The sequence below is a fragment of the Chamaea fasciata genome, unplaced genomic scaffold (assembly GCF_029207755.1).
Source record: "Chamaea fasciata isolate MVZ Bird 193981 ecotype frontalis unplaced genomic scaffold, bChaFas1.0.hap1 SCAF_174, whole genome shotgun sequence".
In the NCBI taxonomy this organism is placed as follows: Eukaryota; Metazoa; Chordata; class Aves; order Passeriformes; family Sylviidae; genus Chamaea; species Chamaea fasciata.
This window is the reverse complement of record NW_027094259.1, coordinates 22,506-145,177: the sequence shown is the minus strand read 5'-3', so window position 1 is coordinate 145,177 and position 122,672 is coordinate 22,506. Positions and strand designations below refer to the sequence as shown.

Genomic DNA, 122,672 nt, shown 5'->3' with positions numbered 1-122,672 from the left:
GTGCACACCTGGATGGGCACACCTGGATCCTTGTGCACACCTGGATGGGCACACCTGGGCTCACCTGGATGGGAGCACCTGGATCCTTGTGCACACCTGGGCTCACCTGGATCCTTGGGCACACCTGGGCTCACCTGGATCCTTGGGCACACCTGGATGGGCTCACCTGGATCCTTGTGCACACCGGATGGGCACACCTGGGCTCACCTGGATCCTTGTGCACACCTGGATGGGCTCACCTGGATCCTTGTGCACACCTGGGTGGGCACACCTGGGCTCACCTGGATCCTTGTGCACACCTGGCTGGGCTCACCTGGATCCTTGTGCACACCTGGATGGGCACACCTGGGCTCACCTGGATTGATGTGCACACTTGGATCCTTGTGCACACCTGGATGGGCACACCTGGGCTCACCTGGATCCTTGAGCACACCTGGACGGGCACACCTGGGCTCACCTGGATGGCAGCACCTGGATCCATGTGCACACCTGGATCCATGTGCACACCAGGATAGGCACACCTGGATGGGCACATCTGGATGGGCTCACCTCGATGGGCACACCTGGATCCTTGTGCACACCTGGCTGGGAGCACCTGGGCTCACCTGGATGGGCACACCTGGATCCCTGTGCACACTTGGATGGGAGCACCTGGATGGGCTCACCTGACTGGACACATCTGGATGAGCTCACCTGGATGGGCTCACCTGGATCCTTGTGCACATCGGTGCCTGAGCACACCTGGGGCTTTTGTGTTCCCAGTCCTTGTGCACACCTGAGCTGTGCACACCTGGGGCTGTGCTCACCTGAGCACACCTGAGCTGAGCACACCTGAGCACACCTGGGACTGTGGTCACCTGAGCTGTGCACACCTGAGCTGTGCACACCTGAGCTGAGCACACCTGAGCACACCAGAGCTGTACACACCTGAGCTCTACACTCAGGTGCTCGTGCACACCTGGATCCAGCGGCAGGCCCAGGTGTTCCCCCGTGCACACGCAGCCCCCGCGCCTCTGCACACGCGCGTGCGACGGGGCACAGGTGGGGCCGCGCACACACCTGGGCAGGTGTGACAGTGACACACACCTGTGTGAGCATGCACAGGTAACAGCCACAGGTGTGAGCACAGGTCTGTGAGGCTGCACAGGTGTGTGCACACCTAGAACTGAGGGAGGTGTTCATACCTGTTCACATGGGCACACCTGAACACATCTGTGCTCACACCTGTGCTCACACCTGTGCTCACACCTGTGCACAGACACCCACAGCCTCCCCGTGCAAGCACACGGCCAGGTGAACACATGCCCACACCAGTGTGTAAATGGGCTCACACAGGTGTGTGACTGCACAGGTGTGTGCAGCCCCAGAACTGACAGGGGGGTGTGATCACACCTGTCCACACGTGCACATGCACCTGTGCGCACACAAACACACCTGTGCACACACCTGTATAGTCACACCTGTGCAGTTACACCTGTACAGTCACACCTGTGCAGTCACACCTGTGCAGTCACACCTGTGCAGTTACACCTGTGCTCACACCTGTGCAGTCACACCTGTGCAGTCACACGCGCGTGTGCCCCGCCCCTGCCCCTCCCCCTCGCCCCGCCTGTGCCGCGCCCCGGGCGGGGGCGGGGCCAGGACGGGGGCGGGGCCAGGCTCGGGGGGGCGGGACCGCAGCCCAGGGTCCCTTGGGGGGTGAAACTGGGGGGGGACCCCGCTGTCCCCCGGGGGTCCCGGCCTGGCCCCGCCCCCATGGCGGCCCCACCCCCCCGGCGCAGAGACCCCGCGGGGGGCGGGGGGGGGTTGTTTTTTTGGGGGAGGGTCTCTGCTCCGGGGGTCCCCCCGTGTCCCCCCGTGTCCCCCCGTGTCCCCCCGTGTCCCCTTCTCTCCCGCAGCTCTAACCCCCCCGTTTCTCTCCCCCAGCCTCTCTGCAGCCGGCGCCGGACACCGGGACCACGCGCGACCCCCCCAAACCCCGCCCCCCGGCCCCCCAAACCGGGGGGGTCCCCCCCAAACCCCGCCCCCCGCACCGGGGGGACCCCCCCGAGCCCCCCCCCGCCCCCCCCCCGTGTCTCCGTCGCGCTCGATCGTCCCTGGCTGTGGGGGGGGAGGGGAGGGGAGGGGAAGAGCCCCCCCCCCGATTTAGGGACCCCCCCCGATTTGAGCCCCTCCCCCCCCATTTAGGGCTCCCCCCAAGGAGAGCTGCCCCTCCCCCCTCAGGGTGCTGCCCCTCCCCCCACAGATCAAAGGGGGTCCCGGAGTCGCGGGGGGGGCACGGCCCCCCCTTCCCGCCATTGCCGGGGGACAGTCGGGGTGTCCCCACACCCCCCCGCCCCCCCGTTCTGTCCCCTCCCCTCTGTCCCCTCCCCGGATAAAGGACCCCCCCCTCCCCCGTGTCCCGCCCCCTCCCCCGGGTCCCCAAAATTCCCCCCGGGGTTGGGGTCCCCCCCCAGCCCCCCCGTGGGACCCCCCAGTGGCTGATGAGACGCTTCTCTTTTCTCTCCTCTTCTCGCTGTCCCCCCGTGTCCCCCCCGTGTCCCACTGTCCGCCTGTCCCACAAACCACCCGTGTCCCTCTGTCCATCCCCACCGTCCCCGTGTCCATCCCCGTGTCCGTCTGTCCGTCCCTGTGTCCGTCTGTCCCCCCATCCACCCCCCGTCCCCGTGTCTGTCCCCACTCTCCCCGTGTCCCCCTGTCCCTCCCCGTGTCCCCCTGTCTGTCCCTCCCCCCCTCCCCGTGTCCCCGTGTCTGTCCCCCACCCGTGTCCCCCTGTCCGTCCCCGTGTCCCCCCCTCCCCGTGTCCCCCTGTCTGTCCCCACCCACACCGTGTCCCCATGTCTGTCCCCCGTGTCCCTCTGTCCATCCCCACCCTCCCCCTGTCCCCATGTCCCCCTGTCCCTCCCCGTGTCCCCCTGTCCGTCCCTCCCCACTCTTCCCGTGTCCCCCTGTCTGTCCATCCCCCCCTCCCCGTGTCCATCCCCCCCCTCCCCGTGTCCCCCTGTCTGTCCGTCCCCCCGTCCCCTCCCGCAGTTTTCGTCTGCCCGGGGGTCCCGCAGCGCGTGGGGCCGGCGCTGTCCACGCACGAGTCTCCGCACCAGGCCGGCGGCTGGTGCCGGGACCCGCTGCAGTCGGGGGACCGGCTCTACGTGCTGCCCTGGGTGCCGTACCGCACCGACACGCTCACCGAGTACGCCTCCTGGGCCGACCTGGTGGGCGCCCGGCCCGCGGCCACGCACCGCCTCCCGCACCGCGCCGACGGCACCGGCTTCGTGGTCTACGACGGCGCCGTCTTCTACAACAAGGAGCGCACCCGCAGCATCGTCAAGTACGACCTGCGGACGCGCATCAAGAGCGGCGAGACCGTGGTGGGCGCCGCCAACTATCACGACACGTCGCCCTATCGCTGGGGCGGCAAGACCGACATCGACCTGGCGGTGGACGAGGAGGGGCTCTGGGTTATCTACGCCACCGAGGGCAACGGCGGGCGGCTGGTGGTGAGCCAGCTGAACCCCTACACGCTGCGCCTGGAGGGCACCTGGGAGACGGGCTATGCCAAGCGCGCCGCCTCGGACGCCTTCATGGCCTGCGGGGTGCTCTACGTGGTGCGCAGCGTCTACCTGGACGACGACACGGAGCACCTGGGCAACGCGCTGGTCTACGCCTTCGACACGCGGCGCGGGCGCGGCTCGGCGCTGGCGCTGCCCTTCCCCAACCCGTACCAGTTCGTGGCCTCGGTGGGCTACAACCCCCGCGACAACCAGCTCTACGTGTGGAACAACCACTTCCTGCTGCGCTACGGCCTCGACTTCGCGCCGCTGGACGGGGACGGTGAGCGGCGCCCGGCCGAGGGGTTCGGGGGGGCGGGCGAGGGGTTCGGGGGGCGGCCGAGGGGTTCGGGGGGCGGCCGAGGGGTTTGGGGGGCGGCCGCAGGGTTCGGGGCGCGGGGTTCGGCGCGGAGAGCCCTTGGAGGGAGCAGCTGGTGCCTGGGGGGCCGCTTGACTTCGGGGTGCAGCCCCGGACATGTGGGGGGAGCCCTGGGGGTCCCGGTTTATTTTTGGGGTGCAGCCTCCGGTACTTCGGGGGACCCCCGGATTTTTAGGGGCAGCCCCGGGGGTCCCGGTTTACTTTGGGGGGGCAGCCCCGGGGGTCCAGGTAAACTTTTGGTGCGGCCTGGGGCTGCCCTGGGGGGCTGCCTTTGGGGGTCCCCGAAGCGCGCGGGGGGGACCCCGGGGGTCGCAGTTCGCTCTGGGGGTGCCCCAGTTTGCTCTTGGCCCCCCAAGTGCTCGGGTCACCTCCGGGTTGATTTTGGGGGTCCCGCTGTGCCCCGGACCCTTGGGGTCATTTTTTGGGGGGGGCGGGGGCCCATCAGCCCCTGCCCCCCCACATGGGCTGGAGGGGTTAATTGGGGGGTCCCTCAGGCCCTGAACGCCCCCATCCCCCCCCCCTCCCCGGGTTTTGTGTCCCCCCCCCCTCCCCCCCAGGCCCGGTGACGACGGAACCGCCCAGCGCCGCCCCCCCGCACCCCACGGCGCCCCCCAGCTCCGCCGCCCCCCCGTACCCCACCCCCACGGCCCGGCGGGGCCCCCTCACCCCGCGGCCGGGCCCCCCCCCGGGGCCCCCCCCGGGCCCCGCGCACAGCGCCGCCACCCCGGGGGGCTCCCCGGGACCCCCCAACGGCGGCCCCGCCGCGCCGCCCCCGCCCCCCGCCTCCCGCCGCCCGCCGGGGGGGCCCGGGGGGGGCGCGGGGCCCGGGGGGGGCGCCGGGGGGGGCGGGGGGCGCCTGTGCGAGGCCCGAGAGGTGCGCAGGGTGCAATGGCCCGCCGCCCAGCAGGGGGCGCTGGTGGAGAGACCCTGCCCCAAAGGGACCCGAGGTGAGCGGGGGGGACGCGGGGGACACTGGGGGGACACTGGGGGGACACTGGGGGGACTGGGGGAGACTGGGGGGATTGGGGGGACACTGGGGGGACACTGGGGGGACACTGGGGGGGACTGGGAATGGGGACTGGGGGGACACTGGGGGGACACTGGGGGGACTGGGGGGGACACTGGGGGGGCTGGGGGGACACTGAGGGGGACACTGGGGGGACACTGGGGAGACTGGAGGGGCTGGGGAGACACTGGGGGGACACTGGGGAGGGCTGGGGGGACACTGGGGGGACACTGGGGGGACACTGGGGGGACTGGGGGGGACTGGGGGGGCTAGGGGGACACTGGGGGGGACACTGGGGGGGAGACTGGGGAGGACTGGGAGATATTGGGGGGACTGGGGGGACTGGGGGGGCTGGGAATGGGGAGTGGGGGGACACTGGGGACACTGGAAGGACTGGGGGGGGCACAGGGGTCTATGGGGACTGGGGGTCTCGGGGTGGAGAGACCCTGCCCCAAAGGCCCCCGAGGTAAACGGGGGAAATTCAGGGAATTTGAGGGATTTGGGGGGATTTTGGGGCTGGTGCCCCCTGCCCCCGAATCATCCCCCAGTTCCTGCCGGGGTGGGGCCCGTGGGGGGGCCAGGGGGGTTTTGGGGTCCCCCTGAGCCCCCCTTTTCCCCCAGGCATCGCCTCCTTCCAGTGCCTGCTGGGGCTGGGGGTGTGGAACCCGCGCGGGCCCGACCTGAGCAACTGCACCAGCCCCTGGGTCAACCAGGTGGCCCAGAAGGTACCGGGACCCCAAAACCGGACCCCAAAACCGGGACCCCAAACCTGGACCCCAAAACCAGACCCCAAACCCGGGACCCCAAAACCGGACCCCAAAACTGGACCCCAAAACCGGGACCCCAAAACCGGACCCCAAAACTGGACCCCAAAACCGGGACCCCAAAACCGGACCCCAAAACCGGACCCCAAAACTGGACCCCAAAACCGGGACCCCAAAACCGGACCCCAAAACTGGACCCCAAAACCGGGACCCCAAAACAGGGACCCCCCAAACCCGGGACCGCAAACCCGGACCCCAAAACAGGGAACCCCAAAACCAGACCCCAAAACAGGGGACCCCAAAAGAGGGAACTCCAAAACCGGGACCCCAAAACCTGGATCCCAAAACAGGGAACCCCAAAAGAGGGAACCCCCAACACCGGGACCCCAAAACAGGGAACCTCAAATCAGGGAACCCCATTACCGGCACCCCAAAACCGGGAACCCCGAAACTGGGACCCCAAAACGGACCCCAAAACCGGGACCCCAAACCCGGGACCCCAAACCCGGACCTCAAAACAGGGACCCCAAAACCGGGACCTCAAAATCGGACCCCAAAACAGGGAACCCCAAACCCGGGAACCCCAAAAGAGAGAACCCCCAACACCGGGACCCCAAAAGAGGGAACCCCAAATCCGGCACCCCGAAACCGGGAACCCCAAAACCGGGACCCCCAAACCGGTCCCCAAATCAGGGAACCCCCAAACCGGTCCCCAACACAGGGAACCCCAAAAGAGGGAACCCCAAAACCGGGACCCCAAAACCGGGAGCCCCCAAAGGGGACACCCCCAAACAGAAATCCCCCCAAACCTGGACCCCAAAACTGGAACCCTTCCCAAGGGAGGACCCCCAAACAGAGACCCCCCCCCCAAAACAGGAACCCCAAAACCAGAACCCTCCCACAGGAGACCCCCCACAAATGGGGACCCCTCGAACATGGCCCCCCCTCAATTGGTGACCCCCCCGCCCCAGAGCCACCCCGGGGCCCCCCCAAACCCCTCCCTGGCGGATCTGGGGGTGTCCCCCCGTCTGGAGGGACCTCAGGGGGCTCCGGAACTCCTCCCACCCTCGGGGGGATTTCGGGGACCCCCCCCCCGACCTTCGGGCTGTGCCCCCCCAGATCAAGAGCGGGGAGAACGCGGCCAGCATCGCGGGGGAGCTGGCGCGGCACACGCGGGGCCCGGTGTTCGCGGGGGACGTCAGCTCGGCCGTGCGCCTGCTGGAGCAGCTCCTCGACATCCTGGACGCGCAGCTGCAGGCGCTGCGCCCGCTCGAGAGGGAGTCGGCGGGCAAAAACTACAACAAGGTGACCCCGAAACCGGCCTTCGGCGGTTCAGACCGGCGGGGACGGCTGGGGGCGGCTGGGGACACGGCTGCAGGACTCCAGAGGGGAGTCGGCCCGAAAATTCCTCAATGCCCTCTAAAACTCGCCCCTGAAATTCCCTCAGAACGCCAAAATTGACCCCAAAACTCCCTCCTCAAAAGGCTCCAAATTGAGCCCAAACTCGCCAAAACACCAAAATTGACCCCCAACACCCCCCCCAAATGCCAAAATTGACCCAAAATCCCCCCAAAATGCCAAAATTGACCCCCAACACCCCCCCAAATGCCAAAATTGACCCCCAAACTCCCCTAACTGCCAAAATTGACCCCAAACTCTCCAAAACGCCAAAATTGACCCAAAATCTCCCCAAAATGCCAAAATTGACCCCCGAAATCCCCCCAAAACGCCGAAATTGACCCCCAGACTCCCCCCCCAAATGCCAAAATTGACCCAAAATCCCCCCAAAAATTGCCCCCAACATTCCCAAATCCCGTGTGAAACCCTCCCTCCTCCAAAATCTCCTGAAATCCCCCCCCCCCGAAATTCCAAATCGTCCCCCAGATTCCCTAATACTTTCTGAAAATGCCCCTAAAATCCCCCAATTCCCCAAAACTGCCCCCGAAAACCGCCCGAATTCCCCCAAAATTCCCAAATCCCTTCTGAAACCCCCCCAAAATCTCCTGAAATCCTCCCCAAAATCCCAAATCCCCCCAAAATCCCAAATCCCTCCCCAAATCCCAAATCCTCCCCCGAGTTTCCCCCAAAAAATCCCCGAAATTCCCTCAAATCCCCCCCAGTCCTCCCCAAATCTTTCCGAATGCCCCCAAATCTCCCTCGAAAAACTCCAATTCCTCCAAAATCCTCCCAAAATTCACCAAAACGCCCCCAAAATTCCCCCAAATCTCCCCCCCCCCACCCCAAATTCCCTCAAATCTGCCAAAACCCTCCCAAAATTCCTCAGTTTTCCCCAAAATTCCTTCGGAAAAAACACAAGTTTCCCCGATTTCGGGGTGCCCCTGCCCCCCAGAATTCCACCCCAAACTCTGAGCTGCTCCGGCCCCAGGTTTTGGGGTGTCCTGGCCCGAGTTTTGGGGTCCTGCCCTGAATTCCGGGGTTGTTCCGCCCTGGGCTGGGGGCGCCCCCTCCTCGGAATTTGGGGGGATCTTGTTCCGGATTTTGGGGGGATCGTGTTCCGGATTTTGGAGGATCCTGTTCCAGAATTTGGCGGATCCTGTTCCAGAATTTGGGGGATCCTGTTGTGGAATTTGGGGGATCCTGTTGTGGAATTTGGGGGATCCTGTTGTGGAATTTGAGGGATCCTGTTCAGGATTTTGGCGGATCCTGTTCAGGATTTTGGGGGGGATCCTGTTCAGGATTTGGGGGGATCCTGTTCCGGATTTTGAGGGGATCCTGTTCCGGATTTTGGGGGGGATCCTGTTCAGGATTTGGGGGGATCCTGTTCCGGATTTTGAGGGGATCCTGTTCCGGATTTTGGGGTGCCCCCGGTGCAGGTTTTGGGGCCCCTCCCCCTCACTGGGTGACCCCTCCCCATTTTCTTGTCCCCGCCCAGATGCACAAGCGGGAGCGAACCTGCAAGGATTACATCAAGGTGAGGGGGGGCGTGGCCTTCAGGGGGCGTGGCCACGAGCGATGGGAGGGGCTTGTGTGGGTGTGGTGAGGGTGTGGTGGGCGGGGCTGAGTCATTAAATGGGTGTGGCTTGTTTTGGTGGGTGGGAGGGGTGGAGCCTGCATGGGTGTGGCTTGAACAGATTACCTCAGGTGGGCGGGGCTTCAGGAAATGGGTGTGGTCAGCAAGGGCAGGGTCTGGCGATTAGGGAGGTTTAGTGGTGGGTGGGGCTTAGTGATGATGGGCGGACCCCGGCTGGACAGTCCTGTGGGTGTGGTTGGTCTCGGTGGGCGTGGCCTGTTGGGCTGGGTGTGTCCCGTGGGTGCAGTCTCTCTGTGTGGGCGTGTCTCATGGGTGTGGTCTCTTTGTGGGCGTGTCCCTGGGGTTGGACCCGGCCACGCCCAGGGCAGTGCTGCACACCTGGGGCAGGGCTGTCAGTGGGCGGGGCCTGTTCCAGGTGCACACAGCACTGGGGCGTGTCCCTTTGGCCGCGTCACTCGGGTGTGTCCCCTGGGCGTGTCTGTCTTGGGCGTGTCCCTTGGGTGTGTCCCATGGGCGTGGCCCCGGGGCGTGACCCAGCCCCACGCCGCCCTGTGGCGCACTCTGGCTGTGGTGGAGGCCCTGGGATTGGGTGTGTCCCTGGGCGTGTCTGTGGGCGTGTCCCTGGGTGTGTTCATTTGGATGTGTCCCCAGCCGTGTCTGTGGGTGTGTCCCACCCTGGCCCCGCCCCCAGGCCGTGGTGGACACGGTGGGTGGTGGGTGTTTCTGGGGGGCGTCTCCCACCCTGGCCCCGCCCATCCCCAGGCCGTGTTGGAGGCGGTGGGTGGTGGGTGTGCCTGGGGGGCGTCTCCCACCCTGGCCCCGCCCATCCCCAGGCCGTGTTGGAGGCGGTGGGTGGTGGGTGTGTCTGGGGGCGTATCCCACCCTGGCCCCGCCCATCCCCAGGCCGTGGTGGAGGCAGTGGGTGGTGGGTGTGTCTGTGGGCGTGTCCCACCCTGGCCCCGCCCATCCCCAGGCCGTGTTGGAGGCGGTGGGTGGTGGGTGTGTCTGGGGGCGTATCCCACCCTGGCCCCGCCCATCCCCAGGCCATGGTGGAGGCGGTGGGTGGTGGGTGTGTCTGGGGGCGTGTCCCACCCTGGCCCCACCCATCTCCAGGCCGTGTTGGAGGCAGTGGGTGGTGGGTGTGTCTGGGGGCGTGTCCCACCCTGGCCCCGCCCATCCCCAGGCCGTGTTGGAGGCGGTGGGTGGTGGGTGTGTCTGGGGGCGTGTCCCAGCCTGGCCCCGCCCATCCCCAGGCCGTGGTGGAGGCGGTGGGTGGTGGGTGTGTCTGGGGGCGTGTCCCAGCCTGGCCCCGCCCATCCCCAGGCCGTGTTGGAGGCGGTGGGTGGTGGGTGTGTCTGGGGGCGTGTCCCAGCCTGGCCCCGCCCATCCCCAGGCCGTGGTGGAGGCGGTGGATAACCTGCTGCGGCCCGAGGCGCTGGAGTCGTGGCGCGACATGAACGGCTCGGAGCAGGCGCACACGGCCACCATGCTGCTCGACGTGCTCGAGGAGGGCGCCTTCCTGCTGGCCGACAACGTCAAGGAGCCCGCGCGCTTCCTGGCCGCCCGGCAGAACCTGGGTCAGCCCCGGGACCCCCCAGACACCGGGACCCCCCGAACAAACACCCGGGACCCCCCAGACACCGGGACCCCCCCGAACAAACACCCGGGACCCCCCAGACACCGGGACCCCCCGAACAAACACCCGGGACCCCCCAGACACCGGGACCCCCAGAACAAACACCCGGGACCCCCCAGACACCGGGACCCCCCCGAACAAACACCCGGGACCCCCCAGACACCGGGACCCCCCGAACAAACACCCGGGACCCCCCAGACACCGGGACCCCCAAAACAAACACCCGGGACCCCCCAGACACCGGGACCCCCCGAACAAACACCCGGGACCCCCCAGACACCGGGACCCCCAAAACAAACACCCGGGACCCCCCCAGACACCAGGACCCCCAGAACAAACACCTGGGACCCCCCCAGACACCAGGACCCCCAGAACACTGGGACCCCCCAAACAAACACCTGAGACCCCCGAAACAACCGGGACCCCCGAAACACTGGGACCCTCGAAACACCGGGACCCCCCAAACAGCGGGACCCCCCAAACAGCCAGGACCCCCAACAAACCCCGAGACCCTCACCCAAACCTCCAAACCCCCGGGACCCCCAGCAAACACCCGGGACCCCCAACAAACCTCCACCCTCACCCAAACCCCCAGGAACCCCCACCCAGACCCCAAACCCCCGGGACCCCCAAAACCCCTGGGAACCCCTCCCAAACCCCCCGGACTCCCCCCCCCAAACATCTGGAACCCCCCGACCCCAAACCCTGGGACCCCCCAAACCCCCGATCCCCCCCGGGCCCCCCACCCCGTCCCCTCCCTGCGGCCCCCCAGCCCCACCCCCGTCCCCGGGACATCGAGGGGCTCCCCCGGGGTCTCCCCCACCCCCCGTTCCCTCCCTGGCTCATCCCCCGACCCCCGACCCCCGCCCGGGGACCCCCACCCAAACTCTCCGAGCTCGAGGGTCTCAGCTTTTTCCATGTTTTCCATTTTTTTCCCCCCTCCCGGTGTTATTTCCGTATTTTCCACGTTTTTTCCGCGTTTTCCATCAGCGCTGGAGGTGTCGGCGCCCGGCCCCGAGGGGCCGCTCCAGGAGCTCGTGTTTTCCGCAGTTTTCTGCAATTCCCGTGGTTTTTCCATGTTTTTTTTTTCCATATTTTCTGTGGTTTTTCCACATTTCCCATGGTTTTTCCACATTTTCCTTGGTTTTCCCATATTTCCCATGGTTTTTCCACATTTCCCATGGTTTTTCCACATTTTCCGTGGTTTTTCCGTATTTTCCATGGTTTTCCCATATTTCCCACGGTTTTTCCACATTTTCCATGGTTTTTCCGTATTTTCCATGGTTTTTCCACATTTCCCGTGGCTTTTTCCCTGCTTCCCTCAGTGCCGGACGTGTCAGTGCTGTACAGCCAGAAGCTGCTCCAGGAACTCGTGCTTTCCATGGTTTTTCCATATTTTCCTTGGTTTTCCCATATTTTCCATGGCTTTTCCCATATTCTCCATGGGTTTTTTCCCATGTTTTCCATCACTGCTGGTGCTGCCTCTGCCGAATACCAAGGGGCCGTTCCAGGAGCTCGTGTTTTCCCTATTTTTCCATATTTTCCATTTTTTTTCTCTATTTCCCATGGTTTTTCCTATGTTTTCCATGTTATTTTCCCTATTTCCCATGTCTTTTTTCCTGTTTCCCATGTTTTTTCCCTATTACTCATGGTTTTTCTCCATTCTCCATGAATTTTTCCCATTTTTCCCCCAGTTCTGGAGGTGTCGGTGTTGAACACCGAGGGCCCGCTGCAGGAGCTCGCGTTTCCTGTGTTTTTCCATGTTTTCCATGAATTTTTTCCCGTTTTTCCCCCAGTTCTGGAGGTGTCGGTGTTGAACACCGAGGGCCCGCTGCAGGAGCTCGCGTTTCCTGTGTTTTTCCATGTTTTCCATCGGTTTTTTCCCATTTTTCCCCCAGTTCTGGAGGTGTCGGTGTTGAACACCGAGGGCCCACTGCAGGAGCTCGCGTTTCCTGTGTTTTTCCATGTTTTCCATCGGTTTTTTCCCATTTTTCCCCCAGTTCTGGAGGTGTCGGTGTTGAACACCGAGGGCCCGCTGCAGGAGCTCGCGTCTCCTGTGTTTTTCCATGTTTTCCATGAATTTTTCCCATTTTTCCCCCAGTTCTGGAGGTGTCGGTGTTGAACACCGAGGGCCCGCTGCAGGAGCTCGCGTTTCCTGTGTTTTTCCATGTTTTCCATGAATTTTTTCCCGTTTTTCCCCCAGTTCTGGAGGTGTCGGTGCTGAACACCGAGGGCCCGCTGCAGGAGCTCGCGTTTCCTGCGTTTTTCCATGTTTTCCATGGGTTTTTTCCCGTTTTTCCCCCAGTTCTGGAGGTGTCGGTGTTGAACACCGAGGGCCCGCTGCAGGAGCTCACGTTTCCTGTGTTTTTCCATGTTTTCCATGAATTTTTTCCCGTTTTTCCCCCAGTTCTGGAGGTGTCGGTGTTGAACACCGAGGGCCCGCTGCAGGAGCTCGCGTTTCCTGTGTTTTTCCATGTTTTCCATCGGTTTTTTCCCATTTTTCCCCCAGTTCTGGAGGTGTCGGTGTTGAACACCGAGGGCCCGCTGCAGGAGCTCGCGTTTCCTGTGTTTTTCCATGTTTTCCATGATTTTTTTCCCGTTTTTCCCCCAGTTCTGGAGGTGTCGGTGTTGAACACCGAGGGCCCGCTGCAGGAGCTCGCGTTTCCTGCGTTTTTCCATGTTTTCCATCGGTTTTTTCCCATTTTTCCCCCAGTTCTGGAGGTGTCGGTGTTGAACACCGAGGGCCCGCTGCAGGAGCTCGTGTTCCCGCAGGAGTTGGGGGGCGACGGCTCCATCCAGCTCTCGGCCAGCACCCTCAAACAGAACAGCAGGAACGGTGAGGGGGGAGCGTTTGGGGGTCCGGGGGGGGTTCAGGGGGTCCCCCGGGTTTTGGGGGTCCAGGGTTTGGGGCACCCAGAGCGCCCCCAAACAGAGCAGCAGGATGGGAAGAGGGCTCTGGGTGTTTTGGGATGTTTTGGGGTCTTTTGGGGTGATTTGAGGTGTTTTGGGGCGTTTTGGGGTAATTTGTGGTGATTTGAGGTGTTTTGGGGTGTTTTTAGGGTGATTTGAGGTGTTTTGGGATGTTTTGGGATGTTTTTAGGGTGACTTGCAGTGTTTTGGGGTAATTTGTGGTGATTTGAGGTGTTTTGGGGTGTTTTGGGGTGATTTGAGGTGTTTTGGGGGGTTTGGGGTGTTTTGGGGTCTTTTGGGGTGATTTGAGGTGTTTTGGGATGTTTTGGGGTCTTTTGGGATGTTTTTAGGGTGTTTTGGGGTGTTTTGGGGTAATTTGTGGTGATTTGAGGTGTTTTGGGGTGTTTGGGGTGTTTTCAGGTGTTTTGGGATGTTTTGGGATGTTTTAGGATGTTTTAGGGTGATTTGCAGTGTTTTGGGGTAATTTGTGGTGATTTGAGGTGTTTTGGGGTGTTTTGGGGTGTTTTGGGGTGTTTTGGGGTGTTTTTAGGGTGATTTGAGGTGTTTTGGGGTGTTTGGGGCGTTTTGGGGTGATTTGAGGTGTTTTGGGGTGTTTGGGGCGTTTTGGGGTGATTTGAGGTGTTTTGGGGTGTTTTGGGGTGTTTTGGGGTGATTTGAGGTGTTTTGGAGTGTTTGGGGTGTTTTGGGGTGTTTTTAGGGTGATTTGAGGTGTTTTGGGGTGTTTTGGGGTGTTTTTAGGGTGATTTGAGGTGTTTTGGGGTGTTTGGGGTGTTTTGGGGTGTTTTGGGGTGATTTGAGGTGTTTTGGGGGGTTTGGGGTGTTTTGGGGTGTTTTTAGGGTGATTTGAGGTGTTTTGGGGTGATTTGAGGTGTTTTGGGGTGTTTGGGGTGTTTTCGGGTGTTTTTGGGGTGATTTGAGGTGTTTTGGGGTGTTTTGGGGTGTTTTGGGGTGATTTGAGGTGTTTTCGGGTGTTTTTGGGGTGATTTGAGGTGTTTTGGGGTGTTTTGGGGTGTTTTGGGGTGATTTGAGGTGTTTTGGGGTGTTTTGGGGTGTTTTGGGGTGATTTGGGGTGGTTTTGGGGTGTTTGGGGTGTTTTTGGGGTGATTTGGGGTGTTTTTGGGGCGTCTCTGAGCCGCTGTCCCCCAGGGGTGGTGAAGGTGGTCTTCATCCTGTACAACAACCTGGGGCTGTTCCTGCCCACCGAGAACGCCACCGTGCGCCTGGGGGGGGACGGGGGGCCCCGCGCCCCCCAGCTCGTCGTCAACTCCCAGGTGATCGCCGCCTCCATCAACAAGGAGTCCAGCAGGGTCTTCCTGCGGGACCCCGTGGTCTTCACCCTGCCCCACCTGGAGGTGAGCCCCAAAAACCTGCTCTGAGCCCCAAAACCTGTCCTGAGCCCCCCAAAACCTGCCCTGAGCCCCCAAAACCTGCCCTGAGCCCCCCAAAACCTGCTCTGAGCCCCCAAAACCTGCTCTGAGCCCCCAAAACCTGCTCTGAGCCCCCAAAACCTGCTCTGAATCCCCCAAAACCTGCCCTGAGCCCCCCAAAACCTGCTCTGAGCCCCAAAACCTGCCCTGAGCCCCCAAAACCTGCCCTGAGCCCCAAAACCTGCCCTGAGCCCCAAAACCTGCCCTGAGCCCCCAAAACCTGCCCTGAGCCCCAAAACCTGCCCTGAGCCCCCAAAACCTGCCCTGAGCCCCCAAAACCTGCCCTGAGCCCCAAAACCTGCCCTGAGCCCCCAAAACCTGCTCTGAGCCCCAAAACCTGCTCTGAGCCCCCAAAACCTGCTCTGAGCCCCCAAAACCTGCCCTGAGCCCCCAAAACCTGCTCTGAGCCCCCCAAAACCTGCCCTGAGCCCCCCAAAACCTGCCCTGAGCCCCCCAAAACCTGCCCTGAGCCCCCAAAACCTGCTCTGAGCCCCCCAAAACCTGCCCTGAGCCCCCCAAAACCTGCTCTGAGCCCCCAAAACCTGCCCTGAGCCCCAAAACCTGCCCTGAGCCCCCCAAAACCTGCCCTGAGCCCCCCAAAACCTGCTCTGAGCCCCCAAAACCTGCTCTGAGCCCCAAAACCTGCTCTGAGCCCCCCAAAACCTGCCCTGAGCCCCCAAAACCTGCCCTGAGCCCCCCAAAACCTGCCCTGAGCACCCCAAAACCTGCCCTGAGCCCCAAAACCTGCCCTGAGCCCCCAAAACCTGCCCTGAGCCCCCCAAAACCTGCCCTGAGCCCCCAAAACCTGCTCTGAGCCCCCCAAAACCTGCCCTGAGCCCCCCAAAACCTGCCCTGAGCCCCCAAAACCTGCCCTGAGCCCCCCAAAACCTGCTCTGAGCCCCCCAAAACCTGCCCTGAGCCCCAAAACCTGCCCTGAGCCCCCCAAAACCTGCTCTGAGCCCCCCAAAACCTGCCCTGAGCCCCAAAACCTGCCCTGAGCCCCAAAACCTGCCCTGAGCCCCCAAAACCTGCCCTGAGCCCCAAAACCTGCTCTGAGCCCCAAAACCTGCCCTGAGCCCCCAAAACCTGCCCTGAGCCCCCCAAAACCTGCCCTGAGCCCCAAAACCTGCCCTGAGCCCCAAAACCTGCTCTGAGCCCCCCAAAACCTGCCCTGAGCCCCCAAAACCTGCCCTGAGCCCCCCAAAACCTGCCCTGACCCCCAAAACCTGCTCTGAGCCCCCCAAAACCTGCCCTGAGCCCCCCAAAACCTGCTCTGAGCCCCAAAACCTGCCCTGAGCCCCCCAAAACCTGCCCTGAGCCCCCCAAAACCTGCTCTGAGCCCCAAAACCTGCTCTGAGCCCCCCAAAACCTGCCCTGAGCCCCCCAAAACCTGCTCTGAGCCCCCCAAAACCTGCCCTGACCCCCAAAACCTGCCCTGAGCCCCCCAAAACCTGCCCTGAGCCCCAAAACCTGCCCTGAGCCCCCCCAAAACCCCACCCTGAGCCCCCCAAAACCTGCCCTGAACCCCAAAACCTGCTCTGAGCCCCCCAAAACCTGCCCTGAGCCCCAAAACCTGCTCTGAGCCCCCCAAAACCTGCTCTGAGCCCCCAAAACCTGCTCTGAGCCCCAAAACCTGCCCTGAGCCCCCAAAACCTGCTCTGAGCCCCAAAACCTGCCCTGAGCCCCCAAAACCTGCCCTGAGCCCCCAAAACCTGCCCTGAGACCCCAAAACCTGCTCTGAGCCCCCAAAACCTGCCCTGAGCCCCCAAAACCTGCCCTGAGCCCCCAAAACCTGCCCTGAGCCCCCCAAAACCTGCTCTGAGCCCCAAAAACCTGCTCTGAGCCCCCCAAAACCTGCCCTGAGCCCCCAAAACCTGCCCTGAGCCCCCAAAACCTGCCCTGAGCCCCCCAAAACCTGCTCTGAGCCCCAAAACCTGCTCTGAGCCCCCCAAAACCTGCCCTGAGCCCCCAAAACCTGCCCTGAGCCCCCCAAAACCTGCCCTGAGCCCCCCAAAACCTGCCCTGAGCCCCCCAAAACCTGCCCTGAGCCCCCAAAACCTGCTCTGAGCCCCCAAAACCTGCCCTGAGCCCCCCAAAACCTGCTCTGAGCCCCCCAAAACCTGCCCTGAGCCCCAAAACCTGCCCTGAGCCCCCAAAACCTGCTCTGAGCCCCCAAAACCTGCCCTGAGCCCCCCAAAACCTGCCCTGAGCCCCCAAAACCTGCTCTGAGCCCCCAAAACCTGCTCTGAGCCCCCAAAACCTGCCCTGAGCCCCCCAAAACCTGCTCTGGGCCCCCCAAACCTGCTCTGGGCCCCCCAAAACCTGCTCTGAGCCCCCAAAACCTGCCCTGAGCCCCCCAAACCTGCCCTGAGCCCCCCAAAACCTGCCCTGAGCCCCCAAAACCTGCTCTGAGCCCCAAAACCTGCCCTGAGCCCCCCAAACCTGCCCTGAGCCCCCCAAAACCTGCTCTGAGCCCCCCAAAACCTGCCCTGAGCCCCAAAACCTGCTCTGAGCCCCCCAAAACCTGCTCTGAGCCCCCAAAACCTGCTCTGAGCCCCCCAAAACCTGCCCTGAGCCCCAAAACCTGCCCTGAGCCCCCCAAAACCTGCCCTGAGCCCCAAAACCTGCTCTGAGCCCCCCAAAACCTGCTCTGAGCCCCCAAAACCTGCTCTGAGCCCCCCAAAACCTGCCCTGAGCCCCAAAACCTGCTCTGAGCCCCCAAAACCTGCCCTGAGCCCCAAAACCTGCCCTGAGCCCCCAAAACCTGCCCTGAGCCCCCCAAAACCTGCTCTGAGCCCCAAAACCTGCCCTGAGCCCCCAAAACCTGCCCTGAGCCCCCCAAAACCTGCTCTGAGCCCCAAAACCCGCCCTGAGCCCCCAAAACCTGCCCTGAGCCCCCCAAAACCTGCTCTGAGCCCCCCAAAACCTGCCCTGAGCCCCCAAAACCCCACCTTGAGCCCCCAAAACCTGCTCTGAGCCCCCAAAACCTGCTCTGAGCCCCCCAAAACCTGCCCTGAGCCCCCAAAACCTGCTCTGAGCCCCCAAAACCTGCTCTGAGCCCCCCAAAACCTGCCCTGAGCCCCCAAAACCCCACCTTGAGCCCCCAAAACCTGCTCTGAGCCCCCAAAACCTGCCCTGAGCCCCCAAAACCCCACCTTGAGCCCCCAAAACCCCACCTTGAGCCCCCAACCACCCTCCCAGACCCTCAAAACTGGTCCCAGCCATCCCAATTCCCGTCCCTGGGACATCCAGAACCTCTGCAGGCCCCACCTCAGGGTGGGACCCCCGGGGCCCTCAGAAACCCACCCAGGACATCCCAAACCCTGTCCAGAGCCCCCCAAAACCCACCTAGGACTTGGGAACCACTCGGGACCCCCCAAAATCCTCCCCCCGAGATCCCCAAGTCCCCCCGGGACGCCTCATTTCCCACCCAGAGCCCCAGGCCAGGAACCGCTTTGAGAACAACTTCTGGGATTACTAGGATTGGGCCCCTCTCCCTGTCCTTGGGACACCCCTGGGACCCTCCGGGACCCTCCGGGACCCCCTGGGACCCCCCCGGGACCCCCCTGAGCCCCGTGTCCCCCCGTCCCAGACCAAGAACCACTTTGGGGCCAACTGCTCCTTCTGGAACTACTCGGAGCGCTCCATGGCCGGACACTGGTCGAGCCAGGGCTGCCGCCTGCTGCGCTCCAACGGCACGCACAGCTCGTGCGCCTGCAGCCACCTGACCAACTTCGCCCTGCTCATGGCACGGACACAGAGCGTGAGTCACACCTGGGCACACCCGGGATACACCTGGATACACCTGAGATATACCTGGATACACCTGAGATACACCTGGGCACACCTGGGGACACCTGAGATACACCTGGGGACACCTGGATACACCTGAGATATACCTGGGATACACCTGAGATACACCTGGGGACACCTGGGATACACCTGGGTACACCTGGGATACACCTGGGGACACCTGGATACACCTGAGATACACCTGGGGACACCTGGGCACACCTGAGATACCCTGAGATACACCTGGGGACACCTGAGATACCCTGAGATACATCTGGGTACACCTGGGGACACCTGAGATACCCTGAGATACACCTGGGGACACCTGGGGGCACCTGAGATACACCTGGGGACACCTGGATACACCTGAGATATACCTGGGGACACCTGAGATACACCTGGGCACACCTGGGGACACCTGAGATACCCTGAGATACACCTGGGGACACCTGGGTACACCTGAGATACCCTGAGATACACCTGGGGACACCTGGGGGCACCTGAGATACACCTGGGGACACCTGGATACACCTGGATACACCTGAGATACACCTGGGGACACCTGAGATACACCTGGGCACACCTGGGGACACCTGGGGCACACCTGGTTACACCTGACCAACTTCGCCCTCCTGATGGCCCAGACACAGAGCCCGAGTGACACACCTGGGCGCACCTGAGATACCTGGGCACACCTGGGATCACCTGGGCGGGGATCCTGGCGTCCCCCGTGGCCTCCTGGTGAGCCCAGGTCCCCGTGTGCCGCAGTTCCCGGGGCGGCTGAACGAGGTGCTGCTGTCGGTGATCACCTGGGCGGGGATCCTGGTGGCGCTGCTGTGCCTGGGCCTGTCCATCTCGGCCTTCTGCTGCCTGCGGGGGCTGCCCTCGGAGCGCACCACCATCCACAAGAACCTCTGCATCAGCCTCTTCCTCGCCGAGCTGCTCTTCCTCGTGGGCATCGACAAGACGCAGTACCAGGTGAGCCCGGCGCACCTGGAGCACCTCCTGCTGCGCCTGGGGCGCCCCCCGGCACGCCTGGGGCTCTGGGGTCAGCCCATGGCACACCGGGACAATGCATGGCACACCTGGGGCTCTGGGGACAGCCCATGGCACACCTGGACAATGCATGGCACACCTGGGGCTCTGGAGGGACAGCCCATGGCACACCTGGGGCGCCCCCCGGCACGCCTGGGGCTCTGGAGGGACAGCCCATGGCACACCTGGGGCGCCCCCCGGCACACCTGGGGCTCTGGGGTCAGCCCTTGGCACACCGGGACAATGCATGGCACACCTGGGATCCCTCCTGGCACACCTGGGGCTCTGGAGGGACAGCCCATGGCACACCTGGGATCCCTCCTGGCACACCTGGACAATGCATGGCACACCTGGGATCCCTCCTGGCACGCCTGGGGCTCTGAGGGGACAGCCCATGGCACACCTGGGGCGCCCCCCGGCACGCCTGGGGCTCTGGAGGGACAGCCCTTGGCACACCGGGACAATGCATGGCACACCTGGGGCTCTGGGGACAGCCCATGGCACACCTGGGCAATGCATGGCACACCTGGGGCTCTGGGGACAGCCCATGGCACACCTGGACAATGCATGGCACACCTGGGGCTCTGGGGACAGCCCATGGCACACCTGGGGCGCCCCCCGGCACGCCTGGGGCTCTGGGGACAGCCCATGGCACACCGGGACAATGCATGGCACACCTGGGGCTCTGGGGACAGCCCATGGCACACCTGGACAATGCATGGCACACCTGGGGCTCTGGGGACAGCCCATGGCACACCTGGGGCACCCCCTGGCACACCTGGGGCTCTGGAGGGACAGCCCATGGCACACCTGGACAATGCATGGCACACCTGGGGCTCTGGGGTCAGCCCTTGGCCCACCGGGACAATGCATGGCACACCTGGGATCCCTCCTGGCACGCCTGGGGCTCTGGGGGACACACTATGACACACCTGGGACCATTGGGGGACAATCCATGGCACACCCGGGATTCCCAAGGGACCACCCATAGCAACCCTCTTGCTGTCCCTGTCCCCGCAGGTGGCCTGTCCCTGTCCCTGTCCCTGTCCCCTCAGTGTCCCTGTCCCCGCAGGTGGCCTGTCCCTGTCCCCGTCCCCTCAGTGTCCCCGTCCCCTCAGTGTCCCTGTCCCCGCAGGTGGCCTGTCCCTGTCCCCGTCCCCTCAGTGTCCCCGTCCCCTCAGTGTCCCTGTCCCCGCAGGTGGCCTGTCCCTGTCCCCACAGGTGGCCTGTCCCTGTCCCTATCCCTGTCCCCTCAGTGTCCCTGTCCCCGCAGGTGGCCTGTCCCTATCCCCATCCCCTCAGTGTCCCTGTCCCTATCCCTGTCCCCTCAGTGTCCCTGTCCCCGCAGGTGGCCTGTCCCTATCCCTGTCCCCTCAGTGTCCCTGTCCCCGCAGGTGGCCTGGCCCTGTCCCCGTCCCCTCAGTGTCCCTGTCCCCACAGGTGGCCTGTCCCTGTCCCTATCCCTGTCCCCTCAGTGTCCCTATCCCCATCCCCTCAGTGTCCCTGTCCCTATCCCTGTCCCCTCAGTGTCCCTGTCCCCGCAGGTGGCCTGTCCCTATCCCTGTCCCCTCAGTGTCCCTGTCCCCGCAGGTGGCCTGTCCCTGTCCCTGTCCCCTCAGTGTCCCTGTTCCCACAGGTGGCCTGTCCCTGTCCCTATCCCTGTCCCCTCAGTGTCCGTGTCCCTGCAGGTGGCCCGTCCCTGTCCCTGTCCCCGTCCCCTCAGTGTCCCCGTCCCCGTCCCCTCAGTGTCCCTGTCCCTGTCCCCTCAGTGTCCCCGTCCCCTCAGTGTCCCTGTCCCCGCAGGTGGCCTGTCCCATCTTTGCGGGGCTGCTGCACTATTTTTTCCTGGCGTCGTTCTCGTGGCTGTGCCTGGAGGGGGTTCACCTGTACCTGCTGCTGCTCGAGGTGTTTGACAGCGACCCCGGCCGCCGCAAGTATTACTACGCGGGTGGGTACTTCTTCCCCGCCATCGTCGTCGCCGTCGCCGCCGCCGTCGACCACCGCAGCTACGGCACCGACCAGGCGTGAGTGGTGGGGCGGGGCTGGGGCGGGGCAGGGGCGGGGCAGGGGCGGGGCACGGCTGGGCTCAGTGGAGTCAGGGCATGCCTGGGGTGTGACCAGGGTGTGGCTGGGGCGTGGCCAGGGTGTGGTTAATGTACGGCCAGGGTGTGGCCAGGGTTTGTCCAGAATGTGACCAGGGTGTGGTCAGGGGGCGTGGCCTGGGTGGTCTGGGTGTGGTCTGGGTGCAGCTGGGGTGTGGTTGGGGCGTGGTTCAGGTGTGGCTGCAGCCTGTCCAGGGTGTGTCTTGGGTGTGGTCAGGGTGCAGCTGGGCTATGGTTGGGGCGTGGTTCAGGTGTGGCTGCAGCCTGTCCAGGGTGTGTCCTGGGTGTGGTCAGGGTGTGGCTGCAGCGTGGTTGGGGCGTGGTTCAGGTGCGGCTGCAGCCTGTCCAGGCCGTGGCCGGGGTGTGGCCAAGGGGCGGCCGGGCCTTCCCCCTTTGGGAGTGGCCAGGTGTGAACGGAAGGACAGGGGCTGGGCTTCAATCGGGGGCGTTACCTGATTTAGGGGGTGTGGCTTGGTCGATGGGCGGGGCTTCCCCATTGGGATTGACTGCTGTAGCGTGATGGGTTGGGGGCGTGGCCCGACTTAGGGGGCAGGGCTTGAAGCAGGGTGGGGCCGCAGGTGCTGCTGCGGGACTTGGCCGGTGTGGGTGGGGGCTCTGGGGAGGGGCGGGGTCTGCTCAATGGGGGCGTGACCTCACCTCTTTGGGGGGGTGGGGCATGTCCTCCATGATGGGCGTGTCCCGATGACGCCCCGCCCCCGACAGGTGCTGGCTGCGGGTGGACAATTACTTCATCTGGAGCTTCATCGGCCCCGTGGCCTTCGTCATCCTCGTACGGGGGCCGGGGGGCACTGGGGGGCTCCGGGGGGCCTGGGGGTGGACCTTCCTCATCCTCACCCTCATCCGGGGCCGGGGGGAACCCCAGGGGTGTGGGGGTCACGCCATGGGGCAGCTGCGGGGTCCCGCACTGGGTTTGGGGTCCCGCTGTGGCTGTGGGCGTGGCCGAGTGTCATTTGGGGTCCCTCCCCCGCCTGTGGGCGTGGCCGTGTGTCATTTGGGGTCCCTCCCCCGGCTGTGGGCGTGGCCGTGTGTCATTTGGGGTCCCCCCCTGTGGCTGTGGGCGTGGCCGTGTGTCATTTGGGGTCCCTCCCCCGGCTGTGGGCGTGGCCAAGTGTCATTTGGGGTCCCTCCCCTGGCTGTGGGCGTGGCCGAGTGTCATTTGGGGTCCCTCCCCCGGCTGTGGGCGTGGCCGTGTGTCATTTGGGGTCCCCCTGTGGCTGTGGGCGTGGCCAAGTGTCATTTGGGGTCCCTCCCCTGGCTGTGGGCGTGGCCGAGTGTCATTTGGGGTCCCTCCCCCGGCTGTGGGCGTGGCCGTGTGTCATTTGGGGTCCCTCCCCCGGCTGTGGGCGTGGCCGAGTGTCATTTGGGGTCCCTCCCCCGGCTGTGGGCGTGGCCGTGTGTCATTTGGGGTCCCTCCCCCGGCTGTGGGCGTGGCCGTGTGTCATTTGTGGTCCCTCCCCCGGCTGTGGGCGTGGTCGAGTGTCATTTGGGGTCCCGCTGTGGCTGTGGGCGTGGCCGTGTGTCATTTGGGGTCCCTCCCCTGGCTGTGGGCGTGGCCGTGTGTCATTTGGGGGTCCCGCTGTGGCTGTGGGCGTGGCCGTGTGTCATTTGGGGTCCCTCCCCCGGCTGTGGGCGTGGTCGAGTGTCATTTGGGGTCCCGCTGTGGCTGTGGGCGTGGCCGAGTGTCATTTGGGGGTCCCTCTCCCGGCTGTGGGCGTGGCCGTGTGTCATTTGGGGACCCCCCTGTGGCTGTGGGCGTGGCCGTGTGTCATTTGGGGTCCCGCTGTGGCTGTGGGCGTGGCCGAGTGTCATTTGGTGGTCCCTCCCCTGGCTGTGGGCGTGGCCGTGTGTCATTTGGGGTCCCTCCCCCGGCTGTGGGCGTGGCCGTGTGTCATTTGGGGTCCCCCTGTGGCTGTGGGCGTGGCCGTGTGTCATTTGGGGTCCCCCCCGGCTGTGGGCGTGGCCGAGTGTCATTTGGGGTCCCTCCCCCGGCTGTGGGCGTGGCCGTGTGTCATTTGGGGTCCCTCCCGCGGCTGTGGGCGTGGCCGAGTGTCATTTGGGGTCCCCCCCGGCTGTGGGCGTGGCCGTGTGTCATTTGGGGTCCCTCCCGCGGCTGTGGGCGTGGCCGAGTGTCATTTGGGGTCCCTCCCCGGCTGTGGGCGTGGCCGTGTGTCATTTGGGGTCCCCCTGTGGCTGTGGGCGTGGCCAAGTGTCATTTGGGGTCCCTCCCCCGGCTGTGGGCGTGGCCGTGTGTCATTTGGGGTCCCCCTGTGGCTGTGGGCGTGGCCGTGTGTCATTTGGGGTCCCCCTGTGGCTGTGGGCGTGGCCGTGTGTCATTTGGGGTCCCTCCCCCGGCTGTGGGCGTGGCCAAGTGTCATTTGGGGTCCCTCCCCCGGCTGTGGGCGTGGCCGATGTCATTTGGGGTCCCCCCGCAGGTGACGCTGGTGTTCCTGCTGGTGACGCTGCACAAGATGCTGCGCAGCTCGGCCGCCCTCAAACCCGACTCCAGCCGCCTGGACAGCATCAGGTGGGGAACCCCAAAGGGGGGAGCCCCGAACGGGGACCCCCGAACCGCGGGGAGACTCCAAACCCGGGGCGTGGACCCCCACAAATGGGGGGACCCCAAATGAGACCCCCGTGTTCGGGGGGGGACCCACGGGAGATCCCAGACAGGGGGAGCCCAGGTGGGAGCCCGGAATGGGGGCACATCCCAAACGGGGCGGGGCGGGATCCCCAAAACGGGGCCCAACTCCCCGAGAGCGCCCCGGCCGTGGGTGCTGGGGATCCCAGTCCTCCCAGTGCCTCCCAGTGTCCTCCCAGTGCCTCCCAGTGCCTCCCAGTGTCCTCCCAGTGCCCTCCCAGTGTCCTCCCAGTGCCTCCCAGTGCCTCCCAGTGCCTCCCAGTGCCCTCCCAGTGCCTCCCAGTGTCCTCCCAGTGCCTCCCAGTGCCTCCCAGTGCCTCCCAGTGCCCTCCCAGTGCCTCCCAGTGTCCTCCCAGTGCCTCCCAGTCCTCCCAGTGCCTCCCAGTGCCCTCCCAGTGCCCTCCCAGTGCCTCCCAGTGTCCCCCCAGTGCCTCCCAGTGCCCTCCCAGTGCCCTCCCAGTGTCCCCCCAGTGCCTCCCAGTCCTCCCAGTGCCCTCCCAGTCCTCCCAGTGTCCCCCCAGGTGCCTCCCAGTGCCCTCCCAGTGCCTCCCAGTGTCCTCCCAGTGCCTCCCAGTGCCCTCCCAGTGCCCTCCCAGTGTCCCCCCAGTGCCTCCCAGTCCTCCCAGTGCCTCCCAGTGTCCTCCCAGTGCCTCCCAGTGCCTCCCAGTGCCCTCCCAGTGCCTCCCAGTGCCTCCCAGTGCCCTCCCAGTGCCCTCCCAGTCCTCCCAGTGCCCTCCCAGTCCTCCCAGTGCCTCCCAGTGCCTCCCAGTGTCCTCCCAGTGCCCTCCCAGTCCTCCCAGTGTCCCCCCAGGTGCCTCCCAGTGCTCCCCCAGTCCCCTCCCAGTGCCTCCCAGTGCCTCCCAGTGCCCTCCCAGTGCCTCCCAGTGTCCTCCCAGTGCCTCCCAGTCCTCCCAGTGCCTCCCAGTGCCCTCCCAGTGTCCCCCCAGTGCCTCCCAATGTCCCCCCAGTGCCTCCCAGTCCCTCCCAGTGTCCCCCCAGTACCCTCCCAGTGCCCTCCCAGCCCCTCATTCTGGATCTCCGGGGCTCCCCCCGCTCCCCGCTCCCCTCCCAGTGCCCCCCAGTCTGTCCCAGTCCGTCCCGGTGCTGACAGCGGGCGCCCCGCAGGTCGTGGGCGCTGGGGGCCATCGCGCTGCTGCTGCTGCTGGGGCTCACCTGGGCCTTCGGCCTCCTCTTCGTCACCCGGGAGTCGGTGCTGACGGCGTCGCTCTTCACGGCCTGCAACGCCCTGCAGGGCACCTTCATCTTCCTCTTCCACTGCGCCCTCCAGAAGAAGGTCTGGGGGGGGGCGCTGGGGGCACTGGGAGGGACTGGGAGGGACTGGGACACACGGAGATCGCGGAGAAGGGACACTGCGGGGACACCGGTCAAGCACCTTCATCTTCCTCTTCCACTGCGCCCTCCAGAAAAAGATTTGGGGGGCACTGGGAGGGACTGGGGAGAACTGGGAGAGAGTGGGAGCCCCAGAGATCATGAGCAGGGGCGCTGGGAGGGACTGGGACATGAATGGGGGGGTTACTGGGTTGTTACTGGTGGGCCCCCAGTTGCACCGGGAGCTCTGGCAGTGTGCGTGGCACTGAAGCCACTGGGAGGTCACTGGGTGTTACTGGGAGGTCACTGGTGTGAACTGGTGTGTTCCCCAGGTGCACCGGGAGCTCAGCAAGTGCCTGCGGCACTCGGGGTGTTGCCTCAGGGGCCCCCCCGGGACCTCCCTGGGCGCCCTCAAACCCTCGGCCGCCCGCGCCCACCCCCGGTACTACAGCGGCACCCAGGTGGGCACCCCAAAGACACCCCAAAACACTCCGAAAACACCCCAAAAACACACCAAAAACACCCCCAAAAACGCCCGAAAACACCCCGAAAACACACCAAAAACACCCCCAAAACGCCTGAAAACACCCCAAAAACACCCCAAAACACCCCGAAAACACCCCAAAAACACCCCCCAAAACACCCCGAAACATCCCAAAACACCCCAAAAAACACCCCCCAAAACGCCCCAAAAACACCCCCAAAAACACCCCCAAAACACCCCAAAAACACACCAAAAACACACCAAAAACACCCCCAAAACGCCCGAAAACACCCCAAAAACACCCCAAAAACACCCCCCAAAACACCCCAAAACACCCCAAAACACCCCAAAAACACCCCCCAAAACATCCCAAAACACCCCAAAAACCACCCCCAGAAACACCCCCAAAAATGCCCCAAAACACCCCCAAAACACCCCCAAAACACTCCCAAAAAAACCCCAAAAACACCACAAAACACCCCAAAACACCACGAAAACACCCCAAAAACACACCAAAAACACACCCAAAAACGCCCCCAAAAATGCCCCAAAACGCCCTAAAACACCCCAAAAACACCCTAAAAACACCCCCACAAACACCCCCAAAACACTCCCCAAAAAACCCCAAAAACACCACAAAACACCCCAAAACACCACGAAAACACCCCCAAAACCCCCCCAAAACACCCCAAAAAACCCCCAAAAACACCCCAAAAAATCCCCCAAAAAACCTCAAAAACCTGCCCCAAAACCCCACCTCTGGTACTACAGCAGCACCCAGGTGGGGACCCCAAAAACACCCCAAAATACCCCAAAAACACCCCAAAACACCACGAAAACCCTGCCCCTAAACCACACCCCTGGTACTACAGCAGCACCCAGGTGGGGACCCCAAAAACACCCCAAAATACCCCTAAAAACACCCCAAAAACACCCCAAAACCACCCCAAAACACCACGAAAACCCTGCCCCTAAACCACACCCCTGGAACTACAGTGGCACCCAGGTGGAGACCCCAAAAACACCCCAAAATACCCCTAAAAACACCCCAAAAACACCCCAAAAACACCACGAAAACCCTGCCCCTAAACCACACCCCTGGAACTACAGCAGCACCCAGGTGGGGACCCCAAAAACACCCCCAAATACCCCAAAAAACACCCCAAAAACACCCCAAAACCACCCCAAAACACCATGAAAACCCTGCCCCTAAACCACACCCCTGGTACTACAGCGGCACCCAGGTGGGGACCCCAAAACCCCCCCAAATACCCCTAAAAACACCCCAAAAACACCCCAAAACACCATGAAAACCCTGCCCCTAAACCACACCCCTGGCACTACAGCGGCACCCAGGTGGGGACCCCAAAACCCCCCCAAATACCCCTAAAAACACCCCAAAAACACCCCAAAAACACCCCAAAACACCACGAAAACCCTGCCCCTAAACCACACCCCCGGCACTTCAGCGGCACCCAGGTGGAGACACCAAAAACACCCCAAAAACACCCCAAAAACACCCCAAAAACACCCCAAAAACACCCCAAAAACACCCCTAAAAACACCCCAAAAACACCCCAAAAACACCCCAAAAACACCCCAAAACACCACGAAAACCCTGCCCCTAAACCCCACCCCTGGCACTACAGCAGCACCCAGGTGGGGACCCCAAAACCCCCCCAAATACCCCTAAAAACACCCCAAAAACACCCCAAAACACCATGAAAACCCTGCCCCTAAACCACACCCCTGGCACTACAGCGGCACTCAGGTGGAGACCCCAAAAACACCCCAAAATACCCCTAAAAACACCCCAAAACACCCCAAAACCACTCCAAAACACCACGAAAACCCTGCCCCTAAACCACACCCCTGGTACTACAGCGGCACCCAGGTGGGGACCCCAAAACCACCCCAAAACCACCCCAAAAACCTGCCCCCAAACCCCAGCCCCGGCACTACAGCGCCACCCAGGCGGCGACCCCCCCCCAGAACCCCTCGGCCGGACCCCCGCAACTTTCCCTTTGTCCCTCCCAGCCGTGGCAAAGCCAGACTCGACCCCTCAGCGGCGAGCAGGTGGGGCGCCCCGGAATCCCCCCGGTGGCACTGGGGGTCTTGGGGGGATCTCTCACGCAGCCGGGGGGCTCGGGGAGGCCTTTGTCACCCGTTCTTCCCGTCGCGTTTCCCCGACCCTTTTCCCTTTCTCCCTTCCGCTTCCCCGCTCTTCTCACCTCGCCCACCCTTTTCTAGTTTTCCCGACGTCTTTCCCTCGCAATTCCTGCTCTTTTTTAGTTTCTTTTTTCTACCCTTTTCCCCTCACATTTCCTGCCTTTTTCCCTTTTCCCACCCTTTTTGCCCTCACATTTCCCACTCTTCCCCCCTCGCATTTTCCCTTCACGTTTCCCGCCTTTTCCCCTCGTGTTTCCCGCCCTTTTTCCGTCATGTTTCCTGCTCTTTTCCCCTCACATTTCCTACCTTTTTCCCCTCACATTTCCCACCCTTTTTACCTGACGCTTCCTGCCCTTTTTGGCCTCACATTTCCCCACCCTTTTCCCCTCACGTTTCCTGCCATTTTCCCCTCACGTTTCCTGACTTTTCCCCCTCACGTTTCCCGCCATTTTTTCCCTTGCCTTTCCCACCCTTTTTTCCCCTCAGGTTTGTCACCCTTTTCCCCTCACATTTCCCACCCTTTTCCCCTCACATTTCCCACCCTTTCCCCCTCACATTTCCCACCCTTTTCCCCTCACGTTTCCCAAGTTTTTCTCCTCTCACATTTCCCGCCCTTTCCTCCTCTCACATTTCCCACCATTTTTTCCCTTACCTTTCCTCCCCTTTTTCTCCGTCAAGTCTCCCACCCCTTTTTCCCCTTCACACTTCCCGCTCTTTTCCCCTCACATTTCCCGCCCTTTCCCCCTCACATTTCCCGCCCTTTTCCCCTCACATTTCCCGCCCTTTCCCCTCACATTTCCCGCCCTTTCCCCCTCACATTTCCCGCCCTTTTCCCCTCACATTTCCCGTCCTTTCCCCCTCACATTTCCCACTCTTTTCCCCCTCATGTTTCCCGCCCTTTTCTCCCCTCACATTTCCTGCCATTTTTTCTCTTTTCCCAGCCTTTTTTCCAATCACTTTCATTCCTGCCTGTCAGTCACTCTGAGGGGCTGAACCTGCCTGTCAATCACCTTTATTCCTGCCTGTCAATCACCTTTATTCCCGCCTGTCAATCACCTTTATTCCTGGCTGTCAATCACCTTTATTCCTCCCTGTCAATCACCTTTATTCCCGCCTGTCAATCACCTTTATTCCCGCCTGTCAATCACATTGATTCCTCCCTGTCAATCACCTTTATTCCTCCCTGTCAATCACTTTCATTCCTCCCTGTCAGTCACTCTGAGGGGCTGAACCTGCCTGTCAATCACCTTTATTCCTCCCTGTCAATCACTTTTATTCCTGCCTGTCAATCACTTTTATTCCCACCTGTCAATCACCTTTATTCCTCCCTGTCAATCACTTTTATTCCCACCTGTCAATCACCTTTATTCCTGCCTGTCAATCACCTTTATTCCCACCTGTCAATCACCTTTATTCCTCCCTGTCAATCACCTTTATTCCCACCTGTCAATCACCTTTATTCCTCCCTGTCAATCACTTTTATTCCCACCTGTCAATCACCTTTATTCCTCCCTGTCAATCACTTTCATTCCTCCCTGTCAATCACCTTTATTCCCACCTGTCAATCACCTTTATTCCTCCCTGTCAATCACCTTTATTCCCACCTGTCAATCACCTTTATTCCTCCCTGTCAATCACTTTTATTCCCACCTGTCAATCACCTTTATTCCTCCCTGTCAATCACTTTTATTCCCACCTGTCAATCACCTTTATTCCTCCCTGTCAATCACTTTCATTCCTCCCTGTCAATCACCTTTATTCCCACCTGTCAATCACCTTTATTCCTCCCTGTCAATCACCTTTATTCCCACCTGTCAATCACCTTTATTCCTCCCTGTCAATCACCTTTATTCCCACCTGTCAATCACCTTTATTCCCACCTGTCAATCACTTTTATTCCCACCTGTCAATCACCTTTATTCCCACCTGTCAATCACTTTTATTCCCACCTGTCAATCACCTTTATTCCTCCCTGTCAATCACCTTTATTCCTCCCTGTCAATCACCTTTATTCCCACCTGTCAATCACCTTTATTCCCACCTGTCAATCACCTTTATTCCCGCCTGTCAATCACAGATGGCTGATGCCACCTGTCAATCACTCCTGTCCTGCCTGTCAGTCCCACGCAGACCCCACAGCCCCCCAAACAACCCCCCCGAAATCCTGCCCTCCCCAAACCCACTCCACCCCCGGGGAGGGGGGGGATCCTCCCCATGGCACCCTCACATCCCCCCGACACCCACACCACCCCCAGGTGCAGGTGGGCTCCCCCCAGACCCCCCCGTGTTCCCCCAGAGCCCAGCGGGCCGTGGGCGCTGGATGTGGGGACACCTCGGGGTGATTCCGGGGGGTCTGGGGCTGGTTGTTGGGGGGTTCTGGGGCTCCCAGCCCCACCGCTGTGCCCCCAGAGCCGGATCCGGAGGATGTGGAACGACACGGTCCGGAAACAGACGGAGTCGAGTTTTATGGGGGCGGACCTGAACAGCACCCCGACCTTGAACCGAGGTGAGACCCCCCCCCTCAAAAACACACCTCAACCCCCCCCTGCCCTGAGCAGAGGGGAGACCCCTTCCCAGAAACCCCCAGAGCCCACCCTCCATCCTCAACAGAGGAGAGACCCCTCCCCAGAAACCCCCAGAGCCCACCCTCCGTCCTCAACAGAGGGGAGACCCCTCCCAAAAACCCTCCAGGGACCCCAAAGATCCCTCAGGGATCCCCTCGGACCCCCAGGGCTCCTCCCAGGGATCCCCCGGGACCCCTCTGACCCACCTCAGCCCCCCTGAGACTGCCCATCCCCTCCCCCGGGACCCCAAAGACCCCTTTGGGACCCCCAAGACCCCTTTGGGACCCCCATGGGACCTCCCCAGGCTCCACTCAGAGCCCCCCGAGGACACTCCTGGGACCCCCAGGACCCCCCCGTGTGTGACCCCCTCCCTCCTCTCCGCAGGGTCGCACCTCCTGCCCAACCCGGTGCTGCCGCCGCGGGGGGGCTCGAGCCCCTACAACACCCTCCTGGCCGAGGGGGGGGGCTTCACCCCCGCCTCCCCCCCCGCCTTCACCGCCCCAGGTGGGTCTGGGGGGGGCGCACGACCCCCCCACCCCAAACTGCCCCCAAACCCTCGGGACCCCCCCCAAGTCCCCCCACAGTTCCTCTCTCGGAGGTTTTGGGGGTCCTCCACAGCCCGGGTTCAGCCCCCACACTGCCCTGGGCCCCCCCGAAATCCCCACAGAGCCCCCGCCCCCGCCTGCAGCTGCCCCCCGGGGGTGGGGATGGGGGGGTTTGGGGGGGGTCTGCACCCGCCCAGTGCCCCCCCGCTTTCAGGGAATGGGAATGGGGGGGATTTTCCTGCTCCCCCCCCAACCACCTGGGCCCCCCCAAAACCGAGGGGGCCACGGGGGGGCCTGAGCCCACCCGACCCCCCGGGGACAAACTCCCCCCGATGTCGCCGAATGTCCGCGCTGTGGGGCTGGGGGGTGGCTGGGGAATTGGGGCAGATCGGGGGGCTGGGGGGGAATTGGGGGGTCTGGGGTGGGGCAGGACCCCCCTAAGTGCTGCCTCTGTCCCCAGGGAGCTTCCGTGACACCAGTAAGTGCCCCCCCCGTGCCCCCCACGCCACCCCCGTGCCCCTCCTTGTGCCCCCCAGCCCTGCCCCCAAGCATCTCCACAGAGCCCCCATTTCCCCTGCGCCCCCTCCCCGAGACCCCCACTGACCCCACTGACCCCAATGACCCCACTGACCCCAATGACCCCAATGACCCCACTGACCCCACTGACCCCACTGACCCCCACTGACCCCAATGACCCCACTGACCCCCCACTGACCCCACTGACCCCAATGACCCCACTGACCCCCACTGACCCCAATGACCCCACTGAGGCCCACTGACCCCACTGAGGCCCACTGACCCCACTGACCGCCACTGACCCCCCACTGACCCCACTGACCCCACTGAGGCCCACTGACCCCACTGAGGCCCACTGACTCCACTGACCCCACTGAGCCCCACTGACCCCAATGACCCCACTGAGCCCCACTGACCCCACTGACCCCACTGAGGCCCACTGACCCCACTGAGGCCCACTGACTCCACTGACCCCACTGAGCCCCACTGACCCCAATGACCCCACTGAGCCCCACTGACCCCACTGAGCCCCCACTGACCCCAATGACCCCACTGAGCCCCACTGACCCCACTGAGCCCCCACTGACCCCAATGACCCCACTGAGCCAAATGACCCCACTGACCCCACTGAGCCCAATGACCCCACTGAGCCCCACTGACCCCCCACTGACCCCAATAGCCCCACTGACCCCCCACTGACCCCACTGACCCCCCAATGACCCCCAGCCCCCCAATGACCCCCAGCCCCCCACACTGACCCCCCCCGCCCCCCAGTGACGCCCCCCGTCCCCGCAGAGCCCCCCCGGGAGCCCCCGGAGCCGCTGCCCCTCAACGGCAACTTCAACAACAGCTACAGCCTGCGGGGGGGTCCCGAGGGGGGCCCCGGGGGGGCGGCCCCGGGCCGGGGGGGCTGCCCGGTGGGCCCCCCGCCGGACCCGGCGGCGCTGGAGAAGATGATCATCTCGGAGCTGGTGCACAACAACCTGCGGGGAGGGGGCTCCGCGCACGGGGGGGGCCCCCCGCCCCCGCCCCCCCCCGCCGCCCCCCCCGCCCCCGCCGCCGGCGGAGCCCCCCCCCGGCGCCCCCGAGCTGGGGCTGCTCTACCAGGAGCTGGCCCGGGGGGGTCCGGCCGGGCTGGGGCCGCCCCCCGAGCCCCCCCGCGACCCCCGGCACCCCCCCCCGCCGCGGGACTACCCCGACAGCAGCCCCGAGGGGCCCCCCCCCGCGCCCCCGTACCTGGGGGGACCCCCCCGAGCGCCGCCCCCCAACCGCCGCCACAGCCCCGAGACCTTCGGGGGGCCCGAGGGGGGCGCGGGCGGCGCCGAGCCCGACGGGCAGATGCAGCTGGTGACCAGCCTGTGAGACCCCCGGGCCGGGGGGGGAGGGGGGCACACCGGGGGGATACGGGGGGCCGGGCCGGCGCGGGGAGCCCCCCCCCGCGCTCGGGGGGCACGGAGCCCTCCCCACGCCGCACCGGGGGCCCCTTGCACCGGGCCGCGGCCCCGCTCGGGGCTCCTCCGGCCCCGGCCGCGGCCGTCCTCATCCTCGAGGGGGGACGGCCGCGTGCCGGCGCCCGGCGTCGCACGAGGATCCCCGGGTCGCACGGGAACCGGGCCCCAGAGACCACCGGGCAGAGACCACCGGGCGACCACCGACAGCGGCCGGCCCGGGGACAACCGCCGGGCCTTGCGGGAGGACGGGGCCCGGCCAGCGGGGACAGCCCGGCCCAGGCCCGGCCTCGCACCGGGAGCCGCGGGTGTGCCAGGCCGCGGATCACACCGGGAGCTGGACGCGTGCGAGGAGCCGGCCTCGCACCGGGAGCTGGACGCGTGCGAGGAGCCGGCCTCGCACCGGGAGCTGGACGCGTGCGAGGAGCCGGCCTCGCACCGGGAGCTGGACGCGTGCGAGGAGCCGGCCTCGCACCGGGAGCCGCGGGTGTGCCAGGCCGCGGATCACACCGGGAGCCGGCTTGGCACGAGGAGCCGCAGTTGTGCAAGGAGCCGGACGCGCGCAAGGACCGGGCCTCGCACCGGGAGCAGCAGCTGTGCGAAGCCGCGGTGTGACACCGGCACCGGGAGCCGCCGTCGCCCCGCGGGGACCTCACCCAGGACTTTGCAGCAGGACGTGGCACGGGCCCCCTGGCGCCCCCCGCCCCGCCACGGGCGGTTTTGGGGGGTCCCCCCCCCCCCAAAAGCCATCCCCGGGGGGGCCCCCGCGGCCTCGGCAGCGACGAGCCGGGGGAGGGGAGGGGGCACTGACACCCCCCCCCAGAGTGAGGGGCCCCCCCACAGCCGGGACCCCCCCGGAACGGGGACCCCCCCCAAAAAGAGACACATTTTCCTTGTAATATAGATGTAAATGGACCAGCCCCCCCCTCATCATCCCCTCCCCTCCCCCCCCCCGGGAAACTGAGGCACGGGGGGACCCCCCAAAACCGCCCCTCCTCCCTCTCCGGGGGTCCCCCCAGCCCCCGCGGGGCCCCCCCGGAAGCACAACCCCCCCCCCCAGCCGGGGGGGGCCTCGCCACGCTGTACATAGGGATGGGGGGGCCCCCAAAATCGGGGTGGGGGGGAGCGAAGGGGACACCCCCCCCCCAAACAACTGACGGGACCCCACAACCTGGGGACGCCCCCCGGCGCTTGGGGGTCCTCCCTGGGGGGGTGGAGACCCCGCCCACATTTTGGGGACCCCCCCCTCGGGGATCCCCCCCAAGCTCTGGGGATCCACAGTGAACTTGGAGGGGGGGGGGGCCAGGACCGAGGGTCGCCCGAACTTTGGGGACCCCCCCAGAGCTCGGGCACCCCCTCCTGGGAGCCGGGAACCCCCCCAAATTTGGGGACCGCCCTTCAAATTTGGAGTCCCCTTACACTGGGGGCCCCCTGTGTTTTGGGGACCCCCAAGGTATCAGGGACACCCCCCCCCGGGTTTTGGGGACCCCCCCAGCCCCCCCAGGGGGTTTTGGGGACACACAGGGGGGGTCCAGCCCCTCGCCCGGTTTTGGGGTGCTCCTCCCCTCCTCCCTTAGCATGGGGAGACCCCAAAATTTCCTGGGGGACCCCAAACTCGGGGCTGCGGAGGGGAAACCCCCCCCCCCTCCCCTCCCCCCCACACCCGGATCTTGGGGTCTCCCTCCCCCCCCCCGGGTTTGGGGGGGTCCTTCCCCTCCCCCTCCCTCCCCCTTCCCCCCAAATTCTGCCAAACCAACTTTGGGTCGAGTGCGTCAAACCAACGAAACCAGAGCCGGAGGGGACACGGGGCCACCAAGGGCCACCATAGGGTCACCGGGGCCAGCACAGCAGGAGCCAGGGGGTGGCCAGGGCCACCAAAGGCCACCACAGGGAGAGCCAGGGGATGGCCGACAGCGCCGCGGGGACAGCCAGGGCCACCGCTGGGATGGACTGGGCCACCACGGGAAAGAGCCAGGGGACAGCCCGGGGCCACCACGGCAGCCAGTGCCCAGGCCAGAGGTGACCAGGGCCACCAAAGGGACCAGAGGAGAGCCGGGGCCACGGAGGAGGTGGCCGTGGGGACAGCCAGGGCCACCCAGGGGTCAGTCAGGGCCACCGCGGGGTCAGGGCCACCGCGGGGTCAGTCAGGGCCACCGCGGGGTCAGGGCCACCACGGGGTCAGGGCCACCGCGGGGTCAGGGCCACCGCGGGGTCAGTCAGGGCCACCGCGGGGTCAGGGCCACCACGGGGTCAGTCAGGGCCACCGCGGGGTCAGGGCCACCACGGGGTCAGGGCCACCACGGGGGTCGGTCAGGGCCACCAGGGGGTCACGGCCACCGCGGGGTCAGGGCCACCACGGGGTCAGGGCCACCACGGGGTCAGTCAGGGCCACCACGGGGTCAGGGCCACCACGGGGTCAGTCAGGGCCACCACGGGGTCAGGGCCACCACGGGGTCAGGGCCACCGCGGGGTCAGTCAGGGCCACCACGGGGTCACGGCCACCACGGGGTCAGGGCCACCACGGGGTCAGTCAGGGCCACCGCGGGGTCAGGGCCACCACGGGGTCAGTCAGGGCCACCAGGGGGTCAGGGCCACCACGGGGTCGGTCAGGGCCACCACGGGGTCAGGGCCACCGCGGGGTCAGGGCCACCACGGGGTCAGGGCCGCCGTGGGCGCGGTCACGGACAGGAACCAATAAAGGTGACACCAGTTCTTGGAGCCACCCCGTGTTTGGGGGTCCGGGGGGCTCGGAGAGGGGACACGGGGGGGGTTGAGGGGGCTGGGGGAGAACTTGGGGGTGCGGGGGGGGGGGACAGGGGAGCTCCGGGGTCACAGGGGCCGGGGGGACACGGGGGTCGGGGGATGGGCTGGGGGGGGACAGGGGGGGACCCCCGAGTGTCACCATTCCTGGGCTGGGTCACCCGTGTCCCCTCGGGACCCTTCCCGAGCCCGAAGGTGTTCGGGAATTCCCGCCCCCCCCCCATTCCCAACATCCCGGGGCTCCCGTGGGAGCCGGGGAGCGGCTGGGGGGTCCCTGTCCCTGTCCCTGTCCCGTCCCCCCGGGTGTCCCCAGCCCTCCCCCGGCCGCGGCTCCCGGGGGGGGATTTGTGGCAGGAATTCCTCCCGGGCCGGGGCCGGGCTCAGTGTCCGCAGCGGCTCTGGCTCAAAGCGGGATCAAAGGCCGGGAAGGGATCTCGGGGAGGAAACTTCAGAAACACGTTCCACGCTGGCAACGCCTCACGGCCCCGGCCCTGTCCCTGTCCCCATGTCCCCACCCCTGTCCCCATCCCTGTCCCCATCCCCCCATGTTTCTCTCCCCATCCCCCCATTTCCCTCACTCATCCCTCTCCCCGTTGCTCTCCCTTCATCCCCACATTTTTTTCCCTCCATTCCTCTCCCTCATTTCCCCCGTCCCCGCCCTCATTCCTCTCCACTCTCCCCTCCCCGCTCCCCTCAGCGGCCGCCGCCATATTGACCATTACTGATGACGTTGCTTTCCGGCGCCTCTGTGACGTCACTTCCGGCGCGGCTGTGGCGGAGTGAGGGAGGCCCGGGAGGTACCGGGGGGGGGCCCGGGAGGGGTTTTGGGGGTCCCGGGGGATCTGGGGGTCCCGGGGAGGGGTTTTGGGGGTCTTGGGGGGTCTGTGAGGGGTCGGGAAGGGTTTGGGGGTCCCGGGAGGGGTTTTGGGGGTCCCGGGAGAGGTTTGGGGGTCCCGGAGGGGTTTTGGGGGTCTCGGGGGGGGGGTGTGGGTTCCCGGAGGGGTTTTGGGGGTCCCGGGGGGGATTTGGGGGTCCTGGGAGGGGTTTGGGGGTCCCGGGGGGGATTTGGGGGTCCCGGGAGGGGTTTGGGGGTCCCGGGGGGGATTTGGGGGTCCCGGGAGGTTTTAGGGGGTCTCGGGGGGTCTGTGACGGGGATTCTGTGGGGTGGAACTTTAATTCCATCTTTAACTCTCTAATTCTCGCCGTCCCCGCCCGTCTGCCCCTCTCCCGTCTTTCCTCTCTCCTCCTCCTCTCTCTGCTCCGTTCTTTCCCCGTTTCCTTCTCTCTCCGTCCCTTTTCCCGTTCTCTCCCCTTCTCTCTGCTCCTCCCCCGCCTTTCCCTCTCGCTTTTCCTCCTTGCCCGTTTTCTCCCGGTTTTTTCCCCCTTTCCTCATTTTTTCTCCGACCTTTTCCCGTCCTCTTCTCCCCTTTCCCTTTTCTCTCGCTTCTCCTCCCATTTCTCTTTTTTCTTTCTTTTTCCTTCTTTCCCCGTCTTCTGCCCCTTCTCCTCCTTCCTCCCCTTTTCCCCCCTTTTCCTTTTTTCCCTTTTTTTCCCCATTTCCCCCTTTTTTCCCTCATTTTTTCTCCTTTTTCCTTCTTTTTTTCCTTTTCCCTTCTTTTCCCTTTTCCCCTTTTTCTCCCTCCCCCCCTTTTCTTCCCTTTTCCCTCTTTTTCCCTTTTTTTCCCCATTTTCCCCTTTATTTCTCCTTTTTCCTTTTTTTTTTCTCCTTTTTCCTCCTCTTTTTCCTTTTTTCTCCTTTTTTCTCTTTCCCCCTTCATTTCCACTTTTACCCTTTTTCCCCTTATTTTTTCTCATTTTTTCACCTTTATTTTTTCCTTTTTCTTTCTTTTCACTTTCCCCCCTTCCCCCTCCCTTTTTCCCCTTTTCCCCCCATTTTTTTCCCCATTTTTTCCTCTTTTTCCCCCATTTTTCTCTTTTTTCTCCTTTTTCCTCCTATTTTTTTTCCTTTTCTCTCTTTCTTTTCCACTTTTTTCCCTCCTTTCCCCCCTTTTCCCCCATTTTTCCCCCTTTTTCCCCATCCCCCTTTTCCCCAGCCATGATCGAGGTCGTCTGCAACGACCGCCTGGGGAAGAAAGTCCGGGTCAAATGCAAATATCCGCATTCGGGGGGGATTTGGAGGGTTTGGGGGGATCCAAGGAGGATTTGGGGGGGTTCTGGGGTGGTTTTTGGGGGTGATTCCGGGAGGTCTGGGATGGTTTGGGGGGATTTGGGATGCTTCTGGGGGGATCCAGGAGGGTTTGGGATGGTTTTGGGGGATTTGGGATGCTTCTGGGGGATCCAGGGAGGGGTTTGGGATGGTTTTGGGGGATTTGGGATGGTTCTGGGGATCCAGGGAGGGTTTGGGATGGTTTTGGGGTGGCTCTGGGAGGTTTGGGATGGTTCTGGGTGGTTTTGGGCGGAGTTTTGAGGGTTCTGGGGGTGCGTTTTGGGAGGTTTTTGGGGTCCCTGGTGCTCCCCGTTTCCTTGACGGCGCCGCAGCCCCGAGGACTCGATCCGGGACCTGAAGAAGCTGATCGCGGCCCCAGACCGGCACCCGCTGGGACAAGATCGTGCTCAAAAAATGGTCGGGGGGGGGTTGGGGGGCTTTGGGGGGCACCTGGGGGGGTTTGGGGGGCTGCTGGGGGGGTTGGGGGGGGCTCGGGCGGTTTTGGGGGGGCTCTGGGGGGGCCGGGATAAAATCCCAGGAGATTTGGGGGGCTCTGGGAGGAACCTCGGGATTTTGGGGGAGCTCATGGGGGTGGTGTCCCCTCCCCCGGGATTTTGGGGAGGGGGTGACGCCCTTCCCTCCCCTCCCCCCACCAGGTACACCATCTTCAAGGACCACGTCACGCTGGGGGACTGTATCCACCTGGGACCGCAAAACCCCGCCCCAAATCCTTCAACCCCCCAAAACCCCGCCCCAAATCCTTCAACCCCCCAAAACCCCGCCCCAAATCCATCGACCCCTGAAACCCCGCCCCAAATCCATCAACCCCCCAAAACTCCGCCCCAAATCCATCGACCCCCAAAACTCCGCCCCAAATCCTTCAACCCCCCAAAACTCCGCCCCAAATCCTTCAACCTCCCAAAACTCCGCCCCAAATCCTTCAAACCCCCAAAACTCCGCCCCAAATCCTTCAACCCCCCAAAACCCCGCCCCAAATCCATCGACCCCCCAAAACTCCGCCCCAAATCCTTCAACCCCCCAAAACTCCGCCCCAAATCCATCGACCCCCCAAAACTCCGCCCCAAATCCATCGACCCCTGCAAAAACCCGCCCAAAATTCACTTTTCCTTAACTCTGGCTCCAGATGAGATCCACGATGGGATGAACCTGGAGCTCTACTACCAATAAGGACCCCTCCCAGTCCCTCCCAGTGCCTCCCAGTCCATCCCAGTCCCTCCCAGTGTCCCCCACCCCCGTTTTCACCCCGTTTCTCCCCCTGGAGCCGCGTTGAGGCTCCGAACCCGCCCCGTTTGTTTATAAATAAAGGTGATTTGGGGCCTCGGGGCACTTTGGGGGATTTTGTGGCGACCTGTGGGGCTGTGGTGTGGGCATATCGCGATTTGATGGCGATAGATGGGGGTCAGGCACTGAGCGGGACAACCCCGTTGCTATGGTGACTGCGCTCTCCAATCAGGCGCTGGGCGGGGCAGCCCCGTTGCTATGGTGACTGCGCTCTCCAATCAGGCGCTGGGCTGGGCAGCCCCGTTGCTATGGTGACTGCGCTTTCCAATCAGGCGCTGGGCGGGGCAGCCCCGTTGCTATGGTGACTGCGCTCTCAGGCGCTGGGCGGGGCAGCCCCGTTGCTATGGTGACTGCGCTCTCCAATCAGGCGCTGGGCGGGGCAGCCCCGTTGCTATGGTGACTGCGCTCTCCAATCAGGCGCTGGGCGGGGCAGCCCCGTTGCTATGGTGACTCCGCTCTCCAATCAGGCGCTGGGCCGGGCAGCGCCGTTGCTATGGTGACTGCGCTCTCCAATCAGGCGCTGGGAGAGGCAGCCCCGTTGCTATGGTGACTGCGCTCTCCAATCAGGCGCTGGGCCGGGCAGCGCCGTTGCTATGGTGACTGCGCTCTCCAATCAGGCGCTGGGCGGGGCAGCCTCGTTGCTATGGTGACTGCGCTCTCCAATCAGGCGCTGGGCGGGGCAGCCCCGTTGCTATGGTGACTGCGCTCTCCAATCAGGCGCTGGGCGGGGCAGCCCCGTTGCTATGGTGACTCCGCTCTCCAATCAGGCGCTGGGCCGGGCAGCGCCGTTGCTATGGTGACTGCGCTCTCCAATCAGGCGCTGGGCGGGGCAGCTCCGTTGCTATGGTGACTGCGCTCTCCAATCAGGCGCTGGGCGGGGCAGCCCCGTTGCTATGGTGACTGCGCTCTCCAATCAGGCGCTGGGCGGGGCAGCCCCGTTGCTATGGTGACTGCGCTCTCCAATCAGGCGCTGGGCGGGGCAGCCCCGTTGCTATGGTGACTCCGCTCTCCAATCAGGCGCTGGGCGGGGCAGCCCCGTTGCTATGGTGACTGCGCTCTCCAATCAGGCGCTGGGAGGGGCAGCCCCGTTGCTATGGTGACTCCGCTCTCCAATCAGGCGCTGGGCGGGGCAGCCCCGTTGCTATGGTGACTGCGCTCTCCAATCAGGCGCTGGGCGGGGCAGCCCCGTTGCTATGGTGACTGCGCTCTCCAATCAGGCGCTGGGCGGGGCAGCCCCGTTGCTATGGTGACTCCGCTCTCCAATCAGGCGCTGGCCGGGGCAGCCCCGTTGCTATGGTGACTGCGCTCTCCAATCAGGCGCTGGGCGGGGCAGCCCCGTTGCTATGGTGACTGCGCTCTCCAATCAGGCGCTGGGCGGGGCAGCCCCGTTGCTATGGTGACTGCGCTCTCCAATCAGGCGCTGGGCGGGGCAGCCCCGTTGCTATGGTGACTGCGCTCTCCAATCAGGCGCTGGGGAGGGGCAGCCCCGTCGCCATGACAGCGGGGCCTTCCCTGAGGCAGACGCGCAATATGGCGGCGCCCATGGCGGGCGCGGTGGCGGGTGAGGGGGGCGGGGCCGGTGCGGGGGCGGGGCCCGGTTAGCTCCGCCCTCTCCCCGCGGCGCCGGTCCCGGGCAGGCGGAGCTGCCGTCGGCCGGGGATGGCCGCGGGGCGGGCACGGGCCGCGGTGAGTGTGAGGGGGGAGCCGGGGCGGGCCAGGTGGGCTCCAGGTGAGACAGGCCCGGGGATTCCAGGTGGAAGCGCCACGTGACTCGGCTTTGGCGCGCGGGAAAATTTTCCCGTTGTCCCAAAGGGATTTGTGTCTCTCCCCAGGCTGCCAAGGCCCGCAGCAGGTCACCAGGTGAGTGCGCTCACCTGTCCTCGTTCCCTCACCTGTCCCCGTCCCCCTCACCTGTCCTCACCTGCTCTCCAGGGGTTTGGATCCCTGGGAATGCTGCGATGGAGCGGGGGGAAGGGGACACTCGCACAGGGAATGTTCCAGGAGCTTTTCCCCCCTGCCTGAGTTCACCTGAGCTCACCTGGATCACCTGAGCTCACCTGGGCCTTGTCCTGTTCCAGATCCCATCGAGGACGTGCTCGCGGACCTCCTGGGATTCGATGGTAAAGTGGGAGATCCCAACGGGATCACTTGGAGGGAATCACCTGGGATTTACCTGGGATCACCTGGAGGGATCCCCACTCTGGATCCGTGCCCCTCCCTGACCCCTCCCTCGTTCCCAGAGCCGCCCGCGGCCGCCCCTTCCCGAGGATCCCGGGCCGCCCGCCCGCAGGTGAGCCCCAGGTGAGCCCCCCGAACTCCTCCCGCCCCACCTGGGGATCCCCCCGGCATCCCCGGGCCGGGATCGGCCTCCTGGGCCAGGTGTTCGCACCTGGGGCCCCTCCCTGAGCCGCGCTGTGCCCAGGCGGGGCCCGGAGCGCGATTCCAGAGGGAAATTCCCGGCGGAGGACGAGCAAGGGGCGCAGGTGAGCGAGGCGGGATCCCCGGGGAGAGGCCGGGAGCGCACCTGGGGGACAGGTGAGGGGGGAGCTGCCCCGCCCCAGGACCTCCCGGAGCTGGACGAGCTGGATGAGCTGGACGCAGAAATCCTGGGAATGGCCAGGCCGGGAAAACGCTCCGGGAGTGCGCTGGAGCCGGGAACAGGTACACGGAATTCCAGCGGGATCGGACCCTGTTCCCTGGGATCAGACCCCGTTCCCTGGGATCAGACCCCGTTCCTTTGGGATCAGACCCCGTTCCTTGGGATCAGACCCCGTTCCCAGGGATCAGACCCCGTTCCTTTGGGATCAGACCCCGTTCCTTTGGGATCAGACCCCGTTCCCTGGGATCAGACCCCGTTCCTTTGGGATCAGACCCCGTTCCTTGGGATCAGACCCCGTTCCTTGGGATCAGACCCCGTTCCTTTGGGATCAGACCCCGTTCCCTGGGATCAGACCCCGTTCCCTGGGATCAGACCCCGTTCCTTTGGGATCAGACCCCGTTCCTTGGGATCAGACCCCGTTCCTTGGGATCAGACCCCGTTCCTTGGGATCAGACCCCGTTCCCTGGGATCAGACCCCGTTCCCTGGGATCAGACCCCGTTCCTTTGGGATCAGACCCCGTTCCTTTGGGATCAGACCCCGTTCCTTTGGGATCAGACCCCGTTCCTTGGGATCAGACCCCGTTCCCTGGGATCAGACCCCGTTCCCTGGGATCAGACCCCGTTCCTTTGGGATCAGACCCCGTTCCTTGGGATCAGACCCCGTTCCTTGGGATCAGACCCCGTTCCTTTGGGATCAGACCCCGTTCCCTGGGATCAGACCCCGTTCCTTTGGGATCAGACCCCGTTCCTTGGGATCAGACCCCGTTCCTTTGGGATCAGACCCCGTTCCCTGGGATCAGACCCCGTTCCTTGGGATCAGACCCCGTTCCTTGGGATCAGACCCCGTTCCCTGGGATCAGACCCCGTTCCTTTGGGATCAGACCCCGTTCCTTGGGATCAGACCCCGTTCCTTTGGGATCAGACCCCGTTCCCTGGGATCAGACCCCGTTCCCTGGGATCAGACCCCGTTCCTTTGGGATCAGACCCCGTTCCTTTGGGATCAGACCCCGTTCCCTGGGATCAGACCCCGTTCCCTGGGATCAGACCCCGTTCCTTTGGGATCAGACCCCGTTCCTTTGGGATCAGACCCCGTTCCCTGGGATCAGACCCCGTTCCTTTGGGATCAGACCCCGTTCCTTTGGGATCAGACCCCGTTCCTTGGGATCAGACCCCGTTCCTTTGGGATCAGACCCCGTTCCTTGGGATCAGACCCCGTTCCTTTGGGATCAGACCCCGTTCCTTGGGATCAGACCCCGTTCCTTTGGGATCAGACCCCGTTCCCTGGGATCAGACCCCGTTCCTTGGGATCAGACCCCGTTCCTTTGGGATCAGACCCCGTTCCTTGGGATCAGACCCCGTTCCTTTGGGATCAGACCCCGTTCCCTGGGATCAGACCCCGTTCCCTGGGATCAGACCCCGTTCCTTTGGGATCAGACCCCGTTCCCTGGGATCAGACCCCGTTCCTTTGGGATCAGGCCCCGTTCCTTTGGGATCAGACCCCGTTCCTTGGGATCAGACCCCGTTCCTTGGGATCAGACCCCGTTCCTTGGGATCAGACCCCGTTCCTTTGGGATCAGACCCCGTTCCCTGGGATCAGACCCCGTTCCCTGGGATCAGACCCCGTTCCTTTGGGATCAGACCCCGTTCCTTGGGATCAGACCCCGTTCCTTTGGGATCAGACCCTGTTCCTTTGGGATCAGACCCCGTTCCCTGGGATCAGACCCCGTTCCTTGGGATCAGACCCCGTTCCCTGGGATCAGACCCCGTTCCCTGGGATCAGACCCCGTTCCTTGGGATCAGACCCCGTTCCTTTGGGATCAGACCCCGTTCCTTTGGGATCAGACCCCGTTCCCTGGGATCAGACCCCGTTCCCTGGGATCAGACCCCGTTCCTTTGGGATCAGACCCCGTTCCTTGGGATCAGACCCCGTTCCTTGGGATCAGACCCCGTTCCTTTGGGATCAGACCCCGTTCCTTTGGGATCAGACCCCGTTCCCTGGGATCAGACCCCGTTCCTTTGGGATCAGACCCCGTTCCTTTGGGATCAGACCCCGTTCCTTTGGGATCAGACCCCGTTCCCTGGGATCAGACCCCGTTCCTTTGGGATCAGACCCCGTTCCTTGGGATCAGACCCCGTTCCTTTGGGATCAGACCCCGTTCCCTGGGATCAGACCCCGTTCCTTGGGATCAGACCCCGTTCCTTTGGGATCAGACCCCGTTCCTTTGGGATCAGACCCCGTTCCCTGGGATCAGACCCCGTTCCTTGGGATCAGACCCCGTTCCTTTGGGATCAGACCCCGTTCCCTGGGATCAGACCCCGTTCCTTGGGATCAGACCCCGTTCCCTGGGATCAGACCCCGTTCCTTTGGGATCAGACCCCGTTCCTTGGGATCAGACCCCGTTCCTTTGGGATCAGACCCCGTTCCCTGGGATCAGACCCCGTTCCCTGGGATCAGACCCCGTTCCTTTGGGATCAGACCCCGTTCCTTTGGGATCAGACCCCGTTCCTTTGGGATCAGACCCCGTTCCCTGGGATCAGACCCCGTTCCTTTGGGATCAGACCCCGTTCCTTGGGATCAGACCCCGTTCCCTGGGATCAGACCCCGTTCCTTTGGGATCAGACCCCGGTTCCTGGGATCAGACCCCGTTCCCTGGGATCAGACCCCGTTCCTTGGGATCAGACCCCGTTCCCTGGGATCAGACCCCGTTCCTTTGGGATCAGACCCCGTTCCCTGGGATCAGACCCCGTTCCTTTGGGATCAGACCCCGTTCCTTTGGGATCAGACCCCGTTCCCTGGGATCAGACCCCGTTCCTTTGGGATCAGACCCCGTTCCTTTGGGATCAGACCCCGTTCCCTGGGATCAGACCCCGTTCCTTTGGGATCAGACCCCGTTCCTTTGGGATCAGACCCCGTTCCTTGGGATCAGACCCCGTTCCTTTGGGATCAGACCCCGTTCCCTGGGATCAGACCCCGTTCCTTTGGGATCAGACCCCGTTCCTTGGGATCAGACCCCGTTCCTTTGGGATCAGACCCCGTTCCCTGGGATCAGACCCCGTTCCTTTGGGATCAGACCCCGTTCCTTGGGATCAGACCCCGTTCCCTGGGATCAGACCCCGTTCCTTTGGGATCAGACCCCGTTCCTTGGGATCAGACCCCGTTCCTTTGGGATCAGACCCCGTTCCCTGGGATCAGACCCCGTTCCCTGGGATCAGACCCCGTTCCTTTGGGATCAGACCCCGTTCCTTTGGGATCAGACCCCGTTCCCTGGGATCAGACCCCGTTCCCTGGGATCAGACCCCGTTCCTTTGGGATCAGACCCCGTTCCTTTGGTATCAGACCCCGTTCCCTGGGATCAGACCCCGTTCCCTGGGATCAGACCCCGTTCCTTTGGGATCAGACCCCGTTCCTTTGGGATCAGACCCCGTTCCTTGGGATCAGACCCCGTTCCCTGGGATCAGACCCCGTTCCCTGGGATCAGACCCCGTTCCTTGGGATCAGACCCCGTTCCTTTGGGATCAGACCCCGTTCCTTGGGATCAGACCCCGTTCCCTGGGATCAGACCCCGTTCCTTGGGATCAGACCCCGTTCCTTTGGGATCAGACCCCGTTCCCTGGGATCAGACCCCGTTCCCTGGGATCAGACCCCGTTCCCTGGGATCAGACCCCGTTCCTTGGGATCAGACCCCGTTCCTTTGGGATCAGACCCCGTTCCTTGGGATCAGACCCCGTTCCTTTGGGATCAGACCCCGTTCCCTGGGATCAGACCCCGTTCCTTGGGATCAGACCCCGTTCCCTGGGATCAGACCCCGTTCCTTGGGATCAGACCCCGTTCCTTTGGGATCAGACCCCGTTCCTTGGGATCAGACCCCGTTCCTTTGGGATCAGACCCCGTTCCTTTGGGATCAGACCCCGTTCCCTGGGATCAGACCCCGTTCCCTGGGATCAGACCCCGTTCCTTTGGGATCAGACCCCGTTCCTTGGGATCAGACCCCGTTCCTTGGGATCAGACCCCGTTCCTTTGGGATCAGACCCCGTTCCCTGGGATCAGACCCCGTTCCCTGGGATCAGACCCCGTTCCTTTGGGATCAGACCCCGTTCCCTGGGATCAGACCCCGTTCCCTGGGATCAGACCCCGTTCCCTGGGATCAGACCCCGTTCCTTGGGATCAGACCCCGTTCCTTGGGATCAGACCCCGTTCCCTGGGATCAGACCCCGTTCCTTTGGGATCAGACCCCGTTCCTTGGGATCAGACCCCGTTCCCTGGGATCAGACCCCGTTCCCTGGGATCAGACCCCGTTCCTTTGGGATCAGACCCCGTTCCCTGGGATCAGACCCCGTTCCTTTGGGATCAGACCCCGTTCCTTTGGGATCAGACCCCGGTCCTTGGGATCAGACCCCGGTCCTTGGGATCAGACCCCGTTCCCTGGGATCAGACCCCGTTCCTTTGGGATCAGACCCCGTTCCTTGGGATCAGACCCCGTTCCTTTGGGATCAGACCCCGGTCCTTGGGATCAGACCCCGGTCCTTGGGATCAGACCCCGTTCCCTGGGATCAGACCCCGTTCCTTGGGATCAGACCCCGTTCCTTTGGGATCAGACCCCGTTCCTTTGGGATCAGACCCCGTTCCTTGGGATCAGACCCCGTTCCCTGGGATCAGACCCCGTTCCTTGGGATCAGACCCCGTTCCCTGGGATCAGACCCCGTTCCCTGGGATCAGACCCCGTTCCTTTGGGATCAGACCCCGTTCCTTGGGATCAGACCCCGTTCCTTTGGGATCAGACCCCGTTCCCTGGGATCAGACCCCGTTCCCTGGGATCAGACCCCGTTCCTTTGGGATCAGACCCCGGTCCTTGGGATCAGACCCCGTTCCCTGGGATCAGACCCCGTTCCTTTGGGATCAGACCCCGTTCCTTGGGATCAGACCCCGTTCCCTGGGATCAGACCCCGTTCCTTTGGGATCAGACCCCGGTTCCTGGGATCAGACCCCGTTCCCTGGGATCAGACCCCGTTCCTTGGGATCAGACCCCGTTCCCTGGGATCAGACCCCGTTCCTTTGGGATCAGACCCCGTTCCTTGGGATCAGACCCCGTTCCTTTGGGATCAGACCCCGTTCCTTGGGATCAGACCCCGTTCCCTGGGATCAGACCCCGTTCCTTGGGATCAGACCCCGTTCCTTTGGGATCAGACCCCGTTCCCTGGGATCAGACCCCGTTCCCTGGGATCAGACCCCGTTCCTTGGGATCAGACCCCGTTCCTTTGGGATCAGACCCCGTTCCTTGGGATCAGACCCCGTTCCTTTGGGATCAGACCCCGTTCCCTGGGATCAGACCCCGTTCCTTGGGATCAGACCCCGTTCCCTGGGATCAGACCCCGTTCCTTTGGGATCAGACCCCGTTCCTTGGGATCAGACCCCGTTCCTTTGGGATCAGACCCCGTTCCTTTGGGATCAGACCCCGTTCCCTGGGATCAGACCCCGTTCCTTTGGGATCAGACCCCGTTCCTTTGGGATCAGACCCCGTTCCTTGGGATCAGACCCCGTTCCTTTGGGATCAGACCCCGTTCCTGGGATCAGACCCCGTTCCTTGGGATCAGACCCCGTTCCTTTGGGATCAGACCCCGTTCCCTGGGATCAGACCCCGTTCCTTTGGGATCAGACCCCGTTCCTTTGGGATCAGACCCCGTTCCTTTGGGATCAGACCCCGGTCCTTGGGATCAGACCCCGTTCCTTTGGGATCAGACCCCGTTCCTTTGGGATCAGACCCCGTTCCCTGGGATCAGACCCCGTTCCCTGGGATCAGACCCCGTTCCTTTGGGATCAGACCCCGTTCCCTGGGATCAGACCCCGTTCCCTGGGATCAGACCCCGTTCCTTGGGATCAGACCCCGTTCCTTGGGATCAGACCCCGTTCCTTTGGGATCAGACCCCGTTCCTTTGGGATCAGACCCCGTTCCTTTGGGATCACACCCCGTTCCCTGGGATCAGACCCCGTTCCTTTGGGATCAGACCCCGTTCCTTTGGGATCAGACCCCGTTCCCTGGGATCAGACCCCGTTCCTTTGGGATCAGACCCCGTTCCTTTGGGATCAGACCCCGTTCCCTGGGATCAGACCCCGTTCCTTTGGGATCAGACCCCGTTCCTTGGGATCAGACCCCGTTCCTTTGGGATCAGACCCCGTTCCCTGGGATCAGACCCCGTTCCTTTGGGATCAGACCCCGTTCCTTGGGATCAGACCCCGTTCCTTTGGGATCAGACCCCGTTCCCTGGGATCAGACCCCGTTCCTTTGGGATCAGACCCCGTTCCTTTGGGATCAGACCCCGTTCCCTGGGATCAGACCCCGTTCCTTTGGGATCAGACCCCGTTCCTTGGGATCAGACCCCGTTCCTTTGGGATCAGACCCCGTTCCCTGGGATCAGACCCCGTTCCCTGGGATCAGACCCCGTTCCTTGGGATCAGACCCCGTTCCTTTGGGATCAGACCCCGTTCCCTGGGATCAGACCCCGTTCCTTTGGGATCAGACCCCGTTCCTTTGGGATCAGACCCCGTTCCCTGGGATCAGACCCCGTTCCCTGGGATCAGACCCCGTTCCCTGGGATCAGACCCCGTTCCTTGGGATCAGACCCCGTTCCTTTGGGATCAGACCCCGTTCCCTGGGATCAGACCCCGTTCCTTTGGGATCAGACCCCGTTCCTTGGGATCAGACCCCGTTCCTTTGGGATCAGACCCCGTTCCCTGGGATCAGACCCCGTTCCCTGGGATCAGACCCCGTTCCTTTGGGATCAGACCCCGTTCCCTGGGATCAGACCCCGTTCCTTTGGGATCAGGCCCCGTTCCTTTGGGATCAGACCCCGTTCCTTGGGATCAGACCCCGTTCCTTGGGATCAGACCCCGTTCCTTTGGGATCAGACCCCGTTCCCTGGGATCAGACCCCGTTCCCTGGGATCAGACCCCGTTCCTTTGGGATCAGACCCCGTTCCTTGGGATCAGACCCCGTTCCTTGGGATCAGACCCCGTTCCTTTGGGATCAGACCCCGTTCCCTGGGATCAGACCCCGTTCCCTGGGATCAGACCCCGTTCCTTTGGGATCAGACCCCGTTCCCTGGGATCAGACCCCGTTCCTTGGGATCAGACCCCGTTCCTTTGGGATCAGACCCCGTTCCTTTGGGATCAGACCCCGTTCCCTGGGATCAGACCCCGTTCCCTGGGATCAGACCCCGTTCCTTGGGATCAGACCCCGTTCCCTGGGATCAGACCCCGTTCCCTGGGATCAGACCCCGTTCCCTGGGATCAGACCCCGTTCCCTGGGATCAGACCCCGTTCCTTTGGGATCAGACCCCGTTCCTTGGGATCAGACCCCGTTCCCTGGGATCAGACCCCGTTCCCTGGGATCAGACCCCGTTCCCTGGGATCAGACCCCGTTCCTTGGGATCAGACCCCGTTCCTTGGGATCAGACCCCGTTCCCTGGGATCAGACCCCGTTCCCTGGGATCAGACCCCGTTCCTTTGGGATCAGACCCCGTTCCTTGGGATCAGACCCCGTTCCTTTGGGATCAGACCCCGTTCCTTTGGGATCAGACCCCGTTCCCTGGGATCAGACCCCGTTCCTTGGGATCAGACCCCGTTCCTTTGGGATCAGACCCCGTTCCTTTGGGATCAGACCCCGTTCCTTTGGGATCAGACCCCGTTCCCTGGGATCAGACCCCGTTCCTTGGGATCAGACCCCGTTCCTTTGGGATCAGACCCCGTTCCTTTGGGATCAGACCCCGTTCCTTTGGGATCAGACCCCGTTCCTTGGGATCAGACCCCGTTCCTTTGGGATCAGACCCCGTTCCCTGGGATCAGACCCCGTTCCCTGGGATCAGACCCCGTTCCCTGGGATCAGACCCCGTTCCTTTGGGATCAGACCCCGTTCCTTTGGGATCAGACCCCGTTCCTTGGGATCAGACCCCGTTCCTTTGGGATCAGACCCCGTTCCCTGGGATCAGACCCCGTTCCTTTGGGATCAGACCCCGTTCCATTGGGATCAGACCCCGTTCCCTGGGATCAGACCCCGTTCCCTGGGATCAGACCCCGTTCCTTGGGATCAGACCCCGTTCCTTTGGGATCAGACCCCGTTCCTTGGGATCAGACCCCGTTCCCTGGGATCAGACCCCGTTCCTTGGGATCAGACCCCGTTCCTTTGGGATCAGACCCCGTTCCCTGGGATCAGACCCCGTTCCCTGGGATCAGACCCCGTTCCCTGGGATCAGACCCCGTTCCTTTGGGATCAGACCCCGTTCCCTGGGATCAGACCCCGTTCCCTGGGATCAGACCCTGTTCCCTGGGATCAGACCCCGTTCCTTGGGATCAGACCCCGTTCCTTTGGGATCAGACCCCGTTCCCTGGGATCAGACCCCGTTCCCTGGGATCAGACCCCGTTCCTTTGGGATCAGACCCCGTTCCCTGGGATCAGACCCCGTTCCCTGGGATCAGACCCCGTTCCTTTGGGATCAGACCCCGTTCCTTGGGATCAGACCCCGTTCCCTGGGATCAGACCCCGTTCCCTGGGATCAGACCCCGTTCCTTTGGGATCAGACCCCGTTCCTTTGGGATCAGACCCCGTTCCTTGGGATCAGACCCCGTTCCCTGGGATCAGACCCCGTTCCTTTGGGATCCGATCCCTGGACTCCCCTCCGGCTCCCATTGCTGGCTTGTCCCAAATCCAGCTGGTGCCACCCCGGGGTGTTCCCGGCCAGTGTCACCTGTCGGTGTCCCCGCCTTGGTGCCCCCCGGGGTGTCCCAGGTGCCATCAGTGCCATCCCCCCCAGCGCCGGCCCTGCCACGTCCCGACGTCACCTTTGGGGACGACGTCGATGACCTGGTGGCTTCCCTGGGACTCGGGAGCGCCGACGGTGCTGGGAACGCGCCGGGAACACCGGGGGGGTGAGGGGACACCGGGGTGGGGACACCGGGATGGGGGCGGGGACACCGGGGTGGGGACAGGGACACCGGGGTGGGAACGGGGACACCGGGATGGGGACAGGGACACCGGGGTGGGAACGGGGACACCGGGATGGGGACAGGGACACCGGGGTGGGGACAGGGACACCGGGATGGGGACAGGGACACCGGGGTGGGGACAGGGACACGGGGGTGGGAACGGGGACACCGGGATGGGGACAGGGACACCGGGTGGGGACAGGGACACTGGGGTGGGGACAGGGACACCGGGGGGGGGGACGGGGACACTGGAATGGGAACGGGGACACCGGGATGGGAACGGGGACACTGGGGTGGGGACACCGGGATGGGGACACCAGGATGGGGTCAGGGACACCGGGTGGGGACCGGGACACCGGGGCCGCGGTGGTCCCGGTGTCACTCGCGCCGTGCCCAGGCCCGGGCTCGGGAGGCGCCGTGCCGGGATCCGGGAGCCGGCGGCAGGAGGCCCCGAGCCGGAGGCGGAGCCGGAGCCGGCGGGAAAGGCGGAATTGCGGCCGGAGCCCCGGGAACAGCCGGGGGAGGCGTCCGTGGGGAGTGCTCCCGAGGGTCAGTCCCGTCGGGAATTCCGAGGGAGGATTGGGGCAGGTGTTCTCCCATCCCATCGGGAATCCCGGGAATGCTGACCCGGGCCGGGAATCCCGGGAATGCTGACCCCGGGGTGGGGAATCCCGGGAATGCTGACCCGGGATGGGGAATCCCGGGAATGCTGACCCCGGGGTGGGGAATCCCGGGAATGCTGACCCGGGCCGGGAATCCCGGGAATGCTGACCCCGGGTGGGGAATCCCGGGAATGCTGACCCGGGCCGGGAATCCCGGGAATGCTGACCCCGGGGTGGGGAATCCCGGGAATGCTGACCCCGGGTGGGAATCCCGGGAATGCTGACCCGGGGTGGGGAATCCCGGGAATGCTGACCCGGGCCGTTGCTCACAGAGCCCGGGGATCCGCCGAGTTTTCCCTTTGGATCCTACGAGCCCTCGGTGGCCTCGGGGGCCGGGCGGAGACGGGGCCGGAGGTACCGGGGACGGGAGGGGGATGTGCCCGGTGTCCCCAGTGTCCCCACTGTCCCCGTGTCCCCAGTGTCCCAGTATCCCCCAATGTCCCCATTGTCCCCACTGTCCCCACTGTCCCCAGTGTTCCCAGTGTCCCCAGTGTCCCCAGTGTTCCCAGTGTCCCCAGTGTCCCCCAGTGTCCCCAGTGTCCCCACTGTCCCAGTGTCCCCGTGTCCCCAGTGTCCCAGTGTCCCCAGTGTCCCCAGTGTTCCCAGTGTCCCCAGTGTCCCCCAGTGTCCCCAGTGTCCCCACTGTCCCAGTGTCCCTACTGTCCCCAGTGTCCCCAGTGTCCCACTGTCCCCAGTGTCCCCACTGTCCCCAGTGTCCCTACTGTCCCCAGTGTCCCCAGTGTCCCACTGTCCCCAGTGTCCCACTGTCCCCACTGTCCCCGTGTCCCTCTCCCCTGCAGGTTTCCAGTTGGCAGCAGCTCCCGACGTCCCTCCGGGGCCGCCTGGCTGGGGCTGAAGGACGAGGATTTCCCGGGATTGGGATCCAAGGATGAGAATTTCCCGGGATTGGGATCCAAGGGCGAGGATTTCCTGGGACTGGGATCCAAGGACGAGGATTTCCCACAATTGGGATCCAAGGACGAGGATTTCCCAGGATTGGGATCCAAGGATGAGAATTTCCCGGGATTGAGATCCAAGGACGAGGATTTCCTGGGACTGGGATCCAAGGACAAGGATTTCCCAGGATCAGGATCCAAAGACGAGGATTTCCCGGGACTGGGATCACAGGACAAGGCTCCCCCGGGATCAGATCCCCCGGGGCAGGAGGCCGGGAGCCGACCCCAGGCCGGGGCTCCGGAGAGGAATTCCCACCCCCGGGGGGGCCCCGAGCGCCCCGAGCCCTGCAGGTACAGAGAGGCCCCACCTGGGACGGGGGTTCCAGCCCAGGTGTGCCCAGGTGATGTCCCTGTCCCCCAGGTGTGCCCAGGTGACATCCCAGGTGATGTCCCTGTCCCCCAGGTGTGCCCAGGTGACATCCCAGGTGATGTCCCTGTCCCCCAGGTGTGCCCAGGTGTGCCCAGGTGATGTCCCTGTCCCCAGGTGTGCCCAGGTGATGTCCCTGTCCCCCAGGTGTGCCCAGGTGACGTCCCAGGTGATGTCCCTGTCCCCCAGGTGTGCCCAGGTGATGTCCCTGTCCCCCAGGTGTGCCCGGGTGTGCCCAGGTGATGTCCCTGTCCCAGAGTTCCCCCACCTGAGCTCTTCCCACCTCCCAGTTCCCGGGAAGAGGCTCTGCTGCCTCAGCTCACCTGGGACACAGGTGTCACCTGGGAGGGCTCAGGTGAGCAGTGTGGAGGGAGGGGAGCCTCGGGATGGAGGTTTGGGATGTCCCTGTTCCCTCTGAATCCCAAAGGTGGGATCCATGGCATTGGACAGGTGGGGTGGCACAGGTGGCACAGGTGGCACAGGTGACACAGCACAGGTGGCACGGGTGGCACAGGTGGCACAGGTGGCACAGGTGGCACGGGTGGCACAGCACAGGTGGCACAGGTGGCACAGGTGGCACAGGTGGCACAGCACAGGTGACACAGCACAGGTAGCACAGGTAGCACAGGTGGCACAGGTGACACAGCACAGGTGGCACAGGTGGCACAGGTGGCACAGGTGACACAGCACAGGTGGCACGGGTGGCACAGGTGGCACAGCACAGGTGGCACAGGTGGCACAGCACAGGTGGCACAGGTGGCACAGGTGGCACAGCACAGGTGGCACAGGTAGCACAGGTGGCACAGGTGGCACAGCACAGGTGGCACAGGTGGCACAGGTGGCACAGGTGGCACAGCACAGGTGGCACAGGTGGCACAGGTAGCACAGGTGGCACAGCACAGGTGGCACAGGTAGCACAGGTGGCACAGCACAGGTGGCACAGGTGGCACAGCACAGGTGGCACAGGTGGCACAGCACAGGTGGCACAGGTGGCACAGGTGGCACAGGTGGCACAGCACAGGTGGCACAGGTAGCACAGGTAGCACAGGTGGCACAGGTGACACAGCACAGGTGGCACAGGTGGCACAGGTGGCACAGGTGGCACAGCACAGGTGGCACAGGTAGCACAGGTAGCACAGGTGGCACAGGTGACACAGCACAGGTGGCACAGGTGGCACAGGTGGCACAGGTGGCACAGGTGGCACAGCACAGGTGGCACAGGTAGCACAGGTGGCACAGGTGGCACAGGTGACACAGCACAGGTGGCACAGGTAGCACAGGTGGCACAGGTGGCACAGGTGGCACAGCACAGGTGGCACAGGTAGCACAGGTAGCACAGGTGGCACAGGTGACACAGCACAGGTGGCACAGGTGGCACAGGTGGCACAGGTGGCACAGCACAGGTGGCACAGGTGGCACAGCACAGGTGGCACAGGTGGCACAGGTGGCACAGGTGGCACAGCACAGGTGGCACAGGTAGCACAGGTAGCACAGGTGGCACAGGTGACACAGCACAGGTGGCACAGGTGGCACAGGTGGCACAGGTGGCACAGCACAGGTGGCACAGGTAGCACAGGTAGCACAGGTGGCACAGGTGACACAGCACAGGTGGCACAGGTGGCACAGGTGGCACAGGTGGCACAGGTGGCACAGCACAGGTGGCACAGGTAGCACAGGTGGCACAGGTGGCACAGGTGACACAGCACAGGTGGCACAGGTAGCACAGGTGGCACAGGTGGCACAGGTGGCACAGCACAGGTGGCACAGGTAGCACAGGTAGCACAGGTGGCACAGGTGACACAGCACAGGTGGCACAGGTGGCACAGGTGGCACAGGTGGCACAGCACAGGTGGCACAGGTGACACAGCACAGGTGGCACAGGTGGCACAGGTGGCACAGGTGGCACAGGTGGCACAGGTGGCACTGGTGGCACAGGTGGCACAGGTGGCACAGGTGGCACAGCACAGGTGGCACAGGTGGCACAGGTGGCACGGGTGGCACAGGTGGCACAGGTGGCACAGGTGGCACAGGTGGCAGGCCGGGCCGGGGACACTCCCGGCCCCCCTCACTCTCCCCGTGGCGTTCCTTTCCCCATCCAGGCTGGAGCTCCCCGCCGGGACACGGCCCCTCGGCCAGCGGACAGCAGGTGAGGTCACCTGGCCTGGGCAGGGGACACCGGGCACCCTGCGACTGGGGCAGCTGTGCCGCGGGATCGTGGGTAACGGGATCGCGGGATAGCGGGATCGTGGGATGACGGGATCGCGGGATAGCGGGATCGTGGGTAACGGGATCGTGGGATAGCGGGATTGTGCGATAACGGGATCGTGGGATGACAGGGTGATGGGATAATGGATAATGGGGAAATTGGAATCATGGGGTGATGGGTCATGGGATCATGGGATAATGGGGTAATGGGTAACGGGATCATGGGATTGGGGTAATGGGATCATGGGATAATAGGATCATGGGGTAAGGGGGTAATGGCGTAGTGGGATACTGGGATGGGATAATGGTGTCATGGGGTGATGGGGTGGGATGGGATAATGGGGCAGTGAGGTGATGGGATGGGATGATGGGATGGGATCATGGGATGGGATCATGGGATCATGGGATGGGATCATGGGATGGGATCATGGGATCATGGGATGGGATCATGGGATGGGATGATGGAATGGGATGGGATGGGATGATGGGATGGGATGATGGGGGGATGGGATGATGGGATGGGATAGGATGATGGGACGGCATGATGGGATGGGATGATGGGATGGGGTGGGATGGGATGGGATGATGGGATGGGATGATGGGATGGGATGGGATGATGGGATGGGATGATGGGATGGGGTGATGGGGTGGGATGATGGGGTGGGGTGATGGGGTGGGATGAGATGATGGGATGGGATGATGGGATGGGATGAGATGATGGGATGGGATGATGGGGTGGGATGATGGGGTGGGATGATGGGATGATGGGGTGATGGGATAATGGGATGGGATGATGGGATGATGGGGTGATGGGATGATGGGATGGGGTGGGATGATGGGATGGGATGATGGGATGATGGGATGATGGGGTGATGGGATGATGGGATGGGATGATGGGATGGGATGATGGGGTGATGGGATGATGGGGTGGGATGATGGGATGGGATGATGGGGTGATGGGATGATGGGATGGGATGATGGGGTGATGGGGTGATGGGATGGGATGATGGGATGGGGTGGGATGATGGGATGGGATGATGGGATGGGATGGGATGATGGGCTGATGGGATGATGGGCTGATGGGATGATGGGATGGGATGATGGGATGGGGTGGGATGATGGGATGGGATGATGGGGTGATGGGATGATGGGATGAGATGATGGGATGGGATGATGGGGTGATGGGATGATGGGATGGGATGATGGGATGAGATGATGGGATGGGATGATGGGGTGATGGGATGATGGGATGGGATGATGGGATGGGATGATGGGGTGGGATGATGGGATGGGATGATGGGGTGATGGGATGGGATGGGATGGGATGGGATGGGATGGGATGGGATGGGATGATGGGATGGGATGATGGGATGGGATGATGGGGTGGGATGATGGGATGGGATGATGGGGGGATGGGATGGGATGGGATGGGATGGGATGATGGGGTGATGGGATGATGGGATGGGATGATGGGGTGATGGGATGGGATGGGATGATGGGATGGGATGGGATGGGATGATGGGGTGATGGGATGATGGGATGGGATGGGATGGGATGGGATGGGATGGGATGGGATGGGATGGGACAGTTCCGTTCCTGCCGCCCAGTCCCAGCCATGGCTCTGTCCCATTCCCGCCCCAGCAGTGCAGGAGGAGCCGGGCCCGGCCACGCCCGCTCAGGTGGGTGCTGGGGCAGGAGCAGGGAGGTGTCCCTGGGGCTCCGCTGGGAACGGGGGGGCTGGGCCTGGCTCAGCATTCCCAGGAGAGGGGCGCTGCCCTTCCCAGTGCCCTGGAGCGTCCCCGTGTCCCCACAGCAGGATCCCGAGGCGCCAGCAGCCCCGCCCCGCCGGGACAGCCCCCGAGCCCTCCCGGCCTGGCTCCGCCCGGAGCAGCCAGGAGCCTTCCCAGGAGCCTTCCCAGGAGCCTTCCCAGGCCGGCAGCACCAGGAGGATCCGGGAATTCTCCCATCCCATCCGTGCCAGGAGAATCCCGGCTGTGGGATCGCCCTGCGCAGCCTCCAGGCCCGGGTGGAGGAGCTGGAAAACCAGGTGGGGAGTGAGGGTGTCACCTGGGAGTGTCACCTGTGGGCATCACCTGGGGTCACCCATGGCACCCTGGCCATGTGGGGACGGCAGTGGTGACACCTGGTGCTCTGTCCCCGGGGTGACACCTGGCGCCGTGTCCCGTTCCCCCCAGGTGCGGACGCTGGAGCTGGAGCGGGGCCCGGCCCCGGCGGATCCCCCGGGGAGCTCCCGCAGGTAACGGGGTCTCACCTGTGCTCCCGGTTCCCCGGGCTGGGAGCGCTGGGATCCTTCCCCGTCCGTCCTGGGCAGGAACCCGGCAAAGGAGCAGGAGAGGCCACGGAGGGGGGAGGAGCAAATCCCATCGCCAGCACTGGATCCCCCCGGACCGCGGGATCCCCCCGGACAGCGGGATCCCCCCGGACCCCAGGAGCAGGACGAGCGGCTCGCAGGTAAATTCCCTCCGAGTGCAGCATTCCATTGGGACCCTCTGCCCCATCCCAAGGGTGTCCGAGCCGATCCCAGGGAATCCAAAGGGTCCTGGGCCAATTCCTGGTGTGCAGAGGAGCCCCGGGGCTCTGGATCCCTGTCCCATGCGGGATTTCCCTATGGATGGAGCGGGGTTTTCCCTCTCCCGGGGGTTTTCCATGCGGGATTTCCCTGTGGATGGAGCGGGGTTTTCCCTCTCCCGGGGTTTTCCATGCTGGATTTCCCTGTGGATAGTGCGGGGTTTTCCCTCTCCCGGGGGTTTTCCATGTGGGATTCCCCTGTGGATGGAGCGGGGCTTTCCCTGTCCCGGGGTTTTCCATGCGGGATTTCCCTGTGGATGGAGCGGGGTTTTCCCTCTCCCGGGGGTTTTCCATGCGGGATTTCCCTGTGGATGGAGCGGGGTTTTCCCTCTCCTGGGGGTTTTCCATGCGGGATTTCCCTGCGGACGCAGGGATTCCCACCTCCAGCCCCTCCATGGCCCCGGCAGCGCTCCAGGCCCGGCTGTGCCGGCAGCAGCGGGACGCCGAGTGGGAGCGGAGCCGGCTCCGGGAGGCCGCGGCCGATTTGGAGAGCCGGCTGCGGGAGCGGGAGCAGCTCCTGGAGCAGGTGAGGGCCTGTCCCAGGGCCCGGCCCCTGTCCCACGTCCCTGTCCCTGTCCTGTGTCCCTGTCCTGTGTCCCTGTCCCATGTCCTGTGTCCCATTCCCGATGTCCCATGTCCCTGTCCCATGTCCCTGTCCCATGTCCCTGTCCCTGTCCCATGTCCCTGTCCTTGTCCCGTGTCCCATGTCCCTGTCCTTGTCTCGTGTCCCGTGTCCCATGTCCCTGTCCCTGTCCCATGTCCCTGTCCTTGTCTCGTGTCCCTGTCCCTGTCCCTGTCCCGTGTCCCTGTCCCTGTCCTGTGTCCCATGTCCCTGTCCCTCTCCCTGTCCCTGTCCTGTGTCCCTGTCCCATGTCCTGTGTCCCATTCCCAATGTCCCTGTCCCTGTCCCATGTCCCTGTCCCTGCCCCATGTCCTGTGTCCCATTCCCAATGTCCCTGTCCCTGTCCCATGTCCCTGTCCCTGCCCCATGTCCTGTGTCCCATTCCCAATGTCCCTGTCCCTGTCCCATGTCCCTGTCCCTGCCCCATGTCCTGTGTCCCATTCCCAGTGTCCCATGTCCCTGTCCCTTGTCCCCTGTCCCTTGTCCCCTGTCCCGTGTCCCTGTCCCTGTCCCATGTCCCATGTCCCTGTCCCTGTCCCTCTCCCTGTCCCTGTCCCATGTCCTGTGTCCCATTCCCGATGTCCCTGTCCCTGTCCCCTGTCCCTGTCCCTGTCCCTCTCCCTGTCCTGTGTCCCTGTCCCATGTCCTGTGTCCCATTCCCGGTGTCCCTGTCCCTGTCCCAGGAGCGCCGCCGTGCCGCCGCCGAGCGCTCTCGGGCGGATTCCCTGCGCGAGGCGCTGGAGGAGCAGCGGCGGCTCTCGGCCCAGCTGCTGGCCATGGAGAGGGCGGCGCTGGAAGAGGCCAAGGTGGGCTGGAATTCCCGAGGAATGCCGGGGCGGGGGCCTGGAGCCTGGGAGTGACCGGGATGGGGCCAGGAACCGCCCGGGATGGAAAAGGGACTCGGAACCAGCTGGGTGGGACGTGGGAATGGGACTGGAATGGAATGGGAATGGGAATGGAACCTGGCTGCCCGGAACCAGCCAGGGTCAGAGAAGGGCTTGGGATTGGGAAAAGGGCTCAGAATCCCAGAAGATGGGATGGGAGCGGGGCTGGGAAAAGGGATCCGAATCCCCCAGCCGGGATGGGAGCAGGGCTCGGGGCTGGGAGATGGGATCAGAACCAGCCGGGATGGGAGCGGGGCTCGGGGCTGGGGGATGGAACCAGCCGGGATGGGAGCGGGGCTCGGGGCTGGGAAATGGGATCAGAACCAGCCGGGATGGGAGAAGGGCTCGGGGCTGGGAAATGGGATCAGCCGGAATGGGAGAAGGGCTCGGGGCTGGGAAATGGGATCAGCCGGAATGGGAGAAGGGCTCGGGGCTGGGAAATGGGATCAGAACCAGCCGGGATGGGAGAAGGGCTCGGGGCTGGGAAATGGGATGGAACCAGCCGGGATGGGAGCGGGGCTCGGGGCTGGGAGATGGGATCAGAACCAGCCGGGATGGGAGAAGGGCTCGGGGCTGGGAAATGGGATCAGAACCAGCCGGATGGGAGCGGGGCTCGGGGCTGGAGGAGGCTCGGAAGCAGCCGGGTCCATCCCGCCGGGTCCCCACACGCGGCCGCAGCTCCCCGGCTGGAAGCCGCCGCCGGGAGCGGCCGGGCCGGGCTCAGGGAGGGAGAACGCTCCGGGCGGCGCCGCTGGAGCCGTCCCCGGCCCCGCAGGACGCGTGGCTGGAGGAGCAGCGGGCGGAGCTGCGCGATCGCTCCGAGCAGCGGCGGCGGCTGGCGGCCGCCTGGGCAGAGTTCCGCTCGCGGGAGCGGCTGAGCCGGGAGCGGGCGGAGCAGGACGAGGAGCGCGCCCTGGGCATGGAGTCGGCGCTGAGGAGCCTGGCCGAGGTCCCCGGTGTCCCCGAGCACCCGTCCCTGCTGTGCCGCCCGCGGCTGTCCCGGGGCCGCAGGACGGGACGGGTGACGCTCGCTGCGCCCCGTGCCCCGCCCAGGAGCAGGCAGAGCTGAAGTTCCGCGCCCGGGAGCTCAGGTCCAAGGAGGAGCAGCTGGCGAGGGACAGGGAGGAGCTGGACGAGGCCTGGCGGGAGCTGAGGCTGGAAAAGGAGAAGGTTCTCCGCGCCGAGCGGCGCCTGCGGGAGCGGGAGGAGCAGGTCCACGCCCTGGCCGAGGTGAGGGGAGCGTCCGCGCTGAAGTTCCCAGCTGGGAGCCGAGATGGGGCTCCACATCCCCTGAGAGGTCCTCATCCCCCAGAGATGGGGCTCCACATCCCTTGGAGCTGGAGCTCCCCATCCCCCGGAGCTGGAGCTCCCCATCCCCCGGAGTTGGGGCTCCACATCCCCCGGAGCTGGGGCTCCTCATTCCCCGGAGCTGGGGCTCCCCATCCCCCGGAGCTGGGGCTCCCCATCCCCCGGAGCTGGAGCTCCCCATCCCCCGGAGTTGGGGCTCCCCATCCGCCGGAGCTGGAGCTCCTCATCCCCCGGAGCTGGAGCTCCTCATCCCCCGGAGCTGGGGCTCCTCATCCCTTGGAGCTGGGGCTCCCCATCCCCCGGAGCTGGGGCTCCTCATCCCCCGGAGCTGGGGCTCCCCATCCCCCGGAGCTGGAGCTCCCCATCCCCCGGAGTTGGGGCTCCCCATCCCCCGGAGCTGGAGCTCCTCATCCCCCGGAGTTGGGGCTCCCCATCCCCCGGAGCTGGGGCTCCCCATCCCCCGGAGTTGGGGCTCCCCATCCCCCGGAGCTGGGGCTCCCCATCCCTCGGAGCTGGGGCTCCCCATCCCTCGGAGCTGGGGCTCCCCATCCCTCGGAGCTGGGGCTCCTCATCCCCCGGAGCTGGAGCTCCTCATCCCCCGGAGTTGGGGCTCCACATCCCCCTGTCCCCGTGCCCTGCCTCGTTTCCCATCCTGGTCCCGTTCCTGTCCCGGTGCCGTTCCCTGTGCCCTGTCGTGTTCCCCCATCCCGGTCCCATTCCCATCCCTGTCCCATTCCCACCGCATTCCCGTTCCCACCCCGCTCCCGTTCCCGCAGCGCTCGGCCCGGCAGCTGCAGGAGGGGCAGCGGGCGCTGCGGGAGGCGCGGGGCGCGCAGAGCGAGCAGCGGCGGCGGCTGCAGGCGCTGCGGGAGCGGCAGGAGCAGCTGGGGCAGCAGGAGCAGCGTCTGCAGCAGGCAAAGCCCCTTCCCTCCCTCCCTCCCTCCCTCCTCCCTCCCTCCCTCCCTCCTCCCTCCCTCCCTCCTCCCATCCCCAGGCTGGGCCGAACCTTTCCCCACGGCCGGAGCCTTTCCCCTCATCCCGGCCCTTCCCCTCATCCCGGCCCTTCCCCTCATCCCGGCCATGTCCCCACGGTCTCTCCCTCCCTTTCCCTGTGGGGCAGGACCGCCTGGGCCTGGCTCGGCAGAGGGAACAGCTCCAGCAGCTCCGGGATGAGCTGTCCCTGCCAGGGACAGCGCTGGGGACACTGCCGGGGACACTGCCAGGGACAGCGCTGGGGACAGCACTGGGGACACTGCCGGGGACACTGCCAGGGACAGCGCTGGGGACAGCACTGGGGACACTGCCGGGGACAGCACTGGGGACACTGCCGGGGACAGTCCCCATCAGCGGGCTGGGTGAGGCTCCATCCCTGTCCCTGTCCCTGTCCCTGTCCCCCTGTCCCTGTCCCCATGTCCCCTGTCCCTGTCCCTATCCCCGTCCCTGTCCCCCCGTCCCTGTCCCTGTCCCCGTCCCTGTCCCCGTCCCGGTTTATTTGGGGTGCCCCAGAGCTGCTCCGGAGGAGGTGGGAAGGGGCAGCGGGGACGGGGACGCTCCAATGTCCCCTCCGGCAGCTGGCCCGGTGGCTCCCGGGCTCCTGCCCGCCCTGGGGACACTGCTGGGGGACGCTGGGGACAGCGTGGGCTCGGCCGCGCTCCACGGACACCTGCTGCTGCTGAAACACCGCGCCAGGATGGTGAGAGGGGACGGGCTGGGGAATGGCCACGGGCAGCCGGGCCGGGAGACGGGCTGGGATCGGCTGGGATCGGCTGGGAAAGGGTTCGGGATCGGCTGGGAAAGGGGCTGGGATTGTCTAGGAAAGAGTTTGGGATTGGGAAAGGGTTTGGGACTGTCTGGGAAAGGGTTTGGGATTGTCTGGGAAAGGGGCTGGGATTGGGAAAGGGTTTGGGACTGTCTGGGAAAGGGTTTGGGATCGTCTGGGAAAGGGGCTGGGATTGGGAAAGGGTTTGGGACTGTCTGGGAAAGGGTTTGGGATCGTCTGGGAAAGGGGCTGGGACTGGGAAAGGGTTTGGGATTGGCTGGGAAAGGGTTTGGGATTTTGTGGGAAAGGGTTTGGGATTCTTTGGGATTGTCTTGGAAAAGGTTTGTGGCTGTGGCAAAAGGGTTTGGGACTGTGAAAGGGTTTGGGATTGTGGAAAAAGGTTTGGGATTGTGGGAAAGGGTTTGGGACCAGCCGGGTGGGGGCTGTGCTGAGAACGGGGCAGGGAAGTGGCCAGGTGTGCGCAGGGCGGGGTTTGGAGCCGGCCAGGTGTGCGCAGGGCGGGGTTTAGAACTGGCCAGGTGTGCGCAGGGCGGGGTTTGGAGCCGGCCAGGTGTGCGCAGGGCGGGGTTTGGAGCCGGCCAGGTGTGCGCAGGGCGGGGTTTAGAGCCGGCCAGGTGTGCGCAGGGCGGGGTTTGGAGCCGGCCAGGTGTGCGCAGGGCGGGCGGGGGGCTCAGAAGGTTCCGGAAGGGGCCGGGTGGGCTCAGGCCGTGGCCGCCCCTCCGCAGGACCACGATTTCCTGGAGAAGGAGCGGCTCTTCCTGCAGTCCCTGCGGAACGGGGCGCCCTGAGCCGCCCCCGCGTCGCGCGGTCGCGTTCGCCAACAGCGAGACGGGCTTTGAACGAGCGAGTCCCCGGCTGAGGAGGGAGCGGAACGCGCCCCGCCCTGCCGGGACCTGTCCCGGGGCTGGGGGCGCCGCGGGACCCCCAAAACTGCGCCGGCCCCCCGGGGTGATCCCACAGCCCCCGAGTGATCCCACAGCCCCCCGAGTGATCCCACAGCCCGCCCCGGGGTGATCCCACAGCCCCCGAGTGATCCCACAGCCCCCGAGTGATCCCACAGCCCGCCCGGGGTGATCCCACGCCCCCCGGGGTGATCCCACAGCCCCCGGGGTGATCCCACAGCCCCCCGAGTGATCCCACAGCCCCCCCGAGTGATCCCACAGACCCCCCGAGTGATCCCACAGCCCCCCGGGGTGATCCCACAGCCCCCCGAGTGATCCCACAGCCCCCGAGTGACCCCACAGCCCCCCCGAGTGATCCCACAGCCCCCCGGGGTGATCCCACAGCCCCCCGAGTGATCCCACAGCCCCCCGGGGTGATCCCACAGCCCCCCCGAGTGATCCCACAGCCCCCCGGGGTGATCCCACAGCCCCCCTGAGTGATCCCACAGCCCCCCGGGGTGATCCCACAGCCCCCCCGAGTGATCCCACAGCCCCCCGGGGTGATCCCACAGCCCCCCCGAGTGATCCCACAGCCCCCCGAGTGATCCCACAGCTCCCCCGAGTGATCCCACAGCCCGCCCGGGGTGATCCCACAGCCCCCCGAGTGATCCCACAGCCCCCCGAGTGATCCCACAGCCCCCGAGTGATCCCACAGCCCGCCCGGGGTGATCCCACGCCCCCCGGGGTGATCCCACAGCCCCCGGGGTGATCCCACAGCCCCCCGAGTGATCCCACAGCCCCCCCGAGTGATCCCACAGACCCCCCGAGTGATCCCACAGCCCCCCGGGGTGATCCCACAGCCCCCCGAGTGATCCCACAGCCCCCGAGTGACCCCACAGCCCCCCCGAGTGATCCCACAGCCCCCGGGGTGATCCCACAGCCCCCCGGGGTGATCCCACAGCCCCCCGAGTGATCCCACAGCCCCCCGGGGTGATCCCACAGCCCCCCCGAGTGATCCCACAGCCCCCCGGGGTGATCCCACAGCCCCCCCGAGTGATCCCACAGCCCCCCGGGGTGATCCCACAGCCCCCCTGAGTGATCCCACAGCCCCCCGGGGTGATCCCACAGCCCCCCCGAGTGATCCCACAGCCCCCGGGGTGATCCCACAGCCCCCGGGGTGATCCCACAGCCCCCCGGGGTGATCCCACAGCCCCCCCGAGTGATCCCACAGCCCCCGGGGTGATCCCACAGCCCCCGGGGGGCTCCGGTTGCCCCTTTTGGGGTCTTGTCCCCTGGGCCCCGGGCTGGGCTCGCCCCTGTCCTCGGGAGAGACGGGCAGGAGGGTTCAGGCGGGTTCCGGGGGGCCGACCGGCCCCGGGGAGGGGTTTGGGGGGCTCAGGAGGTTTTCGGGGGGTTCCGGGGGGGGGACACTGGGGACAGCGGGGACACGGGGACAGCAGGTGACACGCCGTGGCCGTTCTCACGTGTCCCCGCACGGCTCCGCTCTGGCTGCTCGCCCTGCTGGGACACCTGCGAGTAGGTGACCCCTGCCCGCCGCCGGCCACCCCGGGGGGGTCCCCGAGGGTCCCCGAGGGTGTCCCGTGGGCACCGCAGCTCCCCGGAGCCCTCGGCGGGGTCACAGCCCCTGGCACGGCTGCTCAGGGACCAGCTGGGGGACACGTGTGGCCCTGGGGGGGCCCTGTCCCCGTGTCGGGGTCCCTGTCCCCGTGTCGGGGGTCCCTGTCCCCAGATCGGGGGTCCCTGTCCCCACGTCGGGGGTCCCTGTCCCCGTGTCGGGGGGCCCTGTCCTCATATCGGGGGTCCCTGTCCCCGTGTCGGGGGTCCCTGTCCCCGTGTCGGGGTCCCTGTCCCAGTGTCGGGGTCCTTGTCCCCACATCGGGGGTCCCTGTCCCCATGTCGGGGTCCCTGTCCCCATATCGGGGGTCCCTGTCCCCGTGTCGGGGGTCCCTGTCCTCATATCGGGGGTCCCTGTCCCCATGTCGGGGGTCCCTGTCCCCAGATCGGGGTCCCTGTCCCCAGATCGGGGGTCCCTGTCCCCATATCGGGGGTCCCTGTACCCATATCGGGGGTCCCTGTCCCCACATCGGGGGTCCCTGTCCCCAGATCGGGGGTCCCTGTCCCCATGTCGGGGGTCCCTGTCCCCAGATCGGGGGTCCCTGTCCCCATGTCGGGGTCCCTGTCCCCATATCGGGGGTCCCTGTCCCCGTGTCGGGGTCCCTGTCCCCACATCGGGGGTCCCTGTCCCCAGATCGGGGGTCCCTGTCCCCATGTCGGGGGTCCCTGTCCCCATGTCGGGGGTCCCTGTCCCCATGTCGTGGTCCCTGTCCCTGTTCCCGTGTCCCTGTCCCCGTGTCCCTGTCCCCGTGTCCCTGTTCCAGTGTCCCTGTCCCCGTGTCCCTGTCCCCGTGTCCCTGTTCCAGTGTCCCTGTCCCCGTGTCCCTGTCCCCGTGTCCCTGTTCCAGTGTCCCTGTCCCCATGTCGTGGTCCCTGTCCCTGTCCCCGTGTCCCTGTTCCAGTGTCCCTGTCCCCGTGTCCCTGTCCCCGTGTCCCTGTTCCAGTGTCCCTGTCCCCGTGTCCCTGTCCCCTTGTCCCTGTCCCCGTGTCCCTGTCCCCGTGTCCCTGTCCCCTTGTCCCTGTCCCCGTGTCCCTGTTCCCGTGTCCCTGTCCCCGTGTCCCTGTCCCCGTGTCCCTGTTCCCGTGTCCCTGTCCCCGTGTCCCTGTCCCCATCCCCTTGCCCTTGACACCTTGCTCCTGTCCCCGTGTCCCCTCCCCTGCCCGGTCCGTGTCCCGGGGCTGCCATCCCGATCCTGATCCCAGTTCCCACCCCGATCCCGACTCCGATCCCGGATCCCCATCCCGATCCTGATCTCAGTTCCACCCTGATCCCGATCCCGATCCCGGATCCCCATCCCGATCCTGATCTCAGTTCCACCCTGATCCCGATCCCGATCCCGGATCCCCATCCCGATCCTGATTCCCCCCCGGTGTCCCGGCGCTCCCTTCCCCCTCCCCTTCCCTTTCCCCTTTGCCACCCAAAACCCACCCCAGACCCCCACAGAGACCCCAAACCCCCATAGAGACCCCAAACCCACACAGAGACCCCAAACCCAGAGACCCCAAACCCACACAGAGACCCCAAACCCCCAAACCCAGAGACCCCAAACCCACACAGAGACCCCAAACCCAGAGACCCCAAACCCCCACAGAGACCCCAAACCCCCAAACCCAGAGACCCCAAACCCACACAGAGACCCCAAACCCAGAGACCCCAAACCCCCACAGAGACCCCAAACCCCCAAACCCAGAGACCCCAAACCCACACAGAGACCCCAAACCCCCAAACCCACACAGAGACCCCAAACTCCCACAGAGACCCCAAACCCCCAAACCCAGAGACCACAAACCCCCAAACCCAGAGACCCCAAACCCCCACAGAGACCCCAAACCCAGAGACCCCAAACCCCCAAACCCAGAGACCCCAAACCCACACAGAGACCCCAAACCCAGACCCCAAACCCAGAGACCCCAAACCCCCACAGAGACCCCAAACCCAGACCCCAAACCCACACAGAGACCCCAAACCCCCCAGAGACCCCAAACCCCCATAGAGACCCCAAACCCCCAAACCCAGAGACCCCAAACCCCCACAGAGACCCCAAACCCCCATAGAGACCCCAAACCCACACAGAGACCCCAAACCCCCCAGAGACCCCAAACCCCCAAACCCAGAGACCCCAAACTCCCACAGAGACCCCAAACCCAGACCCCAAACCCCCCAGAGACCCCAAACCCACACAGAGACCCCAAACCCCCATAGAGACCCCAAACCCACACAGAGACCCCAAACCCCCAAACCCAGAGACCCCAAACCCCCACAGAGACCCCAAACTCCCACAGAGACCCCAAACCCAGAGACCCCAAACCCAGAGACCCCAAACCCCCATAGAGACCCCAAACCCACACAGAGACCCCAAACCCCCACAGAGACCCCAAACCCAGGGACCCCAAACCCCCAAACCCAGAGACCCCCCACCCCCCCGAGACCCCCACCCCGCCCCAGCGCTGCTGTTCCCGCAGGAGCAGCGGGACCCCTGAGGCTCCTCCAGGGACCCCCAAAACCCTCCGGGACCCCCCCAAAGCCCCTGGAGGGAGCCGTTCCTGACCCTCCCCAATTCCCCTCCCCCCCCCGAGGGACATGGGCCCCTCCCCCATCGGGAGCGCGCCCGGAGCGCGCCCCCGGCCCTGACGTGCCGGCCCCCCCCCCCCCGCGCAGGGGGACAGCGGGGGTCCCCGGGTGTGCCGGGACCCCTCCTCGGACCGCTTCGCGGGGGGCTCGGGGGTCTCGGGGGCTCGGGGGTCTCGGGGTCTCGGGGGTCTCGGGGTCTCGGGGGTCTCAGGGTTCGCGGGGGGCTCGGGGGTCTCGGGGGTCTCAGGGTTCGCGGGGGTCTCGGGGGTCTTGGGGCTCTCGGGGCTCTCGGGGGGCTCCAGCTGCAGCAGGACCCACCGGCTGACGTTCCCAGCGGGGCTGGGGGCGCAGCCGCATTCCCGATGTTGGGACAGAATTCCCTTTTCTCTCTCTCCGTTCTCAGCCCCGCCCCGGCCGCTGCGCCGGGGGAGGGGGCGGGGAGACACAGGGGACCCGCGGGGGGAGGGGGGGCTGGGACCCCCCAAAATCCCCCCGATCTACCGGGGGGGCTGCCATGGACGGCCGAGGGGGGTCCCTGAGGGGGACGACGCTGTCCCGTGGGGTGGCTGGGGGTCCCCAAGGGTGGCTGGGAGGTCCCAAAGGATGATTGACAGCTCTCGGGGGTGACTGACAGCTCTCAAGAGTGATTGCAGAAGGTCTCAGGGATGATTGATATCTCTCAGGGGTGATTGACAGCTCTCGGGTGATTGACAGCTCTTAGGGGTCTCAGGGGACGCACAATTGGGGAGACCCTCGTCGGCCCCGCCCCCTCACTGAGGCCCCGCCCATCCCAATACACCGCCCCTTTTACCCTATGACCACGCCCCTTCCTTATAGCCCCGCCCCTCTGCTCTGCTCCGCCCCGTTCCCGCCGTGCCCCGCGCTCCAAGATGGCGGCGCCGTGGTCGGTGCCGGTGCTGGCGCTGCTGGCGGCGGGGGCGGCGCTGGGAGCGACCGGGGGGCTGTGCCGGGGGGGACCGGGCAGCGGCACCGGCACCCGGGTGAGCGGGGGGACACCGGGACCGGGGAGAGCGGGGGGGACATCGGGACCGGGGAGAGCGGGGGGGGGGGGGGACACCGGGACCGGGGAGAGCGGGGGGGGGACACCGGGACCGGGGAGAGCGGGGGGGGGACACCGGGACCGGGGAGAGCGGGGGGGGGACACCGGGACCGGGGAGAGCGGGGGGGGGACACCGGGACCGGGGAGAGCGGGGGACACCGGGACCGGGGAGAGCGGGGGGACACCGGGACCGGGGAGAGCGGGGGGACACCGGGACCGGGGAGAGCGGGGGGGGGACACCGGGACCGGGGAGAGCGGGGGACCCCGGGACCGGGGAGAGCGGGGGGGGGGACACCGGGACCGGGGAGAGCGGGGGGGAGACACCGGGACCGGGGAGAGCGGGGGGGGGACACCGGGACCGGGGAGAGCGGGGGACCCCGGGACCGGGGAGAGCGGGGGGGACACCGGGACCGGGGAGAGCGGGGGGGGGGGGGGACACCGGGACCGGGGAGAGCGGGGGGACACCGGGACCGGGGAGAGCGGGGGGGGGGGGGGGACACCGGGACCGGGGAGAGCGGGGGGGACACCGGGACCGGGGAGAGCGGGGGGGACACCGGGACCGGGGAGAGCGGGGGGACCCCGGGACCGGGGAGAGCGGGGACACCGGGACCGGGGAGAGCGGGGGGACACCGGGACCGGGGAGAGCGGGGGGACACCGGGACCGGGGAGAGCGGGGGGGGACACCGGGACCGGGGAGAGCGGGGGGACACCGGGACCGGGGAGAGCGGGGGGGGAACACCGGGACCGGGGAGAGCGGGGGGGGAACACCGGGACCGGGGAGAGCGGGGGGACACCGGGACCGGGGAGAGCGGGGGGACACCGGGACCGGGGAGAGCGGGGGGGGACACCGGGACCGGGGAGAGCGGGGGGGGGGACACCGGGACCGGGGAGAGCGGGGGGGACACCGGGACCGGGGAGAGCGGGGGGGACACCGGGACCGGGGAGAGCGGGGGGGGGGACACCGGGACCGGGGAGAGCGGGGGGGGGGACACCGGGACCGGGGAGAGCGGGGGGGGGGACACCGGGACCGGGGAGAGCGGGGGGGGGGACACCGGGACCGGGGAGAGCGGGGGGACACCGGGACCGGAGTGGGCGGGGCCCTCGGAGCAGGACGGACTGACGGCTCTGGGTGGGTCTGTTTAATATTCATGAGGGGGCGGGGCGTCGCCCCCCCCCGGGGGGTGTCCCCGCGCCGGTGTCACCCCCCGTGTCCCCGCGTGTCCCCACAGCCCGGGGACACCGAGAGCTGCCGGGTGAGCCTGAGCCTGGAGCACTCCTTCGAGCTGGGTGAGGGGACAGGGACAGGGGACGGGGACAGGGGACATGGGGACTGGGGACAGGGGACATGGGACAGGAGACATGGGACAGGGGACAGGGACAGGGGACATGGGGACAGGGGACAGGGGCCATGGGACAGGGAACAGGGACAGGGGACATGGGACATGGGGACATGGGGACAGGGACAGGGGACATGGGGGCAGGGGACAGGGACAGGGGACAGGGGACATGGGGACATGGGGACAGGGACAGGGGACATGGGGGCAGGGGACAGGGACAGGGGACAGGGGCCATGGGGACAGGGACAGGGACAGGGGCCATGGGGACAGGGGACAGGAGACATGAGGACACTGGGAGCTGGGTGAGGGGACAGGGGACGCTGTGCTCCTTTCAGCCGGGTGACAGGATGGGGACATGGGAACGGGAGTGGCACTGTGGGACACTGGGTCAGGGGGATGGCACTGAGGGACGAGACTGGGGACACGGGGACAGGGGTGGCACTGGGGTCGTGGGGAAGGGTGACACTGGTGGCACAGGGACAGGTGTGGCGCTGGGGGCAGCGGTGGCACTGGGATGGGGGTGGCACCGGTGGCACAGGTGGCACTGGGGACACCGGGCTCGGGTGGCACCGGTGGCACAGGGCCAGGGGTGGCACTGGGGGCGGCGGTGGCACTGGGATGCGCGTGGCACGGGTGGCCCCGGGGACGCGGTGACAGCGCCGTGCCGGGGCCAGCCCGTGTCCCTGTCCGCAGACGACGCGGCGCGGTTCCGGCGCCGGGGGACGCTGGCGCTGAGCTCCGGGCCCGAGCCCGCCCTGAGCCTGAGCCAGAAACCGCTGGGGGACGAGGACAGAGCCCGGCTCCGGGTGGGCGACACCGCGGGGACACGGGGACACGGGGACAGGAGGGGGGGGACGGGGGGACACGGGGACGGGGGGGACACGGGGACAGGGGGGGACACGGAGGGACACTGGGGGGACATGGCGGACAGCGGGGACAGTGGGGACAAGGAGGGATGGGGAGGACACTGGGGGACGTGGGGAGGACACACAGGGACACCAGAGGGGCACCAGAGTGACACAAGAGGTGGCAGCATGGGTAGTACCAGGTGCGGGTCAGGGGCTGGAGGGTGACACTGAGGTGACATGGGTGACACCGGGTGACACCAGGTGACACGGTGTCCCCGCAGGAGGTGGCAGCGCGGGACGGGCTGTACCGGGTGCGGGTCCCCCGCAGGCCCCTGGGCCCTGGCGAGGAGGGGGACACTGAGTTTGTCACCTCCTTCGTGCGGGCGGTGAGTGACAGGGACACCCCGACCTCTGTCACCCCCGGGACCCCCCGGGGTCCTCGTGCCCCTTGTCTGTCCGTGTCCCCTGTCACCCTCCCTGTGCCCCCAGCATGTCACCTGTATCCCCGTGTCCCCTCGTGCCCCTGTCCCCGCACGTCACCGTGTCTCCTGCCGTTTCCTGTGCCACTGTCACACCGTGTCCCCTGTGTCCCCTCGTGTCCCTGTGTCCCATGTCCCCCCATGTCCCCTGTCCCTCGTGTCCTTGTGTGCCTGTCCCCAATGTCCCTGTCCCCATGTCCTTGTCCTTGTCCCCATGTCTTTGTCCCCATGTCCATGTCCCCAATGTCGGTGTCCCTGTCCCCATGTCCCTGTCCCCAATGTCCCTGTCCCCATGTCCTTGTCCCCATGTCTTTGTCCCCGTGTCCATGTCCCCAGTGTTGGTGTCCCTGTCCCCATGTCCGCGTCCCCAACGTCGGTGTCCGTGTCCCCAGTGTGCCCTGCTGGAGTCTCACCTGTCGGACCAGCTGACGCTGCACCTGGACGTGGCCGGGAACGTGGTGGCGCTGGGGGTGGTGGCAGCGCCGGGGACCTGCCGCGGCTCCGAGGTGGAGGACGTGGACCTGGAGCTCTTCAACACCTCGGTGGCCCTGAGACAGCCCCTGCCCGCGGCCACGTGCGTCACAGGGGACACGGGGACATTGCGGGGGACGCGGGGACACGGGGACACACTGGGGGACATTGACCGGGGAGCCCCCACCCCCTCGGTGGCCCCGTGCCACGCTCTGCTGCCGTGTGAGTGACAGGGACACGGGGGGACACGGGGGGACACGGGAGACAGGCTGGGGACACGCTGGGGACCCCGGGGGACTCTGTGGGGACGCGGCAACGGGGGCTGGGGTGACCCCGGCAGGGGGACGGGGGACACGGTGACCCTGCGGGGAATCCGGGGGGTAGGTCGGGTGTTGGGGTTTCCCATGGGGGCAGTTCTGGGGTGCCTGTGACCCCCGTGTGACCCCCGTGTGACCCCCCGTGTGACCCCCCCGTGTCCCCAGGCCCGAGACGGCCGCCTTCATCCGGCACCTGGAGCAGGAGCAGGCGCAGCGCGCCCGGAACCCGCAGGAGCAGAAATCCTTCTTCGCCAAATACGTGAGGGGCCAAAACACACAAAAACACACCCCGAAACACCCCAAAATACACAAAACACCCCAAAACACACCCCAAAAACACCCCAAAGCACACAAAACACACCCCAAAACACCCCAAAATACACAAAACACACCCCAAAAACACCCCAAAACACACCAAAACACACAAAAACACCCCAAAACACACCAAAACACACAAAAACACCCCAAAACACACCCCAAAACACACCCCAAAACACACCCCAAAAACACCCCCAAAAACACACCAAAATACACAAAACACCCCAAAACACACCCCAAAACACACAAAATACCCCCAAAGCACACCCCAAAAACCCCAAAACCACCCCAAAACACACAAAAACACCCCAAAACACCCCAAAATACACAAAACACCCCAAAACACCCCCCAAAACACACCCCAAAACACACAAAACACCCCCAAAGCACACCCCAAAAACCCCAAAACCACCCCAAAACACACAAAAACACCCCAAAACACCCCAAAATACACAAAACACCCCAAAACACCCCCCAAAACACACCCCAAAACACACAAAACACCCCCAAAGCACACCCCAAAAACCCCAAAACCACCCCAAAACACACAAAAACACCCCAAAACACCCCAAAATACACAAAACACCCCAAAACACACCCCAAAACACACAAAACACCCCCAAAGCACACCCCAAAACCACCCCAAAACACACAAAAACACCCCAAAACACCCCAAAATACACAAAATACCCCAAACACACCCCCAAACACACAAACACACCCCAAACACCATCAAAAACACACAAACACACCCCCAAACACACAAACACACCCCCAAACATACAAACACACCCCAAACACACCCCAAAACACACAAACACACCCCCAAACACACAAACACACCCCCAAACACACAAACACACCCCCAAACACACAAACACACCCCAAAACACACAAACACACCCCAAAACACCCCAAACACACCCCCAAACACACAAACACACCCCAAACACACCCCAAAACACACAAACACACCCCAAAACACCCCCAAACCACTGCCCCAGACACAGTGCCCCACACTCACTGCCCCCAAACCCACCCACCAACCTCCCCAAAGAAACACCTGCAGCCCCCCAAAAACACCCCAGACCCCCTGCCCCACACCCACTGCCCCCCAAAAGCCCCCTGCCCCCAAACCCACCTACACCCCAAAAAAGTCACAACCCCCCCCCTGTTGCGCCTCCCCCCAGCACCCCCAAATCCTGCCCAGACCCACCCTGAACCCCCAAACTCCCCCTCCCCAAATCTCCTGAGCCCCCCGAAACTCTCCCCACATCTCCCAGGAACGGGATTTTGGGTGACGCCCCCCGTTTCCCTTTTGGGGGGAGGGGGGGGTGGGGATTTTGGGGGGGCCCCTCCTGGTTGTCAAGGGATGGGGACAGGGTGGGTTTTGGGGTGACCCCCCCCCCCCCCAGTTCCATGATTTTGGGGTGACTCCCCTCCCCTCTCCCCACAGTGGATGTACATCATCCCCATCGTCCTCTTCCTCATGATGTCCGGAGCCCCCGATGCCGGGGGGGCGCAAGGGGGGGGGCACGGGGGGCGGAGGGGGGGGCGGGGGTCAGGTGAGAGCCCCTCCCCCAAAATCTCCCCCCCCAACCCCCCCCCCTCGACGTGGGGGATGGGCATTAAACCTGTGGGAGACCCCCAAAATCTGCGTGAGCCCCTAAATTTGTGACCCCTCCCCAAATCTGGGTGTGAGCCCCGAAATCTGGGCGTGACTCCCCTAAATGTGGGCGTGACCCCCCCCCCCCGAAACTGGGGCCCGTGTGGGAAATTGGGGATGGGGCGGGGCTGGCCAGAGCGACCGCGCCCCACATATGCAAATATGGGCGAAAACGCCCCTTTATGCAAATGAAGGAGCGTCGTGCATCATAGTCACGCTCTTTATGCAAACACAATTTACCGTGCCATATAACCACGCCCCTTTATGCAAATACAGAGCAAAGCACGTCTTATTGCCACGCCCCTTTATGCAAATACAGAGCAAAGCACGTCTTATTACCACGCTCCTTTATGCAAATACAGAACAAAACATGTCGTATGCCCACGCCCCTTTATGCAAATGCAGAACGAAGCATAGCATATAGCCACGCCCCTTCTTGCCAAAACACGCGCGGCGCCGACACGCCCCTTTACGCCGGGGGCGGTGCCGCGCGGGCCGCCCCGCTGATTGGTGGAGGAGATCACGCGGCTGTGGTGGTCACGTGGCTTCCCGGAAGCGGCGGCGCCGTTCGGCGAGTGCCGGATCCGTGAGCGGGCCCGGAGCCCCGGAGCCACCGGAACCACCGGAGCCCTCGAAGCCTCGCAAGGCCCGGATCCCTCAGCGGGTCTCGCAGCCCCGGAGCTCCCAGAAGCACCGGGCTCCCCGGTAGCCCCGGAGCCCCCCGAAGGGCCGGCTCCCCGGTATGGCGGAGGGCGGCCCGCGGCGGCTGCGGCCCTGGCTGCTGGCGCAGCTGCGGAGCGGCCGCTTCCCGGGGCTGCAGTGGGACGACGCGGCGCAGACGGCGCTGAGGATCCCCTGGGCCCACGGCGGCCGCAGCGGGGCCAAGGAGAGCGCGGGGGCGGCGCTCTGCAGGGTGAGGGCGGGGCCAAGGAGAGCGCGGGGGCGGCGCTCTGCAGGGTGAGGGCGGGGCCGGGGCGGGGCCAAGGAGAGCGCGGGGGCGGCGCTCTGCAGGGTGAGGGCGGGGCCGGGGCGGGGCCAAGGAGAGCGCGGGGGCGGCGCTCTGCAGGGTGAGGGCGGGGCCAAGGAGAGCGCGGGGGCGGCGCTCTGCAGGGTGAGGGCGGGGCCAAGGAGAGCGCGGGGGCGGCGCTCTGCAGGGTGAGGGCGGGGCCTGGGCGGGGCCAAGGAGAGCGCGGGGGCGGCGCTCTGCAGGGTGAGGGCGGGGCCTGGGCGGGGCCAAGGAGAGCGCGGGGGCGGCGCTCTGCAGGGTGAGGGCGGGGCCAAGGAGAGCGCGGGGGCGGCGCTCTGCAGGGTGAGGGCGGGGCCAAGGAGAGCGCGGGGGCGGCGCTCTGCAGGGTGAGGGCGGGGCCGGGGCGGGGCCAAGGAGAGCGTGGGGGCGGCGCTCTGCAGGGTGAGGGCGGGGCCAAGGAGAGCGCGGGGGCGGCGCTCTGCAGGGTGAGGGCGGGGCCAAGGAGAGCGCGGGGGCGGCGCTCTGCAGGGTGAGGGCGGGGCCAAGGAGAGCGCGGGGGCGGCGCTCTGCAGGGTGAGGGCGGGGCCAAGGAGAGCGCGGGGGGCGGCGCTCTGCAGGGTGAGGGCGGGGCCAAGGAGAGCGCGGGGGCGGCGCTCTGCAGGGTGAGGGCGGGGCCAAGGAGAGCGCGGGGGCGGCGCTCTGCAGGGTGAGGGCGGGGCCTGGGCGGGGCCAAGGAGAGCGCGGGGGCGGCGCTCTGCAGGGTGAGGGCGGGGCCTGGGCGGGGCCAAGGAGAGCGCGGGGGCGGTGCTCTGCAGGTGAGGGCGGGGCCAAGGAGAGCGCGGGGGCGGCGCTCTGCAGGGCGAGGGCGGGGCCGGGGCGGGGCCAAGAACAGCGCGAGGGCGGCGCGGGGCTCTGCATGGTGAGGGGCGGGGCTTAAAAGGGGAAGGTCTGTGAAAAAGGGAGGAGCTAAGAAAGGGTGGGGCCATGGGAGGGCCCGGGCTGTCCAAAGCCATTGGTGGAGGTGATGCTTGAGCCACGCCCCCACTGGGGGAGGAGCCAGGCCGGGGGCGTGACCGGGAAAGCTGCGGGGCAGGGCTTTGAGGAGGGGCGGGGCTGAGCTATGCAAATGCGAGTGGGTGGGGCAAGGCCAGGAGGGGCGGGGCTGTGCTGTTAATGAGGTGGGCGGGGCCAGGAGGGGCGTGGGTGCGCCCGGGCCACTCCCCAACGCCGATGGCCCCGGCAGGCGTGGGCGGAGTACAAGGGGCGGCTCCGGCCCGGGGACCCCCCGGACCCCGCGGGGTGGAAGACGCGGCTCCGCTGTGCCCTGGCGCGGAGCCCCGAGTTCCGGGAGCTGCGGGCGCGGGGCCGCACCGACGGGCCCAGCTCCTACCGCGTGTACCGGCTGCTGCCCGCCCGCGGTGAGCGCCCCGACACACCGGGCGGGGAGTGGCATGGGGGGGACACCGGGACACGGCGAACGGGGAGGGAACCGAATTCGGGGGAGGGGACACACAAAGGAATTGCGGGGAGCGGGCTGAGCATGGGGGGCGCCGTGGTGGGGGGGGGGGCTGGCGGAGGGGGAACCCCCAAATCAGGAGGGGCCGGGTGGGGCGGGGGGGTGAGGCTGGGGGTACCCGAGGGTGGGTACGGCAGGGAGGGGGGAACCAAAGCACAGGAGCTCCAAGGGCCGGCGCCACGTGGGGGGACGGAAAGGGAAGGGGACAGCAGCGGTGCAGGGCGGCCAGACGCGGCATCAACGCTCTCATGCCGACAGAGCCGAAGCCCCCCAAGGGCCGGCAGAGCCAGAAGGAGGCGGGGCTGAGCCCCCAGGAGCCCCTCCCACCGACCCCGCCCCCTGAGACCGAAGAGGAGGCCCAGGACGAGGAGGAGCCCGGTAAGAGTTGGGGGCAGTTCTGGGACACTCCTGGGGCTGGGCTGGCCTTGGGGGCGGAGCACGGGGGTGTGGCTGGTGTCTGACTCCACCCCTTCATCAGAAGCCCCGCCCCCGGAAGAGGCGCCTCTGCGCATCGAGGTGGAGTGCACGGAGCCCCTCCCCCCTGTGCACGGTAAGATCCGCCCCCCAAGGGGAGGAGCCACCTCCAGCTAATCGCCAGCTGGGCCCCACAACCTGACCACACCCCAAGCCCCGCCCCCATCCCCGCCCCTGCCTCCTGCTGACCCCACCCAGTCTTGGCTCCTCCCCCAAAAGCATCGGCCCAGCCGGGCCACGCCTCCCACTGGCTCCTCCCCCGCGGTGACCCCGCCCCTTCCGTCACGGCTCCGCGGCGCCCCCTGCAGGAGACGCGGCGCTGGTGCTGCGCCTGCGCCAAGGCGCCGCCGTGGCCTGGCAGGGGGCGCTGCCCCCCGGCGAGTACCTGCTGAGTCCTCCGGGCCGCCAGGAGGCGCCGCCGCCGCTGCCGCGCCTGGTGCTGCCGGCGGGGGCGGGGCCGGGGCTCCTGCTGAGCAGCGCCCCCCGCGGGCTGTTCCTGCGCATGCGCCCCGGGGACGGCCCCGCCCCCGGCCCCGTGCGCGGCCCGCACGCGCCGCACGGGCCGCTCCAGCAGGGGGCGCTGCTGCAGCCGTTCGACGCGCGGCGCTTCCGGAAGGGTGAGACCAAGTCACGGGGCGGGGGGGGGACACACGGGAGAGACCAAATAACGGGGGGACGGGGGGGGGAAATAACGGGGGGGGGGGGAACGAATAACGGGGGAGGAGAGACCAAATAACGGGGCGGGGGGGGAGTAATGGGGGGAGAGAGCAAAATAACCGGGAGAGACCAAGTCACGGGGGGGGGACACCGGAGAGACCAAATGGCGGGGGGGGGGGAAATAACGGGGGGAGGAGAGACCAAATAATGATATGGGGGAGGGGCAAATAATGGGGGGAAAGACCAAATAACGGGGGGCGGGGGTGCAAAATAATGGGGAAAGACCAAATAACAGGGAGATCAAATAATGGGGGGGGGGGGGGGAAGGACCAAAATACCGGGAAGGGGGGGGAGAGGGGACCCGAATCCCCCGCCCCTCCCCCAACGCTGACCTGGCCCCCCCCCCCCCCCCCAGAGTTGGAGCTGCACCGGGCCGGGCGGGGCCCCCGCCCCCTGCACCGGGTGACGCTGGAGCTGCGCCCCCCCGAGGGAGCCCCCCAGGGCGGGGGGCTGGTGCTGGAGGTGGGCAGGGCAGCTGGGGGGCGGCTGGGGCTGAGATGTGGGGCGGGGGGAGCTCTGGGGTGTCGGGGATTTGGGGGAGCGGAGGTTTCAGGCCCCTTTTCTCTCCCCCCCCTCTCCCCCCAGTTGGAACAGGCCTTTGCCCAGCGCCTCCTGGACACCCTGGGGACCCCCCCGGAGACCCCCCCGAGGCAATAAAAGCTCAGTTTGGGTCAGGAGAGGTGACGGCGTCCCCCGTGACCCCCGCGCCGGTGTCACTGTCCCCAAAGGGGGGCACCCGGAGCCCCCCAGGATCGCGGCAGGCACGCCTCGTACAAAGGGGGTTTATTGGGGGCGGGGGGATGGGGGCACGGGGGGGGACACCCCGGGGTCTCAGTCGTCCTTGAGCCCCCCGAACACCGAGGCCGGGACCTGCTTCTGCTCCAGCTGCACCTCTGGGGGGACAGGGGGACATGGGGGTCAGGGGGGGGACACGGGGGGGACAGGGAGCCCCGAGCGGGGCTGGCCCTGCGCCCCACCCCCCCCCGCCAGGGCTGTCCCCACCCACAGCCCCCCCCCCCTTTGTCCCCCCAGTGTCCCCCCAATGTCCCCTCCCAGTTATCCCCAGTGTCCCCCCAGTGTCCCCCATCATGTCCCCAGTGTCTCCCCCCGTGTCCCCCGTGTCCCCCCCGTGTCCCCAGTGTCCCCCGTGTCCCCAGTGTCCCCCAGTGTCGCCCCAGTGTCCCCCCAGTGTCCCCCCAATGTCCCCTCCCAGTTATCCCCAGTGTCCCCCCAGTGTCCCCAGTGTCCCCCCAGTGTCCCCAGTGTCCCCCAGTGTCCCCCGTGTCCCCGGTACCGTCGGGCTCGTCGCCGTCGTCCTCGCCCAGGTCGATCTCCTCGGGGTTGCCCTGCTGGGACAGGGCGGGCTCTGCCCCCGGGGGGGCCTCGGCCCTGCGGCCCCCTCAGCACCCGGGACCCCCATGGGGACACCCAGGGACCCCCAACAGCACCCAGAAACCCCCGTGGGGACACAGGGACCCCCGTGGGGACACCCAGGGACCCCCAACAGCACCCAGAGACCCCCGTGGGGACACAGGGACCCCCGTGGGGACACCCAGGGACCCCCAACAGCACCCAGAGACCCCCGTGGGGACACAGGGACCTCCGTGGGGACACCCAGGGACCCCCAACAGCACCCAGAGACCCCCATGGGGACACCCAGGGACCCCCCATGGGGACACAGGGACCCACGTGGGGACACCCAGGACCCCCGTGGGGACACCCAGGGACCCCCGTGGGCACCCACCCACGGGGGGAACCCGGGGCTGGGGGAGGGGCAGCACTTTTGGGATTTTTGGGTTTTTTTTTTTGCTGTGGCTGGCAGAAGTGGGCGTGGCAATGGGCGCGGCTCACCTGACGAAGAGCACCTGCTGGGCGGGGCGGGGCGTGTCCCGCTGGGCCTCGGCCGCCAGCGCCTCGGCGCGCTGCTCCAGCAGCTTCATCTCGTCCAGGCCGCTCTGCCCCGGCGCCAGGTCCGACACTGCGCCGCGCACGCGTCAGCGGGCCGCGCCCGGGCCCAGGTGTTCCGCCCTCACCTGTACCCTCACCTGCCCTGCCCCGCCCATGGTTCCCTCCCCTGCCCTCTCACCTGTACCCCTCACCTGTGCCCTCACCTGTGCCCCTCACCTGTGCCTGACCACCTGTGCCCCTCACCTTTGCCCCTCACCTCTACCTGCCCACCTGTGCCCTCACCTGTGCCCCTCACCTGTACCTGCCCACCTGTGCCCTTACCTGTGCCCCTCACCTGTACCTGCCCACCTGTGCCCTCACCTGTGCCCCACTTGTCTGTGCCCCCCATAACACGTCACTTGTACCTTCCTCACCTGGTCCCTTTACCTGTGCCCCACTCACCTGCAGCCCCTCACCTGTAGCCAGTCCCCTGTACCCACTCACCTGTGCCCTCCTCTGTGGCCTCACCTGTGCCCATCCCTCATAGGCACTCACCTGTGCCCTTCACCTGTACCCTTCACCTCGACCCCTCACCTGTGCCCCACTCACCTGTGCCCCCCCACGCTAACCTGTACCCCTCACCTGTGCCCTTCCCCCATGCCCTGCCTTGGGCTCACCTGTGCCTCCTGTGCTCACCTGTGCCCATCCCCTGTGCCCCTCACCTGTGCCTCCCCGTGCCCCCCCCCGTGCTCCCCTGTGTCTCCCCATGCCCTCACCTGTGCCCTCCATGCTCACCTGTGCTGCCCGGTGCTCTCACCTGTGCCCCTCGTCCCCTCACCTGTGCCCCCATGCCTTCAGCTGTGCCCCCTGTGCCCCTCACCTGTGCCCCCATGCTCACCTGTGCTCCCCGTGCTGCCTTGTGCCCCCCTGTGCTCACCTGTGACCCCATCCCCTCACCTGTGCCCCCCTGTGCTCACCTGCGCCCCCCCCGTGTTCACCTGTGCCCCCCATGCTCACCTGTGCTGCCCTGTGCTCTCACCTGTGCCCCCCATCCCCTCACCTGTGCCCCCCGTGCTCACCTGTGCCCCCATGCTCACCTGTGCCCCCCCTCGTGCTCACCTGTGCCCCCTGTGCCCCTCACCTGTGCCCCCCGTGCTCACCTGCGCCCCCCCGTGCTCACCTGTGCCCCCCCTCGTGCTCACCTGCTCCCCCCCGTGCTCACCTGTGCCCCCCCGTGCTCACCTGTGCCCCCATGTTCACCTGTGCCCACCCCCGTGCTCACCTGTGCCCACCCCCATGCTCACCTGTGCCCCCCGTGCTCACCTGTGCCCCCCATCCCCTCACCTGTGCTCCCCGTGCTGCCTTGTGCCCCCCTGTGCTCACCTGTGCCCCCCATCCCCTCACCTGTGCCCCCCGTGCTCACCTGTGCCCCCCTGTGCTCACCTGCGCCCCCCCCGTGTTCACCTGTGCCCCCCATGCTCACCTGTGCCCCCCGTCCCCTCACCTGTGCCCCCCGTGCTGCCCTGTGCCCCCTGTGCTCACCTGTGCCCCCGTCCCCTCACCTGTGCCCCCCGTGCTGCCCTGTGCCCCCCGTGCTCACCTGTGCCCCCGTCCCCTCACCTGTGCCCCCCGTGCTCACCTGTGCCGGTGGCGCTGCCGGACACCTTGAGCATCTGCGAGGCCATGAAGTTGACCTGGGTGTTGTAGGTGGCCTGCACGCTGCGCTTGATGCGCAGCATCTCGCGGATGGTGTCCTCGTTCCCGTGCCGGATCTCAAACTCCTTCCACGTCTGCCAGAAGCTGCCCGTGATCTGCGGACACGGCGGGGACACGTCAGGGACACGGCGGGGACACGGGGACAGGGACGGGGACATGGGGACAGGGACATGGGGACGGGGACGGGGACATGGGGACACGTCAGGGACATGGGGGCAGGGACAGGGACAGGGACATGGGGATGGTGTCAGCACATCTGCCAGAAGCTGCCCGTGATCTGCGGACACGGCGGGGACACGGGGACAGGGACATGGGGACAGGGACAGGGACATGGGGACAGGGGGACATGTCAGGGACATGGGGACAGGGACAGGGGCAGCACATCTGCCAGAAGCTGCCCGTGATCTGCGGACACGGCGGGGACACGGGGACAGGGACATGGGGACAGGGACAGGGACATGGGGACAGGGACAGGGGGACATGTCAGGGACATGGGGACAGGGACAGGGGCAGCACATCTGCCAGAAGCTGCCCGTGATCTGCGGACACAGGGACACGGCAGGGACACGGCAGGGACATGGGGACACGTCAGGGACATGGGGACAGGGACAGTGACAGGGACATGGGGATGGTGACAGGGACATGGGGACGGTGTCAGGGACATGGGGACAGTGGGGACAGAGTGTCTAGGGACATGGGGACAGTGACAGGGACATAGGGACATGGGGATGGTGACAGGGACATCAGGACAGTGAGGACAGAGTGTTCAGGGACATGGGGACAGTGTCAGGGACAAGGGGACAGCAGGGACAGTCCCTCCCAGCCCCCCCAGTGTCACCCAGGGGTCATAGATCTGGGAGCAGTGGGTGTCCCCAGGGTGTCCCCAGGGTGTCCCCGGTGTCCCCATCCTCACCCGCGGGTCACAGATCTGCGAGCAGTAGGTGTAGATGGCGCGGGCCCGATCCACCTCTCCCAGCTTGCACTCCATGTCAGCGAAGCGCAGGCACAGCTCCCGCGCGGCGTCGTCACCCAGCACCTGGGCACGGGGACACGGCTCACCTGGGACCGCCCGGGCACACCTGGCACCACCTGTGCCCATCTCTGCCCACCTGGGCACACCTGGCACCACCCGGGTCCATCTCTGTCCAGACAATCTCTGACCACCTGCCACCACCTGGGCACACCTGTGCCCCCCAGTGCCCATCTGTACCCACCTGTGCCCACCTGGCACCCCCAGTGATGGCTCTCTGGTGACCCCTCATTGTCCCCAGGTGTCCCCACGCCCCCCAGGTGTGTCCCCACGCCCCCCAGGTGTGTCCCCACGCCCACCTCGATGGCCCTCCGGTAGATGGGCCGGGTGTGGGTGACCCCTCAGTGTATCCAGGTGTGTCCCCAGGTGTCCCCACGCCCCCCAGGTGTGTCCCCACGCCCACCTCGATGGCCCTCTGGTAGATGGGCCGGGTGTGGGTGACGCCGAAGAGCTCGGCGGCGCGGCGGATGTAGATGTGGAACATGTCGCTCTGCTGCGCCGGCGGCACCGCCCGCGTGCCGCGCTCGTACACCGCCATGGCCCGGCGCGCCAGCCCAAACTGCTCCTCCAGACGGGCGTACAGCAGGTAGATGGCTGCGGGGACAGGACGGGGACAGGACTGTGGGGACAGGGACGGGGACAGGACTGTGGGGACAGGGACAGGGACAGGACTGTGGGGACAGGGACAGCACTGTGGGGACAGGGACGGGGACACGGCTGGGGACAGGGACAGGGACAGCACTGTGGGGACAGGGACGGGGACAGGACTGTGGGGACAGGGACGGGGACACGGCTGGGGACAGGGACAGGACTGTGGGGACAGGGACGGGGACAGGACTGTGGGGACAGGGACGGGGACACGGCAGAGGGGACAGGGACAGGGCTGGGGACAGGGACAGGGACATGGCTGGGGACAGGGACGGGGACAGGGCTCTGGGGACAGGGACACACACGGCTGGGGACAGAGACAGGGACAGGACTGTGGGGACAGGGACGGGGACACGGCAGAGGGGACAGGGACAGGGCTGGGGACAGGGACACGGCTGGGGACAGGGACAGGGATGGGGACAGGGACAGGGCTCTGGGGACAGGGACACACACGGCTGGGGACAGAGACAGGGACAGGACTGTGGGGACAGGGACAGGGCTGGTGACAGGGACACGGCTGGGGACAGGGACAGGGCAGAGGGGACAGGGACAGGGCTGGGGACAGGGACACTGCTGTGGGGACAGGGACACTGCTGGGGATAGGGACACAGCTGGGGACAGGGCAGATGGGACAGGGACACTGCTGGGGACAGGGACACTGCTGGGGACAGGGCAGATGGGACAGGGACAGGGCTGGGGACAGGGACAGGGCTGGGGACAGGGACATGGCTCTGGGGACAGGGACATCACTGTGGGGACACTGCTGGGACAGGGACACAGCAGAGGGGACAGGGCATCTGCTGAGGGGACAGGGCTCTGGGGACAGGGACACGGCTCTGGGAACAGGCACAGGGCTGAGGGGACAGGGACAGGGCTGTGGGGCAGGTGACAGGAGCTGCCCTGGTTCCACCCGGGAGCTCACCTAGGTCCCCACACGGGACCCCGGGGACACGGATGTCACCAACACACCTGGACACCCCCTGTCCAGGTGGGCACCTGTGCTGGCACCCCTTGGATGGCCTGTACGCCCCTGTCCCCGTGTCCCTGATGTCCCCACGTGTCCCCCCCGTCCCTGATGTCCCCCCATCCCCGGTGTCCCCGGTGTCCCGGTGTCCCTACTCTTGGCGTGCTGTGGGGGACACCCGTCCAGCGCCTGCTCGAAGAGATCCCGCGCCCGCTCCAGCTTCCGGCCGCCGTAGCGGGCCACGAACTTGGACAGGTAGGTGAGCCACAGGTCCCCGACGTGCGGCCACCGGAACAGCGCGATGCCGCGCTCGTAGGCCTGCGGGGACACGGGGACGCTGGCGTGGGGACACGGGGACACTGGCATGGGGACACGGGGACACGGGGACAGTGACACTGGAACAGTGTGACACCACGGTCACAGGCCTGCAGGGACACCGCTCTCTGTGTCCCCAGCTGCACCCCCAGACGCCCCCTGCTCTGCCAGGCTGTCCCAGCTGTCCCCACAGCGTCCCCAGTACCCATGTCACCTGGAAGTTGTCCCCAGGTGTCCCCAGGTGTCCCCAGTGTCACCTTGAAGCTGTCCCCAGGTGTCCCCAGTGTCACCTTGAAGCTGCCCCAAGTGTCCCCAGGTGTCCCCAGGTGTCCCCAGTGTCACCTTGAAGCTTTCCCCCAGTGTCCCCAGGTGTCCCCAGGTGTCCCCAGGTGTCCCCAGTGTCACCTTGAAGCTGTCCTCGAAGCGGCCGTGCTCCTCCAGCAGCAGCGCGTAGTTGATGACGATCTGGGGGGTGGCGATGCGCAGGTCCAGGATGCGCTCGTACACCGCCCGCGTGGACTGCGACACAGGGACACGGGACACGGGGACACACACAGGGACACGGGGACACACAGGGACACGGGACACGGGGACACGGGGGACACAGGGGACACACACAGGGACACACAGGGACACGGGGGACACACACAGGGACACGGGGGACACACACAGGGACATGGGGACACACAGGGACACGGGACACACACAGGGACATGGGGACACACAGGGACACGGGACACACAGGGACACGGGGGACACACACAGGGACACGGGGGACACACAGGGACACGGGGGACACACACAGGGACACGGGACACACACAGGGACAGGGGGGACACACACAGGGACACGGGGGACACACAGGGACATGGGGACACACAGGGACACGGGACACACACAGGGACATGGGGACACACAGGGACACAGGGGACAGGGACACAGGACACGGGACAGCAACAGGGATACAAGGACACGGCACAGACACAGGGACACGGGGGACACAGGGGACACACACAGGGACAGGGGACACACAGGGACACGGGGGACACACAGGGACAGGGGACACACACAGGGACATGGGGGACAGGGACAGTGGGGACAGGGACACGGAGGACAGGGACACAGGGACACGGGGGACACAGGGGACATACACACAGGGACATACGGACACACGGACACACACAGGGACAGGGGACACACAGGGACACGGGGGACAGGGACAGTGGGGACAGGGACACGGGGGACAGGGACAATCGGGACGGCAACAAGGACACAAGGGACACAGGGGACAGGGACAGAGAGGACAAAGGGACAGAGGTGACAGGGATAGGGATGGGACAAGGACAGAGAGGACACAGAGACAGGGATGGGGACGGGGACAGGGAGAACAGGGACAGGGACAGAGGGGACAAGGACAGGGACAGGGGGCACAGAGGAGACAGGGACAAAAGAGACATGACAGGAACAGGGTGGCAGGGACAGGGACGGGGACACGGACAGGGACAGAGGGGACAGGAGCGTCAGAGTCACCCCCAGCACACCCCGGACACAGGGAGGCCGAGGAGGACGGGGGGGGACAGGGCTGGCCCTGGGGGGACGGGGCACACCCATGTCCCCCACACCACCCCAGGTGTCCCCAGGTGTCACCCGCACCCACCGTGGTGTCCCCAGGTGTCACCCATGTCCATTGCAACGTCCCCAGGTGTCCCCTACACCCACCTCGGTGTCCCCCACATCCATCCCAATGTCCCCAGCTGTCCCCCAGGTGTCCCCTATGTCCGCTCTGATGTCTCCAGGTGTCCCCCACATTGACAGAGATGTCCCCAGGTGTCCCCCAGGTGTCCCCCACATTGACAGAGATGTCCCCAGGTGTCCCCGGTGGCTCACCTGGAAGGTGCCCAGGCTCTCCTCCAGGTCGGCCAGCATGGACCACACCCTGAGGGATTTGTAGAGCCGGTTCTGCACGGGCTCCGAGCTGTCAAAGTACTCGGCGCGCTTGGCCGGCAGCGCCGTGGCTTTCTGCGGGAAAGGGGGGAAAGGGGTCACCAAAACGCCCCGAAGATCACAAGAACACCCTGAAACACCTTGAAACAGCCCAAAAATCCCCAAAACACCCTGAAACAGCCCAAAAACACCCCGAAACACCCTGAAACAGCCCAAAACACCCCAAAAACACCTCCAAAACACCCTGAAACAGCCCAAAACACCCCCAAACCACCCTGAAACAGCCCAAAACACCCTGAAACAGCCCAAAACACCCCGAAACACCCTGAAACACCCTGAAACAGCCCAAAACACCCCAAAAACACCTCCAAAACACCCTGAAACAGCCCAAAACACCCCAAAACCACGCTGAAACAGCCCAAAACCCCCTGAAACAGCCCAAAAACACCCACAAACCACCCTGAAACAGCCCAAAAACACCCCGAAACACCCTGAAACAGCCCAAAACACCCCAAAACCACCCTGAAACAGCCCAAAACACCCTGAAACAGCCCAAAAATCCCCAAAACACCCTGAAACAGCCCAAAACACCCTGAAACAGCCCAAAACACTCCCAAAACACCCTGAAACAGCCCAAAAATCCCCAAAACACCCTGAAACAGCCCAAAAACACCCTGAAACAGCCCAAAACACCCCAAAAAAGCCCAAAACACCCCAAAAACACCTCCAAAACACCCTGAAACAGCCCAAAACACCCTGAAACAGCCCAAAAACACCCACAAACCACCCTGAAACAGCCCAAAACATCCCAAAAACACCCTAAAACAACCCAAAACACCCCAAAACAGCCCACAATAGCCCAAACCCACACCAAAACACCCTGAAACACCCTGAAACAGACCAAAACACCCTGAAACAGCCCAAAAATCCCCCGAAACACCTCAAAAACACCCCAAAACACCCTGAAACAGCCGAAAACACCCCAACACAGCCTAAAACACCCATAACACCCCTTAAATATCCCCAAACCAGCCAAAAATCCCCCCAAAACACCCCAAAAATCCCCAAACACCCCCAAAACACCAAAAAACTCCCCTAAAACACCCCAAATGGCCCCAAACCCCTCAAAAATCCCTCAAGGCCCCCAAAAAATCCCAAAAGAGCTCCCCAAAACCCCAAAGATCCCCCAAAACACCCCGAAACACCCCAACACAGCCTGAAACACTCAAAACACCCGCAAAAAAAACCCCCAAACTCCCCAAAATCCCAAAAACACCCCCAAAACACCAGGAAACTCCCCTAAAACCCCCCAAATGCCCCCAAAACTTCCCCCAACCCCCCCAAAACACCCCAAAAGCCCCCCCAAAACACCCCAAAAATCCCGAAACACCCCAACCCACCCCACCACAGCTTAAAACACCCCAAACAAACCCCAAAACACCCCAAAAATCCCGAAACACCCCAAAGATCCCCCCAAAACACCCCAAAAATCCCGAAACACCCCAAAGATCCCCCCAAAACACCCCAAAAATCCCGAAACACCCCAAAGATCCCCCCAAAACACCCCAAAAATCCCGAAACACCCCAAAGATCCCCCCAAAACACCCCAAAAATCCCGAAACACCCCAAAGATCCCCCCAAAACACCCCAAAAATCCCGACACACCCCAAAGATCCCCCCAAAACACCCCAAAAATCCCGAAACACCCCAAAGATCCCCCCAAAACACCCCAAAGATCCCCAAACACCCCAAAGATCCCCCCAAAACACCCCAAAAATCCCGAAACACCCCAAAGATCCCCCCAAAACACCCCAAAGATCCCCAAACACCCCAAAGATCCCCCCAAAACACCCCAAAAATCCCGAAACACCCCAAAGATCCCGAAACACCCCGAAGATCCCCCCAAAACACCCCAAAAATCCCGACACACCCCAAACAAACCCCAAAACACCCCAAAAATCCCGAAACACCCCAAAGATCCCCCCAAAACACCCCAAAGATCCCGAAACACCCCAACCCACCCCACAACAGCCTAAAACACCCCAAACAAACCCCAAAACACCCCAAAAATCCCGACACACCCCAAACAAGCCCCAAAACACCCCAAAAATCCCGAAACACCCCAAAGATCCCCCCAAAACACCCCAAAAATCCCGAAACACCCCAAAGATCCCCCCAAAACACCCCAAAAATCCCGAAACACCCCAAAGATCCCCCCAAAACACCCCAAAAATCCCGAAACACCCCAAAGATCCCCCCAAAACACCCCAAAAATCCCGACACACCCCAAAGATCCCCCCAAAACACCCCAAAAATCCCGACACACCCCAAAGATCCCCCCAAAACACCCCAAAAATCCCGAAACACCCCAAAGATCCCCCCAAAACACCCCAAAAATCCCGAAACACCCCAACCCACCCCACCACAGCTTAAAACACCCCAAACAAACCCCAAAAATCCCGACACACCCCAAAGATCCCCCCAAAACACCCCAAAAATCCCGACACACCCCAAAGATCCCCCCAAAACACCCCAAAAATCCCGAAACACCCCAACCCACCCCACCACAGCTTAAAACACCCCAAACAAACCCCAAAAATCCCGACACACCCCAAAGATCCCCCAAAACACCCCAAAAATCCTGACACACCCCAAAGATCCCCCCAAAACACCCCAAAAATCCCGAAACACCCCAAAGATCCCCCCAAAACAACCCAAAAATCCCGAAACACCCCAAAGATCCCCCCAAAACACCCCAAAAATCCCGACACACCCCAAAGATCCCCCAAAACACCCCAAAGATCCCCCCAAAGATCCCCCCAAAACACCCCAAAAATCCCGACACACCCCAAAGATCCCCCCAAAACACCCCAAAAATCCCGAAACACCCCAAAGATCCCCCCAAAACACCCCAAAGATCCCCCCAGACCCCCCCGACACAGCTGCCAGCCCTGATGTCCCACCTGGGGACAGAGGTGACCCGGGGGGCTCCCGCTGTCCCCACCCCCCAGCTCTGGGGACCCCCCGTTCTGGGCCCTTCCGTTTTCTGCCGTTCCCGTTTTTGGGGTCCCCCATTTTTGGGATGCCCCTATATTTTTGGGGGGCCCCCTCCCCCCCGCTTGGTTTTCGGCTCTCCCTGGTTTTGGGGTTCCCCTATTTCTGGACACTCCCTGGTTTTTGGGGTCACACCGTTTTTGGGATTCCCCCGTTTTTGGGGTGCCCGGGTTTTTGGGGTCACCTTATTTTTGGGATTCCCTCGTTTTTGTGTCCCCCCGTTTTTGGGGTCCCCCCGTTTTTGGGGTTCCCCGGTTTTTGGGGCGCCGCTCACCCGCAGCACCCTGAGGGCCTCCTGGTGGCGCTGGTGGCGCAGCTCCAGCTCCCCAAACTCGCACCAGACGGCGGCCAGGTCCTCGACCCGCCGGAACCGCACCCGCGTGGCCCGGGACAGGATGGACCTGGCCTGGGGACATTGGGGACATGGGGACATTGGGGACACATGGGGACACTGGGGACACTGGGGACACTGGGGACAATGGGGACATGGGGACATTGGGGACACTGGGGGCACTGGGGACACTGGGGACACTGGGGACATAGGGACACTGGGGACACTGGGGGACACTGGGGACATGGGGACATTGGGGACATCGGGGACATGGGGACATTGGGGACATTGGGGACACTGGGGGACACTGGGGACACTGGGGACATTGGGGACACTGGGGACATTGGGGACACTGGGGGACACTGGGGACACTGGGGACATTGGGGACGCTGGGGACACTGGGGACATTGGGGACACTGGGGACATTGGGGACATTGGGGACACTGGGGACATTGGGGACATGGGGACATTGGGACACTGGGGACATTGGGACACTGGGGACACTGGAGACACTGGGGACACTGGGGGACACTGGGGACATTGGGGACAATGGGGGACACTGGGGACACTGGGGGCACTGGGGACACTGGGGGACACTGGGGACATTGGGGACAATGGGGGACACTGGGGACACTGGGGACATGGGGACATTGGGACACTGGGGACATGGGGACACTGGGGACACTGGGGACACTGGGGACATTGGGGACATGGGGACATTGGGACACTGGGGACATTGGGACACTGGGGGACACTGGGGACACTGGGGGACACTGGGGACACTGGGGACATTGGGGACATTGGGGACATTGGGGACATTGGGACACTGGGACACTGGAGACATGGGGACACTGGGGACACTGGGGACATTGGGACACTGGGACATTGGGGACACTGGGGGACACTGGGGACACTGGGGACACTGGGGGACACTGGGGACTTTAGGGACATGGGGACACTGGGGACACTGGGACATGGGGACAGGATGGACCTGGCCCTGGGGACACACAGGGGGACAAAGGGAACACGAGGGGACAGGCCAGGGGGGCACAGGAAGAGTTTGGGGGTGCAGGTGGGTCTGGGGGTGTCACTCGGGCTTCAGGGGTGTCCCTCAGGGTCCGGGGGTGTCCCTCAGGGTCTGGGGGGTCCCTGGGGGTCCGGGGGGTCCCTGGGGGTCCGGGGGTGTCCCTCAGGGTCCGGGGGTGTCCCTCAGGGTCTGGGGGTGTCCCTGGGGGTCCGGGGGGTCCCTGGGGGTCCGGGGGGGTCCCCTCACATCGTCCAGCTGCCCGTTGTCCTCGTAGAAGCGGGCGAAGGCCACCCAGAGCTCGTGGGGACGGCCGGTGGCGCGCTGGGGATCCACGGTGCGCACGGCTTCGGTGAACGTCTGGATGATCTGGGGACACCGAGGGGACACGGGGACACCGAGGGGACACGGGGACAGAGAGAGGACAGCACGGTCACTACAGTGTCACCACCAAACCCCTCCCCAACCACCACGTCCCCAGGCGTCCCCTACACCCGGCCCCGCGCCCCCAGGTGTCCCCTCACCTTGTCGGGCTGTCCCTGGTGCAGGGCCACCCTCTTGTGCCACTCGTGCACGTTGTGCGGGTTCTGCCGCAGCAGGACGCTGTTGAGCAGCAGCGGCCGCCGCGCCATCAGCCGCTCGAAACGCGCCAGGCGCAGCTCCAGCTCCACCTCCTCTGCGGGGACACGGGGACATGGGACACTGGGGACACGGGGACACAGGGACATGGGGACACGGGGACATGGGACACTGGGGACAATGGGGACAGCCCGGGCACAGCGCCATCAGCCGCTCGAAACGCGCCAGGCGCAGCTCCAGCTCCACCTCCTCTGCGGGGACACGGGGACATGGGACACTGGGGACACGGGGACACTGCGGGGACACGGGGACATGGGACACTGGGGACAATGGGGACAGTCCGGGCACAGCGCCATCAGCCGCTCGAAACGCGCCAGGCGCAGCTCCAGCTCCACCTCCTCTGCGGGGACACGGGGACATGGGACACTGGGGACATGGGACACGGGGACATGGGGACACGGGGACATGGGACACTGGGGACAATGGGGACAGCCCGGGCACAGCGCCATCAGCCGCTCGAAACGCGCCAGGCGCAGCTCCAGCTCCACCTCCTCTGCGGGGACACGGGGACATGGGACACTGGGGACACGGGGACACGGGGACACGGGGACATGGGACACTGGGGACAATGGGGACATGGGGACATGGGACACTGGGGACACGGGGACACTGGGGACACAGGGACATGGGACACTGGGGACATGGGGACACTGGGGACACGGGACACTGGGGACACGGGGACATGGGACACTGGGGACAATGGGGACATGGGGACACGGGGACATGGGACACTGGGGACAATGGGGACAATGGGGACATGGGGACACGGGGACATGGGACACTGGGGACACGGGGACACGGGGACATGGGACACGGGGGATACGGGGACACGGGGACACGGGGACATGGGACGCTGGGGACATGGGACACTGGGGATACGGGGACACGGGGACATGGGACACTGGGGACAATGGGGACAGTCCGGGCACAGCGCCATCAGCCGCTCGAAACACGCCAGGCGCAGCTCCAGCTCCACCTCCTCTGCGGGGACATGGGACACTGGGGACATGGGGACACGGGGGACATGGAGACACTGGGGACACGGGGACACAGGGACATGGGGACACGGGGGACACGGGGACATGGGGACACTGGGGACACGGGGACACTGGGGACATGGGGACACGGGGACACGGGGACAGAGGGGACACAGGGGTTTTCCCCCAGCTTTGGGGCGCCCCTTGTTTTGGGCTGCCCCCGGTTTCGGGGTGCCCTGCCCGTTTCCGGGGTGCCCTGGCCGTTTTTGGGGCGTCCCCCGGTAATTCCGGGGTGCCCTGGCCGTTTCCGGGATGCCCTTCCCGTTTTCGGGGTGTCCCCCGGTAATTCCGGGGCGCCCTGCCCGTTTCCGGGGTGCCCTGCCCGTTTTCGGGGTGTCCCCCGGTAATTCCGGGGCGCCCTGCCCGTTCCCGGGGCACGCACCGTCCTGGCCGCGGCCCAGCTGCGCCTGCGTGTCCAGCAGCGCGGCGATGACGCTCTCCTCGAAGCGCGCGTAGCTGTCGAACACCTGCGTGAAATCCCGCACCGTCATCACCGTCTGCACGGCCTCCTCGTACACATCCCGGGCCTGGAACGGGATAAGCGCGGGATAAACACCGGGAAAAAACACCGGGAGAAACGCGGGAGGAACGCGGGAGAAACGCGGGAGCAATGCGGGAGAAACACCGGGATAAACATGGGATAAACACTGGGATAAACACCGGGATAAACGCGGGAGAAACGCGGGAGAAACGCGGGAGAAACACCGGGATAAACACGGGATAAACACGGGATAAACACGGGATAAACGCCGGAGAAACGCGGGATAAACACCGGGATAAACATGGGATAAACACCGGGATAAACACCGGGATAAACGCGGGATAAACGCGGGAGAAACGCGGGAGAAACGCAGGAAAAACATGGGATAAACACCGGGAAAAACACGGGAAAAAAAACGGGATAAACACGGGATAAACACCGGGATAAACACCAGGATAAACACCGGGATAAACACAGGGACACGGGGGACACCAGCGCACAGGGACATGGGTGACACCAGCGCACAGGGACACGGGTGACACAGCCAGGACACAGGGACACAGGGTGACACCAGGGCACAGGGACACGGGTGACACAGCCAGGACACAGGGACACGGGGGACACCAGGGCACAGGGACACGGGTGACACCAGGACACAGGGACACGGGTGACACCAGGGCACAGGGACACGGGTGACACCAGGACACAGGGACACGGGTGACACCAGGACACAGGGACACGGGGGGACACCAGGGCACAGGGACACGGGTGACACCAGGGCACAGGGACACGGGGGGACACCAGGACACAGGGACACGGGGGGACACCAGGGCACAGGGACACGGGTGACACCAGGACACAGGGACACGGGGGGACACCAGGGCACAGGGACACGGGGGACACCAGGGCACAGGGACACGGGGGGACACCAGGACACAGGGACACGGGTGACACCAGGACACAGGGACACGGGTGACACCGGGACACAGGGACACGGGGGGACACCAGGACACAGGGACACGGGTGACACCGGGACACAGGGACACGGGGGGACACCAGGACACAGGGACACGGGGGGACACCAGGGCACAGGGACACGGGGGACACCAGGGCACAGGGACACGGGGGGACACCAGGACACAGGGACACGGGTGACACCAGGACACAGGGACACGGGTGACACCGGGACACAGGGACACGGGGGGACACCAGGACACAGGGACACGGGTGACACCGGGACACAGGGACACGGGGGGACACCAGGACACAGGGACACGGGGGGACACCAGGGCACAGGGACACGGGGGACACCAGGGCACAGGGACACGGGGGGACACCAGGACACAGGGACACGGGGGACACCAGGGCACAGGGACATGGGGGGACACCAGGACACAGGGACACGGGTGACACCAGGACACAGGGACACGGGTGACACCGGGACACAGGGACACGGGGGGACACCAGGACACAGGGACACGGGGGACACCAGGGCACAGGGACAGGGGTGACACCAGGACACAGGGACACGGGGGGACACCAGGGCACAGGGACACGGGGGGACACCAGGACACAGGGACACGGGGGACACCAGGGCACAGGGACACGGGTGACACCGGGACACAGGGACACGGGGGGACACCAGGACACAGGGACACGGGTGACACCGGGACACAGGGACACGGGTGACACCAGGACACAGGGACACGGGTGACACCGGGACACAGGGACACGGGGGGACACCAGCGCACAGGGACACGGGTGACACCAGGGCACAGGGACACGGGGGGACACCAGGACACAGGGACACGGGGGGACACCAGGGCACAGGGACACGGGGGACACCAGGGCACAGGGACACGGGGGGACACCAGGACACAGGGACACGGGGGACACCGGGACACAGGGACACGGGTGACACCAAGGCACAGGGACACGGGGGGACACCAGGACACAGGGACACGGGGGACACCGGGACACAGGGACACGGGTGACACCAAGGCACAGGGACAGCCCCGGGGACAGGGACACAAATCCCCGACACGGCGTTAGGGGACAGCACAGGTGACACAGGGGACAGCAGCAGGGTCACGGCGGGGGACAGGCGCGGCGGCGGCACTCGGGGACGGGACGCCGGCGTCACCTTCTCCAGGTGGCCGCAGCGCACGTAGCAGTCGGCCAGCGCGCCCCAGAGCCGGCCCCGCTGGTCGGTGAAGCGCGTCAGGCCGCCCCGGATGATGCCGCCCGCGTCCAGGGAGCGCACGCGGTCCGGGTGCTGCGAGAGCAGCTCGCACAGCTCCTGCCACAGCTGGGGGAAAACGGGGGGTGAGGGACCAAAAACTGCCCCAAAGGGACAAAAACTGCCCCAAAGGGATCAAAAACTGCCCCAAAGGGACAAAAACTGCCCCAAAGAGATCAAAAACTGCCCCAAAGGGACAAAAACTGCCCCAAAGGAACAAAAAACTGCCCCAAAGGGACAAAAACTGCCCCAAAGGGACAAAAACTGCGCCAAAGGAACAAAAACTGCACCAAAGGGATCAAAAACTGCCCCAAAGGAACAAAAACTGCGCCAAAGGGATCAAAAACTGCCCCAAAGGATCAAAAACTGCCCCAAAGGGACAAAAACTGCGCCAAAGGAACAAAAACTGCCCCAAAGGGACAAAAACTGCGCCAAAGGGACAAAAACTGCCCCAAAGGGATCAAAAACTGCCCCAAAGGGATCAAAACTGCCCCAAAGGGATCAAAAACTGCCCCAAAGGGACAAAAACTGCCCCAAAGGGATCAAAACTGCCCCAAAGGCATCAAAAACTGCCCCAAAGGGACAAAAACTGCGCCAAAGGAACAAAAACTGCGCCAAAGGGATCAAAAACTGCCCCAAAGGGACAAAAACTGCCCCAAAGGGACAAAAACTGCCCCAAAGGAACCAAAAACGGCCCCAAAGGACCCAAAACTGCCCCAAAGGAACCAAAACTGCCCCAAAGGAACAAAAACTGCCCCAAAGGAACAAAAACTGCCCCAAAGGAACCAAAACTGCCCCAAAGGACCCAAAACTGCCCCAAAGGGATCAAAAACTGCCCCAAAGGAACCAAAACTGCCCCAAAGGACCCAAAAACTGCCCCAAAGGGATCAAAAACTGCCCCAAGGCGATCAAAACTGCCCCAAAGGACCCAAAACTGCCCCAAAGGGAACAAAACTGCCCCAAACGACACAAAACTGCCCCAAAGGGACCAAAACTGCCCCAAAGGGACCAAAACTGCCCCAAAGGGATCAAAAACTGCCCCAAAGGGATCAAAACCGCCCCAAAGAGATCAAAAACTGCCCCAAAGGGACAAAAACTGCCCCAAAGGGATCAAAAACTGCCCCAAAGGGACAAAAACTGCGCCAAAGGAACAAAAACTGCGCCAAAGGGATCAAAAACTGCCCCAAAGGGACAAAAACTGCCCCAAAGGGACAAAAACTGCGCCAAAGGAACAAAAACTGCGCCAAAGGGATCAAAAACTGCCCCAAAGGGATCAAAAACTGCCCCAAAGGGATCAAAACTGCCCCAAAGGGATCAAAAACTGCCCCAAAGGGACAAAAACTGCGCCAAAGGAACAAAAACTGCGCCAAAGGGATCAAAAACTGCCCCAAAGGGACAAAAACTGCCCCAAAGGGACAAAAACTGCCCCAAAGGAACCAAAACTGCCTCAAAGGAACCAAAACTGCCCCAAAGGGAACAAAAACTGCCCCAAAGGGACCCAAAACTGCCCCAAAGGGACAAAAACTGCCCCAAAGGAACAAAAACTGCGCCAAAGGGACAAAAACTGCCCCAAAGGGACCAAAAACTGCCCCAAAGGGACCAAAACTGCCCCAAAGGGACCAAAACTGCCCCAAAGAGATCAAAAACTGCCCCAAAGGGACAAAAACTGCCCCAAAGGGATCAAAACTGCCCCAAAGGGATCAAAAACTGCCCCAAAGGGACAAAAACTGCGCCAAAGGAACAAAAACTGCCCCAAAGGGACAAAAACTGCGCCAAAGGAACAAAAACTGCGCCAAAGGGATCAAAAACTGCCCCAAAGGGATCAAAAACTGCCCCAAAGGGATCAAAACTGCCCCAAAGGGATCAAAAACTGCCCCAAAGGGACAAAAACTGCGCCAAAGGAACAAAAACTGCGCCAAAGGGATCAAAAACTGCCCCAAAGGGACAAAAACTGCCCCAAAGGGACAAAAACTGCCCCAAAGGAACCAAAAACGGCCCCAAAGGACCCAAAACTGCCCCAAAGGAACCCAAACTGCCCCAAAGGAACAAAAACTGCCCCAAAGGAACAAAAACTGCCCCAAAGGAACCAAAACTGCCCCAAAGGAACAAAAACGGCCCCAAAGGGATCAAAAACTGCCCCAAAGGAACCAAAACTGCCCCAAAGGAACCAAAACTGCCCCAAAGGAACAAAAACTGCCCCAAAGGAACCAAAACTGCCCCAAAGGAACAAAAACTGCCCCAAAGGGATCAAAAACTGCCCCAAAGGAACCAAAACTGCCCCAAAGGACCCAAAAACTGCCCCAAAGGGATCAAAAACTGCCCCAAGGCGATCAAAACTGCCCCAAAGGACCCAAAACTGCCCCAAAGGGAACAAAACTGCCCCAAAGGACACAAAACTGCCCCAAAGGGACCAAAACTGCCCCAAAGGGACCAAAACTGCCCCAAAGGGATCAAAAACTGCCCCAAAGGGATCAAAACCGCCCCAAAGAGATCAAAAACTGCCCCAAAGGGATCAAAAACTGCCCCGAAGGAACAAAAACTGCCCCAAAGGAACCAAAACTGCCTCAAAGGAACCAAAACTGCCCCAAAGGGAACAAAAACTGCCCCAAAGGGACCCAAAACTGCCCCAAAGGGACAAAAACTGCCCCAAAGGAACAAAAACTGCGCCAAAGGGACAAAAACTGCCCCAAAGGGACCAAAAACTGCCCCAAAGGGACCAAAACTGCCCCAAAGGGACAAAAACTGCCCCAAAGGAACAAAAACTGCGCCAAAGGGATCAAAAACTGCCCCAAAGGAACAAAAACTGCCTCAAAGGGACCCAAAAAACTGCCCCAAAGGGATCAAAACTGCCCCAAAGGAACAAAAACTGCCCCAAATGACCCAAACTGCCCCAAAGGACCCAAAACTGCCCCAAAGGACCCAAAACTGCCCCAAAGGGATCAAAAACTGCCCCAAAGGGATCAAAACTGCCCCAAAGGGACAAAAACTGCCCCAAAGGAACAAAAACTGCCCCAAAGGACCCAAAACTGCCCCAAAGGGATCAAAAACTGCCCCAAAGGGAACAAAACTGCCCCAAAGGGACCCAAAACTGCCCCAAAGGACCCAAAACTGCGCCAAAGGGATCAAAAACTGCCCCAAAAGGACAAAAACTGCCCCAAAGGACCCAAAACTGCCCCAAAGGGATCAAAAACTGCCCCAAAAGGACAAAAACTGCCCCAAAGGAACAAAAACTGCCCCAAAGGAACCAAAACTGCCCCAAAGGACCCAAAACTGCCCCAAAGGACCCAAAACTGCCCCAAAGGCACCCCGGGGCGCTGGGAGAGCGGCTGGCACAGCTCCTGCCACAGCCGGGGGGTAAAACGAGACCCCTCAACCCCACTGGGACCCCCCGGGATTGCCCCCAGCCCCGGGAGGAGCCCCCAGCCCCACAGGTGACCCCAAAACCTGTCCGGGGTGTGGCCCCTGTGCCCCGTGTCCCCCCACAGTCCCTTCCACGGACCATCCCAGGTGCGCCCAGGTGTCCCCAGGTGCCTCCCCAGGTGTCCCCAGGTGTCCCCAGGTGTCCTCAGGTGTCCCCAGGTGCCTCCCCAGGGGTTCCCAGGTGTCCCTGGGTGTCCCCAGGTGTCCTCAGGTGTCCCCAGGTGCCTCCCCAGGGGCTCCCAGGTGTTCCTGGGTGTCCCCAGGTGTCCCAGGTGTCCCCAGGTGCCTCCCCAGGGGCTCCCAGGTGTCCTCAGGTGTCCCCAGATGCCTCCCCAAGGGTTCCCAGGTGTCCCCAGGTGCCTCCCCAGGGGTTCCCAGGTGTCCCTGGGTGTCCCCAGGTGCCGTCAGGCGCCACCCCAGGTGTCCTGTGCCCCCCCAGGTGTCCCCTCGGGTCCTCCCCAGGTGCCCCCCAGGTGCCCCCGCAGGTGCCCACCTGGTAGTTGGACTTGCCCTGGCGGGACACGAAGCGCTCGTCGTTCACCAGCCGGGCCAGGACCTGCGCGGCCTCGTCCAGGCGGCCCACGGAGCGCAGGTAGGACACGTACTGCTCCGCCTCCTCGGGGCACAGCTGGGGACACCCGTGTCACCTCAGCGTCACCTGAACCTCGCAGGGTCACCTGCACAGCCAGGTGTGCCGCCACCGCCACAAGGGGACGCTGCCGCTCGTGCCACTTGTGTCCCTGCAGGTGTGTGAGTGTGTCCCCGGGTGTGTCCCTGCCCCCAGGTGTGCCCAGGTGTGTTCCCAGGTGTGTCCCCAGGTGTGTCCCCATGTCCCCAGGTGTGTCCCCATGTCCCCAGGTGTGCCCAGGTGTGTTCCCAGGTGTGTCCCCGGGTGTGTCCCCAGGTGTGTCCCCATGTCCCCAGGTGTCCCCAGGTGTGTCCCCAGGTGTGTCCCCAGGTGTGTCCCCGGGTGTGTCCCCAGGTGTGCCCAGGTGTCCCCAGGTGTGTTCCCAGGTGTCCCCAGGTGTGTCCCCAGGTGTGCCCAAGTGTCCCAGGTGTGCCCAGGTACATTGAGGAAGTGGCGGGAGACGCGCACGGCGGTCTCGGGCAGCGTGTGCCTGGGTGTGTCTGTGTCCCCATGTCCCCAGGTGTGTCCCCATATCCCCAGGTGTCCCCAGGTGTGTCCCCAGGTGTGTCCCCAGGTGTGTCCCCGGGTGTGTCCCCAGGTGTGTCCCCATGTCCCCAGGTGTCCCCAGGTGTGTCCCCAGGTGTGTCCCCAGGTGTGTCCCCGGGTGTGTCCCCGGGTGTGTCCCCAGGTGTGTCCCCAGGTGTGCCCAGGTACCTTGAGGAAGCGGCGGGAGACGCGCACGGCGGTCTCGGGCAGCGTGTGCCTGGGTGTGTCTGTGTCCCCATGTCCCCAGGTGTGTCCCCATATCCCCAGGTGTCCCCAGGTGTGTCCCCAGGTGTCCCCAGGTGTGTCCCCAGGTGTGTTCCCGGGTGTGTCCCCAGGTGTCCCCAGGTGTGCCCAGGTGTCCCCCGGTGTCCCCGGGTACCTTGAGGAAGCGGCGGAAGACGCGCACGGCGGTCTCGGGCAGCGGGTGGCGGCGCACGAAGCTCAGGTAGGGCGGCCAGAGGCGGCGGTGCTGGGTGATGGGCAGCGCCCGCAGCGCGCGGTCGAACGTCCGGCGCGTCCGGGTGATCCGGCCCTGCTCGGCCAGGAACTGGCAGTAATCCAGCCAGATCCGCGGCATCTGCGGACAGCGACACCCACGGGACGTGGGGACACCGGGGGGACACCGCGGGGACACTGGGGACACTGAGGGGACACTGTGACCCCGCCCCGCTCGGCCAGGACCCGGCAGCAATCCGGTGTCCAGGAGTGGCCGGAGCCACCCCCGGGGACAGCGGGGCAGGGCCGATGGGGACAGTGCCCTCCCCGTGTCCCCAAAGCCCGTGTCACCGCTGCCCCTCGTGTCCCCGTGTCCCCAAACCCCGTGTCACCGCTGCCCCTCGTGTCCCCGTGTCCCCAAAGCCCGTGTCACCGCTGCCCCTCGTGTCCCAGCGTCCCCAAAGCCCGTGTCACCGCTGCCCCTCGTGTCCCTGTGTCCCCAAACCCCGTGTCACCGCTGCCCCTCGTGTCCCAGCGTCCCCAAAGCCCGTGTCACCGCTGCCCCTCGTGTCCCAGTGTCCCCAAACCCCGTGTCACCGCTGCCCCTCGTGTCCCAGCGTCCCCAAAGCCCGTGTCACCGCTGCCCCTCGTGTCCCTGTGTCCCCAAACCCCGTGTCACCGCTGCCCCTCGTGTCCCGTGTCCTGTCTCCCCAAAGCCCGTGTCACCGCTGCCCCTCGTGTCCCGTGTCCCCAAAGCCCGTGTCACCGCTGCCCCTCGTGTCCCTGTGTCCCCAAACCCCGTGTCACCGCTGCCCCTCGTGTCCCCGTGTCCCCAAACCCCGTGTCACCGCTGCCCCTCGTGTCCCGTGTCCTGTGTCCCATGTCACCGCTGCCCCTCGTGTCCCAGTGTCCCCAAAGCCCGTGCCACCGCTGCCCCTCGTGTCCCAGTGTCCCCAAAGCCCGTGCCACCGCTGCCCCTCGTGTCCCTGTGTCCTGTGTCCCATGTCACCGCTGCCCCTCGTGTCCCATGTCCTGTGTCCCCAAAGCCCGTGTCACCGCTGCCCCTCATGTCCCAGTGTCCCCAAAGCCCGTGCCACCGCTGCCCCTCGTGTCCCAGTGTCCCCAAAGCCCGTGTCACCGCTGCCCCTCGTGTCCCCGTGTCCCCAAAGCCCGTGTCACCGCTGCCCCTCGTGTCCCCGTGTCCCCAAAGCCCGTGTCACCGCTGCCCCTCGTGTCCCCGTGTCCCCAAAGCCCGTGTCACCGCTGCCCCTCATGTCCCAGTGTCCCCAAAGCCCGTGTCACCGCTGCCCCTCGTGTCCCCGTGTCCCCAAAGCCCGTGTCACCGCTGCCCCTCGTGTCCCGTGTCCCCAAAGCCCGTGTCACCACTGCCCCTCGTGTCCCATGTCCTGTGTCCCATGTCACCGCTGCCCCTCGTGTCCCCTGTGTCCCCAAACCCCGTGTCACCGCTGCCCCTCGTGTCCCCTGTGTCCCCAAACCCCGTGTCACCGCTGCCCCTCGTGTCCCGTGTCCTGTGTCCCGTGTCACCGCTGCCCCTCATGTCCCAGTGTCCCCAAAGCCCGTGTCACCGCTGCCCCTCGTGTCCACAAACCCCATGTCCCCTCCTTGTCCCCACATCCCCTGCCCCACCTCCGCGTCCCAGCCCCCACCTTGTCCCCTCCACGTCCCACTGGTGTCCCCATGTCCCCTCCATGTCCCTGTCACCTCCCTGCCCCGTGTCCCCACATCCCTCCCACGCCCCCCGGCCCTGTCCCGCCGTGTCCCCCCACGCCCTGCCACCCCCCATGTCCCCGATGTCCCCAATGTCCCCCGTGTCCCCCATGTCCCCCATGTCCCCGATGTCCCCTGACCTTGTGCATGAACACCAGGGCTCGCTCGTGCACGGCGTTGGCCTCCTCGAAGGCGGGGTCCGAGGGGCAGCGCCCCTTCACCTGCGCCCGCCGCTGCCGCAGGTACTGGTACCACAGCTTGTAACTGCGGGGGACACCGGTGTCACCTGGGCCACCTGGGTCACCTGGGACACCTGTCACCTGGGACAGCCCTGACACAGGTCCTGGTACCACAGCTTGTAACTGCAGGGGACACCGGTGTCACCTGTGTCACCTATGACCTGTGTCACCTGGGTCACCTGTCACCTGGGCCACCTGGGTCACCTGGGCCACCTGTCACCTGTGTCACCCGTGTCACCTGGGCCACCTGTGTCACCTGGGCCACCTGTGTCACCTGGGCCACCTGGGACACCTGTGTCACCTGCGTCACCTGCGTCACCTGTCACTTGGGTCAGCAGGACCAGCCCTGACACAGGTACTAGTCCCACAGCTTGCGTCTGCAGGGGACATGGGGACGCCGCTGTCACCTGTGTCACCTGGGACACCTGTGTCACCTGTCACCTGTGTCACCTGTGTCACCTGGGACACCTGACACCTGTGTCACCTGCGTCACCTGTCACCTGTGTCACCTGGACCAGCCCTGACACAGGTACTGGTCCCACAGCTTGTGCCTGCAGGGGACACGAGGACACCGCTGTCACCTGTCACCTGTGTCACCTGGGACACCTGTGTCACCTGTCACCTGGGACACCTGACACCTGTGTCACCTGTGTCACCTGCGTCACCTGTCACCTGGGTCACCTGTGTCACCAGCCCTGACACAGGTACTGGTCCCACAGCTTGTGCCTGCAGGGGACACGAGGACACCGCTGTCACCTGTCACCTGTGTCACCTGGGACACCTGGGACACCTGACACCTGTGTCACCTGTGTCACCTGCGTCACCTGTCACCTGGGTCACCTGTGTCACCTGTGTCACCTGTGTCACCTGGGCCACCCACCACCTGTCACCTGCATCACTCCCGCCACCTGGGCCACCCACCACCTGTCACCTGCGTCACTCCCGCCACCTGGGCCACCCAACACCTGTCACCTGCGTCACTCCCGTCACCTGGGCCACCCCTGCCACCCAGAGAGGACCCCGGCTGTCCCTGTCACCCCCGAGGGGACAGAGCAGGCCCCCACCTGCCCACACGAGGGCGCTCAGGTGCTCCCTGTGCCCCCCGGGTGTCCCCAGGTGTCCCCAGGTGTCCCCAGGAGGGTTCCAGGTGACCCCCAAGCGAGCCTGGGTGAGCCCCCGAAGGTCCCTGAGCCTTCCAGGTGCACCCCTGGTGGCCCCAGGTGTGTGCAGATGTGTCCCAGGTGTACCCAGGCGTGTCCAGGTGTGCCCAGGTGTGCCCAGGTGTATCCCAGTGACCCCAGGTGTACCCAGGTGTATCCCAGTGCCCCCAGGTGTATCCCAGGTGTGCCCAGGTGTATCCCAGATGTATCTCAGGTGTCCCCAGGTGTATCCCAGGTGTGCCCAGGTGTATCCCAGATGTATCTCAGGTGTCCCCAGGTGTATCCCAGTGCCCCCAGGTGTGCCCCCAGGTGTATCCAGGTGCCCACAGGTGTATCCCAGGTGTGCCCAGGTGTGTACCCAGGTGTATCCCAGGTGTGCCCAGGTGTGTACCCAGGTGTATCCCAGGTGTGCCCAGGTATATCCCGGTGCCCCCAGGTGCATTCCAGGTGTGCCCAGGTGTATCCCAAGTGTATTCCCAGTGCCCCCCGATGTATCCCAGTGTCCCCAGGTGTGCCCAGGTGTATCCCCGGTGTATCCCAGTGTCCCCAGGTGTCCCCAGGTGTCCCCAGGTGTGCCCAGGTGTATCCCCGGTGTATCCCAGGGTCCCCAGGTGTATCCCCGGTGTATCCCAGTGTCCCCAGGTGTCCCCAGGTGTGCCCAGGTGTATCCCCGGTGTATCCCAGGGTCCCCAGGTGTATCCCCGGTGTATCCCAGGGTCCCCAGGTGTCCCCAGGTGTCCCCAGGTGTGCCCAGGTGTATCCCCGGTGTATCCCAGGGTCCCCAGGTGTGCCCAGGTGTACCCCAGTGTCCCCAGGTGCCGTACCTGCCGGGCAGCTCCCTCAGGGCTCTCTCGTAGATCTGGTTGAGGCGGGGGCGGGGCCCGCGCTGCCGGGCCTGGGCGTACCTGAGCCAGCCCCGCACCGAGAACGGGTTCCTGAGGAGCTCCTCCTCGTGCTGCACCTCCTCCTCCTCCTGCGGGGACATTGGGGACATTGGGGACACCCAGGGGACACCCAGGGGACACCCAGGGGACACCCAGGGGACACCCAGGGGACACACAGGGGACACCCAGGGGACACCCAGGGGACACACAGGGGACACACAGCTCCTCCTCGTGCTGCACCTCCTCCTCCTCCTGCGGGGACATTGGGGACATTGGGGACACCCAGGGACACCCAGGGGACACCCAGGGGACACACAGGGGACACCCAGGGGACACCCAGGGGACACTCACGACAATCAGGGGACAGGACGGAGGGGACAAAGGCACCAGGGTGTGGGGAGAGGAAGGGACAGCACCCAGGGGTGACAGGGACAGAGAGCGAGGGGACAGGGACACGGGGACACGGGGACACGGGGACAGGTGTGGGAAATGACGAGGACATTGGGACAGGGACATGAGAGGGGACAGGGACACGGGGACAGGAGGGGACAGGAGGGGACAGGGAGGGGACAGGAGGGGACAGGTGGGGACAGGAGGGGACAGGAGGGGACAGGTGGGGACAGGAGGGGACAGGAGGGGACAGGGAGGGGACAGGGAGGGGACAGGAGGGGACAGGAGGGGACAGGGAGGGGACAGGAGGGGACAGGAGGGGACAGGTGGGGACAGGAGGGGACAGGCGGGGACAGGGAGGGGACAGGAGGGGACAGGAGGGGACAGGAGGGGACAGGGAGGGGACAGGAGGGGACAGGAGAGGACAGGGAGGGGACAGGTGGGGACAGGAGGGGACAGGCGGGGACAGGGAGGGGACAGGAGGGGACAGGAGGGGACAGGAGGGGACAGGAGAGGACAGGGAGGGGACAGGGATGGCACAGGAGGGGACAGGTGGGGACAGGTGGGGACAGGGACACGGGGACAGGAGGGGACAGACTCACAAAGCACAGCTCCGGCCGCTCCGGGCCCGGCCCCGCTCCGGGCCCCGCTCCCGCCTCCGCTTCCGCTCCCGGTTCCACCACAGCTCCCGGTCCCGGTTCCGCCATAGCTGCCGGCTCCTGCCCCAGGCCGGGCCCCGCTCCCGGTTCCCGCTCCGGCCCGGGCCCCGTTCCCGTTCCCGTTCCCGTTCCCGTTCCCGTTCCCGGCGGCTCCTCCCGCGCCGCCATCTCCGCCTGCGCCGCCTCCATCTCCCCGCGCGCCACTCTCACTTCCGGCGCGCTGTCCTCACTTCCGGCGCGCTGCTTCCGCCCGGTGCTCCCGTCTGATTGGCCCATCTGGCTTTCGCCCCGCCCCCCTCGTCCCCTCCCTGAGCCAATAGAGTGCGGCGGTGCTGGAGCTGCCACCAATGGGCGGCCGCGGTGTTGAGGGGTTGGAAACGGCGGAAGCGCAGCGGCCGTGAAGGAGCCATGGGGGTGAAGCTGGAGATCCTGAGGGTGCGGGGGGCGGAACAAACCGGGGGGGCGATAACGGGGGAGCGATAACGGGACGGGGGATAACGGGACGGGGCAGTAGATGGGCACAGGAGGTGGCACAGGAGGTGACACGGGTGTGACACAGGTGTGGCACAGAGGTGACACAGGTGTCCCTGCCCCAGATGCTGGTGTACCTGACCTTCCCTGTCGGGGTGTTCTGGGTCTCCAACCAGGCCGAGTTCTTCCAGCGTCACGTGATCGACCGCAAGGTGGGGACCCTTGGGGACACCCTGGGGACACCCTGGGGACACCCTGGGGACACTGGGGACGTCCCCCGTGTCCCCTCCCCCTGACCCGCTCTCTTTGCAGAGGGAGATTTTCCCGCCGGACAATCCTGAACGGGTGAGTCCCCAGCTGTCCCCAATGTGTCCCCTCAACGTCCCCAAAATGTCCCCAGCATGTCCCTAATGTGTCCCCAACGTGTCCCCAACATCCCTGTCAGTGTCCCCAATGTCTCCAGTGCCACCCCCAGTGTCCCCAGCCCTCCCCCGAGGTGTCCCCAAGGTGTCCCCAGTGTCCCCAGTCCCCCCCCCAGTGTCCCCATGTCCCCAAAGTCCCTTTGCAGTGTCCCCAGCGTGTCCAACCTCACCCCATCAGTGTCCCCAGTGTCCCCAGCAATGTCCCTGAGACTGGCTCGGTGTCCCCCCGGTGTCCCCTCGGTGTCCCCTGTGCCACACCGGGGGCGTGGGGGGGCCACGGAGGGGACACGCAGGGGGACGCTCCTGGTGCCACCTCCTGTCCCCGCCGTGTCCCTGCTGTCCCCTGAGCCTGGTCCGTGTCCCTGACCCCGTCCCTGGGTCTCTGGTCCTGTCCCGTGTCCCCTGTCAGTGTCACCTGACCCGTCAATGTCCCTTGTCAGCGTCCCCTGTCCCCTGTCTGTGTCCCTGTCCCTGACGGTGTCCCCGTGGTGTCCCCACAGCGCCGGGCCATTGCCGAGATGAAGCAGCGGCTGCGGGAGAGGAAGGGGACACAGGCCTGAGGGGACACGCGGCCACCCCGGGGACACACGGCCACCCTGGGGACACACGGCCACCCTGGGGACAGGGACACAGGCCTGAGGGGACACACGGCCCCCCTGGGGACACACGGCCCCCCCGGGGACACACGGCCACCCCGGGGACACACGGCCACCCTGGGGACACACGGCCACCCCGGGGACAGGGACACAGGCCTGAGGGGACACACGGCCACCCCGGGGACACGGTGCTGGCAGAGAGGACACGGCGGTGACAAAGAAGATACGGCAGTGACAGAGGTGACGCAGCGGTGACAGAAGGGACACGGCGGTGACAGAGGGGACACGGCGGTGACAGAAGGGACACGTGGCTCCTCGATGCGGCCGCACAGTGACCCCGGCACCGTGGCCGTGGTGGTGACACAGGGGACACGTGTGACAGCAGCCAGCGCCATCGTTGGTGACAGAGGGGACACGTGTGACAGCAGCCAGCGCCATCCTCGGTGACAGAGGGGACACGTGTGACAGCAGCCAGCGCCATCGTTGGTGACAGAGGGGACACGTGTGACAGCAGCCAGCGCCATCGCTGTGACCGTGTTGGTGACAGAGGGGACACGTGTGGCACAGGCCGGTGCCGTGGCTGTGACCGTGTTGGTGACAGAGGGGACACGTGTGGCACAGGCCGGTGCCGTGGCTGTGACCGTGTTGGTGACAGAGGGGACACGTGTGGCACAGGCCGGTGCCGTGGCTGTGACCGTGTTGGTGACAGAGGGGACACGTGTGGCACAGGCCGGCGCCGTGGCTGTGACCGTGTTGGTGACAGAGGGGACACGTGTGGCACAGGCCGGTGCCGTGGCTGTGACCGTGCTGATGGCACCGGGGACACGTGGCCACGTCTGGTCCCCGCGTGGGCGGCTCAGGGGACACGTGCCCTCCCCTGATGCCACCACTGTGGCTGGCAGCGAGCCCACGTGCCCGTCCCCGTGTCCCTGCCCCGGCTGCTGACGTGGGGACACGAGGGACACGCGTGTGACGCGGTCGGGGGGGAGGGGGGGACTCGTGTCCGGCCCTGCCGCCACCCCCCGGCCCCGCGGGGACACGTGGCACCCCTGGGTGTCCCCACCCCCAATAAACGGCGCCGGCACTGCCCGGGGTGTCCCCGGGGTGTCCCCAGGGGTGGCACTGCCGCCCCTCTGCCCCCTGGTGCCACCCCCCGGGCGTGCCGTGTCCCCTGTGTCACCTGAGTGCTGTCCCTTGGTGCCACCCCCGGCGGTGCGTGGCGTTCCTCGGTGTCCCCCCCCCGTGTCCCCCCCCCCAGTGTCCCCAAGGCCCCGCGGGTGTCACAGGCGCCAGGTGCTCGGGCGTTTATTGGGGACACGGGCAGGGACAGGGGACAGGGGACAGGCCGAGGGGGGGGCGGGGCAGGCCCGGGGGGGGCGGGGCGGCTCCGGGGGCTCAGTCCTGCGGGGAGAGGGGGAGGGGCACTCAGGGGGAGGGAGGGGTCCCCAAATCCCCCCGTGTCCCCCTCCCGTCCCAAAGCCACTCCTGGGACCCCTCCCCCAGCCCAACCCCCCCCCGTTCCTGAGCCCCCTCCCCAAATTCCTGGGGCTCTGCCGCTGCCCCCCCCTCCCCCCCGTACCCCCCCCGTGCCCACCTGCGTGCCCCCATCGTCCCCCTCCCGTACCTGCCCCGGTGCCCACCCCTCGTGCCCACCTATACCAAAGCCCCCCCGGTGCCCACCTGTCCCCCCCCCCCCGGTGCCCACCTGTCCCCCCCCCGGTGCCCACCTGTCCCCCCCCGGTGCCCACCTATCCCCCCCCCGGTGCCCACCTGTCCCCCGCCGGTGCCCGCCTGTCCCCCCCCGGTGCCCACCTATCCCCCCCCCGGTGCCCGCCTGTCCCCCCCCGGTGCCCACCTGTCCCCCCCCGGTGCCCACCTGTCCCCCCCCGGTGCCGAAGCCGGGCAGGCGGGGCACGGGCAGCCGCTGCTCGTCCATCCTGCGGCCCTGTGAGCTCGCCACCATGTCCAGCAGCGACGCCAGCTCGGGGGGGGGCGGCTCCCCGCCCCCTCCTCCTGCCCGGGGGGGACACCCCGGGTCACCCAGGGACACCCCGAGTCACCCCGGCACCCACCCGAGCCCCCCGAGCCCGGCGCCCCACCCCCCTCGTGTCCCCTCACCCCTGTGCCACCCCCGGTGTCCCCTCCGTGTCCCCTGTCCCCCCCCGATGTCCCCTGTCCTCCCTGTCACCCCCCCGGTGTCCCCTGTCCCCGCGGTGTCCCCTGTCCCCCCCGGTGTCCCCGGTGTCCCCTCACCCCTGTGCCACCCCCGATGTCCCCCCGGTGTCCCCTGTCCCCCCTGTCCCCCCCAAGTGTCCCCGGTGTCCCCTGTCCCCCCCCGATGTCCCCTGTCCCCCCCGTCCCCCCGGTGTCCCCTGTCCCCCCCCGGTGTCCCCCCGGTGTCCCCCGTCCCCCCGATGTCCCCTGTCCCCCCCCAAGTGTCCCCGGTGTCCCCCGTCCCCCCGATGTCCCCTGTCCCCCCCCGATGTCCCCTGTCCCCCCCGTCCCCCCGATGTCCCCTGTCCCCCCCAAGTGTCCCCGGTGTCCCCCGTCCCCCCGATGTCCCCTGTCCCCCCCCAAGTGTCCCCGGTGTCCCCTGTCCCCCCCCGGTGTCCCCTGTCCCCCCCCGTCCCCCCGGTGTCCCCCCGATGTCCCCTGTCCCCCCCGTCCCCCCGGTGTCCCCCGTCTCACCGGTGCTGCCGCCCAGGGTGCAGCGCTGCTCGTCCATGCGCGTGCCCTGCACGGAGCTGAGCAGCGAGAAGAACCCCTCCTGCTCCGGGGAGCCCCCCTCGGCCGGGGACCCCCCGGGCTGCGGGGACGGCGCGTCAGGGACCGCGGGGACGGCGCCGCCACGGGGACCCCAACCGGGACCCCAAAACAGGGACCCCAAAACAGGGACCCCAAACAGGGATCCCCCAAAACAGGGAACCCAAACAGGGATACCCCAAAACAGGGATCCCCCAAAACAGGGAACCCAAACAGGGATACCCCAAAACAGGGAACCCAAACAGGGAAACCGACACGGGGACCCCAACAGGGACCCCAAAACAGGGACCCCAAAACAGGGATCCCCCAAAACAGGGACCCCCCAAAACAGGGACCCCCCAAAACAGGGAAACCGACACGGGGACCCCAACAGGGACCCCAAAACAGGGACCCCAAAACAGGGATACCCCAAAACAGGGACCCCAAAACAGGGACCCCAAAACAGGGATACCCCAAAACAGGGACCCCAAAACAGGGACCCCAAAACAGGGACCCCAAAACAGGGATACCCCAAAACAGGGACCCCAAAACAGGGACCCCAAAACAGGGATACCCCAAAACAGGGACCCCAAAACAGGGACCCCAAAACAGGGATACCCCAAAACAGGGAACCCAAAACAGGGATACCCCAAAACAGGGATACCCCAAAACAGGGAACCCAAACAGGGAAACCGACACGGGGACCCCAACAGGGACCCCAAAACAGGGACCCCAAAACAGGGATACCCCAAAACAGGGACCCCCCAAAACAGGGACCCCAAAACAGGGACCCCAAAACAGGGACCCCCCAAAACAGGGACCCCAAAACAGGGAACCCAAAACAGGGAACCCAAACAGGGACCCCAAAACAGGGACCCCCCAAAACAGGGACCCCAAAACAGGGAACCCAAAACAGGGAACCCAAACAGGGACCCCAAAACAGGGATCCCCCAAAACAGGGACCCCAAAACAGGGACCCCAAAACAGGGAACCCAAAACAGGGAACCCAAACAGGGACCCCCCAAAACAGGGACCCCAAAACAGGGAACCCACACAGGGACCCCAAAACAGGGATCCCCCAAAACAGGGACCCCAAAACAGGGACCCCCGAAACAAGGACCCCCTCCTGCCCCGGGGACCCCCAAAACAGTGACCCCCGGCACAGGGACCGCCCCCTCGTTCGGGCCCTCCCCCAAACCAGGGACGCCCCCGAATGGGGGATCCCCCCCCACCCCCCTGTGAGGGACCCCCCCCCCCCCCCCTTGGCCGGGGGCGCCCCCCCCAAACACGGACCCCCCCGCGCACAGGGACCCCCGAAACGGTGACACCCCCACTTCTAATGGGGAACCTCCCGAGCTGAGCCCCCCTCAGCTTCGAGACCCCCCCCCAAAACGGGCCCCACCCCCCTCAATGGGACCCCCCGAATTGGGGATCCCCCCAGTGGGACCCCCGGGCTCTTGGATCGCCCCCCGCAGTGACCCCCAAACTTGGGGGGCGCCCCTGGGTGCCCTTGTGATGGGGACCCGCTCTCACAGGGGACCCCAAACCCCACCCAAGGGTGCCCCCCAACCCCCCCCGGGGTGCCCCCCAAACCCCACCCAAGGGTGCCCCCCGTGCCCCCAAACCCCCCCCGGGGTGCCCCCCGTGCCCCCCAAACCCCCCCCGGGGTGCCCCCCGTGCCCCCAAACCCCCCCCGGGGTGCCCCCCAAACCCCACCCAAGGGTGCCCCCCGTGCCCCCCAAACCCCCCCCGGGGTGCCCCCCGTGCCCCCCAAACCCCCCCCGGGGTGCCCCCCGTGCCCCCCAAACTCCCCCCGGGGTGCCCCCCAAACCCCCCCCGGGGTGCCCCCCGTGCCCCCCTCACCGCGGCGCGCTCCGGCTCCGTCCCCCCCGGGGCCGCCATCGCGGGTGGGGAGCAGCGACCCCCGCGGGGCCTCTTATCCCCTGGGGGGACACGGGGGGGGACACGGCGGGCGGGGGGAGGGGGGGACACGGTGACGGTGGAAGCGCGGGGGGGCACCCCTGGGTGCCGGGGGTGGGGGGGCGTGGGTGCTGCGTGTGCGCACAGCCGCTGTGGGGTCCCCGTGGGTGCTGTGGGATCAGTGTGGGTGCTTTGGGGTCCCCGTGGGGTCCCTGTGGGTGTTTTGGGGTCCCCGCGGGTGTTTTGGGGTCCCCGTGGGTGCTGTGGGGGTCCCTGTGGGTGCTTTGGGGTCCCCGTGGGGTCCCTGTGGGTGTTTTGGGGTCCCCGCGGGTGTTTTGGGGTCCCCGTGGGTGCTGTGGGGTCCCTGTGGGTGCTTTGGGGTCCCCGTGGGGTCCCTGTGGGTGTTTTGGGGTACCCGCGGGTGTTTTGGGGTCCCCGTGGGTGCTGTGGGGGTCCCTGTGGGTGCTTTGGGGTCCCCGTGGGGTCCCTGTGGGTGTTTTGGGGTCCCCGCGGGTGTTTTGGGGTCCCGTGGGTGCTGTGGGGTCCCCGTGGGTGCTGTGGGATCGCTGTGGGTGTCCGGGGGGTCCCAGGTGTCACCGTGGGGTCCCCGTGGGTGCTGTGGGGTTCTGGGGGTGCTGTGGGGTCTCCATGGGGCCCCCGTAGGTGCTGTGGGGTCCCCGTGGGTGCTGACCGTGTCCGGGGGGTCCCAGCTGTCACTGTGGGGTCCCGTGGGTGCTGTGGGGTCCCCGCGGTGTCCCCGTGGGTGGTGTGGGATCACTGTGGGTGCTGTGGGGTCTCCATGGGGTCACATGGGTGCTGTGGGGCCCCCGTGGGTGCTGTAGGGTCCCGTGGGATCGCTGTGGGTGCTGTGGGATCGCTGTGGGTGCTGTGGGGTCTCCATGGGGTCCCATGGATGCTGTGGGGTCCCGTGGGTGCTGTGGGATCGCTGTGGGGTCCCGTGGGTGCTGTGGGGTCCCCGCGGTGTCCCCGTGGGTCCCGTGGGATCGCTGTGGGTGCTGTGGGGTCCCGTGGGTGCTGTGGGATCGCTGTGGGTGCTGTGGGGTCTCCATGGGGTCCCGTGGGTGCTGTGGGGCTCCCGTGGGTGCTGTGGGGTCCCGTGGGTGCTGTGGGGCTCCCGTGGGTCCCGTGGGATCACTGTGGGTGCTGTGGGGTCCCGTGGGATCGCTGTCCGTGTCCGGGGGGTCGCAGCTGTCGCCGTGGGGTCCCGTGGGTGTCGCGGCTCCCCTCGGGGGGGGTGGGGGCTGCCCCGCCCCCGCGTGTCCCCAATCCCCCCCTGGCAGCCGCCGGCAATTAACGAAATGGCCTTTAATTAATTGCGCCCATAAATCCGCACCCACCCACCGCCGGGGGGGGACACGGGGGGGACACGGGGGGGACACAGTGCCCCAGTCAGTGTCCCCAGTGTCCCCAGTGCCCCCAGTGTCCCCCGGTGTGTCCCCCCAGTGATCTCCAGTGTCCCCTCAGTGTCCCCAGTGATCTCCAGTGTCCCTCAGTGTCCCCCCAGTGTCCACTCAGTGTCCCCCAGTGTCCCCCCCAGTGATCTCCAGTGTCCCCTCAGTGTCCCCCGGTGTGTCCCCCCAGTGTCCCCAGTGTCCCTCAGTGTCCACTCAGTGTCCCCCAGTGTCCCCAGTGTCCCCCCTGTGTCCCCGTGTCCTCTCCAGTGTCACCTCGTTCTGTCACCCTGTGTCCCACTGAAGAGAAACTGGGGACTTTGAGGGGGATGGGGACAATGGGGACCCTGGGGACAATGGGGACACTGGGGACAATGGGAACAGTGGGGACATGGGGACACGGGGGGTCCTGTGGGCTACGGGGACCCTGGGGACACCGGAGCCATGAGGACACTGGGGTGACACAGGGACAGCAGCGACCCTGGGGACAACAGAGGGAGTGGGGGACATGGGAACATGGGGGGTGACACACGGGGACACGGGGGTGACACATGGGGACATAGAGGGACACGGGGACACGGGGGGTGACACATGGGGACACGGGGGTGACACACGGGGACACGGGGGGTGACACACGGGGACACAGAGGGACACGGGGACACGGAGGGTGACACATGGGGACACGGGGGGTGACACATGGGGACACGGGGGGTGACACATGAGGACACAGAGGGACACGGGGACATGGAGGGTGACACATAGGGACACGGGGGGTGACACATGGGGACACGGAGGGTGACACATGGGGACACAGAGGGACACGGGGACACGGAGGATGACACATAGGGACACGGGGGGTGACACATGGGGACACAGAGGGACAAGGGGACACGGGGGGTGACACATGGGGACAGACAGGGGACATAAGGGACGAACCGGGTGGCACGAGTGACACGGGGAGGACACAGCGGGGACCTGTGCGACACAAATGACACCCGGGGGCGGGGGACACCCGGGTGACATCAGCGACAGGGGGCACATGTCGCATGGGGGGGTGACCCCGGTGCCCCCCATGGGTGGCCCTGTCCTGTCCCAGGTGTCCCCGGGGGGGTCACCGCACCCCTCCCCCCTCCTGTCCCCCCCGCTGACGTCACTGGGGATCGGGGCCCTTCCCCCACCCCAGCTGGCGGCCCAGGTGTCCGGGGGGGGAGGGGCGGGGGGCGCGCGGGCCCCTCCCGCTGCCCCCGTGTCACCAGATGTCCCCCCGTGTCCCCCATCTCCACAGAGGGCGTGGCCTCGTGGAGGGGGCGTGGTCTCGGCGAGAGGAACCCCTCAGGCCCCGCCCTCACGCAGGCACCACCTCTCCGTGCAGACCACACCCCCTGCGTGTAGACCACGCCCATTTATGCACAGGCCCCGCCCCCGGGGCGCGCTTTACGGCCGTTTCCCGGCGGTGTCGCGCGGCCGGCTCGCTGTCAGGTCGGTACCGGGGCTCCCGGGCGGGCCCCGATCTCCTCCCCCCGGCTCGGCCAGCGCCGTGTCCGCACCCGGCAGCCGCTCCCCGCCGCCTCCCGGCCCCGCCGTGGGCGTTCCCGCGCCCCCGCTTCCCCCGGGCCCCCTCAGAGCCCCCGAACCCCTCAGGCTGCCCCGCATCCCCCTCTAAGCCCCTCAGAGCCCTTCTCCGCTCCCCGGCTGCCACCTTCCCCCCTCAGAGCCCCCGAACCCCTCAGAGCCCCCGAACCCCTCAGAGCCCCCCGATCCCCTCAGAGCCCCCGAACCCCTCAGAGCCCCCCGATCCCCTCAGAGCCCCCGAACCCCTCAGAGCCCCCGATCCCCTCAGAGCCCCCGATCCCCTCAGAGCCCCCGATCCCCTCAGAGCCCCCCGAACCCCCTCAGAGCCCCCGAACCCCTCAGAGCCCCCGATCCCCTCAGAGCCCCCGATCCCCTCAGAGCCCCTGAACCCCCTCAGAGCCCCCGGTCCCCTCAGAGCCCCTGAACCCCTCAGAGCCCTCTCAATCTCCGTCAGACCCCCCTCCAGCCCTGTCTAACTACCCCCTGCCCCCTTTAACCCCCCTGCCCGCCCCTCACATCCCCCTCAGACCCTCCTCAGACCCCCCACCAGCCCTGTCCAGCCGCCCCCCGCCCCCTTGAACCCCGTTGCCTGCCCCAGAAATCCCCCTCAGACCCTCCCAAATCCTTCTGAGACCCCGCTCTAGCCCTAACTACCCCCTGCCCCCTTTAATCCCCCTCAGAGCCCCCTCAATCCCTCTCAGACCTGCTCTCGCCCTGTCTAGTTGCCCCCAGCCCCCTTTAATCCCCCTCAGACCCTCTTCAATCCCCCTCAAACAGGACTCTAGCCCTGTCTAACTACCCCCGGCCCCCTTTAACCCCCCCCAGAGCCCACCCCAGCCCTGTCTAACTACCCCCAGCCCCCTTTACCCCCCCTCAGAGCCCACCCCAGCCCTGTCTAACTACCCCCAGCTCCCTTTATCCCCCCTCAGAGCCCACCCCAGCCCTCTCTAACTACCCCCAGCCCCCTTTACCCCCCCTCAGAGCCCACCCCAGCCCTGTCTAACTACCCCCAGCCCCCTTTACCCCCCCCTCAGAGCCCACCCCAGCCCTGTCTAACTACCCCCAGCCCCCTTTACCCCCCCTCAGAGCCCACCCCAGCCCTGTCTAACTACCCCCAGCCCCCTTTAACCCCCCCAGAGCCCACCCCAGCCCTGTCTAACTACCCCCAGCCCCCTTTACCCCCCCTCAGAGCCCACCCCAGCCCTGTCTAACTACCCCCAGCCCCCTTTAACCCCCCTCAGAGCCCACCCCAGCCCTGTCTAACTACCCCCAGCCCCCTTTACCCCCCCTCAGAGCCCACCCCAGCCCTGTGTAACTACCCCCAGCCCCCTTTAACCCCCCCTCAGAGCCCACCCCAGCCCTGTCTAACTACCCCCAGCCCCCTTTAACCCCCCCCCAGAGCCCACCCCAGCCCTGTCTAACTACCCCCAGCCCCCTTTAATCCCCCCCGGAGCCCAGCCCAGGGCTGTCCCGCCGCCCCTTCGTCCCCGGCCTCGCAGCGCGCTCAGCCCGCGCCCGGGCGCTCCCCGCAGGCGGCGATGGAGGCGCGCTTCACCCGCGGCAAGTCGGCCGTGCTGGAGCGGGCTCTGGGCCGGCCGCGCTCGGAGCTGTCGCTGGCCGCCTTCGCGCTGCTCTTCTCGGAGCTGGTGCAGTACTGCCAGCGCCGCGTGGCCTCGGTGGCCGAGCTGCAGGCGCGCCTGGCCCGCCTGGGTCACCACGTGGGGCTGCGGGCGCTGGACGCGCTGGTGGCCCGGGAGAGACCCGGCCGAAGGGAGACCAAGGTGCTGGGGGTGCTGCTCTTCGTCAAGGTGAGCGGGGATGGGGTGGGGAAAAAGGGATATGGGGGCGGGGAGGGGGGGGGGAAGAAAAAATTATGTGGGAAGTTAGAATGTGTGTACTCCGCGCAAAAAGAAAAAAAAAAAAAAATCCCCAAAAACAAACAAAAAAAAAGCCCCCAAACAATAAAAAAGCCCGAAAACAAATGAACAAAAAAACCCCAAAACAAAAAAAAAACACAAAAAAACCCCTAAAAAATCCCAAAAACAAAAAAAACCCCAAAACAAACTAACAAAGAAAAAAAACAAAAAAAAACCCCAAAAACAAACAAAAAACTCCCAAAACAACAACAACAAAAAAAAAAACCCCAAAAAACCCCAAAAACAAAAAAAACCCAAAACAAACTAACAAAGAAAAAACAAAAAAAACCCCCAAAAACAAACAAAAAAACCCCAAACAAAAAAAAAAACACAAAAAAAAAACAAAAAAAACCCCCAAAAAACCCCAAAAACAAAAAAACCAAAACAAACTAACAAAGAAAAAACAAAAAAAACCCAAAAACAAACAAAAAAACCCCAAACAAAAAAAACCACAAAAAACAAAAAACCCCCAAAAAACCCCAAAAACAAACCAAAACAAACTAACAAAGAAAAAACAAAAAAAACACCCCAAAAACAAACAAAAATCCCCCAAAACAAAATAACCCCAAAAACCAACCAAACAAAAACCCCCAAAAACCAAAAAAAAACCCCCAAACAATAAAAAACCCCAAAAACAAATGAACAAAAAAACCCCAAAACAAAAAAAAAACCAAAAAAACCTAAAAAACCCCAAAAACAAAAAAAAAACCAAAACAAACTAACAAAGAAAAAACAAAAAAACCCCAAAAACAAACAAAAAACTCCCAAAACAAAAAAAAAACCAAAAAACAAACAAAATAACCTCCAAAACCAACCAAACAAAAACTCCCAAAAACCAAAGAAACCCCCCCAAACAATAAAAAACCCCAAAAACAAACGAACAAAAAACCCCCAAAACAAAAAAACCACCAAAAAACAAACAAAATAACCCCAAAAACCAACCAAACAAAAACCCCCAAAACCCAAAAAAAAAACCCCAAACAATAAAAAACCCCAAAAACAAATGAACAAAAAACCCCCAAAACAAAAAAAAAACCAAAAAAAAACCCCAAAAACAAAAAAACCAAAACAAACTAGCAAAGAAAAAACAAAAAAAAACCCCAAAAAACCCCAAAAACCCCCAAAACAAAAAAAAAAGCCATAAAACAACAAACAAAAAACCCCCCCCAAAAAACAACAACAAAAAACCCCCAAAACCAACCAAAAAAACCCACCCAAAACAAAAAAAGCACCCAAAAAAACAAACAAAAAACACCAAAAAAACCCTCAAAACAAAGAAAAAAAACAAAAAACCCCAAAACCAACCAAACAAAAAACTCCAAAACCCAAAAAAAACCAAAAAAACAAACCAAAAACTCCCCCAAAACAAACAAAAAACCCCAAAACCCAAAAAACCAAACAAAAAACCACCCCCAAAACCCCAAAACAAACAAAAAAACAACCCCCCCCCAAAAAAAAAATCCCAAAACAAAACGAAAAACCCCATAAAAACCAAGCAGAACAAAAATAACCTACCTCGGAGTGGCAAGAAACAGCCCAAAGCTGCAGAAAGTGTGAAAATCAAACCCCCTCCCCAAAACAACCAACCCCTGCCAAAAAAAAACCCAAAAACAAAATCATAAAAAAACCCCAAAAAAACCCCGCCTGCCCCAAATGGTCAAAAAACACCAAAGCGCCGAAAAATGTGAAAATGGAATCTGCAGGAAAAAAGCAAACTGTCCCCCCTTCCCCCCCAAAAAAAGCCCAAGTCATGAAAAGAAATTAAAATCTCCCCCCCCAAAAAAAAACCCCAAAAATACCAAACCCCCCCAAATAAACAAAAGTAAAAAAGAATGCAAAAAAAACACAGTTCCCCCGTAAAAAAAAACCCCAAATCTTCAAAAAACCCCAGACCCCCAAAAGGGTGAAAATCAAACCCTGCAAAAAAAGCCAAAGCCACCCATAAAAAAACCCCGAACCATCAAAAAAACCCAAAACCTACCCCTCCCAAAAATCCCCAAATCACCAAAAAAAACCCCAGCCCCCAAAAAAACCAAACAAAAAAAGCCTGCAAAAAAACACCCCCCTAAAAAAAACCCCCAAATCGTCAAAAAAACACCAAAGCGCCAGAAAAATGTAAAAATCCAACAGAAAACGCCCAAACCGTCTCCCAAAAAACCCCCTCAAATCATCAAAAAAACCTAAATCCCCCCCAAAAAACCTCAAAACAGCCCCAAAAATCCCCACCCCCCGAATGGTCCAAAAATGTGAAAATCAAACCCACCAAAAAATCAAACCACCCCCCCAAAAAAACCCCCAAATCATCAAAGAACAAACCCCCCCAAATACTCACGCCCCTCCCAAAAAACCCCAATAAAACCCCCAAAAAAAAGCCCCAAACCCCCCCCGAACAAACCAAAACCCTCCGGCAAAAAAAATCCCCAAATCGTCAAAAAACCCCCAAATCCTCCCAAAATAACCAAGTCCTCCCCCCCAAAACAAAATCCCAAAAAAGCACCTCAAAAAAACACCCCCCCAGAAAAAACCCAAATTATGGTATTTTGTTAATATTCTATTCCAGTGTAATTTTATTCTAACGTAATGTAATATGATATAGGACAGTATAATATAGTATGGTATGATATGATATTATACGATATAGTATGATATGATAATATAATATAATATAATATAATATAATATAATATAATATAATATAATATAATATTATATTATATTATATTATATTATATTATATTATTGTATTGTATTGTATTGTATTGTATTGTATTGTATTGTATTGTACCATATTTTATTGTATCATATTATATTCTACCCTCGACTAAAGCCTTAATTGTAAATCCTCCAGGGTCTGCTGTACATATTATATTATATTATATTATATTGTATTATATTATATTATATTATATTATATTATATTATATTATATTATATTATATTATATTATATTATATTATATTATATTATATTATATTATATTATATTATATTATATTATGTTATATCATATCATATCATATTATATTGTGTTATATGATATATCATATTATATTATATCATATTATTTTATGTTATATTATACTATATTTATTACATTGTATAGTATTATGTTATGTTATGTTTTATTATAATATATTATGTTTTATTATATTTTGTTATATTACGTTACATATTTCTATTCTACTCTAACACCCTAATCCTGACCAAACCGTGACCTGCAACTCTTTATCCCCGCCCAGGGCCCGCTGTACATGTTATGTTATATTATATCATATCATATTATATTATATTGTATTATATTACATTATATTACATTATATTATATTATATTATATTATATTATATTATATTATATTACATTACATTACATTATATTATATTATATTTCTACTCCGACACCCCTAATCCCGAGCAAACTCTGACCTGTAACCCTTTCCCCCTCAGGGCCCCCTGTACGTGTTATGTATTATATTATATTATATTATATTATATTATATTATATTATATTATATTATATTATATTATATTATATTATATTATATTATATTATATTATATTATATTTCTGTTGTATTCCGACACCCCAATCCCGAGCAAACCCTGACCGTAGCCGTCTCCCCCCAGGGCCCGCTGTGGCGGGCGCTGTTCGGTGCGCGAGGCCGACAAGCTGGAGCAGGCCAACGACGACGACCGCACGTTCTACGTGATCGAGCGGGAGCCGGTGGTGAACACGTTCGTGTCGGTGCCGCGCGAGAACAGCTCCCTGAACTGCGCCGCCTTCGCCGCGGGGCTGCTGGAGGCCGTGCTGGGCGCCGCCGGCTTCCCGGCCCGCGTCAGCGCGCACTGGCACAAGGGCACCACGCTCATGATCAAGTTCGACGAGGCCGTCATCGCCCGCGACAAGAGCCTGGAGGGCCGCTGACACCGCGGGGACGCTGGGGACACTGGGGACACTGCGGGGACACTGCGGGGACACTGGGGACACTGCGGGGACACTGGGGACACCGCGGGGACACTGTGGGGACACTGTGGGGACACTGCGGGGGCAGGGACAGCAGGGACAGGGACACTGGGGACAGGGCTCTGAGCTTGCAGGGGCAATGACACTGCGGGGACACTGCGGGGACACTGGGGACACTGCGGGGACACTGCGGGGACAGAGACACCGGGGACAGGGCTCTGAGCCTGCAGGGGCAATGACACCACGGGGACACTGTGGGGACACTGGGGGACACTGGGGACACTGCAGGGACAGGGACAGCGGGGACAGGGCTCTGAGCCTGGAGGGGCAATGACACCGCGGGGACACTGCGGGGACACTGTGGGGACACTGCGGGGACACTGCGGGGACACTGGGGACACTGCAGGGACAGCGGGGACAGGGCTCTGAGCCTGCAGGGGCAATGACACCGCGGGGACACTGCGGGGACACTGGGGACGCTGCAGGGACACTGTGGGGACAGGGACACTGGGGACAGGGCTCTGAGCCTGCAGGGGCAATGACACCGAGGGGACACAGGCGGGGGGACAGGGCCCTGAGGGAGGGGACAGCCTGCAGAGGGACAGGGACACTTTGGGGACAGCCCAGAGGGAGGGGACACTGCAGGACAGGGCCCCGAGCGAGGGGACACCGTGGCCGTGTCACACGGCTGTGAGGGACACGGTTCCTTTGAGGGCTGCTGAGGGGACAGCGGGATGTCCTTTGTGGCCCTGTCCCGTGTCACCGTGTGTGACAAGGGCCTGAGGGACAGCAGGGGACACTGGCACATCCCCCGTGGCCTTGTCACCGCAGGAGCCTTCCTGATGTCCCTCGGCCACCCCTGGGGACCTCGGGGCAGGTTTGTGTCCCTCAGCTCTGGCCTTGTCCCCCCCGAGGTGGCCCTTGGGGACACTGGTGTCACTATAAAGTGTCCCTTGTCCCCGCAGTGGCCTCGTCTCTCCTTGTTCTGGGGACATGCTGGCCTGGGCTCGGGTCCCCAACGTGTCCCCAACGTGTCCCCCGTGTGTCTGGGAGCCCCGTGGGGACACGTGTCACCTCCTGGGGACAGGAGCACACGTGCCACCCCCCGCCCCCCCGAGGGACACGGCGGTGGCCTCTGGGCTCCGTGCGGGACACGGGGGTGTCCCCTCCTGGGGACAGTGGGGACACTCCGGGGATGTCCCGGGGGTGCCACCGTTGTCCCCATGTCCCCCCACACGGGGGGTGGTGGCACCGGAGGTGCGGGGGGAGTTTGGGGTGGGGGGTTTGGGGGGTTTGGGGTTTTTGGGGGGGATTTTGGTGGGTTTCTGGCAGTTTGGGGATTGGTTTTTTTTGGAGGGGTTCGGGAGGATTTGGGGAGCTTGGGGTTATTTTTAGTGGTTTTGGGTTTTTGGGGGGGTTTTGGTTTTTTTGTGGGATTTGGGGTTTCTTGGGACGCTTCGGGGGTTTTTTGGGGGGATTTGGACTTTTTTTCGGGGGGTCTGGATGAATTTTTTTGGGGTTTTGGTTTTTTTGTGGGATTTGGGGTTTCTTGGGACGCTTTGGGGTTTTTTGGGGGGATTTGGACTTTTTTTCGGGGGGTCTGGATGAATTTTTTGGGGGCTTTGGTTTTTTTGTGGGATTTGGGGTCTCTTGGGACGCTTCGGGGGTTTTTTGGGGGGATTTGGACTTATTTTCGGGGGGTCTGGATGAATTTTTGGGGGGTTTCGGGGCGGCCGGCTTTGCGGGTGTCCTCCCGGCCGCCAGGGGGCGCCGCCCTCCCGAGCGCCGTGTCCCTCCGCTGCCGTTCCTCCACTTCCGCTTCCGGCCCGCGGCGCTTCCGGCTCCGCCGCCGTTCCCGGTGCCCGTTCCCGGTTCTTTGCGCCGTTCCCGGGCCCGGCCCCGCCGCTATGGGCGCTCACCTAGGGCGGCGCTACCTGTGGGACGCCGAGGCCGAGCCCGACCCGCTCAACATGCCGTCCTTCCCCGCCGAGCTGGGCATGCCGGGCCGCCAGCCGCGCGGTCAGTGCGGGGACACGGCGGGGACACCGGGGGGGGGACACCGGGGGGGGACACGGCGGGGGACGCGGGCGCGGTGGCCTTGGGGCGTCCCCGCCCTCGCGTGACCCCGGTGACCTCCCGGCGCGACCTCCCCGCGTGTTTCCCGGTGCCACCTCCGGTGTCCCCTCCCCGTGTCCCCTCCCCGTGTCCCCTCCCCGTGTCCCCGTGTGCCAGTGGCGCTGCTGTGGCCGCCTGCCCTGTCCCCACCCCTGTCACACCCCTGCGCTTGTCCCCCGTGTCCCCACCCCTGTCCCCACGCCCGCCGTGTGTCCCCACGTGTGTCACCGTGTGTCCCCACCTCTGTCACACCCCTGTCCCCTCCGTCTGTCCCGGCTGGGTGCTGCCGTGTCCCTGTCCCCCCGTCTGTCCCCACCGTCCCCTGCCGTGTCCCTGTCCCCCCGTCTGTCCCCACCGTCCCCTGCCGTGTCCCTGTCCCCCCGTCTG

General features: G+C 64.4%; 10 protein-coding genes across 11 annotated transcripts in view; 8 read left to right on the top strand and 2 right to left on the bottom strand.

Annotated features, from left to right (window-relative positions):
* Positions 1-2,464: 2,464 nt before the first annotated feature.
* On the top strand, positions 2,465-33,941 carry LOC136304775 (adhesion G protein-coupled receptor L1-like). Its single transcript, XM_066208224.1, has 23 exons — positions 2,465-3,831; positions 4,485-4,874; positions 5,555-5,658; positions 6,817-7,002; positions 8,591-8,629; positions 10,083-10,266; positions 13,039-13,161; positions 14,403-14,608; positions 18,276-18,446; positions 19,244-19,453; positions 21,314-21,534; positions 22,336-22,402; positions 24,066-24,157; positions 25,397-25,565; positions 25,933-26,061; positions 28,122-28,160; positions 30,663-30,759; positions 31,202-31,321; positions 31,823-31,840; positions 32,674-33,001; positions 33,081-33,236; positions 33,429-33,813; positions 33,858-33,941. Exons 1-23 carry the CDS (start codon positions 2,484-2,486, stop codon positions 33,939-33,941), a joined length of 4,866 nt encoding a protein of 1,621 aa, XP_066064321.1. The 5' UTR covers positions 2,465-2,483.
* A 2,839-nt stretch (positions 33,942-36,780) lies between these two features.
* Positions 36,781-39,597, top strand: UBL5 (ubiquitin like 5). Its single transcript, XM_066208225.1, is given in 6 exon segments — positions 36,781-36,883; positions 38,141-38,198; positions 38,586-38,628; positions 38,630-38,670; positions 38,910-38,947; positions 39,398-39,597. Coding segments are annotated over 6 exon segments (297 nt in total). The 5' UTR covers positions 36,781-36,810; the 3' UTR covers positions 39,442-39,597.
* Positions 39,598-41,182: 1,585 nt separating this feature from the next.
* FBF1 (Fas binding factor 1) lies at positions 41,183-64,611 on the top strand. Its single transcript, XM_066208217.1, has 22 exons — positions 41,183-41,241; positions 41,388-41,415; positions 41,634-41,675; positions 41,796-41,856; positions 41,978-42,216; positions 50,960-51,074; positions 51,529-51,680; positions 52,066-52,147; positions 52,594-53,040; positions 55,216-55,262; positions 56,963-57,000; positions 57,135-57,368; positions 57,517-57,578; positions 57,654-57,793; positions 58,318-58,436; positions 59,216-59,338; positions 60,192-60,365; positions 60,470-60,646; positions 61,501-61,638; positions 61,845-62,079; positions 62,296-62,417; positions 63,230-64,611. Exons 1-22 carry the CDS (start codon positions 41,215-41,217, stop codon positions 63,290-63,292), a joined length of 2,865 nt encoding a protein of 954 aa, XP_066064314.1. The 5' UTR covers positions 41,183-41,214; the 3' UTR covers positions 63,293-64,611.
* Positions 64,609-68,080, top strand: LOC136304774 (uncharacterized; the record flags this gene model as incomplete). The annotated part of the gene is made up of 2 exons (XM_066208223.1): positions 64,609-64,845; positions 67,021-68,080. Coding segments are annotated over 2 exons (1,134 nt in total), but the record flags the coding sequence as incomplete, so codon positions are not given.
* Positions 68,081-68,394: 314 nt separating this feature from the next.
* Positions 68,395-74,474, top strand: EMC10 (ER membrane protein complex subunit 10). Its single transcript, XM_066208221.1, has 7 exons — positions 68,395-68,593; positions 69,882-69,939; positions 70,683-70,795; positions 71,119-71,223; positions 71,709-71,890; positions 72,270-72,363; positions 73,879-74,474. Exons 1-7 carry the CDS (start codon positions 68,483-68,485, stop codon positions 74,098-74,100), a joined length of 885 nt encoding a protein of 294 aa, XP_066064318.1. The 5' UTR covers positions 68,395-68,482; the 3' UTR covers positions 74,101-74,474.
* Positions 74,475-74,555: 81 nt separating this feature from the next.
* Positions 74,556-78,450, top strand: LOC136304771 (interferon regulatory factor 9-like). Of its 2 annotated transcripts, none has more exons than XM_066208219.1 (7): positions 74,556-75,001; positions 76,299-76,473; positions 76,830-76,949; positions 77,050-77,121; positions 77,354-77,662; positions 78,118-78,224; positions 78,348-78,450. In XM_066208219.1, the coding sequence occupies exons 1-7, from the start codon at positions 74,831-74,833 to the stop codon at positions 78,417-78,419; spliced, it is 1,026 nt and encodes a 341-aa protein (XP_066064316.1). In that variant the 5' UTR covers positions 74,556-74,830; the 3' UTR covers positions 78,420-78,450. The 2 variants fall into 2 exon arrangements, with proteins under 2 accessions (XP_066064316.1, XP_066064317.1); XM_066208220.1 differs by having other exon boundaries at positions 74,557-75,001; positions 77,053-77,121.
* Positions 78,451-78,516: 66 nt separating this feature from the next.
* Positions 78,517-105,380, bottom strand: XAB2 (XPA binding protein 2). The gene is made up of 19 exons (XM_066208222.1): positions 105,104-105,380; positions 104,052-104,200; positions 101,969-102,092; positions 100,045-100,242; positions 98,985-99,119; positions 94,976-95,140; positions 92,734-92,878; positions 91,200-91,351; positions 90,925-91,044; positions 89,595-89,726; positions 86,210-86,341; positions 84,728-84,841; positions 84,163-84,325; positions 82,799-82,989; positions 82,279-82,401; positions 81,289-81,460; positions 79,614-79,740; positions 79,057-79,151; positions 78,517-78,655 (listed from the first exon to the last, which is right to left on the bottom strand). The coding sequence occupies exons 1-19, from the start codon at positions 105,347-105,349 to the stop codon at positions 78,594-78,596; spliced, it is 2,745 nt and encodes a 914-aa protein (XP_066064319.1). The 5' UTR covers positions 105,350-105,380; the 3' UTR covers positions 78,517-78,593.
* A 2,596-nt stretch (positions 105,381-107,976) lies between these two features.
* Positions 107,977-111,293, bottom strand: PCP2 (Purkinje cell protein 2). The gene is made up of 4 exons (XM_066208226.1): positions 111,255-111,293; positions 109,338-109,455; positions 108,526-108,662; positions 107,977-108,050 (listed from the first exon to the last, which is right to left on the bottom strand). Exons 1-4 carry the CDS (start codon positions 111,291-111,293, stop codon positions 108,045-108,047), a joined length of 300 nt encoding a protein of 99 aa, XP_066064323.1. The 3' UTR covers positions 107,977-108,044.
* A 2,855-nt stretch (positions 111,294-114,148) lies between these two features.
* Positions 114,149-121,134, top strand: TRAPPC5 (trafficking protein particle complex subunit 5). Its single transcript, XM_066208231.1, is given in 3 exon segments — positions 114,149-116,103; positions 119,834-119,860; positions 119,862-121,134. Coding segments are annotated over 3 exon segments (567 nt in total). The 5' UTR covers positions 114,149-115,833; the 3' UTR covers positions 120,132-121,134.
* Positions 121,135-121,982: 848 nt separating this feature from the next.
* NDUFB7 (NADH:ubiquinone oxidoreductase subunit B7) overlaps positions 121,983-122,672 on the top strand; it is a 2,548-nt gene continuing 1,858 nt past the window's right edge. The window contains exon 1 of the mRNA XM_066208230.1: positions 121,983-122,189. Within this exon, the coding sequence (XP_066064327.1) occupies positions 122,078-122,189 (112 nt within the window). The 5' untranslated portion in view covers positions 121,983-122,077. The remainder of the gene's footprint in view (positions 122,190-122,672) is intronic.

Bases quoted from the DNA above. Each gene is read 5' to 3' on its own strand.
- LOC136304775 (XM_066208224.1), top strand. From the start codon at position 2,484: ATGAGACGCTTCTCTTTTCTCTCCTCTTCTCGCTGTCCCCCCGTGTCC. The intron at 19,454-21,313 runs GTGAGCCCGGCG...CTGTCCCCGCAG, and splicing joins TCGACAAGACGCAGTACCAG to GTGGCCTGTCCCATCTTTGC. The intron at 25,566-25,932 runs GTCTGGGGGGGG...TGTGTTCCCCAG, and splicing joins ACTGCGCCCTCCAGAAGAAG to GTGCACCGGGAGCTCAGCAA.
- LOC136304771 (XM_066208219.1), top strand. From the start codon at position 74,831: ATGGCGGAGGGCGGCCCGCGGCGGCTGCGGCCCTGGCTGCTGGCGCAG. The intron at 76,950-77,049 runs GTAAGAGTTGGG...CCCCTTCATCAG, and splicing joins CCAGGACGAGGAGGAGCCCG to AAGCCCCGCCCCCGGAAGAG. The intron at 77,122-77,353 runs GTAAGATCCGCC...CGCCCCCTGCAG, and splicing joins GCCCCTCCCCCCTGTGCACG to GAGACGCGGCGCTGGTGCTG.
- XAB2 (XM_066208222.1), bottom strand. From the start codon at position 105,349: ATGGAGGCGGCGCAGGCGGAGATGGCGGCGCGGGAGGAGCCGCCGGGA. The intron at 100,243-101,968 runs GTCAGGGGACAT...CGCTGTCCGCAG, and splicing joins CCCTGGTGTTCATGCACAAG to ATGCCGCGGATCTGGCTGGA. The intron at 84,842-86,209 runs GTGAGCCACCGG...CCTGTGTCGCAG, and splicing joins AGAGCCTGGGCACCTTCCAG to TCCACGCGGGCGGTGTACGA.
- EMC10 (XM_066208221.1), top strand. From the start codon at position 68,483: ATGGCGGCGCCGTGGTCGGTGCCGGTGCTGGCGCTGCTGGCGGCGGGG. The intron at 68,594-69,881 runs GTGAGCGGGGGG...GTGTCCCCACAG, and splicing joins GCAGCGGCACCGGCACCCGG to CCCGGGGACACCGAGAGCTG. The intron at 70,796-71,118 runs GTGGGCGACACC...GTGTCCCCGCAG, and splicing joins AGGACAGAGCCCGGCTCCGG to GAGGTGGCAGCGCGGGACGG.
- PCP2 (XM_066208226.1), bottom strand. From the start codon at position 111,293: ATGGCGGCCCCGGGGGGGACGGAGCCGGAGCGCGCCGCG. The intron at 109,456-111,254 runs GTGAGGGGGGCA...CCGTCCCCGCAG, and splicing joins CGGAGCCGGAGCGCGCCGCG to CCCGGGGGGTCCCCGGCCGA. The intron at 108,663-109,337 runs GTGAGACGGGGG...CCCCCCGGGCAG, and splicing joins CACCCTGGGCGGCAGCACCG to GAGGAGGGGGCGGGGAGCCG.
- FBF1 (XM_066208217.1), top strand. From the start codon at position 41,215: ATGGCCGCGGGGCGGGCACGGGCCGCG. The intron at 57,001-57,134 runs GTGGGTGCTGGG...GTGTCCCCACAG, and splicing joins GCCCGGCCACGCCCGCTCAG to CAGGATCCCGAGGCGCCAGC. The intron at 62,080-62,295 runs GTGAGGCTCCAT...CCCCTCCGGCAG, and splicing joins AGTCCCCATCAGCGGGCTGG to CTGGCCCGGTGGCTCCCGGG.